The sequence below is a fragment of the Tiliqua scincoides genome, chromosome 2 (assembly GCF_035046505.1).
Source record: "Tiliqua scincoides isolate rTilSci1 chromosome 2, rTilSci1.hap2, whole genome shotgun sequence".
In the NCBI taxonomy this organism is placed as follows: Eukaryota; Metazoa; Chordata; class Lepidosauria; order Squamata; family Scincidae; genus Tiliqua; species Tiliqua scincoides.
The window spans coordinates 157,819,440-157,963,618 of record NC_089822.1 but is presented as its reverse complement, the minus strand read 5'-3'; the positions used below and the strand labels follow the sequence as shown (position 1 = coordinate 157,963,618).

At 44.5% G+C, this 144,179-nt stretch overlaps 3 protein-coding genes across 7 annotated transcripts in view; 2 read left to right on the top strand and 1 right to left on the bottom strand.

Annotated features, from left to right (window-relative positions):
* Positions 1-29,778: 29,778 nt before the first annotated feature.
* EXOC7 (exocyst complex component 7) lies at positions 29,779-90,647 on the top strand. Of its 5 annotated transcripts, none has more exons than XM_066614206.1 (20): positions 29,779-29,917; positions 31,130-31,195; positions 32,447-32,631; positions 32,883-32,988; positions 35,058-35,280; positions 43,897-44,064; positions 52,873-52,965; positions 56,159-56,304; positions 56,398-56,550; positions 58,611-58,709; positions 59,152-59,214; positions 60,277-60,343; positions 65,334-65,399; positions 66,116-66,236; positions 68,662-68,757; positions 70,118-70,181; positions 70,452-70,493; positions 70,597-70,730; positions 71,121-71,270; positions 89,707-90,647. In XM_066614206.1, the coding sequence occupies exons 1-19, from the start codon at positions 29,858-29,860 to the stop codon at positions 71,221-71,223; spliced, it is 2,055 nt and encodes a 684-aa protein (XP_066470303.1). In that variant the 5' UTR covers positions 29,779-29,857; the 3' UTR covers positions 71,224-71,270; positions 89,707-90,647. The 5 variants fall into 5 exon arrangements, with proteins under 5 accessions (XP_066470303.1, XP_066470307.1, XP_066470302.1 ...); XM_066614210.1 differs by lacking the exon at positions 89,707-90,647 and adding an exon at positions 53,649-53,738 and having other exon boundaries at positions 52,873-53,025; positions 71,121-71,304; XM_066614205.1 differs by lacking the exon at positions 89,707-90,647 and having other exon boundaries at positions 71,121-71,304.
* A 28,411-nt stretch (positions 90,648-119,058) lies between these two features.
* Positions 119,059-123,741, bottom strand: GALR2 (galanin receptor 2). The gene is made up of 2 exons (XM_066617705.1): positions 123,362-123,741; positions 119,059-119,839 (listed from the first exon to the last, which is right to left on the bottom strand). Exons 1-2 carry the CDS (start codon positions 123,739-123,741, stop codon positions 119,059-119,061), a joined length of 1,161 nt encoding a protein of 386 aa, XP_066473802.1.
* Positions 123,742-139,007: 15,266 nt separating this feature from the next.
* SRP68 (signal recognition particle 68) overlaps positions 139,008-144,179 on the top strand; it is a 19,237-nt gene continuing 14,065 nt past the window's right edge. Inside the window, exons 1-5 of the mRNA XM_066616985.1 lie at positions 139,008-139,236; positions 140,990-141,056; positions 141,806-141,919; positions 142,952-143,147; positions 144,001-144,083. Coding sequence (XP_066473082.1) covers positions 139,008-139,236; positions 140,990-141,056; positions 141,806-141,919; positions 142,952-143,147; positions 144,001-144,083 — 689 coding nt within the window. The remainder of the gene's footprint in view (positions 139,237-140,989; positions 141,057-141,805; positions 141,920-142,951; positions 143,148-144,000; positions 144,084-144,179) is intronic.

Genomic DNA, 144,179 nt, shown 5'->3' with positions numbered 1-144,179 from the left:
ATACAGATATGAGCTATGTATTTAACACTTGCTTCAGTGCAGTGTACAATTCCAGAACTTAAGGTCTCTCAAGCATCTACCTCATGGGCCTTACACTATCATAGCTCACTTTTGAAATTAGTAGTGCTAAACTGAGATCTTCTCAGGTGAGTTTGGCTCAAGGACACACTACCAAAGCAATGCTCAGAAATTTGCCAAAAAGTTATAGTGCATCCCTATTTTCCCTCTATGCCATTAGCCACAAATGTCACCACAATGGTGGCATAATGTGATTGTATCCACTCCTGGCAGGAAGTTAGATTACTGCTATTGCCCTCCAATCACAGCATTGCATACAGATTATGCTCCCACTTTACCCATAGGGGAAAACAAAAGCAGATGCATTTGTTAGTTTGGTTTTATCCTGCCTTTCTATCTATGAAGAGGCCTACCAGAGGGGGAGAAGAAGGGGAAGCCCCAGTGTGAGCAAAGGGTAAACGGTGCAGACAGGAAGAAAAGGGCTCTACCCCATAAGTAGGCTGTCCATTGGGAGAGGGCTCTCCTGGGAAAGTGCAACCCAAGCAAGGCCAATGATTGTCAAAACTAGGCAAGGAGGTTAAGGAACAAGAGTATTTTCTTTGTTTTTAACACATACACACACGAGAGAGAGAGAGAGAGAGAGAGAGAGAGAATTCAGTTCATTGGTGCATGGACTTGCAAATGCTTGTGCTCTCTCAGATAGTGAGAGCTGTGTGCCCAGGTATCCTGAGAATGAAGCTCTATAGCCGGAGGTGGGGAGGAGCACAAAAGAGGGACAGTAATAGATGAAACCACTTGAGGTTAATTATGATCAGAAGCAATTGGCTCTGTGAAGAGATGTGGAGGCTGGAAAAAAAAAACATGAAAGGTTCGGGAGGGTGAACTTTTAATGACCTTAAAGTGGCTCAAAGGTGCTTGGTGAGCAGAAAACACCCCCCACTGGCAGATCCTTGCAGAGAGGTGGCTGCAATAAAGCAGCACAGGTCAAAATCACATGGGACAATGTGGGACTGCCAAGTTCTGGTAAGACAGCTTCAAAATGGGAGATTCTTTGATGGTCCAGAATGGAAAATCCCTCCTAAAGCAGGAGATCCCATTGACATTGTCCTGGTTCTGGGAATCTTCATCTACAGCAGGGCCCTTGTGAATAGAGGGGATCAGCAGCCTGCAAATCAAGTGTATGCGGCCCACTTATTTAAATTAAAAGGCATAAATGGCCTGTAAGCCTTCTTTGCGCCATTCATTCATCACCAAAGAGAAACAGAGAAAAGGCATTTGTCAAATAAATGAGCATTCTGGCCAATGTAAGCTTTACATTCACACAACAAACCAATTGCAGCAAGGAATTTCCACCCTTAAAACCTTTCCACACAATCAGGTTTTTCTCCTCTCCAAAAATTGTGTTTTTCTTTCCCCTGTGACATGGCTTGCAGCACTTCTCTGAAGGGAGCAGTTTTGTTGCAAGGATACTGCACTAGTATCTGCATACTCAAAGCAAAATATTTGGTACCTGGGAAAATGCAATGCCCCCTGCCCCATAGTGTTTCCCAACCAGTGGTATGGGTACCACCAGTGGTACTTGGGATGGTGCCTGGTGGTACTCACAGGATCCCTGGACACCTACCACTTGGTAGCGAGACCAAGAACAAGACGCAACAAACAGTGGTAGGAGGCTCAGCTCAGTGGGTAGAGCTCCAAAGCATGCTTTACCGAGTGCAAAAAAGCCCTCCTGTCCACCCTGAGCCTCTTACTGGTGTTTGTCACATCACATCTGGCCTCCCAACTCCGAAGTAACTGGCCAATTATGTCATCACCAGTTTATTCCAGTGGCACTATGAATGGGTGGACCATGTGAAGTGGTACGGCAGAGGACAAACTTTGCCACAGAGCATTCTTGCCCTTCAGATTGCAGTATAGTGTATATGGTTGCAGAGTGTCACAAGTGCCTATTGGATATAGGCTGTCATGTTATTAATAATGACGGGAGAGCACATTGTCCCCCTTCCCCTTGCATGCCCATGTCACCTTCTGAGCTGGGGGTTTATTTGGTTGTTTGGTTGGATTCTTTCTCTCCGAGCTAAACAAATGCATCAGTAAAGCAGCTACCACATTTTCCAGACTCACAAAGAGAGTCTGGTCCAACAAGAAGCTGACGGAACATACCAAGATCCAGGTCTACAGAGCTTGCGTCCTGAGTACACTTCTGTACTGCAGCGAGTCATGGACTCTTCGCTCACAACAGGAGAGGAAACTGAATGCTTTCCACATGCGCTGCCTCCGACGCATTCTCGGCATCACCTAGCAGGACAAAGTTCCAAACAACACAGTCCTGGAACGTGCTGGAATCCCTAGCATGTATTCACTGCTGAAACAGAGACGCCTGCGTTGACTCGGTCATGTTGTGAGAATGGATGATGGCTGGATCCCAAAGGATCTCCTCTATGGAGAACTCGTGCAAGGAAAGCACCCTACAGGTACACCACAGCTGCGATACAAGGACATCTGCAAGAGGGATCTGAAGGCCTTAGGAGTGGACCTCAACCAGTGGGAAACCCTGGCCTCTGAGCGGCCTGCTTGGAGGCAGGCTGTGCAGCATGGCCTTTCCCAGTTTGAAGAGACACTTGGCCAACAGTCTGAGGCTAAGAGGCAAAGAAGGAAGGCCCATAGCCAGAGAGACAGAACAGGGACAGACTGCACTTGCTCCCAGTGTGGAAGGGATTGTCACTCCCGAATTGTTCTTTTCAGCCACACTAGACGCTGTTCCAGAACCACCATTCAGAGCGCGATACCACAGTCTTTCGAGACTGAAGGTTGCCAACAAGGTTGGATTAGGCATGGGTACACACACACATTTGTCATCCCCAAAATGGGGAATTGCACCAACGTGATGCAGAGACCCAGGTTCAAATCCTCACTCAGCTATGTGAAGGTCACCAAGAACACTCATCCCACTTCATCCTACAAAGCTGTTCTGTGAATAAAAAGGACAGTGAAGAGCCATGTATGCCACCCTGAGATCCTTGGAGGAAATATGGGATAAAAATAAAATAAACAAACACAGGCTTATAAACACAGTAAACAAAATAGAAGGACATGACTTCCATTCTTGTAATGGGTTAGATATGGAAGCCACACCAAATGATGCCAACCTCTGTACAAATTTACATCTCTAAATGCTTTTCTGAATGAAAAGGCTTCCTTGCATTGTCTGCTTCTAGAAGACTAATAAGGGGGTGACATTATCTTGCATCACAGCTGCCTTGTGAAAGGCTGGGAAGAAAGCCTTCAACGTTTCAAAAAGTCAGCTTTGCCGACCCTCTGATGCAGTTACGATGACTGCATGGGGGAAAGAAATCTGACAGACAGAAGTTTCAGGTTCACAGAGCCTGCCCAACTTCAGCAATGCTTGCTGGTTACTTTGCGCGTCTGATGAAGTTGGCTCTAGTAGTTCACAAAAGCTGGGGCTACAATAATAGTGATTGTCTTTATTAAAATGCCGTAAGACTTAGGCTGCAATCCTATGCACACATTTCCAGGAGTAACCCTCCTTGAACACAGTGGGACTTCTGAGTGAACTCGCGTAGGATTGCACTGTTATTGGTGCTTTTGCTGCAACAGACGAACACAGTTACCCCTCTGGAAGTTGCTGTTGTCCACTGCTCCGAAATGCCGCTCTTTTCCATTCACGCTGTGCGTTTTGTACAGTCATTCGGGAGTGCGGAGGAAGTTGACTTTTCATTCACTGCTTATTGCTGTTTGCTCTGGAAAAGTTCCCCATCATTCTCCTTGGATACTAGTCTTGTGTGCCAAAGACCAGTATTGTTGGGCAGCTGTTGAGGACCCAGGACCTTCCAAAAGGCCTGCTGCTGATCCCCAAGACTGTGTCTGTTCTTGTAGCTTCTGTATGGTGGTGGCAGAGAGACTCTTTCCGGACCCACCCTGATAGGAAGGGGCTTGCTGAGGGGTCCCTGAAACCTGGATCCAACACTGCTTCAACTCTAGTGAAACTACACATTACACAGGGTTTCCATGATTGTTACATATTTGTCACTTAAAACAGCCACTCAAAAGCATGCACTTGTGCTGGAGAGTGTGTTTTAACCCCTCCATCCCTTGAAGACTTTATTGCTCCAGGTACTTGAATATTTCCAAGTATACTGTATTGTGTTTATAATCCAGATACAAACATTTTCCCCAGAGTGACAGGCTTCAGCATGGGGTGTGTGTTTAGATCAGGAAAATGGCATAGGATGAAGGCTTAAATATCTCACCCGTCCCCCTGCCACTGCGCTTATCCAATCTCCCGCTGCTGATCCAATCCCCTGCTGCCCCCTTCCTTCTTTGAAGTGCAAATACATACATCTGGAGATCCAATCACTGATCCCTCATGTAACATGTAGTTTGGCCCTGAGAGTAAATAGAAGCTGTTGTACAAGCAAGCAGCATTTTTCAAAAACATATTCTGCCTTTTTCTGTGCAAACTGGGAACCTCGTGAATGAGACCAGTGCTCAGGAAGTATGCTAACGGGTGAAAAATATCCTCTAACAATTCAAAGAGCAGAATGAGCCAGCCGGATCCTGGAAGGGAGAGTGAAACCAAAGCAGCGTCACGCTAGGCCTGGAACAACACCCTTTTGTCCAATTTTTTAAAAACCAACAAAACAAACTTCCAAGTGACCCTCCCCCAAGAAGTGTTTGGCAGTTGTTGGTTGTTTCTATATTTTTGTAAAACAATCGCCCAGAAGATGCATTCGTAATTTGAGGGGGGGGGGAGGAGAGAGAGAGAGAGTAGGTGGGAAGAATGGTAGGGTGACCAGGGAGAGGGGAGAAGGGGGTCTTTTCCTTCCATCAAAGCTTGAAGCGTTCCAACAGCTGAGAAGGAGATTGAGCAAAAGAATGCGAGACAATAAACTTTCTCCCTGGGTTGTAAACTTTGCCCTCCAACGTGGGCTGGGGAGACTACACTGCCTTTCACAAAGCACTGTGTGTGCTCAGGGAGAAAAGGAAAAAGCAAAGAGAAAGGCAGGTCAAGGCCTCTTCGTTACTCGGCCTGCCCAGGCTTGCCTGGTAAAGCATGATTTCAAACGCCAAAGCTTGTGGGCAGAACTCGCTTCCCCACCCATGGACCTCACTGCGTCCCTCCATTCCCGGGGAAGTGGCGCGTTTCTCTCTTCCCCCCACCCCCGCAAAACCAACTAGCCAAGGCAGAGTAGGGGGGGGGAAGTCGGTTGTGGAATCTATTTGTTTGTCAGTTTCACAAAGAGTTTAGGGCTGTTCTCCAGAGTTGTGGGAGGGAGCCGGGAGGAACTGGTAAGAAAGGGAGTTTTGTGAGCAAATTTGTAGGGGCTGATCAAACAGAACTGTGCAAAGCATTTTTCAATGGCAATCATATTCAATGGCAATCAGTTGCTTCTTCCCGTAAATCTGCTTAACAGTTTGATCCACAAGGCAGTTACTCTGCTTCAGGAAATTTGGAACCAGGGTGGTACAATGGGTGATGGCTGCAGGGATCTGGGCCTCAACAACCAGCACCACCCTATGATCCCCTGTCTCACCCTTTGAGTTGATGTTTAAAGTAGGGCGGCAGTTGCTACCATTATCCAAGACTAGGGAAATCCAAATAGAAGGAGGGAAATCTTCAGCAATTGTTTGATTTTAAGGGACACCCCAGCCCAATTATTGGGGTGGTCTGGGAGACAGCAAAACCAGCTCCCTCCCAAGTGAACTGAGGCCAAGCACATGACAGTAAAAATACCAGAAATTTATTTAAAAGGCTTAAAAAATATAGCAAAACAATAGAAGGGAAATTACATTAATGAGAAACAAGGCACAGGTGGTGGGGAGATGAAAATGCCTGGATAATTGGGGTGGTGATGGTGGTAAATGTTGACATGGATGTTGAAACGCAAACAAACAGAAGGCCAACGTGCCTTTCTAGGTGCTTTTCCTACTCTAGATACTCACACGAGTCGAGGATCTTGGACCTCATACCTACCCAGGCAGGTGGGCAACTCCCGTTCATTGCATCTTGTGCTCTGGGTGAGAAATCAGGGCAAATGTGCAAAGGAGGGTGAGTGACTAGGGTTTTTATAACCTTTGAGTGTTACTTCAGAGTTAGATTACTGTGGGACTGCATTTCTAAAGTCACCTGAGCCCTTGACTTTCCTGGTCTTGGGAATCAGGTGGGTTTCACATATCAATGATTTGGGTCAAAGCCAAATTCTTTCTTTGCCAGGCAGTTGGGGAAGTAGGCAGGGCTGGGCCAGCCATGAGGTTGACCATTTCAAGTAGCAAGCTGGGAGGTAACACAAACTGATGAGGAGTACCCTGCATCCTGTACCTACCCATCAGCCACCAAGCCACTTCAGTCAGACCTCCAATCTACTTCCTGCTCCCTGAAAATGAGTGGGAAGAGGATTTGTGTAGTAGAAGCCCACCTCTTCCTCTGGCTCTGCCAGAGAAAACAAGAACAAACAAAATCTTCTGTTGTTCCTGCTGCCACATCTTCACCCTCATCCTTACCTGCAGGAAAGCAACCAGGCCTTCAAGGACAGAGAGGCAAGGTGAGGCAGAGCCGGTTAGCTGACCTTTAGCTCTAGCACTACCTCCTTCCTCTTACACTCACCTGGTCCTGTGTGAAACACAGGATGGGCCAAGTGCTCCCAGCATTCTCTCCTCATCATGTTTACTTTACACAGGATGGGTGTGTGTAAAAGGGAGGAAGTGGGGCTGGAGCTGAAGGCAAGGGGCATGGCTCCACTTTGCATCACCCTCCCCTCACTTTGCCCACTCAGCTGCTTTCCTAAGCAGCCAAGCATTTGAGGAGAGGCATCAGCAGTGGGCGATGAAGGGACACTAACTCATGCTCGAGGGCTTTTTGTACGAGAAGGTGCATACTGTCATGGGTGGCAGATTCAGGTGGTGGATTGGCTTGGACCACTCCTGGAAGTAGGAGCAGGAAGTAGGAGATAGACAATGAACAACAGAACAGACACAGAACCTGAAGCACAACAGAAGGTGACTTGGTACTTGTGTAAACACCCTCTGAAGAAGGGACAGACAGCCCAATCCTATGCATGTCTACTCAGAAGTAAGTCCCACTACAGTCAATGAGGCTTACTCCCAGGTAAGTGTGAATAGGATTGCTGCCTTTGGGTCCAATCCTATCCAATTTTCCAGTGCCAGTGCAGCGTGCCAATGGGGCATGCACTGCATCCTGTGGTGGAAGGACAGTCAGAGGCCTCCTTAAGGTAAGGCAAAATTTGTTCCCTTACCTTGGGGCTGCATTATGGCAGCACCAGTGGGAAGTTGGATAGGATTGGACCCTCAGGTACATAACCTGAAATCTATTCCCAAAGTAAAGTCTTGGATTTCAGCCAGTTTGGATTTGAGCTAAATTGTACAGTTTCCACCTTTGATTCTGGCTGGGCTCCTCTGTCTGTCACAGATTCATGACAGGCAGAAGAAATTCACCCTGGATAATATCAGGAAGAGGCAATGATAGGGAAAATGTCACCCCTTGCTTTTCTGCTAATGCCCTTGCCAAAGGAACAGGATCCTTGCCATGAAAGGATCCTTGCCATGAAAGGTAGCCCTACAATTCAGGTTTTTAACCTGGCCATGACATTGCTATCTGAATATGGCTGAAAGCTGGCCCAGAAAATTCAAAAACAAAAAACCCGTAAAGGCTGGTCTGCTCTTTGAGAGAGGTGTGAGAGGCAGAAATCACCAGGGACTTCTCCGACTGTTTGGTGATGAAAGGCACAGGGGATGGCAAAATTGGGGCAGATACACCCTTACTGGAGTGGAGGAGTCCCATTTGAGAGGCAGATGTGCAGAGCTCAACAATCAGTTTCATGTCCACAACTTTCCAATCAGTTATGAATGCGTACACCGTGTGTAACCTATTTTCCTTTAATTTACTAAAATAAAAATCATCCTGTAGCACTAAAGAAATCATCTATTTTGCTCACTGTATTCCTCTCCTTGATCAAACCAATTGCCTTGTCAAAGGAAGAATTATGTTGGTTTAATATTATTTGTTCTTAACAAATCTATGCTGTTTGCCTTTAATTGCCTGATTATCTTTCACTTGATTCCTAATTCATACTTTTATGATTTATTTTAACACCCTCATAGTTCATATTATTACTTCAAGGAAAGAGAGAGGAAAAACATCAAAGGGTAATGTACAAAAGCTATCAGAATGAAAAAATCTCCACCAGCACAACTTGGTTAATCTTATTCCAATGGGCTACAAACATATTTGAATTATAGAAATAGTTTCTTATGTATGCTCCCTCTGCTCTCTTTAAATAACTGGTGGCCCAATCCTAATCATGGTGGGCCTGTGCCTTTGAAATTCACGTTCTACCAGAGTGCAGTGTTGCAAAAGCACTGTAAAGTGTTTTGTGACAGCTCAATGTGCGGGTGCGCCAGTGGGAATGCTGGAGCTTTCCTGCTGGTGCCATGCCAGCAGCTATTGGGAGGCTTGCTGGAGCTGGTAAGTCCAATGTGGGGCAGGTGAAAGGCAGAGAGGGGGTTGAATGGGGCAGGAGGAGGATGGAATAGGGCGGTGACAGGGGCGGGGGTGAGCTGATTGGCTCCATAAGGGGGTGGTATCGGTGGCACCAACATGCACCATATCTGAACCCCCTTCCTGTGCCTGATCTACTTGCACAGATCAATGCAGGCTTGTATCAACAATATAACTGGTGCAGGTCTGAGTTGACCTATTGCAGTTTCTGGAGCTCACCCTGGGATAAGGGGAAAATGTTTCCTTACCCAAGGAGACCTCCAGGATACAGGAGGTAAAATCCTCCTGTAAAATCCCCTGCAGGATACAGTGTGAAATCCCCTGCAGGATACAGTGTAGCCCAGGCTGGCACTGCTGCATTTCCATGCGGAGATTTATGTTGGATTGGGTTGTAATTTGATTACAACTGCAAGCACTAAGATAGGTAGTAGTAGTAGTTGGCAACCTTCAGTCTCGAAAGACTATGGTATCGCGCTCTGAATGGTGGTTCTGGAACAGCGTCTAGTGTGGCTGAAAAGGCCGATTCGGGAGTGACAATCCCTTCCACACTGGGAGCAAGTGCAGTCTGTCCCTGGTCTGTCTCCCTGGCTATGGGCCTTCCTTCTTTGCCTCTTAGCCTCAGACTGTTGGCCAAGTGTCTCCTCAAACTGGGAAGGGCTATGCTGCACAGCCTGCCTCCAGGCGGACCGCTCAGAGGCCAGCGTTTCCCACCTGTTGAGGTCCACTTCTAAGGCCTTCAGATCCCTCTTGCAGATGTTCTTGTATCGCAGCTGTGGTCTACCTGTAGGGTGCTTTCCTTGCACGAGTTCTCCATAGAGGAGATCCTTTGGGATCCGGCCATCATCCATTCTCACGACATGACCGAGCCAACACAGGCATCTCTGTTTCAGCAATGCATACATGCTAATGATTCCAGCTCGTTCCAGGACTGTGTTGTTTGGAACTTTGTCTTGCCAGGTGATGCCGAGAATGCGTCGGAGGCAGCGCATGTGGAAAGCGTTCAGTTTCCTCTCCTGTTGTGAGCGAAGAGTCCATGACTCGCTGCAGTACAGAAGTGTACTCAGGACGCAAGCTCTGTAGACCTGGATCTTGGTATGTTCTGTCAGCTTCTTGTTGGACCAGACTCTCTTTGTGAGTCTGGAAAACATGGTAGCTGCTTTATCAATGTGTTTGTTTAGCTTGGTATCGAGAGAAAGAGTGTTGGAGATCATTGAGCCAAGGTACACAAAGTCATGGACAACCTCCAGTTCATGTGCAGAAACTGTGATGCAGGGAGGTGAGTCCACATCCTGAACCATGACCTGTGTTTTCTTAAGGCTGATCGTCAGTCCAAAATCTTGGCAGGCCTTGCTAAAACGATCCATGAGCTGTTGGAGATCTTTGGCAGAGTGGGTAGTGACAGCTGCATCGTCGGCAAAGAGGAAGTCACACAGACATTTCAGCTGGACTTTGGACTTTGCTCTCAGTCTGGAGAGGTTGAAGAGCTTTCCGTCTGATCTGGTCCGGAGATAGATGCCTTCTGTTGCAGTTCCAAGGGCCTGCTTCAGCAGGACAGCGAAGAAAATCCCAAACAAGGTTGGTGCAAGAACACAGCCCTGCTTCACTCTGCTTTGGATGTCAAAGGGGTCTGATGTGGAGCCATCGAAGACAACAGTGCCCTTCATGTCCTTGTGGAAATATCTGATGATGCCGAGGAGCCTGGGTGGACATCCGACCTTGGGGAGAATCTTGAAGAGGCCGTCCCTGCTGACCAGGTCGAAAGCCTTCATGAGATCTATGAAGGCTATAAAGAGTGGCTGTCGTTGTTCCCTGCATTTCTCCTGCAGTTGTCTAAGGGAGAATACCATATCAGTGGTGGACCTGTTGGCTTGGAATCCGCACTGCGATTCTGGATAGACACTCTCTGCAAGTACTTGGAGCCTCTTTAGTGCAATTCGGGCAAACAGCTTTCCTACAGCGCTAAGGAGAGAGATACTAAGATAGGTAGCCAATGGAAATCTATGCAATGGCCTTGCCCAGAAGGCTGGCTACCGAGGATCTAGGGTATGTTGTATGGTGTGAGATCTTTGTGAAGACTGAGGAAAGCATTTGGATAATGTTTTTATTGGTCTCAGCACATGAAATCTGAATATGATTATAAAGTTTGCAGATGTAATCAGAGGCTCGAGTTTGAAGGTGAGTATTGCTCGTTTCCATTTCCTCACAGTTGACTGCTTTCTTGGGAAAATTCATTTTGGGTTTCCCAACTAGGTGCTGACTGAAGCATGCAGTTCTTGCTGGAGCCAATGGCTGAGTGGAGGGCTTTGGAGTTTGGTTCCTTCCTTCCTGGTAACATCATGGATGCTGACTGTACTGTGTTCAATGGAGGAGCAAAGGTTCTCTATAACAGCCCTTTGGATCAGTATGATTTTTACACTGTTGTTTGTTTACAATATTCCTCCAGCTGTCCTGCAATTCATCTTCTTTTCTCACTGGGCAAACACCAACACCTCAACCCGCACTCCCCTTCAGAGGGAAAATATACACATAAGCCCTTCTTTTCTCTCTGGTTCTGGCCTTCCTTTTATTTGTTGCTCTTTCTCTTCCATTGAGCATAGGGTTGGCACAGCTCCATCTTGGCAACAACCTGCTTTCACTTGCTAATCATTCCAAATATTGAAAATCAACGCCTAGAATAAACAGCTCTGCAATGGGGCCCAGTCTTTGCTCAGTTTGGAAATGCTAATCTATCCTGCTTTTGTTTCCTTCTGTGGGTTTGACGCCTTGCCTTCTGAGCAGGTCACAGCTGATGGGTCCCCAGCCCCTCCCCTCCCCCCTTTTACATTTTTTCTCATCTCGAAAATTCAGCCACTTCTAACATAACTTGCTAGGGTGGGAAAAAATAGGGAATGGTGCAGGGGAGCAGAAGGGCTGGACACATCTTGCATAGTAATGAAGAAACCTCCAAAGTTTGGGAATGCAGCTTCTAGTGTAGAGAGGAATCCAGAAGTTCAAATATGTTATTCAAATGCTCCTCGGCTCTCAGGGATTTCATGGGAATGGACTTTTTTTCTGGAGTGGGTTTCCTTGTTCTCTTCAGTTGGATATTCTAAAGGCAGTGAGTTGCTTGTGATGCAATTCTAATCCAGGATCAAATGGGACTGTCTGAAGTTTAATGGATTCTTGGCCCAATTTTCTTCTTTACTGCGTAAGTTGGAAAGGGAAAAAAAACACAACACGTCCCACTATTGGTTGTGGTGGGGTATTCTAGTTCAGTCCTACTGTTGAAACCAAGGAAGGATTCACAAAATGAGTCACGCTCACATGTATTTATTTAAAAGATTTTTATGTTGCCTTTAAAAAGGCATTTGAAGTAGTGTACAAGACAAAATCATAACACTAACAACATCAATTAAAGAAGCCAGCAACATTCCCAAACATGTGAAGCAAAGGGTGATTTTGCACATCAAGTAGAAGCTAACCCAGCTTTGCCCAACAAGGGGCTGGGTCCAGGCAAGTGTACATTACAATGTGTACATTTGCAAAGATGTTTGCTATATTCATACAGGTACTTTATGTTTCCAAGTGAAAACAGACTGATTTCACACATTACCTTTTTTGTCTCTTTTTTGCCTTTTAACATCACTGAAAAGTTAAAACACTTCGGGCCCAGTCCTGATGAGGACTGGGCTGGTGCACAGAGTGGTTTTCATAGAGGAACAGTGTTCCATTGTCGTAAAATGCTATTGAATGGCGTGTGGAGTGTGCTGCTGATGGGATTTTTGCAAGCACTGCTGCAAGACGTGGCAGTCCCTAAGCCTCACCACTGAAGCCCACTGCCCCTGCCAGACCCAGTAAGCCTGCAGTGGCGGTGTAGCATAAACAGAATGGGGCAGGGAGCGGAAGGAATGGGGGAATGTATGGAAGGGGAGGGGGTGGCACAAGTCCAAGGAGACCCATAAGAACTGTAGTGGCTTACCTGGAGGTAAGGGGAAGAGTTTCCCCTTACCTCTGGCTGAGCCACTTTGGTGCCCTGTCTTGCACTGGATACAGCGCAAGCCTCCTGGCCTGTTCCAGCACAATATAGGATTGTTACTTTTTACTAGCCCTTGCTCCAGCAGCTTGTTATAAAGGAATTAGCAGGTGACTCTAAGAAAAGCTTCACCTACTGATTTCTGTAGTCACCCTGATTTTAAAACCACTCTGGAAATACATTTTAATTGAAGGATGGGGTATATACATTAAAAACAAGGCACAGGAACTGGATAGATGCTTCAGGTCAGTTGGCAACCTTACACGCATATAGCTTTAATCTCTTCCTGTTTTCTAGGCCTTCTTTTTTGACATAAGCATCCAAGCAAAGCTGAAAATACACTTGCTGATCCAGTGCTCCAAACAGAAGCAGACATCCTAAAACTGCTTTGGAGACCATAACTCTGACCCAAATCACTGCACTCTGGAGGAGGAACAAAGCAAAGCACCCAGGCACAGTGTGTTCTCTGCAGAGTCCCCTGGGCTGGAAACTCCTTACCAGGAGACACTGCTCAGTGCTAATGATGTTTAGATCACAGTGCATGTCCCTATGATAGACCAGTCGCACACATCCTGGCAGATGTTGTCTTCGTGCTACTCCAAATGATTCAGCTGCTCAAGCTGAGCTCTCTATCTGTCCATTGCTGGGAACACACAGCTAAAACCAAGGTGAAGATGGACAACCGTGAAATTCTGCCATGTCATTGTGCTTTGCCACGGTGTTTGCCAGGAGCTGTGAGGAGTGACCTGCCCCAGGGAGCCCTTTGCCCCAGCCCAACTGTAATTACCTTGCCTCCTTCCTCCCATGCATCTTTGGGAGGCCACAGAGGTAAACAAATATAAGCAACATCCATGGCATCCAGCCGTTACTGGCTGACGTGCTTCTCAGCTGAGACGAATATGTGGCACAATGAGGCTGGCAGGCCAGGGCATGCCCATGAAAGGAAGAAAGGGATTGGGAGAATGAGGCCACCAGTGACCTGAACCCACAGGTGCAGCCTGTCCCTCTTGAGCCCAGCCCGTCAGGAGAACAATCCTCAGAATTCCAGCTCCCTTGGCCCTTACCTTGGTGTGCTCCTTCAGTCGGAGCAAACATCTTCTGTGCAAAGATCCACTGACTGCACCCGTTTTCTGTATGGGTGTGTGGCCACCGGCATGCACTGGAGTCCAGTACTAACGTCTAGTGCATCCAGTATGGGACCTGGTGCTGTGTCTCCCACCTCTCTCTGCAGCCACCCTACACACAAGGTGGACTAGACATACTGATCTTAGCTACCAAGAACTCCTTGAACAGTATTGCCTCAATTCCAGTGGTCGCTTTCACTGCTGATACTGCAGGCAGCATTCATTAGCTGCTAGGTGCCCCTTCCAAGCTAATGCATGAGAGAAGTGGCCATTCATCCAACAGAGGAACTACCTAGTTGGGGGGGGGGGGGAGAAAGAGGTTTTGGAATAGCATTTCATAGCCAGATCAGAAAATGTCTATTTTTTAATCCAGAATACTCCAACATGTGCCATTATCAAGTGATGTATAGATGGCACTGTTAGGAATTAGACTTGTTGGTCTATGGTAGAGGTCTCCAAACGTTTCAGCTTTAGCGCCACATCATATATCTTAACATGGTGTTGAGAGCTGGATGTGGCCCATGGACTGGGTTTGGAGAACCCTGGTCTAGAGGCATGGTTCTCGATTTGGGCATGAGAAGTCCTGGGCTTGAATCCCAGACCAACCTTTCTTGCACAGTCAACTGATAACTTGGAGAATGTGTTGAGCAGGGAGTTTGAATCTGTATATAATTATTGTAGAACAGAAAGACCTCACCCAAATTCAGCAACATTTGCTATCTGGGTCTGTGATGATACCAATTGTAAGGGAAGCAGTGCGCTATTTGTGTGAATGCCTTTACATATATGTTTGTGTACTAAAGGTATAAGTACATTGGACTTCCCATTCAGAGATTTCACTTCTAGGGACCTTGGGCAGGTGGCTGAACAATGGCAACTTGGGCAACACATTGATAAAATGAACCTACTTGTATGATCCTGGCTGTTTGCTCAGGTCTTCATCAGAAGTCAGGCTCTTCTTGCTGGTGGTAAAACTCCCTCCCAAGAAAGGCTCTTTTGGTTCCCTCATTAATAGATTTCAGACAGTTAAAATCTTGCTTTCAGAGGAAATCTGGGCATTTAGTAGGCAACTTGTGATTGTCTTTGTGTCTCATTTGCACTCCATTGTTTTATCACAGCAGTGCTGTGGCTTAATTGCTATTTTACATTGCTTGTTTTTATAATGTGTGCATGCTATTTTTGATGGCGATAGAAAGGTGTGGTATAAATATTTTTAAAAATGAAACACTTAATGAGGACCATCAATAAGATCAACAGGGATAGTCACAAGGTACCAGAAAACCAGCAGAGTGGCTGCTCAGAGTGGCTGGCTCAGCTGGGACTGGAGAGATAAAGCAAGCAGGGACTTGAGGAATGCCACCAAGGCAAGGACCTGAAGAGGGGTCTGCATATGAGTATATATGTTCATTAGGAAACTCAGTGAAAAGTAAGTATGTGAGAGAGAAGCACTGGGAGAGTGGCTAAAGAAGTCTGGGAGGCATGCATGCTTCATTTCCTCGATTTGCAGGAGGTAATGCTTTGCTGTAGTAGCTTTCACTATGAGACACATTAACAAGGAAGAATGTATAAATATTCAAAGGTCACTTGGCTTCCCTGCATTGAATACGATTAGCAGTCACTTCAGCCACTAGCAATATACAAAGAATTTTACCAAGCAGTTTGGTTGTGGGATGTGAGCTACTATAGAAAGACCTGGAAAAGGCTGCCTTTAGGTATCACGTTTGGTGAAACATCGGCAGTCTGCCAATGACGTCATCCTTCTTATTCAAAAGAGTTGTCCACATGGTCTTTTACAACGGGAAAGTGATTTGCTATCAAGAATGCCTCCTGCCATGTCTCACTGTATTGAGGATAATCAGAATCATGTTGGGACAATAGAGAAGACAGAAACAAGTAGCTAAACACTGTGACAAGTCTAGCCACTTCTCTGTGATACTGTGGAGGACCAGTGGTAGAAACAGTGCAATGGCAGCACACACAGGTCACAGCATGTCTCCAGTTCAGGTTCTGAAACTTTTGTATCTTTTGTAAATGGGCATTACATTTCCTGGCCCCTAGACAATACAGTATAGAAACTGCTTTATTCAATGTTTAGGGTAGCTTTTCAGTGCAATCCTATGCATGTCTATGCAGAAGTAAAGAACGAAAGGATGGCACATTATGTCCAATGGGGCTTACTCCCAGTAAAGTGTGATAGAATTGCAGCCTTATGGCCCAATCCTATTCAGGCCTTGCATTGATGGAACTTGTGCGCCATCAGCAGAAGGCCTAGAGCACTAACACAGCAGCTACAGCAATGGTGGAAGCAGTCAGTGTGAATGACTGGCAGCCCTGGGTGCTCACCATTGAAGTACCCAGTCCTCACTGGAGCAGGTAAATTGGCAGATGAGCAGGGATCTGGGTTGTCAGAGGCATGTTGAGGATGCACTGGGGCGGATGTCCTATGTCCCCAGCTTGGCCTCAACATGCCCTCTGGGCCCACTAGGATTTACGCCAGCCAAAGGGCTGGTGCAGATCCAAGGACACCCATTGGAGACCATGAAGCAGTGGAGTAGTAAAAGTTTTTTACTTACCTCTCCATCGCTACCTAGTCCCTGGCTAGCTGATAGCATGCAGTGCTACTGAATGCTATGAGCCAACCTAGGATAGAATTGGGCTGTTATACATACAAGAGTAATAGCCCAATCCTATCCTGGAATGAAACAGTGTATAATACAGGTGGGACTTTTAAGCTTTCAGCCCTTCCTCTCCTCTCTAGCAGTTTACATGGGAGAGAACTGATTTTTTTTCGAAAGCTTAGAAAACCTTGAGCTCCTGATTTTCTGGGTAAAGAGTGATTGTCCTTAAAGGTGATGACCCAGGTGAAATGGATATAATTAGATTGCATGTGGGGAGATGGAAAGGTGGTGCAATTGACACTCCAGAGTTTGTTATTCTCACGTATCATATCTTGATGAACTGAGGTACTGTGAGGTCATGTGGGCGGGAATGAAGAGCGAGTTCCCAGACTAGGGTGTCCTTGCTTGCAACCAGTAATTAAGGTTTTGTAATTTTATGTTACGATTAAAGCATTTTCACAGGCGAGCATTAAATTGCCTTTGGAGACTCTCTCCCTGCTATTTGTCATGTTGAATCTGTGCTAATGCAAGAGGCGTGTGTAATGCAAATTAGCATTTTGAACAATTTAGCTTTTCATGCACTTTATACCAATGACAGCATGCCCTAAATCTCTCACTATAAACTACTATTCAGGGCTTGAGAGTTTTTTTTCCCCCTTTCCCTGTTTAAAATGCTAGATACTTAGTAGATTTCTCCCCAATTGTGTTACATTATGTGGAACCAGGGATCTGAATGCATGTAAGGACATTTGTCATCTTTCATGAATATGTCAATATTCAAATGTATATGTTGGACAACCTGAAAAAGATGCACCAAAGCCACACCCTCCCACTTCTTCAGGATTCCAGGAATCTTGATCCCAACGGTGAACACACTAACAGTCCAATCTCATCCTGGGCAGGTCCACAGTGTGCAGTGGTGCTGGGGCAGCCTCCATTGCATGCTATAGGCCAGCCAAGGACCAGGTAGAAACTGAGAGGTAAGCAAAAAACTTGTTTCCTTACCTACTCTACTATGCCATGGCATAATGGAACTACACAAGATTCCCTCAATAAGGTGTGATGTCAACAGTGGGCCCTTGCTCTGGCAGGCAAGCATGGGGTTAACACCAGGACCTTAAATTGACATAAGTGTGCTGCACAGCTGCAGCCGTTTGAAGGCAAAAAGGTCTACAGTATAAAAGCAGCACATGGAGGAAGGAAAAGGGTGTGGGTGCAGAAGTAAGAAGTCAGAGAGACTGAGAGCAAGAGGAAGGAGCTTGGAGGAAAGTGGACTGACTGACTGATCAAATGGAGACTGTGGGAAACTGCTAGAGACTAGTGTGTGGTTGTGTTGCAAACTTAGGGGGGTTTGGGGTGCTCAGAGTTCTTGGTTCTTGAACCCTAAAGCCCTCAAGTTCCCCCTGTTCAGTAGTACTGCTACCACCCTGTATGTGCCAGTGTCTCAGTCCAGGGACACTGAGACCCTCTAGGCTGAACTCTATCCCTTGCAGACACTGAGCTCTTTCTCCAATTAAAGCTTCAGTCCTCAAGTTACTAGGCCTCAATGAACACTTGGTAGCTTGCTGAACGGCTAGGCAGGATTCTGAACCTTTGTCCCCAACAGAGCTCATGAGAAGCGAATCCACAAGCCAAAGAGAGTCCATTTCCTCCCAGATGTGACACTGTTAAGGAATGCGTGCATTCCTGGGCCTGGTGTTTATGGCTTGTGGCAGTAGTTGCCACCGAGTGGGCAGTGAGTCTGGGTGAGATTGGAAAATGGAAGATTCCTGGAAATTTCTGGGCCCCCTCCTTTGGCTCCTGGGACCCTCTCTGACCCTGGACCCGGGTACAAATTACCCCCCTCTACTAGGCCCTGCTCCTGCCTTCCCTCTTCCACCAGCAGCTTCTCTGCCCACCACAGCAACACCTTGGTTCTCAGCAGCTCTTGGGTGTGGCAACCTGTCATGAATATGTACATGTCAGGCCTTGGTTAGCATGTGGAGCCTGAACCAAACTAAGTCAGTAACGAAGAAGTGGCCAGCAGTTCCTAGCTGCAAGAATGGGAGTAAACAAACAAAAAGATTGTTTTTGATGAGCTTTTGATGAGCTCTCCTGAGCTTTTGATGGTTCTGGAAGCTTCTGTAATGTTGTGAGGCATTGGACAAGTGCAGAGGCCTCCTGCCTGATGGTATCACTATAGTTACACAGCAAGCTTCTGTGCATGTTCCACAGCACATGGTACACAACGTAAGTGAAGCCTTCTAGACCTCCTACAATTGAACTTGACAGTCTGCTAATTCTAGGTTTCAGTCCGATTCAGTTTTACTGTGTGTGGAACTGCAAATCTGCCATTGCATTTGCTTCATGCAGAATTCAGTAGCATTACTATACGAAAGGACTATGCACAAAATGAAGAAGAGGATGGAGACTAAGCATGTTGGAGGACTGGATACTGTCAAGGTTTGCATGAGTGAATGTCATAAGAGCGCTGCTGGATGAGACGAAAGTTTAACCTAGTCAATGATCAATGATCAACTAGGTCAGGGGTGTCAAACTCATTTCATACGGAGGGCCACATAGCATTCATGATGCCTGCTGAGGGCCAGAAGTGATGTCATTAGGCAAGAAGTGATGTCATTAAACAGGTCATAACTAAAAATAAACTTTTTTCTCACGTAGGAACTCATTAGCAGCAAATAACAAAAGAGAAAATATATGAATCTTGATCATATTTCAAGATATGGGAGAGCTCAATTTTCATGTGGGCTGCCCTTTCAGCAGTAACACCTCAGCACTACTCCACAGCTGAAAGCCTGAGGGCCATATAAAAAGCTTCCGTGGGCCACATCTGGCCCCTGGGCCTTATGTTTGACAGCCCTGCTCTAGATGACTCCTGCTGAATCAGGCCAAGGACCCATCTTAGGTTCCCCGAAGACCTTTTTTAGTTTAAGGGTTTACAGATACTGACTGTGCTACAAACAAAGGTATGAAAATAATTGGAGTGGAACTTATTTGTTGCCATCCCATGGCAAGTGGCTGCTGGTGTGTTGTTAACTGTCATTTTAGCTCACAAATCACAGAATCAGTGAACCAGTAGCTCCCTGGTTCTCAAACTTCTTGGAGGCTGCTGCCAGATGTATAAATGCCAAGGGGTATGGCTATAATGGTGATGGGATAGCAGTGCTTACCACTGCATTTGGGCCAAGGGTTTGTTTAACCTTTGATGCCTCTAGCCCAGGGGTGTCAAACTTGTTTCATACTGGGGGCTGAATAATGTTCATGATGCCTGCTGAGGGCTGAAAGTGATGCCATTAGGCAGGAAGTGATGTCATAAAACAGGTCATAACCAAAAATAAGCACTTTTTCTCACTTAGGAACTCATTAGCTGCAAATGACAGAAGAGAACACACAAATCTTGATCATATTTCAAGACATGGGAGAGCCTAATTTTCATGTGGGCTGCCCTTTCAGCAGTGCCACCTCAGCACTGCTAAGTAACTGAGAGCCCAAGGGCCTGATAAAAAGCTTCCGTGGGCCACATCCGGCCCCCGGGTCTTATGTTCCACACCCCTGAACTAGGTGTTTCATGGAAGCCCACAGCCAGGGCCTGCCCAAGACCTCTTGATGCCTGAGGCAGCATGCCAAATACTGCCCCTTACCCAGTAATTTACCAGCCTCTGCTCCTCCTACTTTCTAGCTCAGTGCTCTAGCTCAGCATTCTTCTCCCCTCCACACTAATTCCCGCCTCTGAGCATGCCTCTTTTTTTTTCCACCATAGAAGAAGGGGAAGGAGGAGTAGTGGAGGTAAGTAGGCAGACAGAGATAGGTGCACCTCACCAATCTGCTGCCTGACTGCTTCATTCGGCTTCATGGATGGGCCAGCCCTGCCCACAGCAGTACTGGTAGGCAATAGCCCTCTCCCATTGCTGCTCCCCAGTGGCTGATATTGTGGCATGCCAGTCTTTGAATCTGGAGATTCAAAATTATCATTGACAGACCTAACTACCATGAGTGGATCTAATATACTTTTAAAGCCACCCAAGCTACTAACCATCATCATGTGTTGTGGCAGCAAATTTCACAACTTAATTATGTGTTATTTGAAGGAGTACAGTACTTTCTTTCATTTATCCTGAATCTACTGCCAGTCAATCTAATTGTGTGATTCAAGTTCTAGTATTAAGGAAAATGGAGAAAAATGTATCTTGAACCCCTTTCTCAACATCATCATCATCATCATCATTTTATAAATGTTGGTCATTTTATAAATGTTGGTCTCCCTTTCGTTGTCATTTGTCTGACATTTTAGCTTTTCCTTATAGAGAAGTTGCTCCAACCTCCTGGAAGGGGGAAAAAAAACTTTACATTTCTCTTTTTAAGATATTTGGCACAATGAAGTGAGCTGACATGTCTGTAAATGGCTCGGTTCTGACCCATCAATCTTAGTCCATCAATTAATCAGGGGAAATTTTTTAATCTGTGATTATATGCTGTAGTTGTGCAATCTTCTAATTTACTTGATTAAATCTTTCAACCCTGGTTATTTCATCTTGCAGTAAAAATTGACCCTAAATGTGAGGATCAAATGACTGATTATTTTTACCTCCACAATAAGATCAAAGTGAATGAGTCAGCCATAACGGCCTCTGGTCAATTGACAATGCATGAACCTCAAATGCCTGTCATACAATCTCCACTTCAATGCAGCATCTCTCGCAAAGTATCACAGCCAGCTTTGCTCAGTGAACACCCCAACATTAATCTTGTTTCTTGCACAATACCTTTGGCTAAAAAGTATTGACAAACAGGCTCCACAGTTACTATACTGATGTGCTGACATGCAAATATGAGCTCAACCAACATCTCATGCTTCATGCTGGTATAAGAAACACCTGCTTCTTACATGAGAATTCATTAAGTACCAGCACTCCCTAATAGAAATGCATCAGATGTGCCTTCCCTTGGCTCCCTGAAACAATATGGAGTACTTTTTGGCCTCCTCTTAATGTCATCTGGTCTAACAAGCTTGTATGCTTCACAGTGAATGGAACGGATGATTCAGCATATCACAGTGACAAACGACCCCTTTTCACATTCCTGCTTGAAACCAGGTTTGCTGGGGCAAGCTTTACAGTTAGACCAGAGCTAATTGAATCAAACAATTTGGATTCTTCAATGCAGCAGGGCAGTTTTTCTGGCTGTGGGACAACTTCTGATTATTGCTACAGCTGAAGAGCAGAGGCAGTCACAAAAAGCATTTGTAGATATAGTACTGCAGGGGTGTGTGTGTGAAAAGCTGTATCTGCCAAATGCCCTCTCCTGTATAACTATTAAAAGTACAAGGATGCTGTACTGTTCCATAACTGGTCACTATTAACTCTCTGTAATCTTCCTTTTACATGTGTTTTACACACTGCCAGAGTGACATTACTTTGCACACTCTGCTGTGACTGTTGCTAGTCATAGATTGACACACCCCCACTACCCAAATTTGAAATCTACAGAATCATGACAAAGATGTTAGCATTGTATAGAACTACGTATGTCTCCACAGCAGACATAAGCTGACCTGATCTGGAGATATAAGTTATCCCTATGCCAACAGCTTCACATCTGATTTAGAACAATGCTTCCTGTACCCAAAAGCCTCTGTCTGAGATACTAATTACATCTTTATCATCTAGACCCATGGGCAATAGACCCTTGACAAATTCCATGAGAATTTCAATATCGTACACAACACCATCAGCCTCTGCCTTGACCAGTCAAAGCAGCAGATCCACTGTCTAAACACTACCACAAAACTACTTGATGGACATAAACAAGACCTTATATCAGAAACACACTGGTCACTACATGTACCTACATGCTTCCACCCAGAAAACACAGTCCATTGTTTTTAGCGGAGACTTACAATATCATTTGTTCACTTGTCACACCTGCAGAACTTACACCAGCCATTTCTAAAATTGTAATACCCACGCAGACTGGTATCCTACGAGCACATGGTATCCTTACTCAAACAGATGAGTTAAGCTTCTATGCAAGGAAAAGGTAAGTACTGGCATTTAATTAACCAACAACCCTATCTTATGGGCCATTGCTCTGCTAGAACTAGCATTCCAATGGTGGAACATGATTTCTGGCTGTCATGAAAGGCACTCTGAAAGCGTGAGGAACCATGTGCTTCTGGATCACCACCAGAGAGGCCTCACACACGGCAGCAGTAGGAAGAAGATGGAGATGAGTTGACAGGGTGAACCGAACGGGGTGAAGACCAGGGAGGGGTGGAGGCATGTTGGGGATGTGTCCTTGTGCATGCTGCACAAATCATTTTGGCACAGCTGCATTCTATGATGGAGAAAAGGATAGGATTGGGTTGTAACTGAGATCTAAACATGGGCACCGCAAAGAATAACAGTGGTGGTGAGGTGCTTACAATCCTGTTACTTCTGTAGAAACTTCCAGGTTTTCAGCTCTGTTGTAGCAGTTGAGGCTTTGCTGTCTGCAGTGAAACTCAGCCCAAAACTCAGACTAATCACAAACATGAAGCTACAAACTGAGATGTATCAGAATACAGACAGCTAGAGAAAAGTCCACTTACAAAGCATCCCAGCAACAAATCATTAAAATAAACTGGAAACAAATAGTGACTGAACCATCCAAGCAATTTGATCAGAAGAATGAAGAAGCCAGGCTGGCAGTAGCAGTGTGGCCTCAAAAACAAGTTCCCTAAAATAAGAACTAAAATACAAAATAAGACTTTGTTTTTCAGGAAAACAAGATGTAAAAAATGCACCTCAAAACACTCACTAGTTATGAGGGTAGAAAACCAACCGCGGATGCTTTCCAGTGTACTCTGTGTGTAGAGGGTGTATAACTATCTGGCTGTGTCATGGTGGATGAGCAGCTTTTAAACTGACCCCTCAGGGAAAGCTGACAGGACCTGGCAGCATCCTTTCAGGGCCAAAACATCTATAAGTGTTAATGTTCTAGTAGTTCATTCAGAAGAGGAAGGAATACAGTTTAGAACTTAGCATCTGATAGGACAGGACAGTAAAAGAGAGTAAAAGGCCACAAGGGGACAAGCACACTCCAAAAAACATTTGAAAGAGGACACAGTGTAGGTGTTTATACACAGATATAAATGACAGATATATGTCATCAGGGGTTCCTTCTTGTATGCAACCTCCAGTGTAATATATGCTATCACCTGCCAGCAATGCTCTTCTGTTGTAATCATAGGACAAACGGGTTAATATCTGTGCAGAAGGACATACATCTGACACAAAACATAAAACATTCAGAAAGCAGTGGGAGAACATTCTATTCTCCCAGGTAACTCCAGTGCGGACCTGAGAGTCACCACTTTACAACAAAGGAAACTCCAGCAATAAACTGTTCAACCAGCATTTGCAGAAAATGGGGCTGTACGGTATTCAGTTTGGCTTGAGAAAGAGGAAGCTTTCATGTCTCACTACATTTTAAATAACTGAGGGCCCAATCCTATCCAGCTTTCCAGTACCAGTGCAGCCGCAATGCAGCCCCAGGGTAAGGGAACAAATGTTCCCATACCTTGAGGAGGCCTCTGTGACTGCCTCCCATAGGATGCAGTGCAAGTCCCATTGGCACAGGAAAATTGGATAGAATTTGGCCCTGAAAGCACAGACTGTATGTCTACTCAAAAGTAAGGCCTATTGTCTTCAATGGTGCTTACCTCAGGAAAGCGTGCATAGGATTGCAGCTTTACAGTGCACTCCTATGCATGTTTACTCAGAAGAAAGTACCTGTACTGCTGAGTTCAGTGAGGCTTAGGCCACAATCCACTCCATTCCTGAGAGTAAGCCTCATTGAACACAATGGGATTTACTGGGTGAAAAGGTTAATCCAGCCCTGTCTACTTCAGTAGCTTCAGCTGGATCAGTTTTTGTCTTACTCTTGCAACAGCACAGTACTGTGAAATGCTCACAAGTGATGGTGGTGTGATACGTGACGCATGATTGAAAACTTTTATTATGCCACAACAGTATAACATAAATAGAGCAGCCCCCACATTTTCTTCAGAATGATCTAGTGGCAGCAAACAGGAGGAAAATCACAAGACTATATGATCTCCTGGAAACACTTTTGCCAGAGGCAGACCAGAATATAGCAGGGCCCCCTTTCTGCCCTAGAAGGTCGGTAGCTGCTCTGTGTGGTTTTAAAGAGGCCAGTAGTGGGGGAAGCTAATTTCCGCTCCCCTACAACCCTCCTCCTCCAGCTGTGACTTTGTTGCTGGGCTCCTGTCTGGCAAGAATTTGGCTCTTCACCTTTATCCTTTCTAGACAAAGGAGGAAATCTGTTCCTTCTCACACTTTTCCAGCCCTGCCTCTCCTCAACAGATTCAATTCTAGGCCTATAAGGAAAATGCTTCAGCGGGTAGCACAACCACAAGAGCTCTGTTCTGGGCCTGTCCACACCCTTTCCCTAATCAAACACTCTGATATATGTGGTCAGATAGTAACCAGGAAGTTTTTCTGAGGGGACTGAAAACGGGCAGTGAAAATGCAGCACGTAAATGCAACAGGCCCTTCCTCCAGAATCTGTCTGGGCCTAGTCAAAGAGCCAGTTAGACAAAAACACTGAACAACATCCAAGGACGAAGAGATGTGTTCCCAAAAGGGAGGGCCTGCACTGGTTAACACAATGATACAGGGGAAGCTGTTCATAACAATCTTTTATCCTGGACAAGGAAATGGAGTACTAGGCAACTAGATTAGCTAGTGGCCAATTTATGATAAATCATAGGACAGATTGCTTTTCTTCTATCTACTTTAAACTCGCCCTACTGTTTCAGGGACTCCAGTAGCCCCTACACCAGTGTTCTCAAACTTTTTTCAACTGGTGGGTCCCTTGACCTACTGGGTCATTGACCATGGCTCCCCATTAGGGCTACAATCCTATACACTATATAGGGCATGTTTTTTGCGAGAACTCTGCGGCTCCCCTGGCTGGTTTCCATGGCTCCTTGGGGAACCACTGCCCTACACAATCCTGGCAGGGGAGCAGCAACAAGCACTGTGCAACCAACACACAGATGTACATTTGGTCCTCTCACCACCCCTTGAGCACAAAGTCAACTGCTCCTCACAGGATGAAGGCCTCTCTACCCTGGGGCAATGCTGGCCCTTAAAACTCAGGACAAGGCCAGTTGGAGCCAGGGATGGGGGAGAGACAGCCCAAGAAGGGGTGGACCCAGAGCTTTATAAGGCACTGAGAGCTGATGATGGGGGGGGGGGGTTCCTCTGGATAGGTCATCATGTACCTGCTCCCTGGAGGTGTCAAGTCCAGGGAGGAAGCTAAAAGAAGGGTGGAGGAGGATGAAGCAACTCCCTCTCCACTGCTGAATTCTGAGACCTGGCTGGGTTCCTGTTTGCTTGACCAGCAATCTCCTTTTTCTACCCATCTTTACCCTGGGATCAAGGACCCAGACACCAGTGGTGTGCATCCCTTTTGCAGCAACCTTGCCTGGGGGTGAAGGATGGAGGAACTTGAACCCACTTCATTGTATGATGTATTGCTTGGCACAGTAACATCACAGACATTAACCTATCCAATGTGCCTATGGCACTAGTGCAACCATGTTCCAAACTGCTCTATTGAGTGACCACTGCTCATCAGAAAGCAATAGCCCTTAAAGGATAGCTGGATGCCAAGGCACATAGGGATATTGGAGGACCTATAAAGTTTTCTTATAACGTGTCAACAATCCGTTCTTCAAGTTCAGTATTGTCTACAGTAACTGGCAGCACCTCTCCAGAGTTTTAGGCAGGGGTCTTTCCTTGCCCTACAAAGAGATGCCAGGAATTGAAGCTGGATCCTTCTGCATGCAAAGTATGCACTCTACCAGTAAATCAAGGCCCTTCCACTGCATGCTGAGGGTGAGGTGGGGAACTTTGTGTTCTGTTTCATTCAGGATGGCAACCTGCTCAGCAAATGTTTCTTCAGCAAAGTCCAGTTACAACCAGTCTGGAGCAGAGGACAACCTGCAGGAAATAGCCAGTATCCAAAAACAGACAGCAGGTTCTAGGCAGGACCTAGGAGAGCTCCAAGGGAAGCAGACATTATCCCAATGAAGAGTTAGCCAAGCATGTATGAATACTTCCACAATTTAACTCACTTTGCATCACATACATGCGGATGTATGTTGTTCAAAAATCCTGCCAGGAACTTTGAGCCAAGAAATGGGTGCTGAAGAGGGAAATCCAAATGGTACTCTCATCCATGTCCACCAAATATAGTAATAAATACTATGACATATTTTAATGGCAGCCTAAATCTGCCACTTAAGGCAGTGCTTCACTCACCTCAATAGTTGAATCTGCCTTGCCCTAGATCATGGGTCTCCAAACCCTGGCCTAGGGGCCAGATGCAACCCACGGCCAGCCTCTTGTCCCCTGAAAGCCTCTGGCCCACTTGGCCAAACATGACTAGAACTGTGCTCTGGTTGCATCTGGAGGGTGTTCTAAAGGCCAGAGAGTTTGAATGAATGATCCCATTCATTCATTTATTCACTCATCTATCTCTAATTTATTTATATAAATTTTATATTTACTTTTTTTTTTCTGGTCCTCAACACTGTGCCAAATATTTGATGTGGCCCTCTGGGCAAAATGTTTGGAGACCCCTGCCCTAGATGGTACCTTTCCTTGCAGGAACTTTGCTGCTAAACTAACAGTGTGGGGGGGGGGAGGGGGAGGGCAGGAGGTGCTGTCCTCCTGACAAGCCTGAAGTTGTGGATGATATAAGCTCTGGTCTATGATCACAGCAGAGTGAACATAAAATCATAAGAAGAGCACTGCTGGATGAGCCCAAAGGCCCATCTAGTCTAGCTTCCTGTATCAGTGGCCCACCAGATGCCTCTGAGAGCACATAAGACAGCAAGATACCTGTTTCCTGTTGCCACACACCTGGCATTCAGAGATAAGCTACCTCTAAATCCTGGAGGTTGCATATAGTCATCATGGCTTGTAACCTATGATGGAATTGGCACTACTGTATCCTTAAGTGGCAGTATCCTGAGGAGGTAGAGTGGTTTGTACCTGATTTATTAGATTAGATCCTGCCTTCTTAAGGTATTTCTATTCACATCAAATAATGTACAGTATGTGGAGGTATGTTAAAAAATATAACTACCAAACTACAGTCTGAAGAGCTACAGGCCATTCCGGCACTGAGGACATTTACTGCTGCATTCTGCAGCAGGTATAATCTAGGACTGTGAGCTTGTTAGATGCCATCCATAGCCAGTAGTTGTGAATTTGTTTTGTATAGTTATAGGGTGCCCACTGTAAGTATGCACAATATGAAGAGGAGTGTATGATGTACAAGAGGTGTCAGTTTGGGGGTGATGGGTTTATTTCAGAGAGGCTTAAACTGAAAGAACTTTCCGTTTATAATGTCTTCTTCTGAAAGAGTCAAAGAATTCCCTGCCAGGTAGAGTATTTCCCCATTCTCCAACACATTTTTGTGGTGTGTATACTGCTGTTTGCTAAGTGGATTAGGACACAGTATTTACTTTTATCTGAGTTGCATCAAGAATAGCTTGCCCCCTACCTGAAAGGAATGTCCCAATTAAATTACAAATGACATGTCCTCATTGTAAGGGGAGAAGACTGGTGAGACAAACAAAGCATTCAAATTTCACTATTATTCACCCCTCAAGATTGGTGCAGGAGGACACCTAGTGGATAAGACCAGTTAACCAAAAGATTTAGTTCCCCCCTCTCTAACAGTGCTTTGCATGTCACTAATTTCTTGCTGAACTTGTATAGTCACTACTACAATGGTATCTGATTTGCATTTCTTATGCAAGACTCAAAAGGAATCAGGCTATGAGGAATCATAGCTTACAAGCTTTGAACTGTCCAGCCACACGTTATGTCATCCATTTGAATCAAGAGGGTAGTTCTGTGTCACTTTTCCCCCTTTCTATATTTAGAACCTAGATCAGTGATTTTCAACCTTTTTCATCTCAGGGTACACTGACAACGTACTAAAATTGTCAAAATTTTATGCAGGGGATGGACAGAGTGGATAGGGAGATGCTCTTTACACTCTCACATAATACCAGAACCAGGGGACATCCACTAAAATTGAGTGTTGGGCGGGTTAGGACAGACAAAAGAAAATATTTCTTTACTCAGCGTGTGGTCGGTCTGTGGAACTCCTTGCCACAGGATGTGGTGCTGGCGTCTAGCCTAGATGCCTTTAAAAGGGGATTGGACAAGTTTCTGGAGGAAAAATCCATTACGGGGTACAAGCCATGTGTGTATGCACAACCTCCTGATTTTAGAAATGGGTTATGTCAAAATGCCAGATGCAAGGGAGGGCACCAGGATGAGGTCTCTTGTTATCTGGTGTGCTCCCTGGGGCATTTGGTGGGCCGCTGTGAGATACAGGAAGCTGGACTAGATGGGCCTGTGGCCTGATCCAATGAGGCTGTTCTTATGTTCTTATGTCCTTATGTCAAGGCAAATCATCAGTTTTTGGAACATTGACGAAAACCATCACTATGCTGTTGGTGGACGGCAAACATCCCCCAATAAACGACCCTCCCTCCCCCAAACTCCCATGGCACACCTGTAGACCATTTGCAGCACAGTGACTAGATTATGGCTGAAAGGATTTTAGATAACAAATTCTTTGCTGCTGTTGCTGCTGCTCCCAATCGAATCCAGACATCTTTGAAACCACACCTCAAGAAAACAATCTCAGAAGGCGAATTATCAAGAGGAAGCTTTTTTGAGGATGCTGTGCTGATGTGAACTCCTGAAACAAGAAGGAGCCTCTAGGGACTTATTCCCATCCCCATATGCAAAGATCACAGTTTGCAGCTTCAGCTCCTTTGAATAATTGGCTTCCTGTGAGCCAGCTGTGTGTGCCACATGCTGGCACTCCAGTAGATCCTTTCACTGCCCATTTTGCACTTGGGCCAGAACAAGTCGCTTTCAGACTACAAGCCCAATCCTATGTATGTCTACTCAGACGCCAGTCCCTTTATAATCAATGGGGCTTACTCCCAGGAAAGTGTGGATAGGGCTGCAGTCCCAGAGCCCAAGCCAAGGCACATCTCCTCAGAAGTCAGTCCCATGGATAGGCGCACTTTCCTGGGAGCAAGCCCCATTGAATATCATGGGACTTACTTTTGAGTAGACCCGCTTAGGATCCACTTCATGGATGCGCCAACTCCCACGCCACAGAGCAACCTCTTTGGTTTAGAACGTCTCGGGTTACATCTTCTCGGCCACGCCTATTGGTCGGTTCTTCTGTCAATCATCGCTTCCGCCCTCCCACAGGAGTCCCCTTCCCGCGACTGCGAGACCAGGCGCCGTCACGTGACACGGCCGGCATCTGGAGGAGGTCGTCGCTTCGATTGGTTATCGGGGGGGGCTCGGCGCTCCTTGCCACTCCTAAAATGGCGTCTGGGCGGCGCTGCGGGGGGCGGGGAAAGAGGCGGAAGTGAAGGTGGAGAGTGTTGACAGGAGCAGGAACGGAGGGGAGCCTGCCTCGTCTGCCTGGCGTCGGGATGATTCCCACGGAGGAAGCCTCTGCCCGGAGGAAGGAAATAGAAGAGAAGCTCAAGCAGGTGGGACTGGCTTGGAGGGAGGGGCTCCCCCCTCCCTCACCCCACACCGGGACTCAGGTGCTCCCCTGCCTGCCATCCTTGGAGTCCCCCCAGGCAGCCGTGGCCTCCCTTCCACTCTTGGTGCACTTCTGCAGCCACTGCACCCTGGGCATGGCCCTGGCCTGAATCTGCTCCACAGGCTCTCTTCCTCCCCAGTGGACTTCTCCCTTCTCAAGAGTTTAAGGCTACCATCCTGTCCACACTTACCTGGGAGTCAGCCCCATTGATTATAATGGGGCTTACTTCTGAGTAGACAATCATAGGATTGGTCTCTGGGGCTGCAGGCCTATCCACACTTACCTGGGAGTCAGCCCCATTGACTATAGTGGTGCTTACTTCTGAGTAAACATGCATAGGATTGGGCTCTGGGGCTGCAGGCCTATCTGCACTTACTTGGGAGTAAACCCCATTGGCTATAATGGGGCTTACTTTTGAGTAGGCATGCATAGGATTGGGCTCTAAGAGACCCCCATGAGATCTTGGATTTGGGAACTTCATTGTCTGAGATTGATGTTTTAAACCCACAGCACATCGGGATGTATCTCCATGTCCCTTTCTGAGATATATGTTGCCCCACCAACAGGGTGACCAGATGTCCTCTTTTTTCCAGGACATGCAATTGTCTACTTTTCTCTTGGATGTGCTACATTTTGGAGTGCCATGTCCTCTTTTGCAGTTATGGCATCTGGTCAGCCTGCGCCACCACCCTGCACCACCTACAGCCTAAGAACTTATATTGTCATTTCATTTGTCCCTGATATAAACACGGTATATGGTTTTATTAGGAGTGGGCACAAGTTCATTATAATTTTGCCTGTAATATTGGTTTTAAAGCAGGGGTGAGCAAACTTTCATCTTTAGGGTTCCTGGACCTTTGTGTTAAAATCTATCAGATGACAAGCTGCACCTGCTGAAAGTCCCCCCCCCCCCACAATTGTTAAAGGTCCAGGATCCCTAAAGTTGAAAGGTTGCCCACCCCTGTTTTAAAGGAATAGGTAAGCTACTGACTCTGGTGTCATACTTGTGCTGCTCTGCAGTTCTTAAAGAAAATGGCTAAATAAAAAACTCTAAAATGGTGTCCCCCCCCCCCCCCAATTCAGTACTGGGATCTTGCGTTAAAATGTATACATGCAACATTTAAAGTTAGGGGTTTTTTTTGTCTTGTAATAACAGGAAGAAGATACATTATCCTTCATTAGAGAGAATCTAGAAAAAAGTGACCAACTCACAAAAAATATGGTAAGTTAACATAATCCAATAATGCCTGCTTAAGGTGAAGTAAGTTGCACTGTGCTCAGTGTGACCAGAGGCTGGCCTTAAGGCAGTCTGGCCTATGTTGTGACATTGGGCCCCACTCTCTGGGGGCCTCATAGTGGGTGATGGGCAGATCTCCTATTGCTGTAGCCAGCATCTGGCAGTCTGGGAGGGCAGCATGGTGAGTGGAGTGTGGGCTTGCTTTCCCTCCCCTCCCTGAGACTGTTTGGCCTGAAATGGGCTTCCCAGAAGTAGCTGGTGGTGAAGTTATGTCACTGCCAACTATTTCTGGGTGCCATGCTTTGCACACAGCAACAAAAGTGTCTGGCTCACCATGGCTGCCTGGTGAGTGGGAGACGCCACACCAGCACCCTACCTTGGGCCCTGCCGGCCCTAGGTACAGTATACTCCCAGGTAAGTGCGTACAGGACTGCAGCCTGAGAGTTTTCTTTTGAAGTAGAATGCAGGTACTTCAGAGCCCAAATTATGAGTTTGGCCCTTTCTTTTTCCCCCTCCTTTTGACTAGCATGAGGTTGGGCAGTGAAATACTGTGAAATTGTGTGTGTGTGTGGTGGTGGGGGCTTTAGCTTTTAGCTCTACCACAGTTCCATCCCGAATCATACTCCCACCCTAGCCTGGTGTGCGATTTGGCTTTTCACTAATAGTGTGCATGGGACATGTGATCAGGGTTGGAACCCTGGTAGGCACTAAGAGCTAAAGTCTCCCTATCTCCTTCACACACCCCACTAAAAGAAATAATAAATAAAAGCAATGGCCACACTCATGCATTCCTTATAGTGTATAGTTGGCCCTTTGTTTGTAGTGCCCTAGTTCAAACCACAGTTCTGTGTTATGTTTGATCAAAAGATCTGCAATTTAACTATTGTTAGAACGAGCCAGGATATTGAATCACTGTTTTAATCTTGTTCTGATGTTGTGGCTCCTTCTAAGTTTGATAAGAAAGCAAGCTGCAGTTCTCTGTATTTTTATATAATGCGGAACTATGGCTTGTTAAAACTGAAGCAAATATTTCTGTCTACTCTCATGTGTGAAGTAAGAGGAGAAGGGAGCAGAAGTGTAGGAGACATCTCTTCTCATAGCAGGAAACCAGTTTCCCATTGTTTGTGAAACTGGCCATCTGATGCACTCTAAACCAGAAGAAGACAATGTAATGATCTACTGTATGTTGAAAGAAATGGTCCCCATGGTACAATAGACATTTCTGGTTTTGTTTAGGTTTCCATTCTGTCATCCTTTGAAAGCCGTTTGATGAAACTGGAGAACTCCATAATCCCTGTGCATAAGCAGACTGAGAATCTTCAGCGCCTGCAGGAAAATGTTGAGAAAACGCTTTCGTGTTTGGATCATGTTATAAGTTATTACCATGTAGCAAAGGACACAGAGAAGATAATAAGGGAAGGGTGAGTTGAATTCCAGGACAATCAAGGTCTTTGGTTAGTTCATTTTTCTTTCTCTTTGCCTCTCCCTCCCTGTTTTATCATCTTGAAAAATCTCAGTGAGAGTAGGCTTTCTCATGTTGTATATTGGTTTAAAAAACTGTTGTTTTTTTAATATTTGAAGAAAATGGTAATCAGCATCACAGTGGTTTCATGGTAGGTAATTGACTGGTCCTACAGCTTTGTTCTTGAATGAGCTGTACTTTTCATTGCAGCCCTACTGGGAGACTGGAGGAGTATTTGGGTTGCATGGCTAAAATTCAGAAGGCTGTAGAGTATTTCCAAGACAACAATCCTGACAGCCCAGAACTCAATAGAGTGGTATGTACTGTGCTTGAATATGGAACTGACTATTTGGGGGGGGGGGCCCTCTCTTTTTGTAGCTGTGGTTTGTACATAAGAACAGCCCCACTGGATCAGGCCATAGGCCTATCTAGTCCAGCTTCCTGTATCTCACAGCGGCCCACCAAATGCCCCAAGGAGCACACCAGATAACAAGAGACCTCATTCTGGTGCCTTCCCTTGCATCTGGCATTCTGACATAGCCCATTTCTAAAATCAGGAGGTTGCACATACACATCATGGCTTGTAACCCGTAATGGATTTTTCCTCCAGAAACTTGTCCAATCCCCTTTTAAAGGTGTCCAGGCCAGACGCCATCACCACATCCTGTGGCAAGGAGTTCCACAGACCAACCACACGCTGAGTAAAGAAATATTTTCTTTTGTCTGTTCTAACTCTCCCAACACTCAATTTCAGCGGTCGTCCCCTGGTTCTGGTGTTATGTGAGAGTATAAAGAGCATCTCTCTATCCACTCTGTCCATCCCCTGCATAATTTTGTATGTCTCAATCATGTCCCCCTTCAGGCATCTCTTTTCTAGGCTGAAGAGGCCCAAACGCCATAGCCTTTCCTCATAAGGAAGGTGTCCCAGCCCAGTAATCATCTTAGTCGCTCTCTTTTGCACCTTTTCCATTTCCACTATGTCTTTTTTGAGATTTGGCGACCAGAACTGGATAAAGTACTCCAGGTGTGGCCTTACCATCGATTTGTACAACGGCTTTATAATATTAGCCGTTTTGTTCTCAATACCTTTTCTAATGATCCCAAGCATAGAATTGGCCTTCTTCACTGCCGCCGCACATTGGGTCAAGACTTTCATCGACCTGTCCACCACCACCCCAAGATCTAACCCTCTAATTCCCTGACTGTGGAGTTTTTTTAGTAGCCTTTGGTGAGGGACTGTGTCGAACACCTTCTGAAAGTCCAGATATATAATGTCCATGGGTTCTCTCGCATCCACATGCCTGTTGACCTTTTCAAAGAATTCTATAAGGTTCGTGAGGCAAGACTTATCCTTAGCCATGCTGATTTTCCCTCAGCAAGGCTTGTTTGTCTATGTGTTTTGAGATTCTATCTTTGATGAGGCATTCCACCATCTTACCCGGTATAGATGTTAGGCTGACCGGCCTATAGTTTCCTGGGTCCCCCCTCTTTCGCTTTTTAAAGATAGGCATGGCATTCGTTATCCTCCAATCTTCTGGCACCGTGGCTGTTTTGAGGGACAAGTTGCATATTTTAGTCAAGATGTATTGACTTAAATATGTCAGTATATTGTAGCTCATATTGTAGCTCTGGTTTATTTGATTTACAGTAGGCTTCATTCCATTTGGAAGCCAATGTCAGTGCATCACGATGACTTTGAAGTTTACACTTTTATGCTGCTGACATTTTAGTCTGCTCTGTTATTGTTATCTTTCAAATTTTTCTTATGGTTTTTAGTTTAATATTTGATTTTAATGTTTTATCCTTGTGTGTGTGTGTACCCACTTTGGGTTTTTAGAAAAGTGATAAATAAATAAGGCTGCCTTCTAGAAGAGCTTGTATACACCTTCAAATTTTTGAGAGCTTCCCTTATATGAGGGGCTCCTGCCGATACAGACTGTACCAAATTACCTTTAAAATCCTGAGTTTAAAAACAATTTAGGGATGTGGCATGAGAGCTTTTAAAAAGGGGGATCATAATGCATGTGCTCTTGCAGTATTTTCTTCTGATTTCACCTTTAAGAAACTCTTATGCCAAAATTCACCAGAGGTGTTTTCAGCTCAGGATTTTAAAGAAGAAAAATACTAGGTGTGCACCAGTGCTCTTTACCATTTTAAAAAGGTAATGTCACACTTCTAAACTGTTTAAACTTGGGAGGTGAAAGCATTTTGGCTGTGCTGGAGTGCCTTCTGAGAATGAAACGAACACATTTGGATGCAAGTGCAGATGGGATTCAATCCGGAAAAGTGAGGGCTCCAACAGTGCAACTATGCTCTGGAATTCTGCCACCTTAGAAGCAATAGTGCACACAATTGATTGTTTTTCATGTGTGTAATTTCACCCAGAAACTGCTATTTGAGAAGGGGAAAGAGTCGTTGGAGTCGGAATTTCGTAGCCTTATGACCCGAAACTCCAAACCAGTGCCACCAATCCTCATCCTGGATCTCATCAGTTTGGATGATGAAATGGAAACCCAGGAAGATGTGACCTTGGAACACCTCCCCGAGGGTGTCTTGCAGGATGTAATTCGTATTTCTGGTTGGCTAGTGGAGTATGGAAGGAACCAAGGTAAATTACCAATTTGCTATTGCCCCTTACATTTGCACTGAAGCAAGATGGGTTACATGCAAATCTGTTAGATTCCTCGAGAACTCAGTGTTCATGCCATAGTGGCTAATAGAAACAAGTATGAGAACTGCAGGGACATATAGTGGTTGAGGGACAGAAAGCAAGTGTAAAGGAGTTGAGTGCTTTTTAAAAATGACTGTTAGTGGCGATGCAGGTGTTTGCCCTTTAGTTATAACATATGTAAAATGCAGTTACTGTAGAACTAGTATAACTTGTCCATCAACTGTTGTTGATGCATCAGCCGTGTTAATGAAATTCAAGTTACCGTCTTCTATAGTATTTGAATTAATTGTTGAGAATATTTATGCTTTTCCACCAAAAATACAGGTAGTTCCCAATATGGCTTACATAGTGAGGTAACTAAATGGTTCCCTGTCCCAAAAGGGTTCACAATCTAAGAAGTTGCAGAAGAAACTCCAGCAAACAGTCAATGGAGAAGATACTGTGTGGGGTGAAGAGGGACCATGGTCCTCTTACTTGCTGTTGGTTTGGCTCTGAAGGAATGTTATATGACAAAAAAGCAATTGTGTTTGTCGGAACAGGTACTTCTTAAAATTATTACTTGCGACTTCCAGATGTTTCAGGACAAACTAATGCAGACACGCTTAAACTAGGTTGTTGGTAAGCTAGTATGAGCCAAAGTTCTTATAATGATGGATAAAGACATGATCCAGAGGTGTGTACATGTTTGCAGTAATTGTGTTGAGATTTTCTTGTACTCAATTTCCATTCTACATTTTAAACTTATCTGGAAGGGAAATCACAGTTTGAGAGTTACAGAGTGGGGAAGCAGTTTCAAAGGAATCTTGCCAAATATCTCATCTAAATATTTTGGTGGTACCTATACTTGCCTCTGAATTGAGCTTGGGCCTGTAGCTTGACTTACAGCCTATAATTCATGAGTTATTTTGCTCATTCATTCTAGTCTTGTGCTTACACACAAAAAAGGACCGTCCCCTCCCATATTGTACTAACGATGTGATTAAAGGATCAAATGAGGTGGAGACCTCACTTGTATCAAGTGAACAAGCAATCTTATGTAAGATTAGAAATTTAGGCTGCAATCTTTTCCACCTTTTCCTGGGAGTAAGCCTCATTGAACACAATAGGACTTACTTCTGAGTAGAGGTGCATAGGATTATACCCTGAGAGCCCAATCCTATCCAACTTTACCACACTGGTGCAGCCGCAATGCAACCCTGAGGTAAGGGAACAAATGTTCCCATACCTTGAGGAGGCCTCTGTGACGTCCTCCCCAACACAGGAAGCAGTGCCTACGCTGTTGGCATAGCAGCACCGGCAGTGGAAAATTGGATAGGATTGGGCCCTTAGGCAGATATCTACAAGCCACTGAAGTCCAATGTAACTGCAGTTCAGCCACCTCATTCTTTTTGAAGTCTATGCAGCAAGCAAACTTTGTAAAGGTAAATATGCCTATATATGTGGTTTATGGCTTACACTGTTTCACATTAACCTTTAAAGCCTTAGTTTAAACCAGATAGAAATACTATACTATAGAAGTACTATACTATAGAAATTTGACAATCTTAATATTAGAATCAGTCACACAGTCGTTTTTACAGCAAAGCTACATTCTTTGTCCCTTTTTTCCTATATCAGACAAGCATACCCATATAGACAACTGAATTTTATTTCCTTGGTCACATCTGTTATTTTTGTTCTGCAGTTATAATTCTTATGTGTACACGGTTATATGCTAAGTATGACATAGGTTCATTGATTCTTTCACCTCCTTAGTCTGCAACCTTCAGACTTTGCTTCCTTCATAATCCTCGATTCCCTGGGTGTTCTTATCTCCCTTCTGAGTGATGGATGGTTATTTCTGTCATGACAGTGCTAGCTGCTGCAGGTAGATATGGAAAAGAAAATGATGGTGCATTCTTTGCCTGGCATGAAACTCCGGATGGAACATGTGTATATGTCAACTTTTAATAGTAGTACTTAACATTATATAGTACTTCTGAGTGTTCATTACAGCTCATGTAAATTACTTTGTTGAAATCCTTATAAAAACTAAAGGCGCAATCCTAACCCCTTATGTTAGTGATTTCCAGCACTGACATGAGGGCAATGCAGCTCTGAGGTAAAGGAACAAACATTTCCTTATTTTGAGGAGGCCTCTCTGAGTGACACCCAACTGCAAGATGCAGCACATGTCCCATTGGCACCGCTGTGCCAGTGCTGGAAAACACTGACATAAGGGGTTAGGATTGCGCCCTTAGTCAGTATTGGTATTATTACTCTTGTATTCCAAATGAGTAGTTTGAACCAGGTGGCTTGTTTTAAACCACCTAGCAAGTTCATGGCAGAAGTAAGATACAAACTGGAGACTTGCTCATCAATTGCTCCATCTTTTAAACTCCTTGCTGCAACCTACCCTTAGGATTGTAGTACTTGGGCGAATCTCAAGAACATAGTTTTAACCCTTGTCCTAAGATAAGACCCTCCGTGGATTTAATCAGATCCATATATTTATTCCCTCCTTACACATCAGCCCATATGGTTGTATTGTACCCAAGTAGATAGAACAAAAAGAGACCCCATGATCAAGATACTCCTTGACTTGGAAAATAGTTGAGTAAATAAAACTTTTTTCCTGTTTGTATGGCAATATGGTGGGGGTATGTTCTATAAGGCAGTGGTTCTCATACATTTAGCACTGGGACCCACCGGGACAGAATGAGAATCTGTTGGGACCCACCGGAAGAGATGTCATGACCAGAAGTTACATAATCGAGCAGGAAAATTTTTAACTATCCTAGGCTGCAAACCTACCCACACGTACCCAGGAGTAAGTTTCCTTTACTATCATTGTTAAAAGAACATACATAGTATTTTATTAAAAGTGCAGGTCTATAACATTTCCCCAAATGCAGTCACATATCATGGTAGCATCAAGTCTAATATATTAAAAATAAAATATTGAAATGAATGGGGACCCACCTGAAATTGTCTCGCGACACACCTAGTGGGTCCCGACCCACAGTTTGAGAAACAGTGCTATAAGGGAATTGTTTTCCTGTTCATTTTCCTGATAACTTTTCAGATATCATATATAGATTAAACCAGCGTTTCCCAAGCTGTGGGTCACAACTCACTGGTGGGTCATGACCTGATGCTTCACTGTTCATGCATAAAAACTTTCTGGGAGCTCATGGAGGGCACATCCAGGTCACACTGGGCCTGCGACCTACTTCATTGGTGTCTGCAGGTCCAGAACGCCTCCCAGAGTTGACCGGAAGTTATTTCCAGTTTGCATTTCTACTTCCATTGCTTTGCCATGGCAATAATTGGGCATCAGGTCATAACCCCCATGGAGGACAAGGTGGGTCACAGCACTCAAAAGATTGGGAACCCCTGGATTAAACTAAAAAATCAGCATGGTCCAGTGCCTTTAGTGTTCAGTTTTGGATAACAGGCATGGATTCCAATATGCTCGGATATGATTGGTTCAAAGAGTGGTCTGAAGGCACATGCTGGAATTATGCTGAATTTATGTATTGTTGGCATTGAGTTTTGTCTTGATAAGTGATGGCCTTGGATTTATGTATAAACTACTCTGTATGTGTATGTACCTTGGGGTAGTTACAAATTCTCAACTTCTGTTTTTCTTCTTCAAAACAGAAATATTAGTGACATGCCTGACTGGATTGTTCTGTGAATGAATGAGAAAATGTCTGTAAAGCTCTTCACTCTCCAAGGTGCTAACTTCATATTAAATGAAATGGGTAATGGAACCCCAATATTTGGTTAGGCAGAAAAGAAACTTCTGGATAGGTGAATAGTGCAGGAGAGGAGTTTCCTCATGCACTGTTGCTCTGCTCTCAGTTTCCCTCTTGGAGGGAAAAACATATACAGGCATGTAGTTTTACTTTTTATAATACAGTTCAACCTCAGTATTTGTGTGGGTTCCATTGCGGATCCCCCTTAGATTCCAAAATCTGCAAATTCTGGGGTTGCCATTTAAATGCCCTTAAAGGAAAAAAAAGCCCCAAAACCACACTTCTTTCTTTTGTGAGGTCAAGCTTGTAGTTTCCATCCTCTCTTGGCTAAAAATAGCACGAATGACCCACTTGTGGGTGACTCACTTCATGTGGATCCAATAATGTCCCACTTTGCAATGCATTCTGGGGTGACCCTGGGAGGAGCCAGGAACCTCCGCGTGACCCAGAAGTGGGTCATTAGTGCTATTTTTAGCCAAGTGAGGCTTGGAAACTGCAGTTTGACCGCACAAAAGTAAGAACTGTGGTTTTTGCTCTATTTTTTCTTTTTTAAGGGCATTTAAATGGCAACCCCAGTATCCTCTGGCATCCACAGTGTGCTAAATCCATGGATGCCAGATCCATGGATACCGAGGTTGCACCTGTAATTTAAAGGCAAGTGCATTTATTTTAAAACCAATCGATAGCTTGTGAAGACTTCTCCTTGACCTGAAATAATAGCAATATTTGTGAAGATTTGATTTCTTCTATAAAGATATTTTATGTCTCCAGAACTTGCTTAAATTCAGGTTATTTTACATGAACCTATGAAGGGCTGAAATGAATTCAGAACAAGTCTCAGGTTCTAGAAAAAAATCAGAATATAGGTGGGACCTTGGTATCCACTGATTTGGCATCTGCTGATTTGACTCACCACTGATACCGAGGTCCACCTTTAAATGCCTTGTAACAAGGGAAAAAAGCACCAAAATCCCATTTCCTACCTTTGCGCTGTTAAATATTTATAATTTCATTCCATTAGATTGCATTATTCACTCCATCTAGTGGCTGAATGCAGTATAGTGTCTATACCAATGCATTCAGAGACAACAATAGAGGAGCAAGAAACCTGGGCCTTTAAAGCTCTTTTTCCACTGATTTGATATCCACTGACTTTTTTTATCCACTAGGGGTTCCAGAACAGAATCCCAGTGGATAACAAGGCACAACTTATATCTTTCCTCTCATCCTGGAATAAATATGTAAGCAATGCATACTTAAAACTGACAGAGTCTTTTGGCTGATTCCAGATATCCCAATGTGTCTTGCATGCTTTTCTTAGCATCAGCTGTTTATCTTTCTTTGTCCCCAGCAGTTGAGCCACAAGAGCAGGAGCAACAGCTGCTGATGTCTTCAAGTCCAGCCTGGAGTGAGTAGGGGAGGGTGCAGCCAGGAAGGTTTTGAGGTTCCTGGTAACAATAAGGAGGAGAAACTGAGCTGGAAGAGGGTCCATATTTCTAGTTTGTAAGATGGGGAGGGGGGAGGACAGGGACAAGTGTTCAAATGTTGAGTGTGCTCTGCGCACCATGGGGGAAAAGGCAGCACAAAGTGATCAGGATGTTTCTAGGCTAAAGCAAATGATGACTTCTGTTTGTGAGTCCGCTGAATAGAAATGAAACAATTTTTTTGTTTCCCTTCAAATCACAGAGCAGGTATTCAGAGGGTAATTAATTCAGAGGTTTCTTCCTCCAGCATTTTGGGCTTATTCCACTCTGCCCATAAAGAGTAATTTCAGGCCCTAAAATGCATAGTAAGAATTCAGAGCAACCTAATGCATGAGAACTTCTCTCCTGCTGTGGGTTTCCCTTCTTGTGGGATGAAGATAACATTCCCTATAATAAGCCTTTTAATCCCCGATAGTTTATTAAACCCCATGATTGTAAGAAGATCATGGGACATAGTTCTTTCTTAGAAACCTTCTTTCTAGGAATGTCTCCTGTTGATGATCATACGGCTATCCTCCCTGACACATTGATGTAGTATGGGTATGTAATAACCATTTATATGTTATCTGGGCACATTTAAAAAAAAACAACAACACAACAACTTCATAGATGTGTGTGTGTGTGATAAAATGCAGTTATTTTAGAAGGGTTTTATCATTGAAAAAGAGTAGGGGATTTTTCTTCAAAATAGTTTAAAATGCAGTGCTGTTAGTAAAGGGTTCACTACAGTGAACCCTGTAAAAACTGTAGCTGCATCCTGCAGGGGTGGTGCTGGAGGTCTTCTCGGGATAAGGGGACATTTGTCTCTTTGCCCCAGGGTAAGCCCTAGCAGCTGGGTCAACTTGGATCTGCACCAGTTCTGTGGCTGGTGCAAATCCATATTAACCCAGGTTGGTGGATCAGGCTCGGAAAGTGGGATACAGTGTAGCACGCACAGCTAGCAGAGTACAATCCATCCATATTTATTGTAATGCAAGTCCCATTCCATTCCATTTCATTCCACATAACTCACAGCAGGAGAGAATATTGCATCCCTAACCCTACACAACAGAGAAAGACGGACTTGAGGGAAAAGAGTACCCATCAGCAAGAGGCTCATCCACTCTTCCCCCAACTCTTCTGTATCTCTGATGTTCCTCATGCCCACTGTGTGTGTGTGCGGCGTGTGTGTGTCTTAAGTGAGTGACTTGGAGAAGAAACCATTGAACACAATGAGGCTTACTTCCAAATAAAGGAGTGCTTGTTTTCAGCAATATTGGATCAGAGAAGCAAGTGACATTACATAAAGTGGTGATTTGCAAAGAGCATTGGTAAAAATATACCTGGGGTGTTATTAAACTACATTGGGGCATTCTGTCAGAGAGCTATGATTGGCTGTCCATCAATATACACAGAAATAATGGTAGTCTGACTGAGCAACACGGGTTTTAGGATAATTGAATGCTTCAAAAAACCTCCAGGACTCGAACGTTAAATGTGATATGTAGTTCAGCTATTAGAAAGTGCCTCAGCAGTTAAGTATTCCTGCTGCCACAAACAACACAGCGAGACTTCTGAAATTACTGCTCGGTAAATGTAATTGGTGCATAGGATTATCATAGTACTTCTTAAATGCCCCATTGGTGTGGCACTGCAGTTCCCAAACTCTGCTCTGCAGTGCCTTGGGTCGCCACAGCAATTTCACAAGGATGCAATGGGATATTTTAAATTTCTAAGGGAAACACAGTGATGTGATTGTAGCAGCTCTTTGAACAGAGAAAGTTTGGAAACCTTGGTGTTTGGTGTAGTGTATTAAGGTAGTTGTTTTTCCTGCATTTGATTGAAAAATGTCTGTTATTTCTTAAATGTCTTTGTGCCCTTAATTTTTCTTGGATCCTAACCTATGAGGCATCTTGTCTACAGTCTGAACTGAGCCTTACAAGCATCTAGCATGTGTGACATGGATTTATCTTGGTTTGTCTTGTGGTGCAGGTTTTAACTGTTTATGTGAGGAGAAACAGCAGCCTGCAGGAGCCCAGAAAGGAAGCCTAAAGAGAGAGCACAGAGTCAGTTCCTACACCAGCATAGCTTCTAGGGAGAGCTTTGTAGACCGATCTCTCAAAGAATTAGGACACAACTGTAGTAAGTGCAAGAGAAAGCAAATTTAGAAAGCACCAGGGAGTGATGTAGGTGAAAAATGTCTGTTATTTCTTAAATGTCTTTGTGCCCTTAATTTTTCTGTATACAAAACAGTAAAATATACAAAAAGTAGATAAAAGTGTGATAAAATCACTCTGTTTTGTCAGGAATTAAAATCTGTCATATTTAAATGATCCGAGAAAACATAATTTAAAAAGAAAAAAGTATTTGCCTGGTGCTAAAAATACATCAGAAAAGATTCCAGGCAAGCCTCCCTGGGTAGGGTACTCTACCGGCAGGAAACAACTGCCGAAAAGGTTCTCTCTTCCAGTACCACAAGCTGAACCTCCAATGGCAGAGGCACCTAAGGTGGGTTCTCCAGATATGATGCCTGTGTTCAGACAGGTTCATTTTGAAATATTCATTCCTTCAGGAGCCCTTGCCCTGGACACCAGCACTTTCAATAGTGTCCAGAAGCCAACTGGCAGCCAGTAAGGTTGTTTAACTGCAGGTGTGTCTTTATCACTTGGTCCCAGTTAGCAGCCTAATGACTATATTTTGAAATAACTTTGATTTCTGAGCAGGCTTCAAAGACAGCCCCACATACAGTATAAACTTTATAGTAGTCTAACCTGGAAGTTATTAGAGCGTGGGTAACAGACCAGACTGTCTTTGTCTAGAAGGTGTCACAGCTGATGCGTCAGTCTAAGCTGGTGAAAGACACTGACCTACAGGGTCCTCTTCACCTCCAAAGACAGAGCTGGATCCATTAAGGAGAATAAAACCCCATTCAGAACAGTTTGAATGCTACTGTCCCAGGCTGAGAGGTCACCTGCCCCCAGGACTGCTTTCTTATCTGACTTGAGCTTCAGTTTATTGGATATCCTGAAAACATTTGGTATGTTGCTCTGTAGTCGCCGTTAAACAATAATCTACTATAATATTAACTCTGCCAGTTTTTAGCCTCAAATGATTGTCAGTGATTACATTATTATATAATGTTTGCTTTACCCTTCTTTTATGAGCAGGAATTCTTTATCAAGTTCTGATCAAGCCTTATGCTTGCATGAACAAGGATGCTCCAGATTGCCTTTCAGCGTAACTACTACTGCAGTGTTTCTGTCATGTCATCTTTGTGTTGAAAACACTCTGGAACAAAAAGCAAATGTGAGGAATGCTACTTTGTGTGCCCTTCTTTTTTTCTTCCCTAGACTTCATGAATGTTTACTACCAGATCCGTTCCAGCCAGTTGGACCGCTCCATCAAGGGGCTAAAGGAGCACTTCCGGAAGAATAGTTCTTCTTCAGGGGTCCCATATTCCCCTGCTATTCAGAACAAGCGGAAAGACACGCCAACTAAAAAGCCCATCAAAAGACCAGGTTAGCCCAGAATTTTAGGCATCAGCCTTGTCCTTCTCTTTGTCCTGGCAGATTCGGGCCCTTTAGTTCCATCTGTTTTTAACTGGTCTATTGCTTTAGTAAAGAATTGTCCTTTGTCTTGTGTTAATTAGTCTTATGTTGGGTGTTTCTCAAAACTTCTGTTTTAATAGTAAGGAAATTTTCAGATAATTTATGAAGAGGCCCTTTGGTGAATCTTGACTACTGTGGTCAAGATTGGTGGTGCTGGTGGTTTTTTTAGATAAAGTTAAAAATGATGTTATAAAGAGGGTGATGGATGGAGCGATCATTCTCTGCTGCCCAAGATTCTGAGATGCTGAGCCTGTCTCATTACACTGGCCCCAGTGGCCACTCTTGCTGCATCTGTGTGCATCTGTGCTAGCTATAACCAGAGCCTCTCTGAGCGTGCTAGATCTTTGCTCTTTGACACTAGGCAGGAGGGATTTTTGTTTTGAACACCCTAAACCACCAGCTGGCAAGATTTCTGAACTCTGTCTGTGGGCAAGTAGGATCTATGCTTATCATAACATAGCACTTAATTATCATGGAAAAACTAAATCCATCCAGTAAGCTGCTACATTTTCTCTACTTTGTTGCTGGCAATGCTGGCTAAGGAAATGGTGGTTTGTTCAAATATAAACAAACACACATTCGCTCTGCTCTTTCTTTTCTCTGCGGAAGATAGGCATTCCTGATTTCATAAAGACTAAAGACTTTTCTTGTGGAACTTTACACTGCCACCTACTGGTGATGTGGAGAACCTTCCCCTTGTTGAGCTAAGCAGTCCTTGCAGTATTTGCTATGTGGAATAAAGGTTTAAACCTCCAGAAGCCACTGAGATTAAGCACTTTTTATAGCTTTTAAAAGATTCTCATACTCAGCTAATTCTTCTTGAACTCCCTCTTTTCTGTGTCATGATTACCTTGCCATTTAACTATTCCCAAACGGGGAGGGGGGGTGTTATATACTGTACAGTGAGTGCAGCTGCTTACTTGAACAAAAATGCAAAGTATTTGCCAGAGGGGGCCAAGATTAAAGCAACTATTCTGTACAAGCACTTTCTTGTGATTGGCAAGCATTGCAAGTAGACTACACTGTAACAGAGTGAACAGGAAAAAATGACAAAATGGAATGGAGAATTAAGCCATTTCTTCCCAATGTTGTATATAAGCAACAGGGATAAAATGTGTACACTTGTGGGCTGGGCAGAAATGGGTTAAGAAGACTCTTCTCATGTGTAAAAAGAAGTACCGTATTTTTCGCTCCATAAGACGCACCTGACCATAAGATGCACCTATTTTTTAGAGGAGGAAAACAGGAAAAAAATATTCTGAACCAAATAGTGTAATAAAATATTTAATAAACTATAACAGAATAACATTTGAACCATCCCCCCCTTCTTAGGGTGAATGGGATCATAAACTGGCATGAAGATCCCTCCCTTTATTAGGGTGAATGGGATCATAAACAGGCATGAGGATCCCTCCCTTTATTAGGGTGAATGGGATCATAAACTGGCATGAAGATCCCTCCCTTTATTAGGGTGAATGGGATCATAAACTGGCATGAAGATACCCCTATCATTAAGGTCCCCAACGTGCACTCTTTTTTTGCAGTATTCGCTCCATAAGACGCACACACTTCCCCCCCACCTTTTTGGGGGGGAAAAGTGCGTCTTATGGAGTGAAAAATACGGTAGGTATAGGAGCTGCAGAAGAGTTAGGAGGCATTACAATATCCTATTGCAATTGTCTTATGTTTTCTTTTGTGTTTTATTTTTTATTACCCTTATGTGAATGACAGTCCTCATTCCAGGTAAAGTCTGTGGTGTTCTGTGTCCCTTCTGTAGCTTGCAGAACTTGCTAAAACTCTGTGTGCGGCAATGCTGTTTCAGGCCTGTTGCTACTGCCAGCTAAGTGTGTGCTTGGCATATTCTGCCCATGGAGGCCTCCTATGCTAGGAAGATGTGTGCAGTGTGGTTTCTGTGGTCTAGAGTTTCTCCTGAAAGCTGACAGTGTAGAGGGAGAGAGAGAAGGAAAGAAGGATTTGGGGTGATATGTTAATTTAAACCAGGTCTACTACTCATGTGTCAGACTTTTGTGTCAGACACTACCTTGTGTCAGACACTACTCATGTGTCAGACAGTACCTTGGTTAGACTTTTGTCCTTTTTTCTCACTGAGGAAAGAATAAATCTTAATTTACTGAGGTAAAATTTTTCCTTTTCACCAATGACCTTGCTGCATTCCTCAGTCTGGAGCCCAAGGCATACCAATTTCTCTGGTTATGCAAGGGAGAAAATTTACTACCTGACTTCCTTTAGTGTTCCTTAGCTAGTAGATTATTACAGGTGTGTGAAGTGGAGGGAGGCAATGCAATGGACTAAATGAGAGCCTAGTTCACTTCTTTAAAGAATTTTATCTGATGCCCTAGTCGCCACAGCACCTGTGATGCTAAATGGAAAGAAAATGATTACTTCCCACATGCTGAATGTAATAAGGCAGCCAGCTTTCTAAATTGGTGTGTCAGGCAGAAGCGTGAAAGATTATCAATCTTAACTAACAGTATGTGTTTAAAGTAGGCCTGCAGTGAAGCAAGTCCGGCAAGATAATGGCAAATAACTGTGTTGTCTTAATTTTTTAGCACATAGGGAGTTTCTCAGTTTTATTCTTTGGGAAACTATTCATCTTTCAAGGGCAGCTCCTGAGGTGAAGTTCTAGTACAGTATCGCCATCAAAATTGTTGCTCTCAGTTTCTTTTGTTGGAATGTAATTATCCCTCATTTTATCTGTCTTGAATGATGGGCAGGAAATAAACGCTTCCCTTTTCTGTGGCACAGTCTGACATATTTGTTAACTCTCTCTCCTAGCCATTTTTAAACCTGTTTGTTATGTTTTCTGGTCTCTGGGGAGGATGTCTCAGCACCGCCCATTATGTTTCAGTTGCACTGATATGCTGTTAAACTTCCCAAGTCCCAGGGAATAAATTCCTGGAGGTGGGATGAAAAACATTTTTCTAATTTTTTTTATTAGCACTTTTCTGCTAATATATTCAGGAATTAAAATGATGGCTCCCCACTAAGACTAGACAAGTAAGAAGCAGAGCAGGGAAGCAGCAATGATCTTCTTATCAATTTGCTCTTGTAGTAGGAGAGTGATTGGGAACAGGTTCACAATTGCCATTGCCATCTCCTCCAGCTCCATTGTGCAATCCTTGGCAATGGTGCTATAGGAGAGATAAGTCGTTCCCCATCAGTCTTCCTCTTGCTCACTCTACAAGGAGAGTGAACAAGAAGAAAATAGAGTGGCGAGTGTGTGGTTTCTCCCTGCCAGTGTGTCACTCCCCCAGCCTGCCTCCTGAAGCATTTGCTCCACTTGGCCTCATTCATGGGCCAGCCCTGTACAATACAGGGTTCTCCTTTGCCATTTTATTATAACCCTAGGAGGCAAGTGGCTCTGTGAGACAGGAGCTAACCCAAGATCACCCTGCAAACTTCATGCCTGATCAGGGATTTGAACCTGGATCTGCCAAGTCTTTGTTCTTGCACTGTAACCACCACATTGTAACTCATTTTAAATGTTTTCCCTTATGGAGGTTTGAGGAAGGTGTTTGGTCTCTAAATAAAGGTATTTTGGATTCAGGAACAGTGTTTATTGATGTAAAACATACTTTGAAACATCAGCAAATGTTTGGATTTGTTCAACTTTTATGGGTTATTTTATCTATCTTTCCATTAATATAGTCACTATACACAATAACCCTGAATAAATTATAAAATATTCTGAAACTATTTCATTTAGAAACTTTTTTCTTCATAACATAGTTGAGGAGTATACCTTGAAATGAAATGGATTTTCTTGATGCTATATCAGAGCATGATATATAATTGATTAGAATAAGAACATAAGAACAGCCCCACAGGATCAGGCCATAGGCCCATCTAGTTCAACTTCCTGTATCTCACAGCGGCCCACCAAATGCCCCAGGGAGCACACCAGATAACAATAGACCTCATTCTGGTGCCTTCCCTTGCATCTGGCATTCTGACATAGCCCATTTCTAAAATCAGGAGGTTGCACATACACATCATGGCTTGTAACCCGTAATGGATTTTTCCTCCAGAAACTTGTCCAATCCCCTTTTAAAGGTGTCCAGGCCAGACGCCATCACCACATCCTGTGGCAAGGAGTTCCACAGACCAACCACATGCTGAATAAAGAAATATTTTCTTTTGTCTGTTCTAACTCTCCCAACACTCAATTTCAGCGGTCGTCCCCTGGTTCTGGTGTTATGTGAGAGTATAAAGAGCATCTCTCTATCCACTCTGTCCATCCCCTGCATAATTTTGTATGTCTCAATCCTGTCCCCCCTCAGGCGTCTCTTTTCTAGGCTGAAGAGGCCCAAACGCCTTAGCCTTTCCTCACAAGGAAGGTGCCCCAGCCCAGTAATCATCTTAGTCGCTTTGAGGGACTTAAATCTTAGTTCGAATCTTAGCATCTTAGTTCGAATGAGGACTTTAACACTCGCATTTTTAATAATATATAATGGATTTTCATTGTACAAGTGGTAACAGCCTTGCAATTTCCCTGGGTTTTTGAAATGTGTCTGTTCTTACCCTGCTCACCATGGAGACTCCTTGGTGAGCAAAATTTTGCAAAATTTTGCAAGATTAGGACAAACTGTATTGATTTTATAATTCCCCTGTTTGATCACTGCCTCTACCCTGAATGAGACACTTTGATTAGTAACTGCCATGCTGTTCCATTTGGTTCAAAAACATCTAATCTGGGAAAATAAATGTAGAACAAAGGCATTTGACTTCCAATAGAATCCATTAAGGCCTAATTAGGAGGCTAAATAATCTGCTCTTCAGTAGCACTAAATTAATACCTGACAGCATTTGGTGTGTCTGCAGGTAAATAATGGCTAATTGTTCTTATGTAAATTACTGAGACATGCAGGGTCCTTATCTATAGATAGCATGGAGGACTGACATCATATAGCACAAGGAATAGCTCATGCTGTTGCCTGCTGCATACATAGTAGCTAAACTTATATTGATGCTACCAATGAAAATAAGGTTGCACATTTCAATTTTGCTCTAGTTCTTTAGCATCTGGTGGCTTTCCTCATAACGTTGTTCAGGGCAGAGTGAAAGAAGGTATCATTGGTAACTTTGATTCAGGAAATTGGGAAGTATCAGTTAATTACACCAGTCAAAATGCTTGAAAATTGATTTGTTTTGCTAAAGGAAGATTAGTTGTAATTTAATTACCTGTACTGGCTGTCAATGTGGTGCATAGACAGAGGGTGCGTGCATGTGTGCATGTTAGTTAGGCTTAGTAACACTCCATTTTAATATTCATAAGTCGCACAAAATCTGAAGTAAAGGAAATATTAGTGTCCTGCAGCCACTGGGAAGAATACTAGGTTTGACTAAGGCTGCAGTCCTATACACCAGTGGTTCCCAAACTGTGAGCCATGGCTCCCAGGGGAGCCTTGAACCATCATGAAAAACCTTCTGCCCTATGCAATGGATAGGATTGTAGCCCTAATGGGAAGCCTCAGCCAATGGCCTAGTAGGTAAAGGGAGCTGCCAGTCAAAAAAACTTTGGAACCACTGCTGTGCACACTTACCTGGGAGTATCCCAGATGTATCCCTTTGACTTCAGTGAGCCTTACTTTTGAGTAGACTTGTCTAGAATTGGGCTGTTAATGTAGTTATTGGTTTCACAATTCTTTGTAAAATATCAGTTTTAATTAGAACTGACCCTTGTAAAGGGAATTGATTAAAGCATTATTGGCCCTAAGTAAATACAGGTCCAACCTTGTTATACTTGGATTTTTTATACTTGGATTTGACTCAACATGAATGGCTGCTGCAAATGAGAAGGAACGTGCGGATCCCTGGAGAAGGGAAAGAATGCTTCCCTTTAAAATCACAGTTTAAAAAAAAATGCTTTTCTTACTGTTGTAGAGAGACAGTTATAGGTATAACCTAATTATCCATGGATTTTTCTATCTCAACATGATGAGAAGGGCCCTTTCAATTAAAGGAAAAAGTTGTTTAATGCGAGAGAGGGCAGCTGGCTGACAATCCATCAGTCATTCTCTCTCCAGGCACTTAGAACAGCTTCACTCCTCACTCTGAGCCAGTGACCCCTCCCTTCCTCCTGAGAATATGGAAGAAGGATAATCACTGCATTCTTTCCCAGCTCTGGGTGAAGGGAGGGGTCCCTGGCTAGGAGTAAAGCATTTCTAAGCCTGGAGAGAGAATGATTGATGATTGTCTGCCTAATCACAAAGGCTGTTTTTAAATTACCTAGCATTGTTTTTTAAATGGATTTGCTTTAACGAGATTTTTGTCATCCACCTGAGTTCTAGGAACCGAACCCTCGCGAATAATGTGACTCAACCTGTATGTCCTTTGATTCTGACAATCTATTCATGTTTATTTTTCAAAAGACTATTTTAAAATGTATTAGTTACAGGTTTTGTATTGTAATGGTGTTAGTAGTCTTCAACATAGCATCTTAGAGTTGCTGGAGATTCCATTAATTTTCTTGCTATTAACACACAAACTAAAAATCCATAAGGTATCTTGCTCCAGTAGAAAGACTTTGCACTACTGCTGTTAATACCTGTCATCACGTACATAATCTGAAAGCATTCTTACCATTCTGACAAAGCCTGTTTGGGAAGGTTTTGTGTTGGAGCCCTGTCTCAGAATAACCATTCTACTGACTTACTACTTGTAGCACACAGTAGAAGTTACAGATGCTTTTTGTGGGCCATGTAGAACATGTTCACCCCATTGTGTACTCAAAATTTTTGGCAAACTCATCTGAGTCTTACACATGTCTACTCAGAAGTAAATTCCACAGAGTTTAGGTAAGTGTATAGGATTGCAGCTTTTAGGGCAAAATAAGCCTGGTTTTACTGCACTGCATTTCACTCTTATCAGTTATCTTACTGTTTGCAGTAAGTATAACCACAGGTGCAGTGCCATATGGCAATTTGTCCCACTTTTTTCTGGTTTAGCACATTGGGTACAATTGCATGGTTCTATCCCATCTAAATAGGGTGCACCATACTGTGAACTTCTTAATTAGCAATAACACAGGTATATATAAAGCAAAAGCACAGGGAGTTTCTCATGTTGTATTTTCGTTAGATTAATCCATCTGATTTTTCACTGGAAAGTTTATAGAATTCTTTATACTTTTTCTGTTCCTTGACTGTGTCCACAGAGGTTGTGTCTTTAATGTACTGTTAGGAGGAGTGTCTGTATGAGTGTGATCCTGATCCTATCATTTGGCTTTATTGTGTGTTCACTAATACTTTCTTATGGAAAAAGAAGATGTGTGGACCAATATTTTAATGCTTTCTCTCTTTTTGTGCTTTTTTCAGTGTTTCTTAGTTGCAGCATCCTGCTTCAGCTCCAGTCTAATGTTGTCTTTTAAATTTTTTTTTTTAATTTTAAAGTCTTTGTGGGAGTGTAATTGATTTGCATTTATTTAGAAGAACAGAATTCTTGGGTGGGAAATAGCTTGACTCTTGTCTTCCTTTAAATTTCTTGCTAAGAAAAGGGATGAATGCAGAGATGAGCTATGTAATTAGCTCCTGGCTTTTACTGTCTGTGGCTTTCATGGATGCTAACGCTGTGCTACAAAGAGATTTCTCTTACTTCTATCTTTTTGTTTGAATCCTGATCTATTCAAGGTGAGAATGCTCAGAAATAACACATTTTTTGTAGTTGTGTCTGTGGTCAGTAGTTCCCGGACACAAAGGCCACTTGTGTTGGCCGTTATGTGGCCATTTATGGTAGACCATTAATGCAAAATGTAGCTGTGAAATCATAAAAATCTCAGCTGTCATTTCAAGTCCTCCTGGCTGTGAAACTTGTGCAATTTCTGCTAAACTAACGGGATTTGGGCAAAGAGCAGTTCTAGTCTTCAGTATGTGATGTTACTTCATATATCCTGGAGTGCTGAACATGTTTCCAATGTCATTCTAAAAGTTCTTGCCTAATTTCATAACAATTGGAATAGAGACCACATAGGGAATGCTGGCTTCAGACTTTAGGAGTCTGGTGTGGTTGATGCCAGACTTCCTGCTATGTGACCCTTATCATTTGTAAGCAAAATCCAAGTTGAATGCAGAGATCACTCCATGTTTGTGTCCTGCAATCTCCTCCACCTCCCCCCCCCATCTCAGGGCAAGTGTAGTACCAGAATTAGAACTCGCTATGTAATCCACCAGCTGCAAGCCATTGCTGCTTACAAGCATTATGGCTTCAGAGCCTGCACCATGTGGAAGTGCATGTGTACTGCAGCTATAATGTCTGATGCTAGCCTTAATTCCAACAGCAGTATGTATAAAGTACATTCTGTACTTGCTTGTGTACAATAGAAGATAGAGTGTAGTTATTCCATGCCAAACCCTGATTTATAACAATACTGCAGGAATTATTTTTCTTTGTTATTTACTTACCTGGAAAATCTTAACCTTATAGTAGAAGTAAAGAATTTCAGTGGCTTTGGCAGCATTTGAAACCAAATGGCTGGGCCTTGGTTCATTCTTTCAAAGGGGACTGATGCCTGCATTAAAGGACACATGTTTGGGAGTTTCTGGATGTGTGGGTGTGTGTACTGAGCATTCTCACTGTTGGCTGGCACTATACTACAAGGTTTGGGTGGCAAGGCACTGGTGGAGGGTTGCTTTGTGTTTTGTTTCTCTCATTCATTTCCAAGGTCTCTTTGTCTCTCCTCTCTTGTGGCCCTGGTGACAGGCACGATCCGTAAAGCTCAGAACCTTCTGAAACAGTATTCTCAGCAATGTCTAGATGGGAAAAAGGGGGCCTCTAACCTCATTCCTTTGGAAGGTAATCACTTCTCTCTCACTCATTGGGGTCTTCATTGGGTATTGGTCTTTCTTCTGTGTTCAAAGCTTCTGTTAGTCTTTAGCTCCATTGCTGGTAGCTTGAGGGAACACTCAACCTGGCTCCTTTGGGACGCAAAACACAGTATGATGAACAAAGAGAGAGCTACAGAAGGTAGGATAGCAGATAACTCTTTACATAGACTTGAAGAGTTTGGGGCCACATAAATTTAGAGAAGTCCAATCTATAATACAGTTTGACTGGCTAACAGAAGTTCTGCTGTGTCTTGGTGACCTTTGCCTCCATACTGTATCCTTGTTCCCTTCATCTGGATGTTTTAAGAAATGTAGTAGCCTTTTCAACCTGGATCAAATCAGAATTATTCATCTAAGATACAATTTCTTGCTGTTTCTTGCTTCTCTGGGGGAGTACATACTGAAATAAGGGTGACGGTCTCAAAATTCTGGTTGCACTTGCACCTCTGGTTGCACATAATGATGCCATTATGTCATGTCCATATCCTGCTTGAAACTGCTACTCCTGCTGTGGTGTTCATAGAAAGGATAGTAGATTGAGTGCCAGGAAAACAGTTGCACATTTCTAATGGATTGATGAGCAAATAAAATCTGAAGTGACAAGCACCCGTGCTGTGATGGTCTCGGATAAACCACTCCTTCTGTTAATGCCCGCTGACATCTCGCTAGGTCATGAGCATGATTTACGAGTTAAACATCTTTGTGTCGATACCTTGGCTGACAAGCACGGGCCAGTTGCTGGTAAGTACCATGTTAAGACATAAGCTGGCAAACTTAACCTTCTTAAGTTTTGTTTCCTTGTGTTTCATGTGGCATTCTGTTAGACTACTTCCAGAGGGAGGCTTTTTTTCAGAACTGATGTGCCTGATTCAAGTCACAGATGGATTATGTTGAGCACTGCTGGTCTAAAAGGCAGACTGGGGACTAACAGGGTCAGCATGGGGCAGGACATTCCTATTATGGTTGAGATCTCTTGCTTTTGCTGTTCTTTCTCTCACCCTCCAATTTAATGTTGTAAACCACCCATTAGGGGTGCTATTGTCTAGACAACCCCTTAGCTAGCTCCTTTCCACTTGGCTATTCCCAGATCTTCGCTAATAATGCTATCCACTTTTTGCTTCAGTGGAACTTGTTTTAAGTATTCTTATGCACAGTTGTCTACAGTGTGCAAGTTCACCAAAAATCCACCTCAAGCGGGCATGTCATCTTAGTGAAATCTAAAATGAGCAGACTGTATGCTCCAACAGTGCCAGTGGGAAGACGCATCTCATCTCTGGGGCCACTGTGTTAGTGTTTGTGAGCATTTCTTTTTAAGTGTGACTTGTAACTTTTAACTCTCAAAATGGCAGAGTACTCCATCTGTGTGCTTTGTCAATTGGTATAATATCAAATTGGAAGTCTGTTCTTTCCCACACCGTAGTAGATGCCCCTAGATCATCAGACTGAATACTTGGTGTTAATATGGTGAAAATGTTAATACGAGGAAGCATTAACCAAGTCACATACATATCCTCCCTTTTGTGATTCTGCTCTTTGGGTGGCTCTTGGACCAGAAAGCCTATAGGTGTGACTTCAACAGGGAAAGGACAGCGATCACGTTGGGGTATTGTAGTAGACCGGGTATCTGGTCCATTATTAAGGGCAAAGGAATTAACTTTCAGGAGAGGATGCTATAGAAGTAATGGAAAATAAACCTGTTAGGAAGGAAAACTTCATTACCTTTTTGCTATCTTGGAAGCAAAGATTGTAGCACTTTTCCTAGCAGAAAGAGTGGGAATATGCTCCTAGAGTCTCAGTGACTTCCCAGTTCTGTGGCTTTTGAGATTCATGTATGAGAAACTATTCTCACAGCTTGGAGATATACTAGGTCTTTTGTCATATGAGGGTGTTTTAGGCCACATTCTATTTCCTCGGCTAAAATACATTTTCATGTTCTTCACTGAGCATCATAACATACTGAGATTTGGAGTCCACAGATAATGATATAATTTAAGTCTTTCTGTTTGTATTTCAACTTATTAAACAAATGTTGTTCTTTAGTGCTGTGGTACACCTTGATCAAAATGTAAATTCCCTACTCTTGTTGGCCCTCTGTGTATCAAAATTCTTTAGCAGGAAAACATTTGAGTTAGTTGCATGAACTTTCAGGCATGCTAATTGAAGAAAACTAGCCACAAGTACAGGAGGCCCCCATATCTGAGGACCCCGTATCTGCAGATTCAGACATCCACAGATCGGGTCCAGTCCCCCCAGTGCGCCCCCCCAACGCGCATGCCCTCTGGAGGCAAGGGGAGTTCCTCTTCCCTCGCCACTGAAGGGGCTTCTGATCCTGGCAAAGGACATCCACCCCCAACCTCTGCTGGGCTCAGACTGAGCTGTATAGCTCAAAACACATGAGTTTCCATTTTGTGGCGAAACTGGAAGTGACTTTTTAAAATGCCTTATTTTGGGGAGGCTCGATATTATTATTATTATTATTATTATTATTATTATTATTATTATTATATTGGGAGGCCCAATGCCTTATAAGGCTTTAAAAATATCAATTCCTGTTTTCCGTGAAACAAGAAACTGTGTGTTTCAAGCTATGCAGCTCAGTCTGAGTCCAGCAGAGGCGGGGGACGGATGACCTCAGCCTCTGCTGGACTCAGAAGCCCTTCTGGAGGTGAGGTGTTCACCCATATCCACAGTTTCAGGTATTCGCGGGGGGTTCCAGAATGAAACTCCTTCGTATAAGGGGGCACACCTGTATGTGTTCTTGCCTTTAGGTACTAAAGACTCTTTGGGCACAATCCTATGTATGTCTACTCAGAAGTAAGTCCTATTGTGTTCAGTAGGGCTTACTCTCAGGAAAGTGTGGATAGGATTGCAGCCTTAGTCACTCTTTATTTCTGTACCTGGCTTTGATCAAGTTGTAGCCTAAGGAAAGTATAAAGTTAGGTTTTTTTTCCCCTTAGGAGTACTCAACCTAGGTGTGTATTGGCAGGTGCATAGCTTAGATTTGGGATGAATGTATGCAAATTACTTTAAGTCATGTGTACAATCTGAAGTCAAATGCTGCATGAGCTGTTCTGCTTCAGATGATGCCCACAGATGTGTTGGTGTGCGGTGTAGCTACAGGAAACTGCTGCCTTTTTTACATGCCTGTGCAATCCCTATAGGGAGAGATGACATGTTGGACATGGAGATTGATGCATACATCCACTGCGTTAGCGCCTTCATCAAACTGGCCCAGAGCGAGTACCAGCTTCTGACAGTAGTCATCCCGGAGCATCACCAGAAGAAGACGTTTGACTCTCTCATTCAGGTCCCTTTCTAAAACTTAGCTTGGCTCCCCGCTTTCATTCTTATGCAAAACCTTGCTTCACTAGCTTACCCAAGGTTTGTTTTTTGCTGATAGGAGTCTTTGGACAACCTGATGATAGAAGGGGACAATATTGTCTCTGCAGCCCGGAAGGCCATTGGACGTCATGATTACTCAGCTGTACTGACTATCTTCCCAATCCTGAAGCACTTGAAGCTGACAAAGTCAGAATTTGATCAAGTTTTGCAGGTAATTGGTTATCTATGCAGCAAATTCTCTATTGCCAAACTAGGCTCTGCACTGCATTGCAGGAGCCATTTATTCATGGCAGGATTAGGGCCTTGGTCAGTTTTTAGCAGCAATTGGAATTTTAGCCAAGTAAAGGCCAGTTCATAGCCCAAATGTCTGAAAAACCAAGTGAAGGATCTGTAGTTAAGAGCTAGAACTGAGGCACAGATGTAAGTACGCAAAGCCAAAATCTTGAATAACTGAAACTTCCTTAAAGCCAACAAATACTGTCTCTTTAAGAACTAAAAGCACAGTACTAAAAGCGCTATTTAAAGTGTTATTTTTCTCTGGGTTCTGTTTTTTGGGAGGTGGGAAGCTGTGTATACTTGAATTTATCCAAGTATCATGTGTAAGATGTGGTTAGTCAGGCCACATCTAACCACAGGCCTGACTAACCACATCTTACACATGATACTTGGATAAATTCAAGTATACACAGCTTCCCCCCCTCCCGAAAAACAGAACCCAGAGAAAAATAACACTTTAAATAGCGCTTTTAGTACTGTGCTTTTAGTTCTTAAAGAGACAGTATGTATTTGTTGGCTTTAAGGAAGTTTCAGTTATTCAAGATTTTGGCTTTGCGTACTTACCTTGGAACATAATCCTTGCACAAGGTGAGGGTTGAGAGTAAGTGGAACATGAGATAAGTTGGAATGGAGTCTTTCTAAATAATACAGGAGCTGAGGTCAGGAAGGACACCAAAGATGTACTGCATTACCGAGGCAATGCAGAGCTTTGGAGAGAGACCCAGCATCTTGAATTGTGCCTGTAAGGCAATACATAATAGGTTCAAATTTAAGGAAGTACTGGTTGGGTTTTGCTTCCTCTGGTCCCTGAGTGAGCAGTTACATTTTGCATTATTATTTATTTATTTATTTAAAAGATTTTTATCCGACCTTTCTTCTGCTGGAGCAGATACCTCTTGGACACGCCTCAGATTATCTGATCCTCCTGGACAACTTTTAAGGATACCTCATGTAACACATTGAACTAATCCAGCGATTTCCAAACTGTGGGTTGCAACCCACCAGTGGGTTACAAGCTAATTTTTTGGTGGGTCAGAGCTGGTGTTGGCTGTGGTGCTGCAAGGCATTCTGTGGTGCTGCCTGGCTTCTGTGACCCATGAAGTGGGTTATGGCACTAGAAAGATTGGGAAGCACTGCATCAATCAGTCTAAGAGGTTCAGGATGTGTATGACAATGATTTGATCTTTATTTTGAGTATATCTTGCTCAAAAAGTGTGTGTCAGTTCTTATGTGGCCAGCTGGGATTAGGCTTCTTAACTTCTTACTGGCCAATGGCTGCTTAAACTTCTTAAGCTCAAACAAAGAAATGGCTGCTTAAACTACTTACTGGCCAATGATAGCGTTGATGGGTTGCCCAGGTAGCATAATGGGAATACATTAATGCATCGGTTTCCTTTGCCACCAGCAATTCAGAAACCAGTAGCTCAGTGGTTCTCAAACTCTCAGGGAGAGTTAGAAAGCCTATAAGTTCTTGTAGGGGTGGGAAGGCGGCAGTAGTGTGATCCCCAGAATCGCATCGCAAAGGGGGCAGCAGGGACTGGGCTGTACTAGCCAGTCCTTGCTGCAGCCTCCCTGGGGTGCAGGGAGCCCTGTGCGAGTGTCTGCAGGGTTCCCCAACCTGCTAAAAGTGAAAGGGCAGTGATCGCGTTCTGCCTCTGCAAAACCGGAAGTGGAGTGGTATCACTGTGCCTCACATTTAGAAGGCTGGGGGGCCCTGCGGAGGTCACGCAAGGCTCCCTGCACCCCAGGGAGGCTGCTTCAGGGACTGGTAAGTAAGTACTTGGATAAATTATGCGCTCCCCTTAGTGATGCAATCCTGGGGAAATCTCGTGCCCATGCACCTTGTTCAGTAGGGAATACTGAGTTTTCCCTGCTGTGATACAACTGTGAAGAATTTCCTAGAACCAACTGAATTGTGAGTTACACTGCATTCAGTGGATGATAGTAGCCATCTCTTTCTCTGCGTTGTCTCATGTACTGTGGTGGGTATTTCAGGGCACTGCAGCTAGCACAAAAAACAAGCTCCCAAGTCTCATCACTTCAATGGAGACTACAGGAGCCAAAGCTCTGGAAGATTTTGCAGACAACATCAAGGTAAGTACCTGGTTGACTAGTTATCTTCTCTTTAGTCACTGGAGATCTGTGCAGGCATTCTGTTAATTAAGTGTACCAGTAACGTAGAATTCTGGAAATTATGAGAAGACAAGAAGTAACTTTCTGAGTATATGTAACTGATTGATGTCTCTAATGACAATATACCAACCATGTGAAAAGTCTGTATAATATACTGTAAATGTTCAGAAATTTTAAGAGGGGGAGAGCACAGCCATAGTCATGGAAGAATCAAATACAGTTGCTATCAAGTCTGCTTAAAATTCATGCTACTTTGTCCAAGCAGTGTCTTTTTACAATCACCAGTAGATGGTGCCATTGGCCCTTAGGGTGGGTAGGTGGTTTAGGGGAAAAAAAATTAGGATAGCTTTAACTCTATGCACATTTTAAACATTTATCAAATAATCTCTATTTTTCTTCCTAGAATAACCCAGACAAGGAGTATAACATGCCAAAAGATGGGACAGTTCATGAACTCACCAGCAATGTATGTAAAAACAATTCAGTGCCTCTTGGTAAAACTCATCCAGTGAGTCTTTCTCCCTTTGTCTATCTTTAAGGGTAATATTCTTGCTACAGCAGGAGAAACTAAAGTTAGGTCTCTTTATATGCAAATTCACTATCTGCAAAGTCTGAGCAGCATAATGCTGTCTCCATACCTAATTGTGGCATAAATCTAGAGATCAGAAAATAATTATTGGTGACTCCTGGGCAGAAGAGGAGCTGTGACCCTGACAGATCTAGCCTACCCTGACTATTTGGGACTTGGATCACCGAGCTTTCTTCAGGCACAGAAGGGAATAAGTGTATGTAATATCACTCCCTCTCGTTGGTAGGCAGTATGAATTCTTTGGGTTGGCAAGACCTGGTATAAATACTAGAAGCCCTTGCTCTGGATCTTGTCAGTTCTTTTAGTGCTTTATACTCTAGCTCAAGCCCCAGATCCACTAACTGTCCTCTGATCCTAGTCCAGAGAAAATGCCCTCTAGGTCTGAATTGAACCATATAGCTCAAACCTTGCCCTGCAGCATTTTGCTTCAAGCAGGAACCTCCTCCTATTTCATTTCACCTCTATGATAATTCATAAGATTTGACAGTACTGGAGAAGACAATCATGGAAGTGACATGATAGGAAAGAAGCATTCATAAAATACCAACTAGGTAGAGCCAAAGTTTTTATTATCCCTGAACAGCTGTGATCACAGTTGGGCTGAGAGTAGGCAATTTCCCCCCCCCCCCAACTACTTGGGGATAAGGCATTAATGTGAACAATCCTTTTAGCTTCTGCTGGCTGCCACAAAGGTACCCATTTTCACATCATATCAAGACATATTATGTGGTATTCATTATTAGAGGGTTATGTTTTAGGTGATACTGATATAATTGGTCTAAGACGATCTCTGAGACCAAATTCCAGAAATTATAGGTCATCCAGGATAATTATACCCATTCATAATAATGTGAAGGACATTTGATTTTCATAAAATGTGGAGGTTGCCTAGTATGATTTTTATTTTTAAACAATAAAAATTCACTTCTCAATTCACAGGCCATTCTTTTCCTGCAGCAGTTGCTAGATTTTCAAGAAACTGCAGGTGCCATGCTGGCATCCCAAGGTACTGTACATAGGGCTGCCGAGATGAGAACATGTCGTCTTTCACAGATCAAGCCATTTACTTTACAGTAAAACCTCTTTAGCAAGGACATAGCTTATTCATGGCTCACCACCTCAGCCATCTAGTTTTTGATCTGGCAAGGCCAAAGGCCATTGCCATCTAAGGTTATACACATCTAAGTGCCCAGAGAGATGGATCTGGTTTTCAACCTGTAAGTTGGCTGCCAAAACTCTGATCCTTGAATCCTATGCACGAAGGGTGGATTGTGAGATAGCCTTTCATCTCCTAAGAGCAATACGTTTCTAGAAGACCTTTTCCAAGTGCTCTATTGCCACGTGATTGGGTTATTAACTTGTTTTATAATCTAGCCATGACGCATGATGCATCAAGTTTGTTTTGCATATATATTTGTGTTCTCAGGCATATCTTGCTATACATTGAGACACATCAGTTTGTCTAATTTCTAGCCCATTGTATTTTTTTAATAGATAAGGTAACTTTTGAGATGTAGGAAACACCAGTTTATCCAGCCAGGTCCATGCTAAAGAGATTTAACTGTTCAAACTGCATCTTGTGTGTCTTCCCATCATCTGTTCTAAACAGTTGCCTGAATAATGCTTGAAACAGGATCCATAGTTGTGCCTGACTCACCAGCACGCCCTCACTTTCTCATGCCTCTTTTGCCTGCTAAAACTGGTTATGGGCAAAGACAGTTGTGGAGCCAACTCTTTCATTGGCCAAATGGGTGGCAGTTTATTGCTACTGGGGATATCGGGGAAGCTGTCCCACATAGTACAGGCTGTGATTGTAGCTGTTGGATCCAAGCAGTAGTGAATATGTATAATTTGAGATAAGTGTGCTTCAGAAAAAAACAACACAACGCAAGCTGCTACCTTGCCAGTTATCGGGATATTTGTTTAATTAAAGGTGTTTTTTGTGTGTGTGTGGAGCCTAACTGCTCAGATTGGCTTTTATGTGAAGAAAGTTGTGAAAGAAAGAGCGATGGGTCTTGCTGCTAATTTGAAGCCTAGTCAGGGACTAACAACATGCAAACATGTAAACTGAATGGCATCAGGGCTCCCTTACAAGAAAAACAACTTTAGGAAGGGGTGGATTTGATCAGAAAAGTGGGGGTTGTGTGCTTAACCTTTTCCACTGCCAGTTTTATCACTACATCCCCTTCCCCAAGCAGCTTCTCTCCTACATGATTCAAAATGTGTTTTTGAAACTGTGGGGAAGCAATCTGGTGTTTTTTTTGTTAAAGTGATCGGAAGAGAAGGGGATAAGCACCCTTCCCCACCTGCTCCTCTGCACAAAATCACTTCATCCTGAAACAGTTTTTATTTCTTAAAATAACAAGAACCACATAAGGCCTCTATTTTGTGTGCTTCCATGTAACTTTTATAGTTAACCCATCATTCTTTCAGAAATAGCCAATTGGTTTGTTTGTTCCTGGTCTTGAGTTTGGAATTCAGCCAGCCTTTTGTTTACATTTTAAGCAGGCCCAGGCATACTCTGTGCTACATAAAGTATCCGATAGGGCAGTGATTTTGAACCTTTTCCATCTCATGGCACACTGACAAGTCACTAAAATTGTCAAGGCACACCACCCTTTTTTTGACAATTGGCGGGGCACACCCATTGACAGCAGGGGCTTGCAACCCCCAGTGGCCCTACTAACAAACCCCAAACTCACGGCACGCCTGCAGACCATCCATGGCACACCAGTGTGCCACCGCAAAGTGGTTGAAAATGGCTGCAGTAGGGAGTCTAGAAAACCAAAATGCAGAATTGTCAGGGCAGATTTCATGAAGCTGCATTTGTTCACTGTGACTGCTGAAACTGAGTTTTGTCAGAATTCAGAATATTTTGTCAGAAGAGAAAGGGGTGGCCTGGAAGAATGTGATTAGCACCTACTTCATATGCTACTTTAGCAACAATGCATGCAAATTGCTTATACAGCCAGTTTCTTCCTTCCATGTTGCACTGAATACCCACAGCCCTGGATGTTAGAGAGGTTTTAATAGGGATGTCAGGTTAGCACAACCACAAACAACTTTCTCAATTTCCTGAGACGTTCACCTGTAAAAAGAAGTGGCTCCTCTCTGCTGAACCCCTCGTTCTCTGTGTTGTTATCTTCTGCTTTGTACTTGAAAGTCTGGTTGTCTCTAACCTGTCTTTTTGCACTTTGCATTTCTTTGTCTCTCTTTCTTCCTTTTCTCTCCACTCTGCCTTGAACTTTATAGTTCTTGGGGACACATACAATATTCCTTTAGATCCCAGAGGTAAGCGGCAGTAATACTTCTTCTACCCACATGAAAACCTAATACAGGTGCAGCCTATTTATCCACTGATTTTTTATCTGTGGATTTGTCTCAGATGTAGAATGAATGTAGAAGTAGAATGGGGTGGGGGTGCTGAAAGTCATGCACTTTGCTTCCTTTGCCCTTTCCAGGCAGACCAAAACACTGCAAAAAGGCTCTGCCTCGCCCAGGAAGGGAAATAGCCCTGGAAGAGGTTCCCCTTGCAAGGAACAGTAACATTCCTGGAGCACCTGAGCCAGCAAAGAGGCTGAAGAGGGGAAGGGGGGCAGGAAACCTCTGTAGCCAGAACAGTGCAGCAAGGTGGAGCTCTAGCTCTCGCTCTCTCTCTCTCTCACACACACACACACAGGGGCAGGTGTGGTAGCAACAGCTTTAAAAAACCCAGGGAGTGTTTGCTGAATTCCCCCCCCCCATGGTTCAGGCAATCACCTACAAGCAACCCCCCCCCCTACTGAGATGGTGCAGGCCATCACCGACGCAAGCAAAGCATGTGATTTAACCTGCAATCCTCTCCACACTTCTGAGTAGAAATGCATAGGGCTGGACTCTTAAAAGCTCATCAGGACAGCTGGCAACAGGGAGGGCTGAGTACGGAGGGGATGGGATGGGATTTATAACAGCTGCCTTAGTTTCCTTCCATCTGGAAGTGTCTGGCTGCAGTGTATTTGCGTAACTCTATGGACTTTAGCACAACACATTTTAATCATGCCAAGTCACGGAATGGAACTAACACGGATAAATAGGCTCCACCTGTAACATTTCTCTTCCATCTAGTTACGTATTTCGATTGTTTTTAATTGTGCTCAGTAAAAGCCTCTCTATTGCAATGACCAGAACATTTTCCTGAGCCTGAATATTGGGCTGGGACTGTGAGTAATAGAGATAAGCTCATAATTGATATGTTGAATGCATTTGCTTATTTTTCAGAGAGGCTAAATGCCTGTCAAGCTACATATAAACAGTCCCATGGGTTTTGATGATGATGCAGTAAAGCAGCCAGCTCTTGATCCTAGAGAACAGCCTGACCTTTTTATGGGCACACATGTCCACAGGGTGTTTGAAGGGGAACACTTAATCCTTCCCTTCCCTGCCACTTTCTATTCTGAATGGCTCACGTGCTGCATGCTTATTCACTTGCACTGGTTTTCCCTCTGGGGGTTTCAGTTCTGTGTCGTTTTCTTATAAACATGCAACTGGAACCTCATGGAGGAAGAGCACCTCAAATTGCAGTAGAACAATGGGCAAAGGATAGACTTTTTTAAAAAAATGAAGCTATAGGCCTCCTTGATAATGCCTGCCTGCCCAAGGACAGCCAAAGAAGTACAAGGCCTAGAAAATGTTGCTGGCCAGAGATTACACAATTGCACTGAAACATGCTAATATTTTTTATTTTGACCTTCTCTTCTTGTGACCTTGGATAATGCTGCATTTCTATGTTACTTTGCTGTCTTAAAGTTCTTTAGGGTAGAGTCTGAGCAGCCAGCTGGCTGAAGCTTAAGCGGGTCTGGTCAATTCCTAGATGGGAGACCACCTGGAAACCCCTTGTAGGCATCCTTGCATCTCACCAAGAAGGAAGGCAGGATACAAATGTAAGAAAGTTCACAAGCATTTCAAATAAAGTTGAACCAGATGGCTTCTCATCAAACGCACATAGTTTTTCAAAAACTAAACTTACTAAGCAGCAGTCTGTATCTGTCCATTATCACAAGGAGGTATCATTTCTTAACCTTTTTTCACAGAATACAAGCAGATAAAGCTATGCCTCCACTCAAGAATACAGATTATACAGGCAGAACCTTTTAGCTTGTGTTTATGTGATGGAAATCTTGGATGCCGTCTTATGAAACAGTAGTTATCAGATGCTCACTGAAGTCCAATAGTTAATTGACTTAATATTGAAAAAATAATATAATTTTTTTTGTTTCACAAGAATGGTAATTTGATCATGAGAATGAAAATATCTGGTACTGAGAATGATCTGAGACAGATTCAGGTGTGTGTGTATGTCGAGTTTTTTTGGTCATTTGTCTTTAAAAAGTATGTTCAACACTTCTGAACTTGATAAAGAATAGTTGAAAAGGGCATGAACCTGGTGTGCAATTCATGGTGATGAAAGTAATAAGTCAACATAGCACTGTTCTCCATTACAGAAAAAAAAAATCATTAGGAGTAAGTCTAGAGTGGACCAGAAGCTTTCATTCTTTGTCTCATGGTACTTCTTGTCAGGGCTGGCTTTAGGGCAGTTGACCAATTTGGCCACATTGGGCCCCATGCCTGGAGTGGGTTGGTGAGCAAAGCACCCGCAGCTAGCATGTCACTCTGTAGCTGATGCTCAGGCATGGCACCTTCCATGCCAAGGTGCCATGAGGAGAGTGCTCTAAGTGGAACATTGCTGCTGGATGGCCTTCCAATTGGCTTGAAATCACCCCCTTGGAACCAGTTGGTGGTGATGCCGCTGTCAGGTGCCTCACCACTACCACTCATCCTGCTGGGTACAGGGGCCCCGCAAAAATAATTTGCATTGGGCCCCACAGCCCCTAAGGCCGGTCCTGCTTCATGAACTGATTTGAAATAAACAAAATGTGCTTGATTAGGAGGCAAAGCCTCATGCAACCTCCATTAACAAAAGGCATATAGTAACTGCATTAATGCTCATTCCCTTTCAGAAACCAGCTCTTCCGCTAATAGCTACAATTCTGAATTCAGCAGACGACTACTCAGCACCTACATCTGTGAGTAACATTCCTCCAGTTATTTGCCACTTGCCTCTGATAGTTCTGGTGGTGGTTATATGAGACTCTGTTATAGTGTTGGCAGTTTCTCAGAATAGGAAACAGATAAATGCCATCTGAAATCTGCTTTAGATTAGATCAATCATTGTTTGCCCCCCATTAGGAACTGGGTAATCTGAACAGATTGAGTAATTTTATAGCAGCTACTTCTGTAACATGGCTTTTTGTTAGAGAACATAAAACAAACTGAGAAAATCTCTTAGTTCATTATCTCGTTAAAACATAAATAACAACACCTCCTGGATTAGTGAGATTTGAACCCTTACAATTCATTGGTCTGTCCATCATGAAGTGTGAATATGTTTCAAGAAAAACAAAATGTTTGAGATTACCTGTTAAAAGGTGAATTTTTTGTTTTGTTTTTTTGCAAATTAACTGTTCACTTTATTTCATGCTGGAGAAACTAGCCTTTGGATTCCTCAGAAGAATCACTGAGACTTTACAAAACATAAATTGATTTGAATTTAACCAACTAGTCAGTCACATCTTAAAAACCATTAATTCACTAAGGACATGGAAGTGTTGGCTATGCAACCTTGTGATTATGCAGTAGCTAGCATCAATAAAAGATAAACTACATAGAGCTTGTGGCCCTTGAGATCTTTATAATGGTTTTGTTTTGTTTTTGGTCCTACTTGTGTATTCCTTTTATTAAGGCAAAGTTCTGGGCAACTTGCAGCTAAACCTTCTGAGTAAATCCAAAGTTTATGAGGACCCAGCACTAAGTGCCATCTTCCTGCATAACAACTATAATTACATTCTCAAGTCCCTTGAAAAGTAAGTACCATACGTGCATATTGCAAAAGTTAGTGGTGTACACCTCAGAGATCTGAAATGTCTGCCAACTCAGCTTTAATTTGGACTCATGAACTGCTTTTTCTGAACTCTTCTACTGACCACATTTATACTCCAATTTATCTTTCTCATGCTTTACTTCCCTTCAAAAAAAGGCTCTTTGAAGTCTGTCATTCCTACAGTAAACATTGTTTTGCATAAGGGAGTGGAAAATAAAAGCAGCCAAGAGGGCTCTGATTGTGCCAGGCTCTTTCATCTTCTCAGCAGTGAGACGCTCTAGAGAGCAATTCTCAATAAATCCAGGGATTTTTTACTCTCTGTGTGGTTTTTTTTTTTTGCTTCATACTTTGTACACTTCAAGGGCAGTCACTCAAAAAAGCAACCAATTGAGCTTATTTATCATTTATTGGGATAATCAGTTTCAAGACCATGCTCAGTCATTTGCATTCTTCTTCCCTCTTTGGCAGACTGAGGAAGCTAAAGATTGTGTAAGGGAGGGTATAGCAGAATCTATGGTAAAAAAATTTTCCTGTTGATCAAAAAGATTGGTTGGATCATGGAGAGGAAGGTAATTGACTGAGATCTCTATGAATATGTTCACTCTATACCAGAGGTCTTTTGGCTAGAGGGTCACATGAAATATCAGGCACAGTGCTGAGGGCTGGAAAAAAATTTAAATAAATAAATTAGAGATGGGGAACTTAGATGAATGAATAAATGAATGAGTGGGCTCATTCACTCAGCCTCTCTGGCCCTCAGAACATCCTCCAGATGCAATCAGAGCACAACTCTGGCAATGTTCAGTCAAGTGGGTCAGAGGCTTTCAGGGAAAAAGAGACTGGCTGCGAGCCAGATAGAGGCTCGCTGCGGGCTGCATCTGGCCCCTGGGCTGGGGTTTGAAGACCCTTGCTCTATACAATAAGGGATAAACACAATTCTTATTTGATACCTGTATTGATTTTGGGGGCATTCTTTGTTTATTTTAGGATGTTATAGTATTTTTGTGTATTTTGCATAGTTTTGATTCAGACAATTAAAAAAGAGGAAAAAAATCTGAGGAAAATAGCTATTAAAACAAAGCCAGCTTTACAGTTTTGATTGTCTAACATACTTCATAGCCAAATATTTTTATAGAGTTAGGTTGAAATGATTATTATTCAGCTTATTGTACATTCTAAGTAGATACCACAAAATACCTCCCAGATTGCATAGGACAAAGATTTGGTCGGGCAAGCATAGCTATCTAAATGGAACCTGGCAAATGTCACACCCTACAGGAATAAGAGGCTAAAATTTTAACCAATCTGCCCCCTGGGGGATGGGGTTGGTTTGTCTTCCATCTTCCTGATCTATCAACTGGTTATACCAAAATGCACCGAAGTTCTTGCTACTATTGTTTCTCTTTCCTTTTACACCAGCAGCCAACCTGTGCTTTTCCCACGGGGCCAAACATAGCCAAATGTTTGTTCCTTTCCTCATTTTGCCTTCTACCTGATGCCACCACTTCTTGGCTTCTTCGATACTATGTGCCGAAGGAATATTTAGTCTCTTGCTGTTCTAAAGCACACGCGTGCTAGAGTGTTAACTTTTGAAATTCTGTGTTCTGTTCGTGGCTGCATGATTTGGTGACTCTTGATTCAGTCCCCAAATATGCAAGTGAACCTCTTGTCAAATAAATTAAAAGTAAATTTCCTCAGCAATTCAACATCCGTCTATACCTTGTCCCACTGGTAAATAGTCTGCTATTGAAATATCAAATGAAAACAATCCTATGCTTATCCAGCACCATACTGAACCTAAGTTTAATTGGTTTTCAAGATGGGGGTCTACAAAGGCGTTTACACTGGCCAGCACTTAATTCAGGCAAGTTCTCTCATCCTCCTGAGTTTGAAGAACCACCAGGAAATCTCCCAAACTTTGGAAAGGCTCAGAAAGTATTGAGACATCTTGGTACTTTCCAAGCCTTTCTGGAGTCAGTGCAAGGTCTAGGAGTTCCTCTGCCCTTTTCCCAGACTTGGGAGAAGACTGGAGGAATTTCCTGGCCTTGGGCTGCACACCAGAGTGCCTTGGAAAGACATTTCTGAGGTATTGGGGATGAAGCCTACCTTCTGCAGATCAGAGCCCCCCTCAGTTGTGCCAGGCCTCAGATGCTTGGATTGCCTCTGAAGCTCTATTTGATGTCACAATCAGGATTCTTCCCATCACTTTTGGACAAGGGCAGTAGAGAGCACAAAATTTGGATGATTTCCAAGGCATGAGAAAATTTTGTGGTCTCCCTCCCACCCATTTCAAGCTAAAACTACAGAAAGAGCAAGCAGCTGCTTTGAACAAATTGAAACCCACCCTGTTTGCAGAAGAATGCTAGTTTTGTAAGCTCACTAACCATTTAGTGCTCTTCACTCCTTAGGTCTGAACTAATTCAGTTGGTGGCTGTGACACAGAAGACAGCAGAAAAGTCTTACAAGGAACTCATTGAGCAGCAGATTCTGACATATCAGCGCAGGTCAGAAGAATCTATCTGATCATCTTGTCTTCCCTCTCTCTCCTGCCCTCCCAATACAACTTCAACACTGTGATCTTCTAACTCTATTGCTCAGAGGAAGGTTTGCAGCCAAACATGATAAAACAGGAGAGAACATGTCCTCTTTGAAAAGGCTGTTTCAGCAAAATGATTGATGTACAGTTGAGTCTTCATAGTTTTGATCAGGCAGCTTTAGCTTGCATTTAATGTCCGTTCTAGAGCCCCAGTATTGCTGTCATATCTGATATTTAGGGGGTGGAGTCCCCTGCTGAAAAGAGAAACTAGTATGAGAACTGGAAGCACTTGCGTATGTTTTCCATGATGTTTAATAGAAATATTGTTTGGGAGTGGGTAATATCTATGGAAGTAAATATTTGCATAGTGAGCAGTGCTTGAAGAGCAGCTGTTGGATTTACATACAAGTTCTGAGATGTAAACAAAAGTTAGCACACAGGTGTGTTCCTCTCCCAAGCTGCCAATAGTTTTAAGGAACTTAAAACCCAATCCTGAGCCTCATGTGCCAGCTCACTGCTGTTGTGCACGTTTCACACCTTACGCCACCTTTGCAAGCCTTATGGTGGGCCCAGTGCCAGAGCTAGGCCAGTGTGAGCCTGTGCTGGGCCAGTTCTGGTGCTGGGCCCGTATTCTGCTGCCCAGTGGCTCACCCAGACCACTGAGCAGCAGAAAGTTGAGTGGGGGCGTGGGGGAGGTGGGCAGGAGGTGTTCTGGGGTGGACAGAGGATGGGGAGGCATGGTGGGGGCGGGGCAGGAAGGGGGCAGGACTGGCAGAGCTCAGCTCCACTTGTTCCAGAGTCATGTGTCAGACCACACAGCCTGACATGGGACTGGTTGATTCTGCGCCAGCTAAAGAGCCACCACAGAATTGGGTAGCCCCATTGTGGGGCTACTTCTCTTACCCGGGGGAACTGGACAAAAGCCGCCTTCCTCCGAGGAGCCACGGGTAGCTTCCCACTGTGCTTAGGATGCCTCAGTAGCCATTTTTGGCACCACGGCAGCCCCGCGTGCTGGGCAGCTCAGGATTGGGCTGTGAAATGGCAAAGCTACATTTGAAGCAAATGTTTCACATCTGTCATGTAAGGGATAATGAGTGATCTGCTCATAGGCATATTTTGATTTGTGTGCTGGTTATACAGAGATTTGTGTGCTAGGTGTACAAGAGAGAACAATGCTTGAAGTGGAACATACTGGGAGAGATTTAAATCATACTGGGCTGACATTGAAATCTGTAGCATAGTTGTTTGTTATTTACAATTTATTTATTTATTTATTTGATAGTGATCCCATCTGCAGTGTTTCTCTGTTTTGTTTTTTTCCTTTTCAGTTGGTTAAAAGTAACAGATTACATACTGGAGAGAAATTTGCCTGTGTTTCAACCTGGAGTCAAGGTGAGAACACTTGAAATGTAACTTTGTATAGAAAAATATGTGCCCTTTCTAGGAATGCTTTTGTATCCTTTATGGCTGGCCAAAAATATTTCCGCACCCAATCAAAGTTCATGTCTAGAAGGCTTGTATAGATTTTCCATGAACCTGTGGGGTTTCACATTGATCATAGTACTCCCAGATGCTCAAGGAGCAATTTAGACAACAGCATTGACATTTGGACTGAGAGGAAGAAATAACCAGAAGAGCTCTTCTTTTTCTTAATCTCCACAGCTTAAAGACAAAGAGAGGCAGGTGATCAAGGAACGTTTTAAGGTAATTGGAGACCAGGCAAATGTTCTCGTTCTTGGCCTTGTGCCCATTTATTTGTTAAATATTTGGCTCCAGATGTTCATTTACTATCTTCTTTATGGGAAAGGGCTTTAATGATGGCTTGGAAGAGCTGTGTAAAATCCAGAAGGCTTGGGCCATCCCTGACCCAGAGCAGAGGGACAACATCCGGCAGACCCAGAAAACCATCGTGCAGGAGACCTATGCTGCTTTCTTGAACAGGTGATTACTTGTCCTGCAGTGGCTTCTTTGTTCAGAACATCCTCTTTCAAAGTTTTGCTTGCCTACGAGGTCTTCCTGGCTTCCAAACCTATCTCTCTTGTCTGTGTAACATATTAGCTGGTGGGTGAAAGAGCCAGAGTTTTGTGCAGGAAGCATATGGTAGCCTACAGTACCTGCAGCACTGATGATAAAACAGTCCCTCTCTTCAGCTTTGCTATATAATAGATTTGTAGTTACTTATAGCAGGTAGGCAGCGGGCAGAATGGAATGTACTGTGTGTTGTGCTGATAGCTTATAAAGAAAGGTGAGACAGCTGTGGAGAGGGAAGTCCTCTTTCATGCAACTTCTGAGCTTAGTCACACAGGATTTTTGTTGCTTTTGCCTTCATAGATATGGCAACGTGCCCTTTACGAAGAACCCTGAGAAGTACATTAAATACAGAGTTGAGCAAGTGGGCGAAATGATTGAGAGGCTGTTTGACACTTCGGCATGACTTTCCTGCCTTGCTATCAGTGCTCATCCCACTGTGAAGTCCATGGGGTATGCTTGTATTTATAAACTCACTAAAATCTGATTTATGCCTTGTCTGACTTCTTCAGATATTGCAGGTGGCAGCTGAAATCTCCCCAGGTGGCAACGTGTCTGTCTCTTTTGTGGAGAATCTCCTCTTGGCAACAGTGTTACATCCTTTAGTACAGTCTACAATGTACACACTGTGCATACCTATCATATGACACCGAGCAAATTCTGTGCTTCACCTGAAGCGTAGTTTGTGGCCTCTTGATTCCTTTTTGTGAACTTAAAAATCCCAGTTTTCAGTTTTTAAGTGGTTTCAAGCTGTTGTGATGGTGGTTCTCTTGTGCAACGCACTGACTTGAATAGAAGATATTCGGGACCACAGAGAAGGATAGAACATTATCTTACTACATCAGCCCTGTTTGGCTATACAAGACAATAAAGGAGAAGAAAGAGGGTCACACTGGCTACTGTCAGTGGATATGTAAAACAGTGGGGTTTCCTAAAGGGCACATAATTGATAGACGTGATGACAAATGTACAGATAGCCTCCACTGCAGCTGCAAGGTGACTGCAGTGGTTTCTCTTCACACCCCAGCTTTGGAGCAAGGAGTAAGGACGGGACTTTTTGGGCTGTCTTAAGGCAGTTGCAAATACAGGTGCAACCTATTTACCCACAGATTTTTTTATCAGTGGATTTGTCTCAAATTTGTCTTCGGATTTGTCTCAAACTGTCTGCAGATTCGTCTTTTTATCTGCGGATTTGTCTCTGATTTGTCTCCCCTCGAATCGAGTGGGAGGAATTGAAAGTTGCACACACCTTTGCCCTGCTCCTTTTCAAGGCAGCCCAAAACACTGCAAAAAGGCTCCGCCTTGAACAGGCAGGGAAATAGCCCTGAAGCCATGGAAGAGGTTCCCCTTTTGAAGGAACAGTAACACTCTTGGAGCCCCTGAGCCAGCAAAAAGGCTGAAGAGGGGAAGGGGGGGTGGAAAACCCTGTGTAACTAGAACATGTGCAGCAAGGTGGAGTGCTCTCACACACACAGGGCAGGTGTGGTAGCAACAGAGGGGATTGCTTTAAAAAACCCAGGGAGTGTTTGCCCAATCCTCCCCCTTCAGAGTGAGATGGTGCAGGCTCTCCATGCACCAGCCTTCGGAAACAAAACAGCCCAGCAAGCAAGTTTCCCCAGTAAGTCAAAGCATGAGATTTAGGCTACAATCCAATGCACACTTTCCTGGGAGTAAGTCCCATTGACTAGAATGGGACTTACTTCTGAGTAGGCAAGCATAGGACTGGGCTCTCAGGCTACAATCCAATCCACACTATCCTGAGAGTAAGCCCCATTGACTACAAGGACTGGACTCTTAAAAGCTCAGCATCCCACCTGTGAAAGAAGCAGGGACAGCTAGGGGATTGATAACAGCTGCCTTAGTTTCCTTCCAGCGTCAAGTCTCAGGCTGCAGCGTATTTGCATAACTATGGAATTTAGCGCAATGCGTTTTTCCTTAATTGCGCTGGGTCACGGAATGGAACTCACGTGATAAATAGGCTCCACCTGTCATTTGAATTATACATCCATTTTCATTGCTGAATGTTTAAAGTGCAAGCCTGGAGTTTTATCTTCAACAGATACTGTAAATTTCAACTTCTAGTCTCGGAGTGGAGCCAGAACAGAATAGCACTACAGCATAATCTGTTCATTTGCAGAATATTGCAAGATGTGGTACTGGACATTAGTCCGAATTTCATTGTTGCTTCCAGATGTTGAATATGGATTTCAGCTTTAGTGTGGAGCTAAAAACTCTGGGCTCCAATATATAATTTATCAGCACGAGATTCAAGTTTTCTTTGCAAGCAGCCGCTCCTTGGTGCCTGGAGATTTGGAATAAGATATGTAAAACATTGGGTTATTTTTACTTACTTATTAAGATATTACTTATTAAGATATTGACTCCAAAGGGCCCCCAAGGTGGCTCACAATAATGTTTTTAATCAATAAAATGAGTAATTTCTTTTTCTTTCATAAAGAGAAACAAAGATAATAAATCCAAGTGTCAGTGACTGAAAAAATGTATCCTTCCTAAGGATGAAAAGGGCAACAAGCATTTTCTGTAGATGTTGATTGTTTTTGCTGGTAAGTGGTAAATTCCAAGTATGTATATGAGAAGTGCATTCTGTTGTTCTCTCACCACTAATGGATTGTAATGCTTTGCTTTTAAAAGCCCAGGCAGTGAGTTATCTTGTTGCATTCGTGCTCTTGGCATTATTTGAAGCTAGAGCAGTTTTGGCTGTAGTTTAGGGTGCTTACTTAGAAGTTTAGAAAAGCTGTTCAAACTAGCTTTGAAGCTCTTGTGGACCAGAAATAAAGTTGTGGAAGGGAATGCGGAAGCAGACATTCTCCTTACAGCATCAGTTGAAAGGTTATAGGTTTCTGCTCTGTATAGGACTCTCATTAGCTCTATCCCCACAACCAACTTTTTTACTGGCCAGTTAGAATTACAAAACAGTTGCACTAGGAAGCTGTATTTAGCATTTTTGCCTGCTCTTGTCTTCAGTCTTCCTGAAAACCAACCTTTCCTTCTTCACAAGAGACTAGCTGGTATAGTATTGAGGTTAAGAGATAGCTATAGGCTTCCTCTCTTTGAATCTCCTTTTTGCCATGGACTCACTCAGTGGCCTTGGGAAAGGGGCTCCTTTTCAGTCTTGGCACCCCAGCAGCAATTTGGAAATAATAATACTTCCTTGGCAGGCTTTCATCAAGACAATACATTGACATGAGCACTTTGCACACACAGAAAATGATATTCAAGGGCTAAGTAGTTCTGTGTGGTTTCTTCTCTCTTCTCCCATTGTTTGTTTGGCATTCTTGCTACTGATCCATACCTTTATTCCAAAGGCCTTTGCCTCTGTTGGCCAGTTTATACATGCATGCTCGTAATTTTCTCAACAATACATGACTCACAGTTGAACATATGAGCATTCTCCATTAAAAAGCTATGTTTCAGATGATAGGAAAGTTGTGCCATCTGTGATGGCATGTTCATGCTGCACTTGGCAGTTAATGTGGATGGCCTGTGTGTTCCAAATTTTGATGATTGGGCCTTGGTACACTTCTCCCTTTCCAGCTGCAAGTGCCTTGTACCACTATGCTGCTCTCAGGCTTATTCCTGAGTAGTGATCGTTCAGTTTTCTTTTGAACAGGTGTGCTAATGCCAAATCAATAATAAATATACCAGTATTCTGTTAATCCATTTGGTCATTTTCTCATAGCATCTATTAAAGGAGCCACCTGTACTATTTTTCTTTTAGTGTACTGGTAATTTTATACTATTCTTTTATTCGAAAAGGTAGATCAGAGAGAGAAAAAGAATATGCACAATTTATGATGCTTTGTTCATCTGTAACTGGAGCGCCATCAGGTAAGAGGAGACAGCTGATCAAAGAGAGTAAAAGGCCACAGGAGACAAGGCATATACCACCGCTTCTGAAAGAAGACACAAAGTACAGCTGTAGTTATCTGTATGCAAACACCAGTATTGCTTTGCCTGATCGGGTTTGGCATTTGGCCCTTGTTGTGCTGGCATCAATGTGGTGTCGCAAGAACAGGCTTAGGATATGACAGGTGCTGTGCCAGAGTCCATGCAATGTTAGTGCAGTATCCAAATAGGATTGGGTCAAGATATGCTGATGGAGTCTGACTTGTTCATGACAAATCAGAAAAGAGGTATTGGGATGAGTTCAATGAAAACATTGAGCAACTGTGTGGCAGGCATGAAGGCAAATTCCATTCTAGGGTTAATTAGGAAAGGGATTGAGGATAGAAGTATTAATATTATAATAGCCCCTACAACACCAGTGTTATCACATTTGGAATATGGCATACAGTTCTGCTTGTCACATCTCAAGAAGGCTGTTGTAGAGCTTGAAAAACCACAGAAGAAAGCAACCAAAATGATCAAAAGGCTGTTGCATATTTTTCACAAGAAAAGGCTGCAAAGTTTGGAGTTCGTAGCTGGGGAAAAAAGGCAATTGCTGGGTGACATGATCAAGACTTCTAAAATTATGCATGGTGGAGGGAGAGAGAGAGAGAAGTTTTCTTCCTCTCTCAAAGTAATATTAACGTTAATAAGAATATTTACATTTCAAGACTGTAGTTCACAACACGGTTTGCAAAACAAAATCAATAAATGGTTCCTTGTACCCCAAAGGGTTTGCAGTCTAAAAAGAGATGCAGAAAGAATACCAGCTGCAGCCACTGGCAGAGCTGGGGTTCAAAAGGGGCAGTTTCTCTCCCCCTGCTAAATTTAAGAGGACACCACTTTGAAAGGTGTTTCTTTGCCCAGTTAGCAAGGGGGTTACTCATGTTACCACTGGTGCTCAAATTTATTTGGAGAATTAAGAAGCACAAAATCAGCTTCAGGAGGATTTGAGTTTGAGCCTTCTCCAGCCTTTACCTTCCCTGAAGGATCAGCCAGTGAAACGAAGGTTTTTTTCCAGCTAGCTGCAAAGACCAGTATCAGTGAGAGGCAGGCAAGGGAGTATCTTCAATGTTATAAGAGATTTATTAAAGGATTATGTAATTGCGAAGATACAGATTCTATAAGACGGTCTTTAAGCTCTAACACATGCTTGTGTGACATGGTCTTAGACTGTGATGTGGTTTCGGCATCTGGCCTGGATGCCTTTAAAAGGGAATTGGACAAGTTTCTGGAGGAAAAATCCATTACGTGTTACAAGCCATGATGTGTATGTGCAACCACCTGGTTTTAGAAACGGGCTATGTCAGATGCAAGGGAGGGCACCAGGATGCAGAACTCGTTATCAGGTGTGCTCCCTGGGGCATTTGGTGGGGCCGCTGTGAGATACAGGAAGCTGGACTAGATGGGCCTATGGCCTGATCCAGTGGTGCTGTTCTTATTTTCTTGTATGCACTTGTAATTGGTTCACCAGTAGGAAAGGCAGGAAATTTAGAAGAACCCTGAACTTTTAGTCTCCATCCTTAAGCTCGGGGCAGTATAATATCGGAGTGAGATAGCAGCACAGGAAGTTGCAACGAGAAATAAAGTTTCAATGTGTCATTATAGCTACCTGATTTCAGAGATCCTTGTGGGTGTTCTGATCAGCTTGTGGAAACTTCAACTTGATGCAATGCACAAAGAGATTGTTGTATAGGTAAAGTGACCCCTCACTGGTCAAAATCTCCAACATTTCAGGAGGTTTTTTTAGTTGCTACTACATGTAGCTCTGGGGTTGAACTGCCTTAATCTAATTATTGGTGCGTTTGGGTAGACTCTGGAGGCTTCTGTATGGGTGTGTCTAGGTGGGCAAATAGGAGTTTGGATGGGTGCTGATAGGAACCATCCCAGCATACATGAGGCTGGATAGGATTGGGCTGTGAGGGTATTTACACTGCTCAAGCTTTTTGGGGGGGGGGTGTACACTAGAATTTGTTGGTGGGAACCATGGCCACTGTTCCATGGCTATTATTCAGCTAGTTCTAACCAGGCTTCTATATTATTCGTTCTAATGTGGTACAGAAGAATGAATGACTGAATGCTTGGAAATTCAACCAGTCATGTCCAGTACAGCTAACCTCGGCCTTGAATCATCATATCCCTTGCAATCTCAAGAGCTGTGCATCTGTTATAGGAATGTTTAAAAGCCCCAGAGTTTAGGAGCACCAGAAGAGATCTCTCCCTATCCACTCCATATGTTATCTAGGCTTGTCTTGGGCACAGTTTTTGATGTTGGAAAGTATTTCTTTACAATATTCACATACTGCCTTTCAATTAAAAACACTATTCATGAGATGGCTTTCAATTATTGTATTGTTAAAGAAACTCATTACACAAGAAGGAAAAAGCAATGAAACACAGTTTGAAAATGACATAAAAACAGTGAGAATTCCTACCAGCCTGTTTTGCTCCATCCATTTAGAGAGCGCAGGGAATACAGGCTTCCTGGGGCTGACTATGGGCTCTTTGATCACTCATAACTAGGCACCAGCTCTGCATGTTTAGGGAAGAGTGATCATTTGCGTCATCTCTGAAATATTATAAAGTCACTTTCAATCCCTGCTTTTTCATTTTCATGAGATCAGAGAACAACCTGAAGGCACAAGGTGCAAGCTGGGTTTTAAAGTGGTATACAGATGGGAGACTGTGCAGGAACCATACAGGCCCAATACAGCATTGCAATCTTAAAATTGTAATATCCAGTTGGTCTGACAGTGGAGAACAAAATCGGTTTACCACAAATATATAATACATCAAAACATAAAGAAGGGGCAACAGTGCCTCATGTCAGTTGAGTATAAAGTGGGTATTTACTTGGCAGCACCATTAACCTCTGTCCCTATTTTAGTCCATCGAGATGCTTTTCACCAGGAGGCTTCTCAGATTCACACTTCCAAAAAAACACTAGTGCTGTAAATATAAAGTGAAAGAGAATAACCAGTCCTAAATAGATGAAGAAGAAGAGCCTGTCCAAGCCAGCATAACCTTGTTCTACCATTGACATCTCTGGTCCACAATCTGCAGGTTAAAGGAAAAAGATGTGCCTGGTGAACACTCGGCTTGAAAGCTGCATATGCAGGAAAATACAAGTGATCTTTTCAGGGAAAAATACAAGGAAAATAATGACTCATTATTCTGTTGCTAGCTGCAAAAATGTGGAATACACACTCACATTCACACACGCAGAATCAGACCCAACCAAAAAGTCCTATACTATATATTTGAAGTAATACTAAATTGTCTTGAGAGATCAAACAGCAATTGGATGAGTTGAATTTACTTAAGCCGTTTTATATATCTGTTAATACATTAATTTCAGCATTGAATGTGGATCCAAAGGCTTTGGCAAGCAATTCTGCAACAAAGTGGTGATACCTCTGTAAACAGAATTAAGAAAACAATTAGGCTTGCAAAATCCAGTGTAGACATACTTGTATTTAAGTGGGAATTTATCTTTGCAGGGTAGACAGTGGGGGAGAAGAAACTAAGCTTCCAATGCAAAGCTTTTGTGTCTTAAGGCTACAAGATGAAGAGGCCATTTATTCCGGTTGTTGTGATGTTGCAGCTGTCCACTTCCTGTCCATGGCAGCTCTGAATTACATTCTCTGTATTGCAAGCAGGAAGCATTCTGATACAGTATGGAGGGGGATGGACCTGAACTTGGCACCGGAACACATTCCTGCCAGAATGTGGACCAGGGCTTTGCCGGCATCAAAATTTTGTATTGCTGAACTGAAAGATGGTTTGCTAGCTACTTTATTTCTACGGATATCATCTCTCTGACCTAAGTTATTTCTGGAGATTTTTTTTACTGCAATATGATACAGGCCCTGTTAAAATCTCCAGGATTGCTTTCATAGTCATTTGCAGACTTATACTGAGTGCTGGAAACTCCAGGCCAGTCCTGGAGGGTTGGCAGCCCTGTTTATTTCTGAAATGTCATTTTTCAGTTCCTTTACTGCCTGTAAATGCTTACCGGTCATCTTTGGATCACTTGTATCTTCTGGATGATGGCTTTGGCCTTTAGTCGACATAGTGCTAATCCTGAACTTTTTCCTTTGAGATACACACTTCAGCCAGACAGCACTGTTGTCTTCAACCAACTTTGTCACCATGATAGTTTCAATTGTGCTAAGAAACAGTAATACTAGGAGGCCAAGGTAATAATAACCTGGGGGTTGGAAGGAGAAAGAAATAATGGCACTGTTGACCAGGTTCTCTCTGGAGTCCATGATGCAGGTATTTGACTATTGCACTCCCTCTGAAGGTGCAGATCTGTGGTTGAGGGTTTCTCCTGGATGTGCAGCTGTTCCTGGATTCCCATATGTTTGATATAATATATGTTTGTGCCCTCAAATGTGCAATTCAATGCTTTTGAGCATATTCAACTTACTGAGCAGAGGGTAGCAGGAAGCTGACCCTGGCAGGGAACCAACCAGCGAGGAGTGGAACACCAGGTATGCCAGTAACAAGGTGATCATGTAAGACAGCCTGCTTTCAAGTGGGATAAGGAAGCCACAGAGATCTGCTATCACAAGTGCAATGCTTGGCACAACCAGGGAAAGGAAGGTTCGTGTTCCTGTGTTTCCTAATGTGATCTAGAAAAACAGCCAGAAATCATTGTAAAAGGAAACATCTATCTGGTCACATTTGGTAATACAAGTTTTTGCTAGCCATCATGAAAGATACCCTGTTCTCATGGCAGAGAAGCCTTAGATTTAGATAGTTTGTGTCACTTAAGCAGTAGGAAAAAATGGTCTGCCTTGGCTTTGTCACTGTAATTAATGCAGAAAGAAGGTACCAAAAACAAGAGATTTGACAAGGGCTGCTCTGGGTGTTCTTTAGGAAATTTTTTAATGTGAAAAGGGGAACCTGAAGCCCCACGCTCACTTTTTTTCTTTACATCTACTCACTAGCCCTCTGGAGAACTTGGATGACATTTGTTATTTTTCAACAGGGCTGCTACTTTCTCTCAACATTATCCCAGTATGACTATGATGATGTCACAATGCCAAATAGCGGCATCAGATTTGGTTGTATGATGTGCAGATGTTATAAAAAATGCATACAGGAACATTGAGGGTCAGTGAGAGGATGCTGGCCAGCTGACATGAATCGGAATCTGTGCTGTTCATGAGTACAGCATTTGTCTGCTGGGCGGGTAGGAGGGAGAGAGCTGCCATTGCAGCAGCTACCCTCCAGCCAGGCAAGCCACTGCTGCTCTTCCTAGGTAAAATAGGCAAGACTTCATCTCTGCTCACATTCCCTTCCATCACCGCAAAGTGATCCCTCTTATAGTTCCCTGTTAATGTGGTTGCAAAGGCAGGGATAAGGGGTCTGGCTGTGCCTGGCTTGACCTAGATATATAACTGCATACAAGTGAGTTCATCCCTGCTCCATCTCTGTGTGAGAGACTGAGGTGTGAACTAGGAAGTTTAGATTTAGGGTGTTCTTCTTGCCAGAAACTTAGTTAGGTGGCCTTAGACAGGCCATGCTGTGTGACCCAGCCTTTCAGCTGCAAGGTGAGGGATATAAAAACTAATATAGACTCAGCTTACAGGGTCATTGTAAGGATAACTAAATGTATGTGAAGTACCTTAAAATCACAACAGAAAGCTACACAATGGTCCAGTAAGAGGCTTCTTGAATGAAGCCAACTTCCCTGGATAGGGTCAATGAGTCCTTGGACTCTGGGTCCCTCCTGTGATCATAAGAGACTGGAGAAACTGTTTTCCTTGATCTAGGATATCTTGATGGGACAGAGAGGGGAGAGGTTGTGCTAAGCAACTACATTCTAACACAGGTCCTGCCTTTCCACATCTATTGGTGATGCCTCAAAGCTCATTTGTGCCATTCCCACCAATCCAGGAAGTCTGAAAGCACACGATGGAGAAAATGGTTGCATTCTTGCTCTCCCACCCACCCCATAACCAGCCTGGGGATGGGGCCCAACTGAGAAGAGCTTATTTACGTGTCTGAGTTAAAGTCCAAGCATCGCCCTTACCGTAACAAAAAAGCATGGCTCTGCTGAACGCCTTTGGGTTGAGATGTTCACAGCGGTGACAACATATTCACGCTTTAGGTTTAGAAGACCATTTCTAACCGTGACTTTGAATGCCAGCTCATGGGCTTGAGAGAGTCAAAGATGCAAGTCACAAGCAAATTTTGGAATGCATTTAACAAAATTAATTATACATTTTGTATTGTGTGTTCTCAATTAGCTACCCTCCCTCCAGTAGTCTGGCTAATACCCCAATTGAAAGGAACCTGAAGAGCTATTGTGATAGAGGCCGACTGCCTGCTATGCCACAACAGAATTCCTTAAAACCCATTTCTTTCCAGCCCACAGGTGTAAACATTTGATCCCTCTTTCGGATATGCAACATTGGGTAGAAATGGCTTAAATTGGTCTTCCACAGTAGCTGCTTCTACACAGTAGATGGGGGGTGGCAAAGTGGTGGGTTCTGTGTTGCTTTTCTTACTCTTGTTGTCTTGCTCAGTTTTGGAAATCAAGATGCTGAAGTTGTACTCAACCACTGCACTCTAGAAGCCTAGGTAATCTGATCTTCCCTAATGCTGATGGCAACTGTGAGGACCATTGTCAGAATTGGCACCAAAATATCAATGGGCTGAATGGACTGCCTGAGCTATGGGTGAGAGGGTTCAGCATAAAACCTGCAGCCTCAGGACAATTGCCCACCCTTGCCCTAATATATGTGTTGTAGTCTATGTGAACACATGAAGCTGCCTTATACTAGATCAGGGGTGCCCACACCCCAGCCCTGGGGCCACATGCGGCCCTCAGGAAGCCCCAGTCTCCAATGAGCCTCTGGCCCTCCAGAGATTTGTTGGAGCCAGCACTGGCCCAACACAACTGCTCACAGTGTGAGGGCGACTGTTTGACCTCTCACATGAGCTGTGGGATGAGGGCTCCCTCCACTTCTTGCTGTTTCACATCTGTGATGCAGTAGCAGCAGCAAAGGAAAGGCCAGCCTTGCTTTGTGCAAGGCTTTTTATAGGCCTTGAGCTATTCCAAGACCTTCATTCATTCATATAAGTTTGTCTTTAATATATTCATTTATGTAAACTTATGTAAATTTATTCAAATTTTAAATGTAAATTAATTCTTTTTTTCCCTGGCCCCCTACAGTGTCAGAGAGATGATGTGGCCCTCCTGCCAAAAACTGTGGACACCCCTGTACTAGATCATACTCTTGCTCCATCATCAAGCTCCGTACAGCTTACACTAACTGACGAGACTTCAGCTAGGTGTCTTTCCCAACCTAGATACTAGGAACTGAATCTGGAATCTTCTGTGTGCAAAGTTCGTTCTCTACCACTGAACCACAATCCGATCCCCGCACTTTAACGTAGTGATGACTTGAATTGAGTCTGCACTTTCACAGAAGGGCATGGAGAATGCACATAAACTTGCACAGGGCATTTCACACATAGTCTGGTTAAAAGGCAGAGACTCCCAGGTGATGTTGGAGAATGAGCACAAGTAGGCGCTGTAAGTAGGTAGCATGCACATTGGCCACTCTATGTATGCTTTTGCTACTAACAAAATATGCATTTTACCTGGGCAGTATACCAGGTAATACCAATATACCACTTAGGTAGAAGCTACACATATCAACTGTGCAATGTACAAAACCAGGACTAACCCATCCGTGAGGCTAAGTGAGGCAGCCACCCCAGGCAGCACTTTGGTGGAGGATGCCCATTGCTGTTCACCTGCTTGCCACCACTTTTGTCCTTCCACTCTCTGGCTTGAAAAAGGAAGAGGGGAAGAGAAGTGTGGAGGGGAGAAGAGTGCTGAGCTACAGCACTGAAGAGTGGGAGGTGCAGATGCTGGCAAATCCTCAGGTAAGGGGGCAGCATTTGACAGGCCTCTTCAGGTTTCAGGAAGTCTTGGACTGGCCTCATACGTAACATCTGAGATTGCCAACGGATGTAAAACAATTATACATATTAACCAGGCAATGTGTGAAAAACCCTGTTCATGTTATCATTGTGCATGTCCTTGCATGCTTTCATCACCAGCATCAGGTGTAAAGTATGCACCCTCCAAAGTACCTTGGATCTCTACCCATATCCCAAAAGGGTCACCAGAAAGGGCCCATGCTGGGGAGCTTGAACAGAGTGCAGTCCTATGAACAAGCATCAGCTTTCTCACATTGTCCAGGGTACACAGACGTCCCACCCACCTTTGTTAACCAGAGAGAAAAAGCTCAATGTGCAGTGGCTTGTATCTAGGGGGTAGTAGAAGAGATCAAAGTTGCAGTTGCTGTCAATGCGCAGAGAGAGCGGAAACTCCATCGCCCCATCACTGTGCAGTACCACATCAGACGATTCAGTCTTCAGTTCTATCTCAAACCTTCAGTAAGAGAAAGGTGCCATGGGTCTTCAGAAAGGGAGAATTTATGATTTTAATCTATTTTGTACATTTGTTCCATACAAGCTGTCAAGGTATTTGTTGCTCTGACTTTTATATTCTTGTCAAGTTCTTTTTCTTACATGTTACGCACATGCTGTCTTGCACTACTTACGCTTCTTGAATTGTGAAGGATGGAGTCCACACAGAATCCTGAGGTACAGTAATGGAGGTGTAGGGGAATTCCGCCTCATCCCATGCCAACTGTTTATTATACCAGGACTGAGAAATTCAGCAGAAGAGAATGTCAGCTCGGAAAGGGCAGAGGACAGACAAGACTAAATGAAACCCACCATCACGCAACCAAGCTCTGGTAGCAGTGGTGCGAAGTGACCCAGATAGTCACCTCTAGCAACCTGTCAGAGTCCCTTCATTTGATGTCATTTCCCAGGTGTTTGATAAGACAAGATTACCTGATTCAAGGTTAAAACCGCTGAGAACGTGTACTGCGAAATATCCTAGTGGAGAAACAATTCAATGTCATTTTTTATTCTAGGCCTAGTAAATACTGTATTTCTGCAGTATTGTTCATACAACAGGGTACAAAAAGTTTTGAAGGACGTCTCCAAATAAATTGACTCTCTCTCTCTCTCTCTCTCTGTTGACCAAGAAGACAACTGTGGCCTCCTTAACACAACTCCGATTCCTTGGTTACTGACACATGAGCAATCTAAATTCAGTTTGAGCTTTACCTCATTTTACTTTTGCATATAATCGTTGGCTGTGAGAAGAGCAACAAGTTGTAAGAGTTTAGAAAGCTATTATACATACCACATTGAGCACATTGCTTAAAGACACTGTGATGTTCACCAGAAGGGGCTGACTACCATTTCTGAGTATCTGGTTCAAGGTGTAAGTACTCAGAAGAGAGCCTAGTAGCTCCTTTTCCAAAGAGATGGTAGAGTTTTGTTGAGTTATCTGAGGCAGGGCTGCTAAAAGCAAAATATGAAGTTCTCAATTCAGGACAAATATCTTTCCTAATGTTCTCTAGTTCTCACTATGGAAACACAGTGGATATTTGCAGCAATTTAATAAGGATTTAGCTCCTGGATGTTTGAGAGTAGAGCTGTTTTCCTATCAGATGCTATTCTTGTATGTTGCAGACTGCATCCAAGCTAGCACTTAGATCATCTTAGACCATCTCCCAGACGCCTGTGTGGTGGTGGTGGTGGTGTTAAGCACCCGGGGCAGGGGTTAAATTTGATTTAACAAATTATTGGGGAGGGGGGGGTGTTAAAAAATTTTCTGCACACAGGTGCCAGATGCCTTAGGTATGCCACAGCTTACATGGGTATAACTGCAGTTTCTTATCCCATTGTAACTCAGCAGTTGAGTAAGGATGGATCTCCCAGCAACCTTACCAACTTGAATTTCCAGGACCCTTTGAGTGAACCCATGATAGTTAGATGGTATAAGATAGATATGTTCGCAATGCACACAGCCTTGCAGCTTAGCATTTTTCCCCGTGCATGTGTGTTTGCTCCCCATAGAAGTCTGGGAACTTTATATCTCAACTAGCAATCTGTGAAAGTGGAGACTTCTACCACCCAGAAAACGTAATGCAGTGTGGCAGAACAAGAGTGAAGAGAGATAGGATCATGAAGCAGTGGGGTGTAGTTTCAGCTGAAATTTGGTGCATAGGTGTAAATAATGCCTGGGTGTATACAGTGCAATGGTAAACATTTGGCATTATTTTGTTTTAATGCAGTGGTAGTAGTATGGCAGAAAGAACTGTGAGGCAGTGTAAGAGATCTACCCAAGCCAGGCTTTGGAAGTTTGCTCTTCCTTCAGATGGGAAGGTTGGCAACTCCTCCCTAACCACTTTTTCAGAGCCAGTCATTAATTGTATGTACTTACATGCCACACCTTTCACATTTTCTTCTCATTTTCTAGAGGAAAAAGCTGTTCCCAATTGCTGGATAATTTTTTCTTGCCCTTCTCTGTGCCTTTTCCAGAGCTGATTATTTCACATTTCAATACCATAACCTGATACCCTTTGACAGCTAGAAATTGCTCTGGAGTTACACTTTTGAAAGTGAAGGCAGAGACACTCATCTGTTAGACTGTCAAATGGGGGATTCAACCTACCAGGCACCCAGAAGAGGATGTTCAGGCAGATTCTCATCACCTTCATCCTTTTAAGGTTCTGCAATATAAAAGCAGGAGAGCAGGCCTTAGTTGAATGCCAGAGCTGTTTATCTAAGTTCAGTGTTGCTGCTCCCATGGTACTGAACTTTAAGACAGCTTCACACAAGGTGTGGAGAGAGGCAGCTGCTCATACCCATTTGTGTTCCTTAGGGAAAGCCACAGTGTGAGGTTCAACAGGAAAAAGGCATCCCTGAGACATTTTGAAATCAGTGCCATTGCAGAAAGATCACATGGCCAAGAAGACAAGTAGTTTGTGGTTTGAATGTCCTCATCATCTGAAGAACAATGGATCCAGTCAGCCCACCTGCTAGGATTGACATGGATCCGCTGATTGGGCATCCAAGTCCATGTGACAAGGTCAGAGAAGAGGCAGGGATGCCCTGTGGTTGTGAACCAGCCAATCAGATGGACCTATGACCTCATTGGACCTAGGTTACTTAAGATCAAGGATGCTGGCATGTGTTCTGATTTGGCTATCACAGAGTGTATCTGTGTAGTTCCACCTGCCTCACTGGGAATCAGAAGGGTGTCTGAAAAGCAAAGGCCCTAAGTAGGTACACACAGGGACCAATGAACTGTTGACATATTGATTTTGCTTTTAAATTTACCTATGATCACCTGAATGCATTTTTGCTAAGAGCCATCCCTGTGCATTTTCAACAGGTAAGCAATTTTTCAAGCCTGCTTGTTCTGTGCTTTGTATTATCCAACTCAACTCCCTTTTTGTGTTTTAATGAACTTGGAGCCCAGTCCTATCCAACTTTCCAGCACTAGCGCAGCTGCAATGCAGCCCCAGAGTAAGGGAACAAATTTTCCCTCACCTTGAGGGGGACTCTATGACTGCCCCCCCCACCATCGCAGGATGCAGTGTGCACGCTGTTGGCATGGCTGCAGCAGTGTTGGAAAGTTGGATGGGATTGGGCTGCTGGTTTCTGTTTTAACTCCTCACTGGCCTGTTGTGGGGTTGCTGAATCTTCAGGACTGGCCTGGAGTCTTCAGAGATCAGCATCAATTTCCAGGAGACTTCTGAAAGCAGTCGTGGAGACCTCTTGGCTAAATGGCATTATATCATGTTGGGAAACAAAAATTCCCAGGAGAAGCTTCAGGTAGAGTTGGCAACTGTAGTGCATTGTCAGTTGAGCTCAGCCAGACCCAATCCTCCTGAACTTGTGGCTACTTACCACAGTCTAGGTTTTTGGTCCAAGTAATTGGAAAGCAGACTTCTGAGGATAGTAGATTCTCTCTGCCAAACTTTGTCCCACAGTGGCCGTAGAGTCCATACCAGTTTTGGCCCTGGCATAGAGGCACCCAGAGTGGTAAAATAGGAAGTGAAGAAGAAGAAGATAGGGGCAGATCAGGGCTCCCCCCACCCAGTTACCACACATACATACTCCAATGGCTGTGTTTTACCAACTTGCATAACAAGCCAGTGATAGGAAGCAGGCCCATAGTTGCTTTTTGCTGGTTCTGCAATTAATACTGTATATGCAAAGAGTTTTTAAAAAATTGTTATTGCTGGCCTCAGTTTTGTTGGATCTCTCTCCTTACAACTTAAACACAGTATGTTGCAAAAAAAAAACTCAGTGTTGGAAGATGGACACCTAACTCCATTAGACCACAGCTAGAACATAGAATCAATCTCACTATACAACCTGACATTACACTTCATTCCCTTCTTTGAGACAGGGTATGATTATCAAGTTTATTCGTCGCCCTTAGATAGGAAAGCTAAGTGCTCAAAATGACTTTGAAAATGTGAAATAAGCGAGTGCAACAACAAGATTAAAAAGCAAAGCCTGAAAAATATTAGTACAGTAGTGCATCAAATGTAGCATAAGAGACAGAAAATCACTCTGTAATCAGAAATGCTTGTGAAAGGAAAGAGGTTTTTGCTTGCCAGCAAAAGGGAGCCAAATAAGCCTCCTGGTAGATTTTGCAGAGATAGCGCTCTCTCTCTCTCTCTCTCTCTCTCTCTCTCTCTCTCTCTCTCTCTCCACGCACAACATTTCAGAGCAGTTCATAAAAACAAGCCATAAAATAACCAGAAAACAATAATCAAAACATAAGATAAATTGGCAGCAATAAAAAAACACAACTAAAGATTAAAATTCCATCAAGTGTTCAAAGTCTGTGAATAAGATGTTCTTCATGAAGTGCCGGAAGGGCATCTGTGTAGGCATCAGGAAAGTGTAGGCACCGTGATGTTCCCAGGGCATCAATTCCACCATAAGTGGTATGCCACAACAACAGAGTGGGCCTCCTTCACAGTCATCACCCATATCACATCTCAAAGCCAGAGGCAGTCCTCCAGAGAAGATTTCAGTGCACAGACGGACTGATGTGGGAGCAGAGTATTCCCAATGATCAGTATGAGAGAAAAAGCCCCTCTTTGTACCCCATTGATTTCAGCTCAGTTAATGGGGTGACACAAGGTGAAGGATCATATGCCAACCCCTCTGGGAATATACAGCAGTTGGAAATAGTATGTTAAAGGGCAGCCGTGGAAACATTGGACAAGAACTCCACCTGTCTCCATTCCTGCAAGGTAAGAAGGTAGTAAGACCCAACTGAAGCTTAGGCCGAGAACGCTACAAAGAACCCTCATGTCTACCATGCCTGTTTGTCACTTAAGCCTAAAGAGAGAGCTGGGGCTAGAAGGCTTTTGAAGGCCATTTGGACTGAACTTCTACAGTGGAACAGAATCATCCATACCTTACTAACAAAAGTGTTGAGAATGATTTGTGCGTGGAAAGAACAGAGAGCTGGACTAACCAAGACATAGCATGCCAAGGGTAACTGCCAGACCAGTAGCCCATAAAACACAGTCAAAAATAATTCACCCAACACCACATGCCTATGGCACAGCTAGAACTGGGAACTATTCATGAAATAACTACCTGAAATATCAATGCTGCTAGTTTGAATCTTGAAGTGTCTTCCAGATGCACTGGACTGAATGTCACGCACGAGGCCATTCTCACCTTACAAAATGCACCTTCACACATGAGCATGGGTCTCTATGTATGACCTAAGCAACATATGTGTTGTGACTGGTCTCCACCAAGTCCCATGCACATGGGCTACCTCAGCCTCCCCAGCCTCGAGCCCCTGGAGGCTCTCTCCGAATACCAGTGTATGCCTAATTTCTGTAGGGTGGTCAACGCTGTGCAAACTTCATGCTTCACTGACTGAAGGCACCTATGACAAGAGTCCTGAAAAGCTGCCCCACTGGACAAATGTCCTGAAACGTGGCTGTAAAACCTTCTGAAATAATCTACCTGCAACATGCATGCTGATCCATCATACCTGCAGAAGGTGCCCCTTTTTCAGACCGGGCATGAGGTGAGAGCTGGTCTGGGAGCCCTGGAGTAAGTTTATATAGACTGGTAACTGTGAGATCTCTTCATGAATGTGATGTCAAGTCCTAGGATACACAACCATTTGTGTATAACAATACAACACACACACACACACACACACGGCTTTCTTTTTATCAGCAGCTGCAGTTTCATTCCCAGACTTAATTCATTGCTTCCCCAACAAAATTCCTCCTTTCTGCAATACAATTGGGTTGCACATGTTTTGAAGGGGGCAGATTGTCATAAAGGGAAGGATGGTTTTATTGCTCTTTATCAGTCATCAAACAAACCATCATTTCATGCACTGTTTGTTTGGGTGCCACTGTTTGTTCTCTCATTGTCTCTCTCTTTCTCTTACATGCCAGCTATGCTGGGGCAAGGATTTCTCTGTGATTATTCCCAGCCAGTGGAGAAGGACTCAGTGGGTTATCTGTAACCCTGCTCTGACTTAGCATAGCAAAAGAGGTTCTAGCAAGTTCTAGCAAGTGTGAAGCAAGCAAGCATGAAATGTGGAGGATGCCTGTGGCATCCAGCAGCTTGTTTGCTTTTTCTGCTGTCATCGTGGCCTGAACGATGTGGGTTAAGAAGAGAAGGGTACGCAAGATGCTGCCTTTGAGCAGGAAGTCATTTGTAGCGAGCTTTGTCCACTTCTCATCAGCATCTTTCTCAGGTGCTGGAGATAATGGCTTGGAGAACTCACCACCACTACAAAACTCTCATAAATACTGCCTTCTGATGAATATATCGACAAACAAGTAGTAATTTACCACAATGTGCATGTAACTCACTCAGTAGTAAATCCTTAATGTCTTTCAAGGGGTAAGGACAATGTAGCCACTTCTGCAGTTTTTTAGATTTTTTGAACTGGTGTGAAAGTGAAGTTAAAAAATCTCTGTTTTTGACAATGCAAAAAGATTGGATATATATAGCTAAAAGAGGTAACTTTTTGGTTTGCGTGCTGTTACCACTTGGGTAAGTGATTGTCTTTCATCCTGTGCAGATACCTTCAGACTTGGAAGCCCTGGGTTCAACATTCTGAAGTGTGGAAGGAAGTTAGTGAGCAAGAAGAGATTTAGCATATAGACCACTGGGACTATTTCACCTTCATCACACCATCAACCTTAGTACAGTATTTATATTTCACTTTTGAGCGTGTTCAAAGCACTTCACATACAATATTCTTAAGAATTTGTGTATGTATTTAATTAAAAGATTTTTGTCCTGCTTTTGTCAGGTGTGCAACAATAACAAATAATTAATAAAAACATTAAATAAAACCAGTTAAAACAATTAAAACAGTACTGGAGCAGGTTAAAAGGTATAAAAACAGAAATAACATATAATTAAATAATATAAGACAGCAAACAAGATCTATTGATGTTAAATAGATCTTAAGGAGTCCCTTGGAAGTTCCTCTCTCCTTGAAAGAGAAGCAAAATAAAAATGTATTTAAACCCTGGTGGAAACCATAGAGAGAGAGGGCTGTCCTCAGATTCTCTGGAAGTCATCCACATATTGGTGACACCCAACTCCAAATCCCTGGAGGATGACCTCCCCCATCGGCTTCAGGTAGATGTTAAACAGCATGGAGCACAGAATGGATCCCTAGGATCCCCCACAAGTCAGAGACCAAAATGCTGAACACGTATCCCCCATCTTCACCATCTGGGTCCAATCTGCCAGGAAATAGCGGAATCACTGCAAAACAGTGTGGTGTTTTAGTGCTTATGCAGAGGCACACTGAAGCTTTGGTAACATGGCAAAGGCAGGCAAATCTCCTTCCCCCCATTATGGCACGCTGAGGGGTGCTAGTTACCCAGGTCAAAGTGTGAAAATAGCTGATACGGCACTCTGTGAAAAAGGCACCCATTGTTCTAGCACTGTATGCAATTCCAGTGTGACGCTATCTAGGAACTGAATGTAACTTGTTAATGTTGCAAAGTACAATAAAACGGCAGAGAGAAGGCTTGTAAAAGCGGCCCATCTCTCTCAGCACTCTCAACCCTCAATCTGCCTGCTGTCTCTTTTCTCTTACTTTTCACTGCTCCTGCATCTTGCATCTGCAACCAGCAACCTGACCCCTGGGTTTTGGTTGCTCCCCCAAAAGTCACTGCTACAAAACAGTGCCTCCAAGCCCCAACCTAGTCAGCCTGTCAGGAGGACACCATGGTCCGTGGCCCAGCCTGAAGCCAGATTGAAAGGGGTTCAGGTAATCTGATTCTTGAAGAATTCTCTGGAGTTGAGACTCCACCACCTGCTCATTCACCTTGCCCAGAAATGGGAGGTTGGACACAGGTTGAAAATTATCCAAGCGCATTGGGTCTAGGGAGGATTTCTACATGAGAAAGTGAACCACCACCACCTTTAAGGCTTTTGGCCGCATGCCCTCCCAGTGAAATTATTTCATTGTACATTTTACAACAACCCTGTAAGATTTCTCAATATTATTATTATTGAAGACGTGGAGAACTGAGAGTGAAATTATATTTTGCTTAAGAACACGTATATTTAATAAATCAGTGCAGTATACATTGTTCTTCCCTGACCCCATTTTATCCTCATAACAGGCCTGTGAGGTAAGTTGGGTTGAGAAACAATGACTGGCTCAAGATCACCTGAAGAGCCTCAGGGCTGAGTGGCAATTTGAACCCAAGTCTGTAGTGTAACAGTGTAATCACTCAGGCCTTTCTGCTGCTAAGGCTGCAATTCTGTGCACACTTTCCGGGTCAAATCCTATTCAACTTTCCAGTGCTGATATAGCCACAGTGCAGTCCCAAGGTAAGGGAACAAGCAATCTCTTACATTGAGGAGGCCTCTGTAACTGCCCACCAACACCATAGGATGCAATACACCCCTCATTGACATGGCTGCATCCACACTGGAAAGTTGGATAGGATTGGACCCCATGTGAGTAAGTCCCATTGGACTCTATGGGGTTTACTTCTGAAAAGGCATGCAGAAGATTTTGCTGTTAAATGTCATGCCACCCCCAACTCTGTACATAGCACGTATCAACTGTCATATCAGCCAAACCTGGGCCCGAAGAAAGCATTTTGCAAAGCGCTTTGTTCAAACCAGACACTGCACACCAAATGAGCAACAACTTTGGAACAAAAAGCTAAAGGTCAGCCATGTCACCCACCCAGTGCTGATGGAAAATCATTAGTAGAATCATTCTGCTGCTTCCTGTCATGTGTGAGGTAGCTGGTGCCTGCAGAATAAATAGGCAGCACTTGGAGAAAATGGATTTCTGTACTAGTTAAAAATCTGCTATTATCTGACTCTGAACAATCGAAAACACAGAGGACTCAAAAACATCCAGCAATCCCATTATACGCCTCACTCGTTGGGCAATCATTTCATGCCCTCCTGCTTTTTTCGTGGCAGTACACAAAGATATGATGATATCTTGTGAGACTGTCATCAGTTCATATAAGTGTGTGCAGGCATGTCGTGTCAGCTCCAGGTTGCTGGGCCCCTGTGATGCTCCCATCCCCCATCCAGTGGTATATTCGATGCTACCTCTGCAACTACTGCTGAAGGCTCAGAAGCTGGGCATGGACCTTGGGCCAGTGCCTGACCTGACAACAGCCCTGCAGGCACAGCAACAGGAACTTCTCCCCCCAAAGTGGCCACCTCTTCTTTTACCTGGGAAGCATCTTTCTCAGTTTTTCAAGGGTGTTTATATCTAGAATTTACAGATGTTACCACTGTAGGTTCATTCCCACATATCTTACTGTTGGTTTCTTGCTGGAAGAATCATGATGAGGTGTCCATTTCCTATGTGATAATGTGGTTTAAGCTCTATCAGTTACTTGCTGGGGAATTCAGCAGTTGTCCAGAACAAAGTAGAATGAACATTAAGATGGAGAGAGCATTTGGAGAGAGTATACAGTTGCAGGATTATATCTCATCCTGGAGAGACATGTGTGACATTATTGAATGCAATATCTTGTGCATTCTTTTTGTCACTATCAGAGAGGAGCACTTCGAGTAGGTGCCTTCACATCACAGACAGCATTCTTGTCATGATGGCATTTCCAGATATTCAACAATGGCATCATCACATCATTGCCAAACCTCCAGGTTCCCAAGCTCCATAGTGCACAGTGCTCTGCAGGAAGGTGCACAGCTACTCAGTCACACACTTTAGAGGAAACACTGATCACAGATCCAGTCCACTTAGGGCTATCTGGTTGTTTTAATGTTTTCCTGTTGGTTGGGTAGACATACAGACAAAAGATCCAAAGGCTGTTCAGAGAAACTCGATCATGCAAGGGCATTGGAGTGCCCCTGAACACAAATGTGTAATGAAACAGAGACTGGAAATGCGTTGGTTCCGTGACTGCACTAGATCAGTTGAACAATAATGAGGTCCTGTATTATCAGAGAATCTAACAGTTTCATGATAATGGCCCTACTTTGTCAGAAACTCATCAGAGCCTTCTGGCAGGATAATTTGTTCATCTGTATTTCTTTTTCACAGTGTAATCTATGTTTATATAATTTCAGATACAGTGACAGACCGTCTCACGAGGTTTCATTAAAAGCACAACTTGAACTAATTGGATTTTTTTACTGCATTCATGCCCTTTGCACAGAAGAGCTTAAAACTGGTTTTTTTACATCAGTTCTTGGTAATGGATCCACTTACTCTAACTTCTAATAAGAAAGGTATCCATGTAATGCAGTGGGACAAATTTTTCAGCCCTAGTTATTGACATTTTAAAGAATAAAATCTACGACTTCTGTTTTCTTGTTTCATTTGTATGTAACCCAAGTTTACTATTCAGAGTGGGTACCACCCTATGTTTAAAATGTGGGCAAGGTGTACAATAAAATCGCTCTGTGAATACTTAGTTGTAGAGGACTCCTTTCAAACACAGTTGTGAAGAAAGAGGCTGAATGCATCCCGTTGCATCTAGAAACTACAGGGCCTATATAATGGAACACTTCTCCTTTCAATGTAGAAATGCAATGTTTGCTGATGCTCTGGACTTGAAGATTTGGATTTTGGGTAATTGCATTGATATGTCTTATGTAGGTTATCTCACATGTATCCAACATCTGTAGAAATCAAATATGGGCACTGTTGACTCCAGAGCACAAGGGGTCCAACCCTAAATGTGAGTTGGTGAATGTTTGCCATTGTCACCGTGCAGGGCTAGCCCACCCATGAGGCCAACTGAAGCAGTTGCCTAAGGCTGCAGATTGGTGGGGGGGGGGGCAACCATTCTGTCCACCAACTTGCCTCCACAGTTCCTCCTTCTCCTACCACTGCCTAGAGAAAGAGTTGTGCTCAGAAGAGGGGATTAGTGTGGAGGGGTGTGGAATGCTGAGCTAGAACATTGGAGAGGAGGAGGAGCAGAGGCTGGCACATTATTGAGTAGGGGGGGCAGCATTTGATACACCGCCTCAGATGTTGGGAGGTCATGGGGCAGCCCTGCCACCATCTTTTGAAGAGCTCTGTCTGATTATATTACCAATATCTGACTTATTTTTCTCTGGCTTGGAGTAAACTGCAGCAGCATTCCCTGAATTTTCTTTTCATCTAGTAAATTGTTTCCTCCATAATTCTTAGCATCTTCTTTTCTTCCTTTGTGGTGCTCTGCACACATGTTCCATTTGGGGCAATTATTTTGCATTGTATAGGAGCAGGGGACTCTCACTCCTGGAGATAAGTGGTTTGTTTAGACAGCACAATTTTCCTGCTGCCAGACTCTACACTGCTGATAGCTGGTTTGTTGTTTTTTTTCCTCCCCCAGCAATTCTGCGTCTGTGTGGGGTTTATCCAGCTGGTGCGGCTCTGCAGTGCGCACTCCCTGAAGCTCATCTGCGCAAGGGTCCATTGACTGAAGAGGTGAGCCTCTTAGTGTTTCATCCAAACAATTGTGTTTGGACGAATTGCTGGGGACTTTTCATTTGAGAGGAAATGAATTTCCTTCTGAATATGTGTTTTTCACTTGAAATTAATGAGAAATTAGGACCTATCAAAGCTGAGAGAGAGAGAGAGAGAGAGAGAGAGAGAGAGAGCGCCAGTTGAATGGTTTACAAACATTCATTAGCTGAGTGTTCTGGGGCTTTCACCAATAAAACACTAGCAAACAATGTAAAGCCCTTCAGAGGTGATCACCTTTGAATTCACACTCATTATTCCAGGCAGAGTTGCTCATATTTCAGGTTAGTTTTGCCCATTCAGTAATCTCTTGCAGAACAAAGAACTTGGGTTGTCAAATGTTCAGTCTCTAAGGGAACTATTACCGGTTCTGCAATAGTGAAGCTGCAGCTCCACTGAGCTCATTTCAAAACATGGCAGCCCCAGAGGACAGGCATATGGCAGCTCTGAGGAGCCTTACAGTTGGAGTCCAAGCCTATGCACTCAGAAGTACATCTCATCATAATCATTGGGGTTTACTCCCAGGTAAGTGTGGGTAGGATTGCAGCCAGGCAGCCCAATCCCAACTAGGTCTAAGCTGCCCTTTGCAATAGCACAACACGGTTCTGCTGCCTTTAATGGCCATAAGGTGACACAAACAGCATGCTGCTGGCAGCCATTTTAGGTCTGCCACTGCAGTTGGTGGTGGTGCCAGAGGCCTGATGTCACTGCTGGCTGCCTCCAGCAATGAAGGTAAGCCAGCAGCAGGGGTGGGGAGCAGCTATGTGTGGGCGGAACGGGGCGGGCAGGGGGAGGAACAAGGAAGTTTCTGGTTGGGGAGGAAGCAGGAGGTGGAATGGGAAGGGGTGGATTTCAGCAGCACCAGCATGCATTGGAACCAAATCCCATTCCCTGTCTCCTTCCCTCCCCTTATTCTCCTTAGAATTGCACTTGCGAAATAGCTGGTGCAGATCGAAGGAGACCCGCTGGGACAGCGGAGACCTCTGGGATTGCCCCCAACCCCACAGGATACAGCATGTGCTCCCTTGGCATGGCTGCATTGCCAGAGAGAGATTTAGTTAGGATTGGGCCCTGAGTCACTTTCCTAGGCATAAAAACTATTTCTTCAGGGTGAATAGTTTGTCTGACCTCTGTTCAAAACAGCTGATGCCATGTGTCATAGTGCTGGGTAGGAGGGTCTAGTTCAGGGGTGCTCACACTTTTTTGGCTCGAGAGCTACTCTGAAACCCAGCAAGGCCCGGAGATCTACCAGAGTTTTTTTTACAATGTTCGCTCCATCATAACATATAACATTTATGTGTACAATGTATGTTGGTTTTGGACTGACAATCAGCCTGAAGAAAACACAGGTCATGGTTCAGGATGTGGACTCACCTCCCTGCATTACAATCTCTGAGCATGAACTGGAGGTTGTCCATGACTTTGTGTACCTTGGCTCAACGATCTCCGACACTCATTCTCTCGATACCGAGCTAAACAAGCGCATCGGTAAAGCAGCTACCACGTTTTCCAGACTCACAAAGAGAGTCTGGTCCAACAAGAAGCTGACGGAACATACCAAGATCCAGGTCTACAGAGCTTGCGTCCTGAGTACACTTCTGTACTGCAGCGAGTCATGGACTCTTCGCTCACAACAGGAGAGGAAACTGAGCGCTTTCCACATGCGCTGCCTCCGACGCATCCTCGGCATCACCTGGCAGGACAAAGTTCCAAACAACACAGTCCTGGAACGTGCTGGAATCCCTAGCATGTATTCACTGCTGAAACAGAGACGCCTGCGTTGGCTTGGTCATGTCGTGAGAATGGATGATGGCCGGATCCCAAAGGATCTCCTCTATGGAGAACTCGTGCAAGGAAAGCGCCCTACAGGTAGACCACAGCTGCAATACAAGGACATCTGCAAGAGGAATCTGAAGGCCTTAGGGATGGACCTCAACAAGTGGGAAACCCTGGCCTCTGAGCGGCCCGCTTGGAGGCAGGCTGTGCAGCATGGCCTTTCCCAGTTTGAAGAGACACTTTGCCAACAGTCTGAGGCTAAGAGGCAAAGAAGGAAGGCCCATAGCCAGGGAGACAGACCAGGGACAGACTGCACTTGCTCCCGGTGTGGAAGGGATTGTCACTCCCGGATTGGCCTTTTCAGCCACACTAGACGCTGTGCCAGAACCACCTTTCAGAGCGCGATACCATAGTCTTTCGAGACTGAAGGTTGCCAATACAATACAATGTATGTTGGTGTACCTTGAGCCCCACTGAGTATAACAGGACTTACTCCTGAGTAGACATGCCTAGGATTAGGCTGTGAGGCTGCAATCCTAGCCACACTTACCTGGGAGTAAGCCCCATTGAGTACAATGGGCCTTACTCCAGGCGTTTCCTCCCAGAGGCACCTGAAGGGGGGGGGGAGTTGGCACTCCGCGATCTACTCATTTTGCCTCGCGATCTACCGGTAGATTGCGATCCACCTATTGAGCACCCCTGGTCTAGTTGAATCAACCCATTTCTTACATTCAAACCCCATAATGCAGAATAATCTCTGAGCAGAGTAACCCACTTCTGCACCAACACTTTGTGACGTGTGTTAGAGGTAACTGGACTTTACCGACCCCTCTAGTGCTTCCCAGCCATAATATCTAAAGATCCAAAATGTATATTAAAAGAATGGGAGTTCCTCTCTGCAAGAGTTGAAAAATGACTAGTTAAGGACCTAATCCTATCCAACTTTCCAGTGCCAAGGCAGCCCAATGCAAGGGAACAAATGGTCCCTTACCTTGAGGAGGCCTCTGTGATTGCTCCCCTCCCCCGCCACAAGATGTAGTACACACCCCATTGGCATGACTGCATCAGCACTGAAAAGTTGGATAGGATTGGGCCCTAATGCAGGTGACAGCATTACCCTAAAGGTTAAATGGGAATGCCTAAAAGCTTATATGGAATAATAGTAAAAATAGTACAGTAATTGAAGAATTCCAAAAGATTTGAAAACTTGTTTGATACCACTAGATCAGGGGTGCCTAAACCCCAGCCTGGGGGCCACTTGCGGCCCTCAGGGCTCCCAATCAGGCCCTCAGGGAGCCCCCAGTCTCCAATGAGCCTCTGGCCCTCCAGAGATTTGCTGGAGCCCATGGTGGCCCGATGACCTCTCACCCGAGCTGTGGGACGAGGGCTCCCTCCCCTGCTTGCTGTTTCATGTCTGTGATGCAGCAGTGGCGGAGAAGGAAAGGCTGCCCTTGCTTTGTGCAAAGCCTTTTATAGACCTTGAGCTACTGCCAGACCTTCATTCATTCATATAAGTTCCATCTCTAATGAATTCATTTATGTAAATTTATTCAAATTTCAAATGTAAATTAATTCTTCTCCCCCCCCCCCCGCCCTGATACAGTGTCAGAGAGATTATGTGGCCCTCCTGCCAAAATGTTTGGACACCCCTGCACTAGATTATAGAATAATAATGAAATTATAAGCATATATTTATTATATATAGAAATCCAGGTAAGCTACCCCTACTTTTATATATATTTAGTTCCAAGTGGTTACTTAACTAGAATAAATCCAAGCATAACAGCAGAGTGATGGCATACCTATTCACTTCCTTTCTCTGTTGTTACACTCAACTAAAGGAAAAGGTCTAGGTAGCATAGAATGAAGTTGATGAGGCTTGTGTGTGTTTATGCCAAAGACTTTGAATCATCCTGAGTAGAACTTAGGAATGTGCTTAACCTAAACAAACCTTTTCCCTGTTCATCTCATCAATGGGCACCTGCTAAAGGCATATTGTACCAGGAAGATCAAACCTGGAGCAGGGCTATTTATGGCCCAATCCTTTTCACAGAATATGATGGCGGATCTCGTGATCTGCCAGTATATCCCATGGGCTGCTAGCATGTTCAGCCCTACACAGAGCTGCCGCCAGGCCAAAGGTCAGGAGGCCACATGCGAGCAACAGCGGTCTTCTGAACCTCTGCAGTTGCCAGTTGGTGGCAGGGGCAGATTGGGATGGATTGGGATAGGGATCAGGTCAGGCTGGGGGTGGTACAGGGGCAGGATAGGGGTGGATCTTAGCAGCAGCCAAACATGCCAGCTTTTATTCTCCCCTTCCCAGCCCAGAACTGCCCTCAAAGGCTCTTCAGACTTGTGCCAGCAAACGAAGTGACATAGGGCCAAGGAGATCCAAGGTAGGGGACCAGGCAGCCTACAGAGAGGCAAGTAAAAATTTTCTTTAATTACTACCCCTGGACTGCCTGGTCCTTGGCTGACCCACAGCATGCCACACACATTCTGTCAGCAGTGCTGCATGCACTGGGCCAGCACTGGATAGGTTTGGGCCATACGGTCACCATCCGAGGTACGTCTGCTCAGAAGTCAGCCCCACTGAGCTCAACAGGATTTACTCCAAAGTAAGTGTGCATAGGATTGCTGCCTAAGTGGAGGGCAGCAGGCAAGACAAGGTCTCTGCTAGGGAAATATACCAGAGCACCGGTTTTTGCTACAACTCAGTAGGAACATCCTAGTGTGGAGCGACAGCTGGGCCACTGCCATGCATTTAATCCCAGTGCTCCACTGCGTGTTCAAGGGGAAAGTCTGCACATTAAGCTCCGAGCCATTGGGGAAAACTCTGCCAATTGCGCTGAGCTCTGGCAGCTTGCTTTTTCACCAGCTGTAATTGGACATTAAGCAGAGGAAAAAGCATCGGTGGCAGGTCGGTGAGCTGCATTACAATTTTTGCTTTGCTGCATCTGGTGTCTGTTGCCCCTGTTTGTTCTTCACCTATTAGCTCAGGCTGTTGACAGTAGAAGATGCTTCGTCTTGCAGATTATACTCATTTTTCTAGGAAGATGAAAATATGGAAGAGGCTGAGAAGTCTGATCCCTTTCTGATGTCAGCTGTTACCTTCAGTGAGCACCTGTGTTATATTTGGGGTTTATAAATGATTCTGGTTTAGGCTGAAGTGAACCGATGTTTGAAAGATTGGGATTGGGACTATGGCATGGGGGAGTGGGTGTTAACCTTTTCTCTACAGGCACCAGTGGAAATTGTCCCATCCTTTCCTTCCATTCCCCCCCCCCCCACAAGAACAAAGTTTGCATAAAGTTTACACATATGCATGTATTTTTTTTTTCTACTGGGACAAATGGCAACTTGAGGTTCAATTTTCATTCGGAAAATGTTATTTAGGAAAGAATTATGCCCTTTTCTCTGCATTGTGGTTCTAATCCAGGTCACCTCACCCTTCCCACCTCTCTCAGGAGAAATGAAGAACAATGATGCATTCGCACATCTGTGCTGTGCATTTAGTTTGGCCCTAGCCACCTTGAGTGCTCTTTTCTGGAGTGGAAAGGTGGGAGATATATATATATATATATATATATATATATATATATATATATATATATATATATATATATATATAAGTGAAGCCCTGAACAAAGGTGGGAGATAGATAGATAGATAGATAGATAGATAGATAGATAGATAGATAGATAGATATAAGTGAAGCCCTGAACAAAACCTCCCAGTCCTTTGATCATGAGCTCTCCCACTTCTTCATCCAATTCCTAAACCCATGTTAAGAATATAACATAAGAAGAGCCCTGCTAGATCAGGCCAAAGGCCCACCCAGTCCAGCTTCCTGCATCTCACAGTGGCCCACCAAATGCCCCAGGGAGCACACAAGACAACAGACACAACCTGCATCCTGGTGCCCTCCCCTGCATCTGGCAATCAGAGGCAGCCTGCCTCTTAAACCAAGAGCTTGCACATACCTACTATGACTTGTAACCTGTAATGAACCTCTCCTCCAGAAATTTGTCCAATCCCCTCTTAAAGGCATCTAGGCAAGATGCCATAACTACTTCTTGTGGCAAAGAGTTCCACAAACTAATTACATGCTTGGTAAAGAAATATTTTCTTCTGTCTGTCCTAAGTCTCCCAACACTCAACTTTCATGGATGTCCCCTGGTTCTGGTGTTATGTTATCCACTCTGTCCATCCCTTGCATAATTTTGTATGTCTCAATCATGTCCCCCCTCAGGCACCTCTTTTCTAGACTGAAGAGGCCTGCCCTCTTCTGTCCTTGCTGTTTTGCATGAATCCTCCCTTTTCTTCTTTATTTTTCTTTCCATTCCTGGTATGTTGCATCCCCACAATATAATAAACAACAATATGGACTCTGATACCAAGTAACATTACCGCCAGTTTCATATGTCAACATCAAGGAATGTCAGTGGGCAAGATGAATTGTTTTCCCAGAAGACCTCTCTGCACAAAGTGGACAGTAAAGACACAATTAACTCCAGCATCTAAAATATTTTGGTCGAGCCCCAATCACTTGTTCATATATGTGATCTCACCCCCCCTTCCCCCAGTCACACATTCTGGGAGGAAGAAGATAGTTTCACTTTGTGCCCTAATCAATTGGATGCAACTTTGTACAGTAATCCATTTTAAGCATCTCCTGTCTACAGTGCAATCTTAAACAAACTATTCAGAAGTAACAGCCCAATCCTATGCTTCCCAGCATTCCGGGCTGCAGTGGAGCCAAAATGGGCTGGGAAGCAGTGCCGGGAAGCAGTGCTGGGGCTACTCAGGGTAAGGGAGCTTATGTGTCCTTTACCCCCTGTAATGGCCAGGCAGCCCCAATGGGTCTTCTTGGATCTGCACCCGCTATTGAGCTGGCGCAGATTTGAGGAGAACTGTGTTGGGTCTCCTGGGACTGGAGGGGGGTTAGGATATGGCAGCAGGGCCTACTGCCATCTCTGCACCCCTCCAGCCCCGCATCTTCCACCCACCCTTCTTCTGCCCCAGAATGCATCCCCCTGCCCAGACTTACGACTCGGAGCGCCGGGCAGCAGTCTACCATCCTCCGCCCAGCCCTGGCTCAGCTCAGGCTTAGCCTGCTCTGGTGCTAGACCGGCATAGACTGTTACAGGTGTGCCTTATGGCAGTGCCCATTTGAGACAGTGTGTGCTGGTGGTGGGCCAATGTGGTCCGCATTAGATCAGGTCCTAAGTCTCCTTATAGCCAATGAGACTTACTCCCAGATAAGTGCGCATAGGATTGCAGCCCTGGTTACATTTTGTATTTGCCCTCCATGAATGTAATTCCAGTAACCTCTGAACTTTGTATCAAAACATATGCATTTTATAGTACCTGCATTTTGCATTAACGTATGTAAACTTCATCTTAAGATGTCTGACATCCTTGGCACCACTGTTTGGTAAAATTGTGTATTCATATTTTAGCTGACACTGCTCAGCTTTCTTTACCTACATCCTTCCTGATTATAAAGAATTCCCATTCACATCCAAGTTACACATTTAACCCCAATAATTAGCCTATCCCCATTCCTGCATGTGACCACAACCCCAAAAATCCTTAAACAGTGAGGGGATTGATCAGCAAAATTGTCACTCTACCCTGGTGAAACAGCACCATGTGTTGTGTTAGGACAGGGTTTCCACAAGCTGCTCCAAAAGACCTCTGACCCCTGCAAGGGAAATCCTCTTCAAGAACACAGGTAGCTGTACTGTGCAGTGAATTTTTTTCTCCCATCTATAGGACACTCTTGTTAGGGCATTACAATAGTTCTCTATTAATTCTTTTGGGTGAAGCAGGTATTTATTTTTTATTCTTTCTTAACAAAGCTATAATCTTTGATTGGAAGTTATTTCTCTCCTTTAGGGAAGGGGATTCTCTATATTGGGCTGTTCTGCATCAAGCCTTTAGATCTTTTGTTACAATAGAACTGTCAGCTGTTATTTCCCTTAAAAACCAGCTCTTTTGGTAACAATGGCCCTGAATGAAAAGTGCTTCCACTGCTCCGCACAGGCTGATTGTTGTCCTGAACACTCTCCTTTGGAGGCTAATGGAAAGGAAGAATCACTCACTGCAATTGTTTTGAGAATAGTCATCTAAATTGTCTCTAATCTGGTGGGCAGCCTAAGTCTTGGTGCCTAGAAAAATACACTCATTCCACCACCACCCCTTTTATAGGCCCTGCAGAACCAACCGGCTTTCTTTGGTCACTTAAGGAAACTAACGTATTTACTTTAATGGGAGAAAATAAGAGGGCTGTGGCCAAGAACACAGTTCAGATTGATGGGTGCAAAATCTAACCCCTGTCCTAGATACTGATGATTCCAATATCAGAGAACTGTTCCAGCTTTGTCCTCATCTCATTTGTCTTCCTTACTGCAGACCTACAAATGTCATCCATTAGCAACATAAAGAGTGTTTGATATGGGGCGAGGGGGAAGGAGAAAGAGCACAGGTATGAATTGTGAAGGTTCTACAATGTGGGGGGAGGAGGAGCGGCAATAGACCTTTGTGTATTCTGTGTCAGAGACGCATTGCCTCCTTCCTAGTCAGAATCCTTGTTGTACTGGACTTCTAGTTGTGCACACCCTCTACAGGGGGAGAAGTGCCCGACACAGTAGAAGTTCAGCCACCCTGAGTGCCCTGGTGTTGATGGAGAAGAGTGGAATACAAATCTTTAAAATAAATAAATAAATATAAAAGCTGAAATAATTTCTCTTTAAGATAGACTTTTCATCTCACAGTGGGACTATAAGTCCTTAAAAGATGTGCTCAGCATTCTAGACCTCAAGAGAAATAAGGGGTAGGGGGAGCTTCATTAAGGACATATCCACGTATCTTGTAACATGCTCCCCTTATTCTTGAACGTAGTAGCGTAGCTAGAGGGTAAGTGCAGACTCTCGATCATGTGTAAGCAGCCCCTCCCACTCATCCTCAGAGCCATTCAGGCAACAGCAGCAATGCGTTAACATGCACACTTCCACAGAACATTCTAGATGACCCTTGTTTCAGGCATCAGAACCCTAAAGTGACTCTTATAAAAATGTGGATTCTACATCAAGTGCTTTTGTTTGAGAACATGGGTCATTATTTGCACAGTGAAATTAACATTCACAGGAAAGATTCAGATTTTCACCCAGTCACTTCACTTTTGAGAATCAGAGTCCACATAGTCTCACAAATCAGACATACCATGTGCTCAGGGCCAGCTATACGCATTGACCATAAACACAGAAAAGAGAAGACCAGAGCATTGAGATCTAGGGAATGGACTTGGCTGCAACATCACATGCATTCCTCTTCCTGCATTGCTAACAGTGCCATCGCAGTAGACCAGGGGTGTCCAAACTTTTCAGCAGGAGGGCCACATAATCTCTCTGACACTGTGTCGGGGGCTGGGAAAAAAGAATTAATTTACATTTCAAATTTGTATAAATTTACATAAATGAATATATTATAGATGGAACTTATATGAATGAATGAAGGTCTTGCAATAGCTCAAGACCTATAAAAGGCACTGCACAAAGCAAGGTCAGCCTTTCCTTTGCTGCCACTGCTGCATCACCGATGTGAAACAGTAAGCAGCGGAGGGAGCCCTCGTCCCACAGCTCACGTGAGAAGTTGAACAGTTGGCCGTCACGCTGAGAGCAGTTGCGTCAGGCTAGCATGGGCAAGTCTCCGGAGGGCCACAGGCTCACTGGAGACTGGGGCCTCCCTGAGGGCCAGATTGGGAGCCCTTGAGGGCTGCAAGTGGCCCCAGGGCCGGGGTTTGGGCACCCCTGCAGTCGACCATCAAGGGCATGTGTGATGCACTGGTTTGCTACTGAAATAATGAAATTAATGAAGGCACATTTGCATTTCAGCATTTCAGAGATGGGTGACTTTTTAGGGATAAGCAGCAGATTTTTTTTTTTTTTGTTCTGTTTCTGTTTTGACATCTAATTAGTAGGGGTTTTAGTATAATGGTGCTTTCCATTACTTGTCACCCAAGCAGAATGATAGCAAAGATTCTCATACTGTTTCAGGCTGAAATCCTATACTACTTACCAGGAAGTAAATGCCACTGAACTGAATGGGGCTTACTTCTGAGTACACATGCTTAGGATTGGGCAGTCCATGATAATTATCCACAGATTCACATTAGTGCTTCATGTGTTCTTTCCAACAGAAATAACAGAAAGAGGACGAGCATTTACACAGAGGGAATGGAGAGCATGACCTGCCACATTTGCGTAATTTCATGCATTCAGAACAGACCATTTCAAATCTAGATTGTAGTTTGTGAAACCCAGCAAAACCCCCCCCCCCCCATTCCAGGTCATTTTGCCTATTCAAGAAATGCTTGATCACAGACATAATGCACAGGCACTTTCAGAGGATGGGTCTATCTAAAATGTGATAATAACCTGTCTGATAAAGCCCAACATCTAGAAGACTGTACTCCTGTAATCCTGCTCCATAGCAGTAGATATCACAGTGATCACTCGAGATTACTAGAGAATCCTTTCTGGCTAGGCCTAAGGGGGGCAAACTGGAAATGGCAAGGGAGAAATGGCGAAGCAAGCCGTTCCAGAAAAAAAGAGCGAGACAGTGGAGAGAGTTCAAGAGTGTAGATGAGGGCGGCAAAAGGACAGCAGATTCCTTTTTAAATAAAATATCTTGGTTGATTTTGCCTTGGATCTAGCAGCCTCTCTTTAAGGCAACTGTTTCCTTGGAGACTCAGAGTGCAGGGGCCACTCACAAGCAATTTATCACATTCTATTTTCTTTTCCTGCTTTTTTTTTAAACTTGTTTATTGCTTTTTTCATTTAGTGCTTGAGGAACTTTAATCAACACTCTTGGTTTCCTGGATGCAATCACTCAATATGGGCTCTTCATCCTGTCAGGCATGTTCTTTTGCAATCAGCACCAAACTCTAAATTGGTTTGCTTTCCATGAAGTCACAATCCCCCACAGGTCTGTTGCCCCTGCCATGTTCCAGGGACTGATCTCATTGAGCCAATATAACTGAGTTGGCACTCTGCAGGACTGAGTCTCACTCTGACTCAGTCTGAATGCACTAACTATCAACAATGGACCAGTTTGGACACTGCATTAGCACCTGAACCAGCCCCATGTGCTTAATGGTCCAATCTTATAGGCACACTGTATATAGGTAGCAGGTGTGGTTTGGAGGTTGAGCTGCCATCTTGTCTGAAAATGCTAAGCAGGATCAGTTCCAGGATGGGTGACTGGAAGCCATGGGCCTCTTCAGCCTAGAAAAGAGGCGCCTGAGCGGGGACATGACTGAGACATACAAAATTATGCATGGGAAGGATAAAGTGGATAGAGAGATGCTCTTTACACTCTCACATAACACCAGAACCAGGGAACATCCACTAAAATTGAGTGTTGGGAGGGTTAGGACAGACAAAAGAAAATATTTCTTTACTCAGCGTGTGGTTGGTCTGTGGAACTCCTTGCCACAGGATGTGGTGATGGCATCTGGCCTGGATGCCTTTAAAAGGGGATTGGACAAGTTTCTGGAGGAAAAATCCATTACGGGTTACAAGCCATGATGTGTATGTGCAACCTCCTGATTTTAGAAATAGGCTATGTATCAGAATGCCAGATGCAAGGGAGGGCACCAGGATGCAGGTCTCTTGTTATCTGGTGTGCTCCCTGGGACATTTGGTGGGCCGCTGTGAGATACAGGAAGCTGGACTAGATGGGCCTATGGCCTGATCCAGTGGGGCTGTTCTTATGTTCATATGGACAAGGAGGACTCAGCTGGCAAGAAATGAACAACATCCTAAGAACCAGATTTAGGCATGTTTTGCAGCTTCCTGTGGAAGCTTGGAAAGTGCAAGAACTGTGCAGCCAAGATGATAATTGCACTTTGAAGGAAAACATCTGGCGAAATGGAGAGTTATATGAGTTTCTCTCATAAAATAACACTTGTAAAAACCCCATTTGAAAAAAACTGGGTTTGTGGTCAGTCTGCCTATGTGAACTGTGCTGAATCTTTGAGACGCAAATCTACAAGTCTTCAAAAAAGGCAGTATATGTATAAATACTGTAATGAATAGATACTATAAGGCAATCTTTGTGGGGAATAGAAATTGATGTGCTTAAGCCAAAGAAAATTACAGGCATCCCCCACTTTCTGACTGTTTGTTTTTTGACGTTCCACTCTTTCAACACATTTCAATTTTACCTAGAAGTCAGTGGCATAGCTAATAATTGTGTAGCCCAGTGCCAAAATGATGCCCCAGAAGTGATGTCACAACTGGAAGTGACATCACACTCAGGCTTTTAAAAAGTGAAAACTGGGGGGAAAACCTCCTCCTCTCTCCAGCAGCTCACCACCCACATGCACCCCCCAGCCTGTGGCATAGCTAAGGCATCTATCTGCTACTTGGGGTCAAAGAAGATATTGTAACCCCGTCATGACAAAATCAAATTTAATTAAGTAAATAAATAAAAAGTGTGCCCTTTGTGCTGGGGTGAAGGGGGACTATTATTTTCCTCCTCCTAAATATAAAAGGAGTATCACCTTGTGGCTACATCCAGTTATGGAAAAGGCTTCAGGAGTCAACCTCAAGGCAAAATCTGGAGCTGGAGTTCCTGAGGCAGTTCATGGCTGAACACAGTCATGTTCTGGCAACTCCTGCGACGCAGCTGGAACCAACCGTATTGGCCTCTGCCTTTCCATTGGACCGTTTCAGCGATGTGGAGAGGGGGGATTTGCTGCATGGGTAACAGCCTATCCTCCATACCTTCTTTACCCAGGCTTCACGCACTGGAGAGGAGAACCACCATTCAGAGCACGATACCATAGTCTTTCGAGACTGAAGGTTGCCTACTACTACCACTTGAAAAGTGCCTCTTTACCCAGTTAGCAGGGTAACTGTATTATGATAAATGGAAATGAGAGCTGACTCAAATTAACACCTTTTTGGTTCCATGCTGTATCATAACAACATCTCATTGGCTCGCAGAATAATTAGTCTCATAGGTCAGTTTTGAGTTAAGAAAATACACTTTTTGTTCCATAAGGCAGTTGCGTTTTCATTTTCTGGTTAATTGGCCATTACCTTTGATAGAATACGTTTACAGGTCCAGCCTATTTATACATGGATGTTTTATACATGGATTTGACTCAACATGAATGGCCCCTGCAAATGAGAAAGAATGTGCTGATCCCTGGAGAAGGGGAAAAGTGCATCCCTTTAAAATCAATTTTAAAAACTGAACAGTCCTTTAACAACAGTCTCCTTAATGAGAGAGAGGGGGAGGCAGCAGGCTAACAATCCATCAATCCTTCTCTCTCCTGCTGGCCTCTCCCTTCCCCCAGCACATGAAAGAAATGTGATCATTTTGCATTGGTGAAGGGAGGGGCTGAGTGAAGTGCTGATGGATTGTCTTCTTAATGACTCTTATCTTAGAGTCAAAAGGTCAGCAAGGCTGTTTTTCAATCACTGGAACAAAGAAACTTTGTTTTTTAAATTGATTTGCTATAGTGCGTTTTTTTAATCCACGTGAGTGCTTGGAACGGAACCCACGCAAATAATTAGTCTCGACTTGTATTCCAATACAGTTTGTTCCATTGCATTCAGCATTAAATTACCTTTCCAATGATATATAACATGATGGTATTATTTGTACATACCAAGGTTTTCACAATTTTGGCCACTAGTGTGTGGCCAAAGTTCAGCTTATTGCTCCTTTAGCTACATCACTGCCAGAAGTCATTCATTCATTGCATACTCTACTCTCTCTGTTGGCCTAAGACTAAAATTGCCCTCCCCCATGTTGATTTGCATATGACAAATTGATTTTGTGATTCAAACTGTTTTGGTGTGTGTGCATGAGAGAGAGAGAGAGAGAGCTTTAGCTTCAGTCCTATTCCCATTCCCAAAGGTATTAATGAGAGTCCATTTGCAGAAATCGTTGTGTGACAGCAGGAATTTGCAAGATGAAAAAGGCATTTGCAAGTTGCTAGCTTAAAAAAGCATTGGAAGCAACATTTGTAAACCGGGTTTTGCTTTTCAACCATTTCCACTTTTCACCACAGCTCTGGTCCTTAACCTGTCAAATGAGCGAGGGATGCTTGTACATGTAAAGTGATTTTAAAGAAAATGCTGGTATTCAGAGTCTTATTTACTGCTCCTGATTCTACAGAAAATCAGATTTTGGACACAGCAAGTTAAAAACCACTGTGCAAATGAGCAGTAGCTAATTTCACAGTGGCTCTTGGGGAGAATTAGTCCGTCTATGAAGCCACATGATGAGATTAAACAAAAAGTGACCCAAGCAGGGAGAAAAATTCGAGAGCTACTGTAGTGAACATTTTTGAGAGATCTAAGAGATTTTCCTTTGCAGTACTTGAGAAAGCGGCTCCAAGCAGCTTTTTTTACAGGATGGAATTAAGACAGCAAGTCTGGCCCCATTTGCTCATCAGAATTGTAAAATGTGGATCAGACTGACATGCTAACCATTTCAAGGCCCTATGTGCCACTTCCCTAGTTGTATCCCCAAGATAACAAAATCAGTCCCACATGCACTTCCAAGGTCCACAATCCTCCAAGCAGAAAGAAGACAGCTATAGCAGGTGAGGTGGGGCAAATGTTTCATTATTACTGTGCCAAAATGAACCTGAGGTGTGCTTAACTGGATGAGACCTAGGTCATCTAGGCCAGCAACTGTCCAGCTTCTCTTCATTCACCTTCCCACAGGTATTTCATGTTTATGGCAACTCAAATGGCCCTTGCCTGGCCATTTTCTCATGTTACAAAGTCAACCTGATGTGTTGTTTCCATATGACCATCTTTTTTCAATCCTAGTGGGGAGAGTGGATCCCCAAGGATAAAAAAAAAAGCAAGGCTACATGGGCACAAATAGTGTTTTTAAATATCTATGCTTTCAGAAACAAAAAACTTGTAATAAATAGTGGGTTGCCATATGTCCTATCCCAATTTGTCCTATCCTGCCAACTATGCCAATTTGTCCCATCCAAATATCCCAACTCCCTTCTAATGCCTGCTTTTTGGCTAATTAACACCCTCCTTTTCCAAGAAACAACAGCTGTGGTATGTAAAGGAATGAACACAGAACTCCTTATCTATAGCAACTAACCAAATTTATTGCTATAAACACAGACACTCCCTGCAAGTCCTCTTGTCCAGAGGCTTTCCCTCCCCAAAACTCCACTTAACTCAGTGGGTAAAGGTCTGAAGCCTCCAATTCAAGTCCAAGCCAGTCTCCAAAGCACGGTCCAGTCTTCCCAGTCCAGTCTTCTACAGTAGAGTCCCTGCTCTCCAGCAGTGTGCTCTCCAGCAGAGTGTCTCCTCCAGCAGGGTCCTGGCAGTCCTCTCTTCTGTGTCCTCCAGCAGAGTCCTGGCAATCCCCTTCCCCTGTAGGTCTGGGTCAGGTAGCCTTCTTGGTCTGGTTCCCTCCAGGTCAGGTAGCATCTCCCTCTGGGTCAGGGTCTGGCTCAGTCAGCATCCCACTTCTGGCTCCTTTGGTCCTTCTGAAGCTGCTTTTTATCCTTTGTGTCCCATTAAGTGCAAATGTAGCTCAGCTGTGAGCTACCTCCTTAGCTCATTCAAAGCCCCATCAAGGTCAAATGAAGCTCAGGTGTCCAACCAGGTCTCCATTGGCCTTGATTGATTACAGCTGTGGAGCCAGCCCTGCCCTTCCCCAAGCTGTCAACCAGCTGTCAAAACATGGAATCGCTGTCAACACCACATCATCCACCTGACGATCATCTGATCTTCCATTACACCATTTAGTCCTCTCCCCTTATAGTTCCCCTCCAAGAACTCACGGGGCATACAGCTACCTATGTTGCACTGACCAAAAACCGATGGGGATGTGGTTGGGACTGGGAGTTTCCTGATATTGTAACGTGTGAGCTGTCTCCATGCCTATGTAACAGAGGATACAGAGCAAAAGGGATGCCGTGCCTAGTGGTAAGCGAGAGTAACCAACTACCTGCTTTCTTTTTACTGGATAAACAGGAATTGGACTGGGAAGAGGTAGTTTTCTGTTGTCACCACCTAAAGCTACATAGGTCAGGAGGAAACCCTCCCTCCTAGGTTAGCAGAGAGCCCCAAAATTCAGGGGGTCTCCTTAAAACAAACTAGTAGCTAAAACATGGGCAGTCTGGTAAGTGTGGCAACTCACAACTACTCAATTGAACTGAGGGCGGCCAGGTAAACAGTAAATTAGGTTTATTAAAAGATTAACAGTCAAAGCAATGGGATAAAAGCAAGGAAATCATCAGCTGTTAGCTGTGTGGGGAATTATTTAATAAATTTTTCCCTTAGGAAGACATATGTGATCAGTCCTGCCCCTTCTAAAGAACATAAGAGCATAAGAAGAGCCCTGCTAGATCAGGCCAAGGGCCCATCTAGTCCAGCTTCCTGTATCTCACAATGGCCCACCAGGTGCCTCAGGGAGCACTCAAGACAACAAGACACAACCTGTGTCCTGGTGCCCTCCCCTGCATCTGGCAATTTGAGATAGCCTACCTCTAAAACCAGGAGCTTGCATATCAATCTTGCATAACTTGCATACGTAACACCTACCATGACTTGTAACCCTTGATGAATTTTTCCTCCAGAAATTTGTCCAATCCTCTCTTGAAGGCACCTCGGCAAGATGTCAGCACTACTTCCTGTGGCAAGGAGTTCCACAGATTAATCACACGCTGGGTAAAGAAATATCTCCTTTTGTCTGTCCTAACTCTCCAACACTCAATTTTAGTGGATGTCCCCTGGTTCTGGTGTTGTATGAGAGGGAAAAGAGCAACCAAGGCAATAGAGGAATAGCTCCTTAATAAAGACCTCAAGCTAGATCTAAAACTCGCACTGTACAGAAATAAGAAAAAGAAATGCCCCCTTTCAAAGAATAGACTGATAGAGAAAAGGCATCAAGGCAAAGGATGCAGATTTATTTAAAAAATGAACAAATATCAATATACAGTAATTCTGTACCTTTCCTGACGTGTGTCTTGTGTGCCTGTTTGTGGTGCAGTCTGAGTGTGTGGTGCAATCTGAGGTGTGAAAGAAAGAAAAAAAACTGGTTGGAGAGAAGATATTGCATAGGAAAAGTCCTAACCTGTTGCCCTGGTCCCTAAACTTAGAAAGGGAATACAGAAGGGTTTAGAGAGGGAATTAAGCCTCAATCACTGAGGAGGAAGTAAGGAGGCAAGAGCTCAATTATGGTTACCATTTTGAGAGACAGCCTGCCAAGCCTTGGTGCCATGTTTGTTCTGTGCAGGGTTTTGGAGCTCCCAAAATGACACAAGGACACAGGTGGTCTTTGCATCAACTTTGGGTCACAAAGGCTGCAATCCTAACCACACTTTCCTGAGAGTAAGCCATTGAACAAAATAGGACTTACTTCTGAGTAGACCTGGTTAGGATTGTGCCCAAAATCACTTGGGCAGGCTGCCAGTATTTATGGGAATTTGGGGGAATGCAGGTGTGGCAAGAACCAGGTCCCTTTGTTGTTTTGATCACTTTAGGCAGATGGTACGTGGGCCCGGTAGGCAGGGTGTGATTGATTGGTGTACATGCTGAGATCAGCACGGCCAAGATGTGAAACAGGCCTGCTCCGACAACACTTGCCTGGGTCAGTGAGGCTGACTGGCAAGCCCTTTGTCTGGGAGATGCAGCTACCTTGACCCTTTGGGATTGGCAGTGAAAAGCTCGCTTGGTCCACTCGCTTGCTCGGTCACCCAGAGTGTATCTTGGAGTCAGGATGTGACACCCAGTTATTACCTGGTTGAGGTAGACTGTTACCACCATTTCCTCCTGAGTAGTGGCCTGCACACTGGGGGGGGGGGATTGAGTCAGGTAATTCCCTGCTGCAGGTGTTCTGTTAAGTTTAATAAAGTGGCCCTTAACCAAAGTCTTTGTCTGGTGTGCTTATTTGAGGGCTGCACAAGTAAACACCACATTAAAAATTGTGGAACATCTGCATAGGCTTAGAGAAGAAATGAAAGACAATTGTGTTGGGGCAGCATAACTGTCTAGCTAGTGTTGGTGCTCCATGGAGCTTTGTTTCTAGCACCTGACTTCTGAGCATAGACTGCTCGGTGGCTCTCACTTGACATCTCTCAGTTCCCAATCAAGGACTCTCACTTCAGTTCTTAGTATTGGACTGGCTCTTTCTCTGTTCACTGCTGAATCCAGGCATCTTTCTTACCTCCAGCTATACTTGAACCTGCCTCCATTGTGGCAACCCAGGGCCCAGTCCTATCCAACTTTCCAGCACCGGTGCAGCTGCAATGCAGCCCCGAAGTAAGGTAACAAATGTTCCCATACCTTGAAGAGGTCTCTGTGACTGCTGCCCCACCACAGGATGCAGTGCGCACCCCATTGGCACAGCTACACGGGCACTGGAAAATTGGATAGGATTGGGCCCCCTGTTGGCTAAATGAGTTTCATGAGGTCACCTGGCTCAGCAAAGAATCACAGTGGTCACACATTCCTTCCAAGCCACCCATGCCATACCTTTTGAAGGAGGGAGGCCTCACACTTTGAAAGTGCTGTGGAGATGTTTGTCACTTGTGAAAGGCAGAAGAGAGTGTGGTATAGCTGGAGTGCAACAGTGTGAAGATATTGGATTCTCTGCTGTGTTCTGAAATGAGTGTGGCTCATTTGCAAATATTTCTGAAAAAATAATGGTGGGTTTTCCTTTGGATTCTCCACCACCCCCCCACATCCACCACACACTATTTAGGCATAGGAACCTCACTCATTTTCCTGTATGCAATTGTGGAGATCGGCTACATCCTGTAGTAAGCTGCTAGTCTTAACCCAGAACATTTCCATGTCTTGAAAAGTAAACTCTAGGATATAAAGTTCAGTGAAAAGCCTGTTCATCAGCCAGAGAAATTCTGGTGAAAAGAAGTGGAGGCATAAAAAAGTACAGGAGGATGAGATAGTTATTAAACATCCTCCTCCACCATAGAAGGTTTGGACCAGGGAGAAAAATAAGGAAATATAAGTTGGAAGTGTTTATTCAATCACTGTGCATGATTCATGCCAGGAAGATGGTTAGACTAAATATAGAGATTCTTGATAGGAAGCATTACAGCCCTTGACATAGGAACAGGCAGTTCTGGTTACAGTAAGGTTTAATGGAGGAGATTAACTGTCACAGACAGGGAAGCCATTCTCTGAACCCTGGGAAAGGAGGTGGGGGTCAAAGTTATCAGGGCTGTAAGGGACTTTTGTTTCCAGGGCTTAGATGAGAGACTTGGCTAGTACATTCGTCAATGGATCCTGCACTTGTTTGTTTTAAAATTTGTATCCCTCCAACCAGCCAAAAAGTCTGTATGGAAGTTAACTGAAAATAATGCTGGAAAACTATTTTGTTCTGCTAGGACCTTTAGTAGTGGCTTGCTAAGTTCACCATCAAACTAAAATGCACTAAACCACTTGTGCGCTTTATATAAAATAACTGTGTCTTTTAATCCATCAAACACTTTAGTTATAGCCTGTGCAAGTAGGAAACTAGCCAAGTTCAGATTTAGGCTTGAACATTCCTCACCCTCTAGAGGGGGAAAATACACAGAAGCAGAAACTCTGATGCCAATCTTAGTTTTATTGACAAAATTCAACACATAGCTTTTGCTGCAGTGAAACACAAGACAAAAACAAGGTGACCACTACACACCAGGGCCTCCAAAGCAGCAAAGGATCTACTTCTGAACCTTAAGAGAAAATGTAAGTTTCTGTTCATTCACAAACAAATCCAAACTGAATTGCAAATTTCTCTGTTGAAAATTGTACAAATGGCATCAAGGTGAAAGTAAAGCATGGTCACTCTTCACATCTTAATGACATTCTCCTACACAAAGAGTTATGTGAGTTATATGATCAATACCAGTAATTTTCAACTTTTTTTCATCTCAGGGCACACTGATAAGACACTAAAATTGTCAAGGCACACAATTTACAAGGCACACCATGCTGCTGAAGGGGGGCTCACATTCCTCAATGGCCCTACTAATAAATGACCCCCCCCAGTACTCCCACGGCACACCTGTGGACAATTCACGGCACACCAATGTGCCACGGGACACTGGTTGAAAATCACTAATCTATACATATACAAATGTGCTCTTATCTTCTGCCACGTTATCCATGTGAAATGTGCTCTAGAATCACAGTTCTCAATGTGGACCAAATGGGGGGCCACACAATGCTGCTAGGGGGCCACATGGAAAAAATGGAACGTTAGGGGGCCACCCAAATGTAACTGCCAGGCGTATGATAAATTTGTTACAGGGTTTACACTGAATAAAGTGCCAATTATCAGAATATTCTCTGTTAGCAGGCCATCTGCTACTACTATACATTTTATGTCTTTAAGCATTTTCTTTGTTACAGGCAGCCTGATCCTACTGGGCTACCCCACCAGCAGAACTCATGTTCCGCCAGCGGAAGGAGGAGGATGCAAGTGGAAAGCCATATCTCTTGGTGAGTGCCGACAGTCACTGGCGGCTTGGCACAATGACCAGCAGAGCCAACTGCATCTTCTGGTGCTGGTGAGTTGGTGGTGGGTAGAACAGGGTGGGAAAGAGAGGAACAGGGAGTTTCCTGGGTATGAAAGGGGCAGGAAGGAAGGTGGAATGAGGAAGGGAGAGGGCAGATTGGGTGGCATGTGCATGCGGCTGGATCCTGTCCCTTTCTGCCACCCCTCCACTACTTGGTCCTGCACTAGCAAAGTAGCTCACCAGCAATTTAACACGTTCTTTTTTCTTTTCCTTTTTTTTTTTACTTTGTTTATTCCTTTTTTTCATTTAGTGCTTGAGGAACTTTAATCAACACTCTTGGTTTCCAGGATGCAATCACTCAATATGGGCTCTTCATTCTGTTAGGCATGTACTTTTGCAGTCAGCACCAAACTCCAAATTGGTTTGCTTTCCATGAAGTCACAACCCCACGTAGCTCCTTTGTTCCTGCCATGCTCCAGGGGCTGATCTCATTGAGTCAAGAGGGTCTCAAACTCTGACTCAGTTCCGCAGAGAAACTGAATACACTAACTACCATCACTGGACCAGTTTGGACATTGCATTATCACTTGGACCAGATCCATGTGATTAACGGCCCAACCTGGTGGGCGCACTGTGCTGCCGGAATTTTGGTGGTACATTCTGGTGGCACAGTGTGCTTTACACTTGGTGCAAATAGCAACATACCATTTTGTAGAGTTGAGCCACTGCCACAAGTGGCAAGCACCTGCTGCAATCATGCACCAGTGACCTTCTCATGAGCCCCAGCACCATTAAGTCAGTGTAGGGGGGAGGTGGAAGAAAGGGGCTGGCAAAATGGGGCAGAGGGCAGAATGGAGCAGAGACCAGGACAAAGAGGAAAGATTTGTGCTGAGACGGGGCGGTAGCAGCCCTGCTGATGTCCTATCCCACTTCCCTGTCTCAATTTGCCTTCCTGGGTCCACTGGGACTTGGGCCAGCTAAATCACTGGTGCAGGGCTGACACATTTGGGAAGTAGAAGATATATACCGAGGTGGAGCCAGGCTAACCAGTTACAATGGAGGACAGAGTGCCCCTACCTTTAACCACTGTATAGAAGAGGGAATTTTGGCAGGTGCAGCTCAACATGAAAGAGTTTAAAAAGCTGCACCTGCCAAAATTCCCCCTTCTATACAGTGGTTAACGGTATAGGCACTCTGTCCTCCATTATATCTGGTCATATTGGGTGGAGCAATACAGACAAGAGTTGAGAACGACCAAGTGGTGGATGCGTCAGAATGAAGGCAAGGTTGAGCTTACCACTAACATGGATAACATATAGCCTATTCTTATAAAATTTGCTCTTTGGACTATTCAGCAGAGAAGTCCCACGTTGCCTATATGCATGACCACCACCTGACGCTCTGGTTTCCTATGTTCCGCTTTGCATTGGTCACTGGTTAGTGTGCTTGAGTAAGTATGAATGAGGTATAGGACAATCTTTTTTATGGGAATGGAAATTGATGAGCTTGGGCAAACAAAAATTGCATGCAAAGTGATTTTAAAGAAAATTCTGAATAAAGGTATTCAGAGTCTTATTTACTGCTCCTGATCTTGCAAAACAGTCAGGTTTCGGATATAGCAAATTAAAAAAAAATCATTGTGCAAATGAGCAATAGCTAATTTCGCCTAGATAGCAGTGGCTCTCGGGGAGAACTAGCCCTTCTATGAAGCCACATGATGAGATTAAACAAAAGTGACTCAAGCAGGGAGGAAATTTCAAGAGCTACTGTAATGAACATTTTTGAGAGATCTAGGCATTTTTCATTTGCAGTACTTGAGGAGAGTGGTTCTGAGCATCTTAATTACAGGATGGAATTACAACAGCAAATCTGACCCCATTTGTTCATCAGAATTTCAAACTGGGTCAGACTGACATGCTAACTGTTCCAAGTATCTATGTGCCTCTTCCCTTGTTGTATCCCCAAGATAATGGAACTGGCCAGGGACAAAATAGCTGATGCAGGGCCAAGGAGACCCATTGGGAAAACAGAGTCTTTCCCTAGGACAAGTGGACAAAGGGTCACTTACTGTGAAGAGACTTCACCAACTGACCCTGCACACTAGGATGGAGCCTGCAGGACACTGGCACACCTGCACCAGTGTGGGAGGTCAGGTACGATTGGGCTGTTGGAAATAAAGTACCAATTAAACAAAACAGTGGAGATAGTGGCTATGAGGGGGAGGCACTGAGGTAAATGAGGCTCCAAATGGGGTCATGGGCAAAAAAAAAAAAAAAAAAAGGTTGGGAAACCATGCTTTAGAGAGGTATATATTTGCTCAGACATATCCTAACAAGCCTAGTCATCTCCAAATGTTACTCTGGACACTAATTACATTTCCCAAGGGATCCAAGCCCTTAAGTCATCATTAGAATTATCTTTCACCCACAGGCCCCAACCAAAACTACTACGCTGGTGTGCCAGGCTCTGTAAAAGCCTATCTAAAAACATAGATGGTGCCATCATTGATATTGCATTCCTCAAAACAGGAATTACACTCTGCTTTAATGTAGTATCTAAACCTCAGGCATCCCAAAAGATTTATTATAGAAATACTCTGTCTCGTATAAATGAAATCTTACACAGTGTTCCAGTTTTTACAGTGTTCTGGTTATTAAAAATGCCGTACGTGTTTTCTGAGCCGTTTCGATGAGTGATGTTTACTGTACACACAATTTTAGTAAACATATCACATACACAAGAGATTATTATACAGAGTCACAAAGCACTTGCTATCCACCATTATTCCTCCAGTCTTTGCATTCAGAAAATAGATGAGAGATGTCTTGTAAATAGGAAAGCAGGAAGAGGTGCTGCGGAGCAAGTAAAATGAACAGCTAGCCAATCTATGAATCTGGTTTTTCTTGCAGCAAGCGGGGAGCACATCACCAAAGCTGAGAACATGTTCTTTGAAGCCTAAACCTATACGATCAAGCCAACAAGAACAGTCAATGCGAGTACGTCTTACGGACAGTGACATATTCTGATTCTTTGGGTAAAAAAACCTAAGACTATTTCTGAAGACACCTCAGGCATTTGTCTTTATTCAGAACTGGTTATGGACAGGCCAGGGTGGGGGCAAACATGGACAACTGGACCTAAGGCCAGACCTGCAGGATACACCTTCTGTGTATGCTAGACACTGGAAGCTGTAGCCTGAAGTACAGCAAACAGAATGCCTTGCTCCTGGCATTTATGATAGGTCTGGTAAACCCAGAAGAGTCATACTGCCTGCATATTGCCCTTCTGCACTTGAAAAGGGACCTGAGGCCAAGAAATGTCTGTGGTAGCTCGCCAAGCTAGGTCTTCGTTTCAGATTCTGAGGTTCCTGGCTCAAGCCCTGAAGTCAGTAACAAAACCAGTCAGTTCTACTGTCTGCCTTGGCGACTGTTCTCTTCTTTATTCCTTATAGCTCCGATGTTAAACAAATCTTCCAATGCTGTAGTCTCAATGATAACTAGCAGCAATTCATGCTCAAGTGCAGTATAAAACCTCTAGGAAAATATCACTGTTGGCCTCCTGTCCCTTTCCCATAAGGTGCCTCAGATCAGAGTGGGAGGACATTAACTTACACCCAGTTCCTCTTCCTGAATGATGGCTCAATTGGCTATCACCTCAGTCTGGAGCCCAGCCACTTGCTGATTCTCCTCATAATTGGCTGTACAGGGCCCATTGTCCCAAGTATGTGTAGGAAAGTGTAAATTGTGGGACTTTGGCTGCTCCTGAGAAGCAGACTGATGCCAGTGTCACAAGGGCAACGGTGATGTTGATCTTCTTCTTCTCTTGTACTCTCCTCCCATTTCAGGAGCCTGGCACTTTCCTCACCTTCCCCCTTAGATTGGGGAGATCTTGGTGTATCTTGGACAGAATGACTGATGTCTTAATCTACGCTGGCCCTGTAGAACCTTTTACAGTGCAGAAGCTTCTGGCACAGACTACTTTGGGAAGCAGTGAACAATGAAGTATTTGGATCATTGGCTAAAATCATCTGGCAGTTCTAGTCTTTAAAAACCCTTATGTCTTCAATCCATATGTTCTTAGATTAAACAACTGTTGTGCTCAAGGATTCCCCTTTTGACTAGAGTCCACATCCCCAGAGTAAAGGCAGTCTTCTAAGTGACATTGAAAGTGATGAAAGAATTGGCAACTTTCTCCTGGTGACTTAACTGCTCTGTTTCACCCCATGTCTGGATAGGAATCTGACAGCAGCTGGAGGCCCTGGCATGTGTGGACTCACTGACATGTATCACCTCAGTCAGATCTGCTTCCAAGGTGCTCACTGTGTGGGTCACCTGTGCCACATGGACCTTGTTGGCCACTCTCTTGTGCAAGATGCAACTGAAGATCTTCTTGAAACCTTTACGGAAATGCTTGGATACCAGAGCATAGACAATGGGGTTGACACAGGAGTTGGCATATGAAATTAAGTGGGAGAGGATCCTAAGGACATAGGTAGCATTGTTCAGTGGAAAATAACCAAACCAAAAACAGAGGATGACCAAGTGATGGGGCAGCCAGCAAAGACAGAAGAGGACAGCCACAATGACGATCATTCGGGTGACCTTGCGCTTGCCCTTCTTAGAATCAGACATGTCTTTCATAGGATCCACAGATGTCCAGAGGTAACGGATGGTCCTCAGGTAGGTGAGGCTCAGAATCAGCACTGGAATGACATAACTGAAGACAAATGTGCACAGGTCCATAACTTTGCGCTGAAGGACTTTCCAGATAGGATGACAGACTGTAACATTGGCAATCTGGAACTCCTGGTAGTAACTAATATAAGGTCCAGAGAAGACAAAGGAAAGACCCCAGATGAGGCAAATGGCCGTGAGAGCATTCTTGGGGGTTCTTAGCTCTCGTGAATGCAAAGGATACCTTATAGCCAAATACCTAGGAAAGCAAAAGAAAAGCAAGAAAGGCATGAGACTCAGGCTCTAAAGCATCTGGAAAAACGCTATGTGTTCAGAGAAACCAAAATTAATAGCATAATTACAATGATAAACACAACAACCAGGATAATAAACAAAGGAATGATAGTTGGACAAGTTGCTGTTGTTGATTTGGAACATGCTAATAGTGATTGCAGATACTACTGTATTTTGCTTTGCACCAGCGTTCAATATCATATTTGACCTCTATAAGATAATGTATAACAAAGCAGTTTTAAAAATTTTGGAATATTACCTTGTGGGGGGAGGGAGCAGTTGGAGAAAAAGAAGAAATTGTGAAAAGTAGGGAGGAGGAGGAAAGAACTATAAGATGTGTGCAAGGCCTCTAAGACAAATTGTTTCATTTTATGCTGGGTGGGGCATTTCTGTTCACAAGAAATTTCATGCCCTGCGTCTGGCCCTTCTCAAGCAAGTCACAAGGATACAGAAGACTTGGAGACATTTTTTGCTTTCACTTGAAGAAGACAGCCTGCCGATGTCTTTAGCTGGGTTAACTCTGTAGCTATGCTGCTGGCGTCTATGTGATAAGATCATGCTAAGGGAGCTCTGAGTCCAGGCAGAGGAGACTCAGTTCCCGTGGACTAGTTTATTCAACATATAATTCAAAATGGAACACTATGGGATGTACATCAGATGTGGGACATGGATTGCGGCAAAGACAAATATGTACTCCAGTACAATTCTATCTTGCACTTTTTTTTGGCTGGAGTGGAGTAGATATGCGTGAGGACTGTGCATCCAGTGTCCCACAGTCCATCTGCTCCTTCCATTCCTTTATCAGGACACTCTTGGGCCACCTTGGTCTGACCCCAAAGGCAAAGGGGCTGTGCCCAACTAAAGCCTCAGAGGCACATCCAACGTCAGAGAAATAGGACACCCTTTCAGTGAATCCCAAAGATATACCAGCTTTGGGGTCTACAATCACATAGGATGATGGTTATGCTGGCACAGTTCTGCTGGTGGAGAGCCCAAAAAATGTTTGGTGATAGGTGGAGCAGGACTTATTTGGAATCCTATGGTCCCTCAGACCCCAGTCCTACGTCCAGTGATGGTGTATCTTTATGCTGCAGTAGATAGGGTGTTAAAACAGTCCTATTTAAGTCAATAGAGAACAAAAACCCATTGTCTTCTCCATCCTCCTCCCTACCTGCTACCACAACCATAACATGGGGCAGTGCACTGCAGGTCAAGCACGGCACTCAAGTGAGAACTTTGGGGCTACAATGAACGGGCATTTGCCACTTCAAGGGAGCACTTTACACAGCCAACAGATAGCCTGGCCTAATAATGAATGCTGAAGGAACATGTTGCAAACATTTGTATGTTAATCATAGGATCTTGCTTTCTATTAGAATCTGGTGACTTTTTTTCCAGGAGCTTGAAAATCTCAGCTTTCATTTTCATGTTCTTTATGAATTTATTTAAAGTACAACTTTTATTGCAACAAAGCTGGTGTATGTAGACACCCCTTCAGGACAATGTCCACAATTCCTTCGGATGAATACATAGAGTGACAGGGGCATAGCCAGGTGTGGGGCTGAGCACAACAAGCAACACAGAGCACAAAGATAACCAACTGCTCTGGCAAGATGCAAGAGGCTGGAGCTGGAAGCTGGGAGAGCGAGTAGACAGGTAGGGATTATCCAAGGAGCCAGAAGTCTGCATGAGGCCGAATCAACAAGTGCAACAAGTCAAGTGACCAGTAGGGACATCGGAGAGCAGGGAGATGACCTGTTGCTCAGGCGGGATGCAAGTGACTAGAACTAGATCTAGAACTATGCTTCAGCTATGCTGGAGGTCGGCAGGAACAAGTCACAGCCTCCAAGGCCAGCCTGAAAACTTCCTCTGCAAACCTACTCCTAAGGGCACATAGCAGAATGCCATAGCTTTGGGCTGGCCAATAAGGCACTCTCATGTATCACGAGTAGGTGAATCATTGGAGAGTAGGATGAGAAGATATGGCAAGACAGATTATAGTAACTGGGTGGTTGACAGGTGGCTGGGCTGATTCTCCCAGCACTGATTAGCCAGCAGTTCCCCACTGCTCCCCACGGGGACCATTTGCACACAAAGTTCATGTGGAAGGCTCTCTGTTGAGCTCATCTAGAAATACCTTTGTGTTCCAAAAAAGTATCCTTCTGATTGAACTTTTTCTCCTGACACCTGTTCCCTTCTATTCCATTTCCTCCATCTCTCTGACACTGTAGTTAGATAGCCGGACACTCTGAGGGACAAAAATTGCAGCAATGCAGTGAATTTGGCAAGGCTGCTTGGGATTTTGCACAATATCCTTTTGCAACCCGCTGCTATTTTGTACACATAAAAATATAATATGTGAATATGACTGTCATGCTTGCTTATACATGCATACAGCTACACTCACCAGGCAGATGGGCTGTGGCTCCCCATGGAGATCACGCATGGTGGCAAACAGAGATTTGCCCTTTACATGTGAGTCTTGCCCTTCACATAAATGGCACTAAGTTAAGTGATAAGGGGGGAATTTCAGTAGGTGCAGCTTCTCATCTGTGAGATGACAAGCTGCACCTGCTGAAATTCCTCTCCTACACAACTGTTAAAGGTTCAAGAGCCCTAAAGTTAAAAGGTTGGCCACTGCTGCTTTAAAGTAAATCAGTATTATTATCCCCATACAACAGATGAGAAGCTGAGGCTGACAGTTAGTGATTTGAGTTCATGGCTTAAGAGAGATTTGAACCAAGGACTTTCGGCTCACGTGTGACACTCATGGGATCAACATAGCTACCAAAAAGCCAGTCATGACAAAACTCACATATAACGTAAGCTGGAGGCATTTATTCTAGAAACACCATTCTATAGTATAGATGATCTATAGTGATCTCTGATTGGACACATTATAGTGTGCATTGTATTGGATGATCTTTTGGGAGTACCTATACGGACAGTTCAGCTTTACAGCAGGGAACTGGACTTGATGGTCCTTCTAATGTTACAGTATAATTCTGGACCCCTTCTAGACAATATTTCCTTTATTCTGAATTTGTAAATATGTATTGATTGACAACAAAAACAATACCTTTTAGTTTAATCCATTTTTCACCAGCCCGTAGGTGTACACATTTGGTCCCTGTTGCATATATGCAACGTTGGGCAGAAATGGCTTAAGAGAGTTTATCAAGAAATTCATATTCTTCCCTTCTATTCATTCAGTGCTATGAGACAAAGGGTACAATCCTAACCAGGTCTACTCAGAAGCAAGTTCTATTTTGTTCAATGGGGCTTACTCAAGTTCTATTTTGTTCAATGGGGCTTACTCTCAGGAAAGTGTGGTTAGGATTGCAGCCAAAGTTATGCATGCATGCAGGGAAGTGAGAGAGAGAGAGAGAGATGAAATGATCATGACATGCTGCCAAGTTACTTATCTGTAAGTTTCTGAAATGATGTGATGGTCCAACTTCCCTCCCCACCCAACCTGATGGCTCACCTGTCCAAAGATACAGTTGTGAGGGTGAAGCTGCTGGCATACATGGTCAGATAAATGAAGAAATGTACTGCTTTGCACATGAGGGGCCCAAAGATCCAGTCATCCAGGGTGTAGATGGTGGCCTGGAAGGGCACACAGAAAACAATGAAGCAGAGGTCAGCTACTCCCAGGTTGAGGATGAAGAGATTGGTGGTATTGTTGACTTGCCCGTTCCTCAGCAGCACTGCCAGCACCAGAGAGTTGCCCACGGTGCCTATCAGGAAGATCAGAGAGTACACAAGAGGGATGATGACAGACACCAGTTGCCAACTGTTGCTCTCACTGCTACCCGAAGAGTTGAGCTGGGGCAATGACCTGTTCATCTTGGAAGCAAGAGGCATGCCTCTAGGAGGGAAGAGATGATGGAGGAACAGTCCTTCACCAGACTGGGGTAGCCAGGAGTGCCCAAATCACTGATCTTTGAGTCAGAACTTCAGTCTTTCTCCAAGTAGTTTCCTTTGTAGTAGATCTTTTGTGCAACTGCTTTCCCGTTTGTCATCCCTCAGCTCAGCCAACCCTGTCAGCAAGTTAAAGGCAATTGTAGTGAGAGCTTGGAGTTTCTCTTGCTGCTGACCGATTTGTACTTTGCACAGAGCTGGAGTGCCTTTCCAGCTGCTGCTTCTCTGCTGGCTGAGAGCACTTGCAGCCACTCTTGAGGATTCAACTTCTTGCCACTTGCACTTCTTGGTGAATGAATATCCTGTGCCGAGCCCATAACTCTCAGTTCGCTCTGAATGTATGTTGTACGGTGCGCCTCAGGGAGGACTTCTGCGTTCACGCCTCCCTCTTGTTTCCAGGGAGACAAACTGCTAATATTAAAGTAATGGTGTCTATGGAAACACAGCCCCCTCCCCACATACACACACGCTGGCCATTTATGTTGTGTGGATGTCTGGGGTTTTTCGTGTGCTTTGGGAAGAAAGAAAGATTGGCTCTTATTCTCTTTCAAAGGAGAATTGACATTCCTCCATTGAGAACTTCATGCTGCACTGGGCTGAATTGTACACAACAGTGGTTTGTCTCTCATTTGGTGGGTAAGAAAGGGGCACTGGGCATAATGCTGGAGTTCTCTTCCTAGATATCTGCCAGAACTACAGACTCGGCCACCACATCAAGCCGGTTCAGAATTCTAATACTTACAGATCATAGTCCACTGTGATCCCACAAACCTGGCAGCTAAAAATGCACCGCTGTGCTCTTGTTAACATTGGGATCTACACTGGGGTCTGGGCAGCCAGGAACATAAAGTGCTAGAAGCGAGAATCCCAGTGGAATGGGACTAAAGATCAGAGATGGGAAAAGGTCTAGTGTGGGAATAGGAAGAGAGAGCAAGGAACATGTAATAATGCTGGGAGATGCAGTGGCTTGGAAAACACCTGGAAAACCTTATAGGCAAGGTCAACATGTGGCTGTTACCCAGGCATAAATCCACATCTGGCTTCAAAGCTTTTATAACCACACTAGGAGTCCAATCTGATTCCCCACCATCTTCTCCATGTAGCCATGCTGATGGAACATGTGCTGCGTGCAGTGGTGTGTGGGGAAGGGGACCAGATGGTCTGGAAGAGGTCAGTTAAAATATTTTGACATACCTCTTAATGGGTCTCCTCAGACCCATGCAATAGCTGGCATAAGTCCCAGGAGAAGCAGGGGGCATCAGGCTGGAAAAACAGAGATAATATCCCAGCACATGCTGCTGCCACCATTGGGATCCACTCCCTCCTGCCCATGCCCTCCCTACCTCAAACCGCCCCTGAACTGCTTGTGATGACCTGCCCCACCCCCCACTGGCACCTTACTTTTTGCAGCACAAGCTGGGTCCTTCTGTGATAGGTGCGCAGAGCTACCGGTCATTTCCACTGGCAGCTAATACACAGACAAGATAGCAGCACACTAACAGTGAGATAAAGCTGGGTAGACATTCAGTAAACAAAATCAATACATAAAATAAATATTTACTGCACTGCAGAGGCATTTACAATGGCAGATCACGGGATCCATTGTTGTAAATGCCCAATAAGATTGTGATGTAAGACAGACCAGGGGGAACCAATGAGGTGCCTGGAAGGGTGGAAACATGCTGGAAGGATAAGAGGAAGTGGCTAGGGGCCCAATTCTGTCCAGTGTTCCAGTGCTGATGCAGCCACAATGCAACAAATGTTCCCTTACCTTGAGAAGGCCTGCCTCTGTGGCTCTCCCCACCCCGCCGCAGGATGCAGCACATGCCCCATTGGCACAGCTGCATCAGCACTGGAAAGTTAGATCAGATTGGGCCCTAGGACTGCACTCCTGAGTACACCTACCTGGGAGTAAGCCCCATCGAACATAGTGGGGCTGACTTCTGAGTGAACATGTACAGGATTGCACTGTAAGGCAAGTCACTATCTCTTAGCCTGACCTAGTCATTGGGCTGTTATGAAGTTGAGGCTTCTATTCAATTATTCAATTATTCTTTGACTCTAGCAGAGGAATACATCTCAACTACCTGAAATGTAACAAACAAAACAGATATTACACAAGTTCTTTTCAAAACGGAGACAGAAGATCAAAAACAGAACTGTCACACACGCCTTTCACTTTCATCATCGAAGAATATGGTAATGGGAGATTGCAGATATCCACTGCATAATAAATCACTCAGTGTCCATTTTCTCTCTAAGATGTACCCAAACTGGAGGTGCTCAGAGGTAGTCCCAAAGGCTCTTGTGAAAGCAGATGAGCAGCACAGCAATGAGAGAGCCGCTATGAGAGAAATGAGCTGGAGCAGAATTTTACTAATTCTCCATTAATATTAAAGTGCCTTTCCCCCAGGCCAAGCAGCGATATATGCGCCATGTCACTTCCATTCTGAAAGGTAATGCAACACAGACCTCCAGATGGGAAATATATTAGTGAAAGCAGCAATTATGTGTGAGATCTTTTGAGCCAAGGGATTTTACTTAGCCCAGTAAAGATGAAGGACTGGAATTAAAATATGACTGGAGAAGAACCCAATTTATTGCTGGAAGTCCCAGGGGCTGAAGAGCTGGTGAAAACAGAATAAACAAACAGGGACCTGTGAACATTCATGGAGGAGCCCAATTGTTCCTACTCTTGCTATGATTTTGGCAGCAGAGGGACAGCCTCCCTTCACTGACGAAAAGGATTCTTTGAAGGGCTCCTTTGATGTGCCACAGGTTCCTGGAACCCAGCTCCACCTCCCCTCACAAGCCTTGCCACTGTGAAGGAAGAACATGGGAGGAACAAAGAAAAGTTGTTGGCGTATGCCATATCCTAACCCCCCCTTTGGATCATGGGTGCCAGAAAAGTATGTCAATGACAGTACTGGTGCACCATTGCCACAGTGGTCCTTTGCAGAGTTTCACTGCTGTCCTGGACCTGGACCTGGATAAATGACCTGGATAAATGACCTGGACCTGGACCTTCATAAATGACCTGGAGACAGGGCTGAGCAGTGAGGCTGCAAAGTTTGCAGACGACACCAAACTTTTCCAAGTGGTGAAGACCAGAAGTGATTGTGAGGAGCTCCAGAAGGATCTCTCCAGACTGGCAGAATGGGCAGCAAAATGGCAGATGCGCTTCAATGTCAGTAAGTGTAAAGTCATGCACATTGGGGCAAAAAAATCAAAACTTCACATATAGGCTGATGGGTTCTGAGCTGTCTGTGACAGATCAGGAGAGAGATTGTGGGGTGGTGGTGGACAGGTCAATGAAAGTGTCGACCCAATGTGTGGCGGCAGTGAAGAAGGCCAATTCTATGCTTGGGATCATTAGAAAAGATATTGAGAACAAAATGGCTAATATTATAATGGCGTTGTACAAATCGATGGTAAGGCCACACCTGGAGTATTGTGTCCAGTTCTGGTCTCCACATCTCAAAAAAGACATAGTGGAAATGGAAAAGGTGCAAAAGAGAGCGACTAAGATGATTACGGGGCTGGGGCACCTTCCTTATGAGGAAAGGCTACGGCGTTTGGGCCTCTTCAGCCTAGAAAAGAGACGCTTGAGGGGGGACATGATTGAGACATACAAAATTATGTAGGGAATGGACAGAGTGGATAGGGAGATGCTCTTTACACTCTCACATAATACCAGAACCAGGGGACATCCACTAAAATTGAGTGTTGGGCGGGTTAGGACAGACAAAAGAAAATATTTCTTTACTCAGCGTGTGGTCGGTCTGTGGAACTCCTTGCCACAGGATGTGGTGCTGGCGTCTAGCCTAGACGCCTTTAAAAGGGGATCGGACAAGTTTCTGGAGGAAAAATCCATTACGGGTTACAAGCCATGATGCGTATGAGCAACCTCCTGATTTTAGAAATGGGTTATGTCAGAATGCCAGATGCAAGGGAGGGCACCAGGATGAGGTCTCTTGTTATCTGGTGCTCCCTGGGGCATTTGGTGGGCTGCTGTGAGATACAGGAAGCTGGACTAGATGGGCCTATGGCCTGATCCAGTGGGGCTGTTCTTATGTTCTTATGGTGGGCAGTGGCAAGGGGATGGAGGCAGGATAAAATCAGCCACACAGAGGACACAGCAAGAAAGCATAGGGCATGGTGTATGTATGTGTGGCTAACTGGGTGTGCTGCTACAGTAGTTACCCTCTGTCACATGCTAGACCAGTGACTGGCCCAGGTAGTCTTCCCTCTGATAGTTCCGTATGCCACAGCCTCCCAACCAGGTGTACCTGTTATGTATGTAAGTTATGCAGGATTGAAATATATGCAGGTGCTATTGAAATCCTGCATAACTGATTGGCCCAGACTTATGGCTGGCCAATCGGGTGATGGATCGAAATCCTACCATCCAATTGGCCCTCTAGTTAATGTAAGTTCTGGCCAATCGGGTGATGGATTGAAATCCTACCATCCAATTGGCCCTCTAGTTAAGGTTTCAATTGCACCAATCATGGGAAGTCTGGGGGAAGTTAAAGGCTATAAAAACTCAGGGGTTTGCCTTGTATTTTGCTGGGTTCTGTTCTGAAGATGGAATAAACGTATTGTGCTGTTATCACTATGCCTTCCTTTATTCGCATGGACCCACTATACAACACTGGCGACAAAGGTGGGATCCTATTCCTCCATGCTGAACAACGCTAGAACCAAGAGCTGATCCACTTAGAGCTGATTCACCACTGGGGAATTGTCACCCCAGACAAAGAAAGAAGACCGGATTCCATACATCTTTTGAGCTGCCACCATGACCACCCAAGGTCACATTGGGGAATTCGATCCAGTGTCCCCAGAGCTATGGGACACTTATGCAGAATGTCTTGAGTTCTTCCTGGCGGCCAAAGCTATTAAAGATGTCACCCTAAAGCAGGCCACCTTGCTCAGCATCTGTGGCTCTGCCACTTTTGAAATCGCCCAGAATCTTGTGGCACCAGCAGAATTAAGGGATACCAGTTATAAGGATATCGTGGGCCTCCTGCAGAATCACTTCTCGCCCCAGCCATCCCGTATTGCACACTACCGTGCCTTCTACCAGCGAGATCAGGCTGCCATTGAGTCTGTTCCAGCTTACGTGTCCGTGCTTCGTCATCTTTCACAAAGATGTGAATTCCGAGACCTGGAAGAAATGCTTCACGACTGGTTCGTATGCGGCCTCCAGGAAGAAAGGATTCAGATGAAGCTCTTTGCGAAGGAAGAGCTGACCTTTCAAGAGGCTGTCAAGGAGGCACTGGCGTTTGAAAAAGCAGAAGATGCAGCAAGGGAGATTCGTGCCTCTCGCAGCCCAGCCACAACTCAAAAAGCCGAGGCAGTTCACCATGAGGACACAGCCGCAGACCGTTTGGAAGAAGGGGAGGTGCTATGAATTAATTGAGGTATGTGAAGACACAATGATCGCCAGGAACCACAAGCACCTAGACCCAGGGCCCGGCAGGCCTCCGATGTCTCCAGCCAGGGCCCTTGTGCCAGCTGTGGGGAACCACATTAACGTCAGAGTTGCTGTTTCCGTGATGTGACTTGTTGGGCCTGTGGAAAGAGGGGCCATATTGCCCGCGCTTGTTGCAGTAAACCTTCTCAGGCTTGGAGCCAGAAAGTTCTTCAGGGGTCTGTCAGCCAGGAAGAGATCACTGCTTCAGTACACCCCATCTAGAGCGTCTGGTTGCCAACTAAGGAAAAGATACAGGTGACAGTAGAAATTCAAGGCTCTCCCTGCATAATAGAAGTGGACTCCGGATCAGCACTCTCTATTATTTCTACAGAGACTTTTCTGCGCATTTGCCCTAGAAAGGGCCCCAGCCTGGAGCCGACTGACTTTTGCTTACGGATTTTCAGGGTAACCGTATCCTTGTTCGGGGTGCGGGTAAGTTTCAGGTTCGTTATAAACACTTTGATGGGCTCCTGGATCTGGTGGTCGCCAAGGGACATTGTACCAGTCTCCTCAGCCTTGCGTGGTTTGATCCTCTGGGCATCCAGGTGACGAGGGTCCAGAGTATCAGCAAATTAGACTTTGATGCAGTCTGCCAAGAGTTTGCCCAGGTCTTCGAGGGGACCCTTGGCTGTTACACTGGCCCCCTGGTTTCTCTGCACCTAGCATGGCGGATTATAGACGAGGAACTTGTTAGCTTTCTGCTCAGCCATAGCCAGAGGCAAAGCAAAACAGGTTGGTTCGAGGAAAGTTGCAGACAACTGAGTCAGCAGAAGTACACTGCACCTGTGCCTGCCACACCCTAGTTCACTGAGCAGACTCTGATTGGGTGCTCAGACTACTTAAGCCTCAGTATTCAGCTCCACCAGTGCAGTAGGTGTAAACTGTGAAACTGCTGCCGGAGACTTTGACGAACGATAACTGTTTGTGTATATGCTGTAGATGACCTTGGACTGACTGACTGACTGACTGTGATTTGTGGATACTGACTTGGATAAGGTAACACTGGACTGCTATACTCTACATGTATGACCTGGACTGCTTTGACTACTCTGTGTGTGTGACTCCTTGCTCAAATATACAACAGCTAATTCAAAGACTCTGCTGTGTCTGCTGGTTTTTTTTGCACCCTGCTCTAATAACAGGACACACCCGGGTTTACAACCTAACAGAACTGGATCACCTTGTGGCTCAAGGGGTCTTAGAGCCAGTGCCGCACGCACTCTGGGAGACGCCAATTGTTACCCCTCTCAAGCCTAATGGTGATGTGAGGATCTGCACGGATTACAAATGTACAATCAACAAGGCTCTCCAGCAGCATGCGTACCTGGTGCCGGTCATCAGCCATCTCCTCGCCTCCCTTGCAGGCTCCCAGGTTTTCGGACAATTGGACTTAGCCCAGGCTTATCAGCAGTAGCCAGTGGATGATGACACAGCAGAGGCACAGACGATAGTTACCCAGCAGGGTGCCTTTAGGGTCAAGCGCTTACAGTTTGGCGTCTGTGTTGCACCAGGAATTTTTCAGGGCCTCATGGACACTCTCCTCAAAGAAATTCCTGGGGTCATTCCCTTCTTTGACGAGTTGCTGATTGCTGGGGCATCAGATTCGGAATTCGCCAGTTGCCTTCACGAGGTCCTTCGCCGCTTCCAGTCTGCTGGAATGAAGGTAAAGAAAGAGAAGTGCATCTTGGGAACCCCGAAAGTTGAGTTCCTGGGATACCTCATCGATGCTAATGGTATCCATCCTGCACCAGAAAAGGTTCAAGCTATCATGAATGCCCCACCTCCAAGCAGGAGTTACAGGCATTTTTAGGACTCCTGAACTTTTACCATTCCTTTTTGCCACATAAGGCAGCGTTAGCAAAGCCACTCCATAGCCTCCTGGACAAGAGGACCCCCTGGGCCTAGGGCCGCCGCGAGGATGCTGCCTTCCGAGAGGTAAAGAATTTACTCACTTCCAACTCCGTACTGGCTCACTTTGATGAGTCACTTCCTGTTGTCCTTGCATGCGATGCCTCTCCATACGGTATTGGTGCAGTCCTCAGCCACACACTCCCAGATGGAAGAGAGGCTCCAGTAGCCTATTATTCATGCACCTTGTCTCCTGCTGAATGGAATTATGCACAGATAGACAAAGAGGCTCTGGCTATAGTGGCGGGTGTCAAAAAATTCCATGACTATCTTTATGGTCGACGATTTTTTATATTGACGGACCATAAGCCTCTGCTGGGTCTTTTCGCCCCAGATAAACAGATGCCACAGATTCTGTCTCCCCGCATCCTGAGTTGGTCCATATTCCTGGCAGCATATCAGTCCTCCCTGAATTACAGGCCTGGCAAAGCGATGGGCCACGCAGATGCCCTCAGTCGCCTTCCGCTGCCTGCTCATGGACCCAATCCGGCTCCAGCACATGGCATCATGCTCCTGGAATCGCTCCCAGAACCACCGCTCCATGCGTCTTGGACGTGGCTTCACACTCGGCCAAGGACTGTATCCTTTCCTCTGTTCTCAACTGGGTGTGGAGGGGGTGGCCTACGGACTGCATGGATGCAGAGTTCACTGCATATGTCTCTCGCCAGCACGAACTCTCAGCCCATAAGCATTGCCTCCTCTGGGGAAGCCAGGTCGTCATTCTGACTAAGATCCGTCACCAGGTCCTAGAAGCCCTACGTGAAAACCATCTGGGCATCGTACGAATGAAGGCACTGGCCAGGAGCTACGTCTGGTGACCCAGAATTGATGTAGCCATCAAAGAATGGGTGAATCGATGCAACACCTGCCAGGAGTCTCGGCCAGAAGCACCTAGAGCGCCCATACAACAGTGGGAGTCCACTCGCACCCTGTGGTTCCGACTACATATAGACTTTGCAGGGCCCTTTCACGGCCAAAATTTCTTCATTCTAGTGGACTCCTACATCAAATGGCTAGAAATTGTCCCAGTAGCAGCTATGACATCCCGGGCAGTCGTCAAGGCTCTCCGCAAGATCTTTGCTATCCCCGGCCTACCTGATACGATCGTGTCTGATAACGCTGCCTAGTTCATATCAGCAGAATTCAAGGAGTTCATTGGCAGGTATTTGATCTGCCATGTGACATCAGCTCCCTTCCATCCATCCACGAATGGTTAAGCTGAACGCATGGTGAGAACCATAAAAGAAGCACTCACCCGCATCATCCAGGGTGAGTGGGACCATCGGCTGGCAGCGTTCCTTTTCAGCCAGCGAGTCACACCATGCACTGCCACAGGCCGCAGTCCAGCGGAACTTCTTATGGGGCGGCGCCTGACAACGCGTCTTGACTGGCTGCACCCAGGCAGGACTTCAGAAAGACCACCGACCTCCAAGATACGAGAGGGTTTGCGTGGGTTCAGCCCAAATGACCCAGTGTATGTACGGAACTATGCGAATAGTCCAGCGTGGATCCCAGCAACCGTCATTAGAATCAATGGCCCCATCTCATACGAGGTGGCCATTCAGGATGGCCGGACGCTCCGCTGTCATGTGGACCAGATGCGTCGCCGCCTGGCTGACTCAGCACCCACCACGCCGATTCCAGTCCCCAGTGGAGAGCATCAGGTCTTGCCACAGTCTGGAGAGGCTATCAGTCCAGATGTGATACTGCAGGAACCAGAGACCTCCCTGGACTTGTCTGAGCCACCAGATGTCAGCACACCTATGGGGAGTCCCTCTGCCATAGATGTGCCAACCCCAGAGCTGACTGAGGAACCTGAGGTCCTGATACTGACGCCGCGCCGTTCTTTGCGAATGCGGGTATGGCCCCACCACTTACAGGACTATGTTGGTTAATCTTGAACTGTACTTGGGGGGGAGGGGTATTATGTATGTAAGTTATGCAAGATCACGCTGTACAAGAACAAAGGTGTACAAGAACAAAGGTGTATGTAAGTTATGCAAGATCACGCTGTACAAGAACAAAGGTGACAGGGGTGACTGCAACAACTACCACGGCATCTCTCTCCTTAGCGTTGTAGGAAAGCTGTTTGCCCGAGTTGCACTAAAGAGGCTCCAGGTACTTGCAGAGAGCGTCTATCCAGAATCGCAGTGTGGATTCCGAGCCAACAGGTCCACCACTGATATGGTATTCTCCCTTAGACAACTGCAGGAGAAATGCAGGGAACAACGACAGCCACTCTTTATAGCCTTCATAGATCTCACAAAGGCTTTCGACCTGGTCAGCAGAGACGGCCTCTTCAAGATTCTCCTCAAGATCGGATGTCCACCCAGGCTCCTCAGCATCATCAGATCATTCCACAAGGACATGAAGGGCACTGTTGTCTTCGATGGCTCCACATCAGACCCTTTTGACATCCGAAGCGGAGTGAAGCAGGGCTGTGTTCTTGCGCCAACCTTGTTTGGGATTTTCTTCGCTGTCCTGCTGAAGCATGCCTTTGGAACTGCAACATAAGGCATCTATCTCCGGACCAGATCAGACGGAAAGCTCTTCAACCTCTCCAGACTGAGAGCAAAATCCAAAGTCCAGCTGAAATGTCTGCGTGACTTCCTCTTTGCCGACGATGCAGCTGTCACTACCCACTCTGCCAAAGATCTCCAGCAGCTCATGGATCGTTTTAGCAAGGCCTGCCAAGATTTTGGACTGACAATCAGCCTGAAGAAAACACAGGTCATGGTTCAGGATGTGGACTCACCTCCCTGCATTACAATCTCTGCGCATGAACTGGAGGTTGTCCATGACTTTGTGTACCTTGGCTCAACGATCTCCAACACTCTTTCTCTCGATACCGAGCTAAACAAGCGCATCGGTAAAGCAGCTACCACATTTTCCAGACTCACAAAGAGAGTCTGGTCCAACAAGAAGCTGACGGAACATACCAAGATCCAGGTCTACAGAGCTTGCGTCCTGAGTACACTTCTGTACTGCAGCGAGTCATGGACTCTTCGCTCACAACAGGAGAGGAAACTGAGCGCTTTCCACATGCGCTGCCTCCGACGCATCCTCGGCATCACCTGGCAGGACAAAGTTCCAAACAACACAGTCCTGGAATGAGCTGGAATCCCTAGCATGTATTCACTGCTGAAACAGAGACGCCTGCGTAGGCTCGGTCATGTCGTGAGAATGGATGATGGCCGGATCCCAAAGGATCTCCTCTATGGAGAACTCGTGCAAGGAAAGCGCCCTACAGGTAGACCACAGCTGCGATACAAGGACATCTGCAAGAGGGATCTGAAGGCCTTAGGGATGGACCACAACAAGTGGGAAACCCTGGCCTCTGAGCGGCCCGCTTGGAGGCAGGCTGTGCAGCATGGCCTTTCCCAGTTTGAAGAGACACTTTGCCAACAGTCTGAGGCTAAGAGGCAAAGAAGGAAGGCCCATAGCCAGGGAGACAGACCAGGGACAGACTGCACTTGCTCCCAGTGTGGAAGGGATTGTCACTCCCGGATTGGCCTTTTCAGCCACACTAGACGATGTGCCAGAACCACCTTTCAGAGCGCGATACCATAGTCTTTCGAGACTGAAGGTTGCCAATACAATACAATATGCAAGATCGAAATCCTGCATAACTGATTGGCCCAGACTTATGGCTGACCAATCGGGTGATGGATCGAAATCCTACCATCTGATTGGCCCTCTAGTTAAGGTTTCAATTGCACCAATCACGGGAGATCAGGGCGGAGTTAAAGGCTATAAAAAGCCAGGGGTTTGCCTTGTATTTTGCTGGGTTCTGTTCTGAAGATGGAATAAACATATTGAGCTGTTATCACTATGCCTTCCTTTATTCGCATGGACCCACTATATAACATACCGACCTCCTCTCCCTGCCATGGGTGTTCTTTTGCCAGTCATGCAAAAGGTGAGTGCCTTGCTGGTGAAGGCCAGTTCCTTGGCTGGATTCAAATCCCTGTCGCTTGGCTCCCAGCCTGTGTCTTTGTGCAGTGAGCTACCAGCATCCTGCTTTGTTTCAGTGCTGTTGAGGTTCCTCTTGTGACTTGTTCCAGTCCCCCCCCCCCAACATACATCTTCCTTCCAGCTAGTGAATGTCCCCACATGGATTCAAATCCTTGTCATGGAGAAATTTTTGTGTTTGTTTTGTGTGGCTGTCCTGTTCCAAGGGAGCTGTCTTTCTACCCTTGCTCTGCTCAAGAATATATTCCTTGGGCGTGTGTGTTCGTGTGAGTGGGATGAGGGGGCTTCAATTCTGGGGACAAAGGTTCCTGGCAGTTCTTTGCATTTGCAGCTTTGCTGATGATGCCACTGTAATTCCTGTAGCAGGTGGGGTGCTGAGGCATTCTAGTGTCATGTTATGTGTGTTTGTGTGTGGTGGCCTTGGGGCATCTCCACATGGTTGGAGGGTAGTGCCTGCTGTGCTGCCCATTCCTAGTGGCTGGCAGGTGTGTTTCACTGGCCATTCATTGGCCCTGCACTTTTCCCCCACCCCTTGCTCAGTTCACTCTGGCTATGTTTATCTGGTCACCAGTGTTGGGGCTGATCATTGTTGAGTTTGAGGTTTAAATTTACTCAGAAGTTGCAGGGCTGTAATTTGGATTTAGGGCCCAATCCTATCCAATTTTCCAATGCTGGTGCAGCTGCAATGCAGCCCCCAAGGTAAGGGAATAAATGTTCCCATACGTTGATGAGGCCTCTGTGACTGCCTCTCCACCACAGGATGCAGGGCACACCCCATTGGCACAGCTGCACTGGTACTGGAAAATTGGATAGGATTTGGCCCTGACACAGAGATAGATGCTTAACTTTCTCCTTGAATATTGTTTTCCCAATGAAAATTCTCTTTCCCTGCTCCCCACAAAACAGTTACTTAATCATGGAAGTTATTTCTTTCTGAATTAAAATTGGAGGCATGTATATCTATAAAACTTTACTTTTAAAATGTAAAAGTAAGAATTAGTCCCCCTCAGCCATCACATCCATCATAGGATAGCATATCTCCAATGTTTTAGCTGTGCCTCCTGATTGGAAGGAGGCCAGTCCAACACAGTGACTCTTGAAAGGGGTTCAGGGGATTAGCTTCTCTGTGCTGGAAATGACTGAGTGTTCTGTAAAATGACCTGCCAGCAGCAAAAGGTGACTAGAAGACAAGTAGTTCTGAACGGTGTATGCTTTGCCCTGCCACAGAGGACAGCCCCTGTGTGGACATGTACTCTGAGCTCACAAGAACTTTAATCATTTAATTAATTTGTTTGGCGTGACACATTAGCCATTCTCTCATGGCTCTGGCACACAGTTTGAAATTATTAACACAGATCGCCCCAAAGCAGTACTGAGCCCTGTGTTTTCCCGTCTCTATGGCATGCATTCAGCTACTAAGGTTCTGCTCCTTTTGACAGTTCCTTATTAGTTGTATGAAACTGCCCACTCAAATACACTGACACCTGCAGTTACAAATCCTCCTCATCTTCAGTGATCCCTTCCACTAACATGTAGTGCTTAGTATGTGGGACTAGCGCTGGGGAGACTGTAGTTACAGTGCCCACTCGGCCATAGAGCTCAGTGGGTGATCTTGGGCTAGTCACTCTCTCTCAGCCAAAGCTACCTCAGGGCCCAATCCTATCCAATTTTCCAGTGTCAGTGCTGCTGTGCCAATGAGATATGCACTTCTTCCTGTGTTGGGAAGGCAGTCTCAGAGACCTCTTCAAGGTATGGGAATATTTGTTTCCTTATTTTGGGGCTGCATTGCAGCAGCACCAGTGCTGGAAAGTTGGATAGGACTGGGCCCTCAGTTGTTGTGAGGGAGAACCATGAATGCCATACCAAATGCCTGGAGGAAGGGTGGGTATAAATATAATAAAAAAATGTTTAAAATAAATATGATAAAATCTAGTAAATACAACTGCCTGGAAATATGCTGAAAACTTCCAAGATCAATGAATTTTAGGCTGTCATCTACTTTTCTTGAAAAGGGTCCTGACTATGAACTTTCCAAGGTATCTAATTGACCTCTGCAGAAAGCAGGATGCTGGGCTAGCTGAATTTTTGGTCTGATGCAGCAAGATGGACAGAAATTCAACAGGTGTAGCATTTTCCAGCACAGAGATGAGGGTATAGGGACAACAAATGTAGGAAACAGGTTTCTGTCTTCGGTGCTAAAGGGAACAGGCCCCTGCCATGAAAAGGGCAGCCTGCTGTTTCTTTAGAGCAGGGATCGCCAAACTTTTTGGCTAGAGGGCTGCATCAAATATCTGGTGTGGCATTGAGGGCCGGAAAAAAATTTAAATATGAAGTTTTAATAAATAAATTAGAGATGGAACTTAGAAGACTGAATAAATGAATGAATGGGCTCATTCATTCAACCTCTCTGGCCCTAAGAACACCCTCCAGATGCAACCAGAGCACAGTTCTGGTCATGTTCAGTTGAGTGGGCCAGAGGCTTTCAGGGGATGAGAGGCTTGCAGCGGGATAGAGGCTTGCAGCGGGCCACATCTGGACACCAGGCCGGGGTTTGGAGACCCCTGCTTTAGAGCACATCAGAATTACTCATTGGAGGGAAGGGGGTGCTGTTGTACATGGTACATTACAGAGTTTTGTAAGCCACCTTGGGCATTTGCTTCACCTAGGGAAAGATACATAAATAAAGCTGACTTCCCTATATGGTGAATGCCAGAGGCTTCCACCAAGAGGTTACCTTCTAGTGAGGCAGCCATGTTAATCTGTCACAGCAAAAGCAACAAAGAGTCCTGTGACACCTGAAAGATGTTTTATAATATCAGGTTTATTTCTACATAAAGTTTTGTGCACTAGATCCTGCTTCACCAGAGGGAACTCTAATTCATGAAAGCTTAAACCAGTGGTTCCCAAACACTTTGACCGGTGGCTCCCTTGATCTGGGGCCATGAGCCCACCCACCCCCCATTTTAGGGCTACAGTCCTAAACATTGTATAGGGCACTAGGTTTTCTGGTGAGGATTCTACTGCTGGTTTCCCTGTGGCTGGTTTCCATGGCTCCCTGGAGCCATGAAGAACCACTTGCTTAAACTGAAATAAAGGTACAGTGAAACGATCCTTTGCACCAGTCAGTAAGCAGTCAGTAAGCCCCACTGAACACAGTGGGAGTTTCTGAGAAAGCTCCCAGAACTGTAGGGCTATAGCCCAAGCCTATGCTCCTCTACTCAGAAGTCCCATTCTAGTCAATGGGGCTCACTCCCAGGAAAGTGTGGATAGGACTGCAGCCCCAGAGCCCAAGCCAAGGCACATCTCCTCAGAAGTCAGTCCCATGCTAGTCAATGGGTCTTACTCCCAGGAAAGTGGGGACAGGACTGCAGCCCCAGAGCCCAAGCCAAGGCACGTCTCCTCAGAAGTCAGTCCCATGCTAGTCAATGGGTCTTACTCCCAGGAAAGTGGGGACAGGACTGCAGCCCCAGAGCCCAAGCCAAGGCACGTCTCCTCAGAAGTCAGTCCCATGCTAGTCAATGGGTCTTACTCCCAGGAAAGTGGGGACAGGAGTGCAGCCAGAGCGCAATGCTATGCATGTCTACTCAGAAGTCAGTCCCATGCTAGTCAATGGGTCTTACTCCCAGGAAAGTGGGGACAGGACTGCAGCCAGTCCCATCGAGTTCAGTGGGGCTGACTCTCCCAAGAGTGGCAGCTCCTCCGCAGCAGCCAGGCCTGCCTGGTCAGAAAGAGGCTGCGGGGGGGAGTGGGAGGAGCGAAAGCCCCTCCAGGCGGACTTGCGGGCGGCCGCTGCTTTTCAAAAGCCGGCCCCCCCGCCCTCTCCTCCTCCATCCCGGCATCCTCCGCGGCCATGTCTTCTGCGCAGGGCGTCCCCGGCGGCTCCGCTCTCCCGTCCCGTGAGCCTCCGCGCGGCAAGCGGAAGAGGCGCAAGATGGCGGCCGAGCGGCAGGTGGCCGGGAGCGGCGCCGGCAGCCGCGGAGGCGGCAGCGGCGGGGGGAGCTCGGCGGCGGGCCCCGAGGAGAACAAGGAGAATGAGAAGCCGAAGGCGGGCGGCCTCGGGGACGGCCTGGGCCTGGAGAGTATCCTGCCTGCCGACGGGCTGCTGGGGGCGTCAGTGGGGACGTGTCACTTGGGCTCAGCCGCCTTCCCGGCGAGGGCTGCGAGCTGCCCGCTCTCCGGCCCCGGGAGGCCTCTGCCCCCCTCCGCCCTCCCTCCGCAGCCGGCCTGGCTTGGGCTGCGGCTGCCGGGGAAGAGCCTGCTGGCTGGCTTCCGTTTGGGGAGGCTGCAGGGGAGGGCGCCGGGAGGCAGGTCTGGGGTGCTCCCTGAGGCAACTGCTGGGCCACTGGGAGACGCGGGGGGCTGGGCGGGCCTCGGCCTCACCCTGCGGGGCTCTTCTTAGGGGGGAGAAGAAGACGTGGCCCACGTTGAGATAGGCAGTGATGGGGCGCTTCATGTATGCGGGCCCAAGTCTCACACATTTGGGGTGGAAGACAGTTCCACCCCCCTCCACCCTGTGCAGTGTTGGGTTCCCCCACGACTTGGGTTCGTGCAGTGTTGGGTTCCTCACCATGGAGCTCTGTGGTTGAGGAGTCTACAGTCAGGTGTTGGTACCTAGCAGCATATGGCACGTGTAGGGATCCCCTCCCCTGACCAAAGGTTTTATAAACTCGGCTCAGTGTTGGGAAGCTCTCTTTTGAAATCTGTTTTGTGGCGTTAGCCAAGACTGGCTTTCTTGGGAAATCGTGGAGATGCGTCTGTGCAAGCTTCAAACAGAGTTGGTTTGAGATGTTGGTGCAGCCCCCTTGGGTCCCTTGGAGGAGAAAGGCAGGATATAAATAAAGTTACATAAGAACAGCCCCACTGGATCAGGCGATAGGCCCATATTAGCTGTTTTGTTAATAACAATAGTTTGTAGGAAAGTTTTGCAGACAGGAGACAAAATGCCAGCTTACAGTTCTTTATGGGTGGAAAAAGTGATCATTTTGTGCTTCATATGTGTTCCTTTAGTGGGAAGACTCTCCCTACACAGCAAGTGACCCATACTTGGTCACAGATAATACCCTCTACCAGGACTGTTAAAGAAATGTTAGTTAATTACTCTTGTGAGTTTTAGCCAGTGATTACCATAGATCTTCATTGGAGTACAAACTAATTGAGGCAAAAAAGGTTACGTGATGCATGTCTGTTCTGTAAGGAGGTATCCCATTAAGAGGCCTTCCCTCTTATTTGCTTGTCATTGTGTATTAAAATTCTTTAAAGAATCTGATGCCTGTTCAACTACAAATGATCTCTCAGATCTAAACATTGCTATTGACTAAACAATTGTGTGATGCACTAGATCCTGACTGGGACAGAGTTTGAAACTATTGGTTGAAAGGATAAGCTAATAGATATAGACACATTAGCATACCACTGAATGCTGCTTTTGGTAACTGTAAAACTCATTTTGCTTAATGTATTCCTAGTACCAGAATAGGGCTGTAATCCTGTACTTGCTTACCTAGGAGTAAATCCCATTGAACATAGTAGGACTTACTTCTGAGTAAGCATACATAAGATTGTCCCAGAATACACAATTGTATTTTGACAGTTACATCTGCTATAACAACTGTCAAGCCATACCATTCTAAGCAGCAAAAGCTGATCACATTTTAGGAAGATAATTGGTTTTGAATGAAAGGAAACTTTCTATCATCTAACTACCCTCTGCTGTGATGAATTTAACAAGTTTAGTGGTAAAATGTTGATAAGATGTGGTCTTAGTGATTTTTAAAAAAGTACTATAACACACTGCTATTGCACTGTCTAAATTTTCCCTAACAAGTACTTCAGTCCTTCAGATTATTAAAGAATCCCAGCAACAGCATGGGTTGCGGCATGGTGATTTTCAAAGATACAGGTTAGTATGTTGGGGACAATGAGTGGAAACTGTATACTTTGTTAGCATAATGGGGGATAGGTGTCAAACGACACATACATGTTAAAAGTTTAGTTTGACTCTTGTATGTGTGTATTTGTATATTTTTTAATCATCCATGGGAAGGGAAGGAGAATGTGCATTGAGGCCACAGCATGGGTGGATCCAGGCTTTAACCCTTTCCTTTTGCCAGAATCCTGTGCCTTCTCCTTCCTCCCTCTGAATGATTATTTCTCTGGGTTGGAGTCTTCCCATTGGCACCAGTGGGAGCTTCCTTTTCAAGGGAAATAGCAGTTGGATCATGACTTGGAAAGGGTTCAAACATTCCTGTACCACAGTTCAGTTCTGCCCTCTATGGCTGATTTTTAACAAAAATTTATGTTTTAAATTGTTGCAAGGTTTGTTTCCTTAGTTTTAGGGGGCAATAACTTTTTAGGCAGTGACAGTTCAGGCAGGTGTTCTGTATAAGCATGTATACAAATAGTCTTTTTCTTGGTCACCAAACATACAGAATTGTTGAATAAGTGGAAAGATGTATACCATTGTGTTGTAGGTTGGAGAGTGGACACTAGTAATAAAGGCTTTAATTTGTCTATTTTTACAAATCATAAATACATTCTGCGTGCTCTTTCAGGAGAAAGTAAGCAGTAGCATAAGTAAAAATAAGAGGCAAGTATTGTTTTATGTAAGAACTAATACTTTTGTGACTTTTTGTTCTCTCTTCTTCTCAGAGGTTACTGTTCCCGCCGACTAAGACGGCTCAGAAAAACACTTAACTTCAAGATGGGAAATAGGCACAAGTTCACAGGGAAGAAAGTAACAGAAGAGGTTTTATCTGACAACAGGTATCTGGAGACTTGGTAGTTGTGGTGTGGTGTAATGCACATAGTTGATAAGACTGAGCAAGCACCTGTTGTTAACAAGTCAGCGGTGGTGGGTGGAGCTGTATGCTTATAATAACTGCTGTGCATTTTTAAATTTTAACTTCATAGTGCGATTTGCTTTGTGTCATCAGTGGCTTTTTTCAGCTGCTGAAGAGTTGTGAGAGGAGAAGAGATCAGTTAGATATTCTGCTTTGGGCAACAAATTTGGGCAACAAAATGGCTTGAATTGCCTCTTCACAGTACTATAAAAAATGCTTTGTTTCAGAAATCTGAGTTCATTCAAAATGTAGTACCTTGGAAAACAGTGTATCCCACTTGCCAGATTCCTGCATGTCTATGATATTAGCTATGGAAGGAAAATAATTATCTGTAGTTTCTTGCCAGGTGTTTGTTTTTAGGTGCACATTGCTTTGGATAAATGCTAGGGCACTTCCAGATAACAGTGGATTCAGGTATTGAGTGAACCAATTCAACAAACTTGATGCACACAAGCCCCATTAAGAAGTCTGTCTATTTATATGCTGGTCACTGCTCGTTTAAAAAGCATATAAAGCATAGAGGCTGGCAAGATCAGTGTAGGATAAACTACAGTCAGTCCATGCTACTTAGTACTGTACTAATTCCTCAAGGTGCCTGTAGCATTTCTCTTGATTTAGTGTTAAAAAGGTACATTGCTCATGATGAAGCTGTAGTCTTGATGCAGCATCAGAAACACTTGTTTACTTTAAAAATTTTGTTATACGAAAGTACAGTGCCAGAATTTTGTGATGTCATTGGAGAAGAATATTTGTTATAATAAGCTTGCAACTTACAAGTTCTGACAGTGGAAGGTCCTTGGACTAGGTGCAAAATTAGGGCTTTAATGGTTTTTGAGCAGTTAAATGTATCTGTTCTAACAAAAAAGCTTGCTGATCAAGTGATATAAAAGAAGAAACTTGTTTTAAATGCATTTTTGAACTGATAATTTTGTTTCTCATTTCTCTCACACTACAGATACTTGCTCTTGCTTCTCATGGATGCAGAGAGAGCCTGGAGCTACGCTATGCAGCTTAAGCAGGAAGCCAACACAGAACCTCGCAAACGATTTCACTTGTTAGCTCGCCTGCGCAAAGCAGTAAAACACGCTGAGGAGCTGGAGCGCCTGTGTGAAAGCAACCAGGTGGATGCCAAGACCAAGCTGGAAGCTCAGGTTACTGCCGCCCTACAGAATTGTTTTACAGCAGAGGCAGAGAAAATAGAAACTCACATCTTGTTGAAGAAATGTGTCTGAATTGTTAATCTGCGTTAAAACCTCCTATGAAGATTAGATCAGGAACATTCAGTATGCCTGTAGTTAACCTGTTATGTTATTGTTGTAGAATATAGCCTTACTGAATTGAGACAATTGTGTAGTCAACTATTTGGTTTCAGTCCAGGGTCAATACTGAATAATACAGCACAAGGGCTGGAAGTGGGGAGAACAGATGAACGCTAATTATAGACAGGTTAGTGTACCATGATCTGTCTAGTTACAGCTCTTAGAACGCTTCCAGCTGATCCATTTGTATGCTGTTAAGTCACTGATCCTTTTACTAGTCTTTCTGGGACTGAAGGAGTTTAAACATAGTCCATCGAACAGAAAGGATGATGATTGATTACATGGGCCTACAAAAAAAACCCTCTTTTTTTGTAGCTTCCGAGATGTTTGAATGAATTTATGATATTTTTGGGATGCTGAATGAAAAAACAGCACCAGTTTTGCCCAGTTGGCTCTAGTTTTGGGGGTATAGCATAGCCTTGTTAGTAAATGGTTCAAGCAGCTTCCTTGTGAGAAAGCCATGGTGTAGACATTTTTAACATGTATGCTGATTGCAGTGGTGTAAAAAAGTTGGGGCTAGATGCCCTGTGTGCTGGATTTAGTTTTCATGGTATTTGTGTCTTTCATCATGATCCGAAAGCTGGGGAAAAGGAAGCTTAAAGAAGCTCCAAATCTTTGTTGTCTTGCAGAGTGACAGATGAAAACTTTCTGTTGCACTAACTTTCTCCCCTGGCCCCTGTTACAGGCATATACAGCTTACCTCACGGGTATGGTCCGCTTTGAGCACCAGGAATGGAAGGCAGCAATGGAAGCTTTCAACAAATGCAAGTGAGTTTGTTCTCCCTTTTGTCTTTAGGTTAATATGAACCTGTAAATCTAACTGACATAATGCTAGTTTCACTTACAGATTTATACATTCTTTTA

What these genes read in the sequence shown, in the direction of transcription:
- EXOC7 (XM_066614210.1), top strand. Translation starts at nt 29,858, where the DNA reads ATGATTCCCACGGAGGAAGCCTCTGCCCGGAGGAAGGAAATAGAAGAG. An exon ending in CGTTTGACTCTCTCATTCAG is followed by an intron (nt 56,305 to 56,397) that starts GTCCCTTTCTAA and finishes TTTTGCTGATAG; the next exon opens with GAGTCTTTGGACAACCTGAT. An exon ending in TTCATGAACTCACCAGCAAT is followed by an intron (nt 59,215 to 60,276) that starts GTATGTAAAAAC and finishes CTCAATTCACAG; the next exon opens with GCCATTCTTTTCCTGCAGCA.
- GALR2 (XM_066617705.1), bottom strand. Translation starts at nt 123,741, where the DNA reads ATGCCTCTTGCTTCCAAGATGAACAGGTCATTGCCCCAGCTCAACTCT. An exon ending in ACAACTGTATCTTTGGACAG is followed by an intron (nt 119,840 to 123,361) that starts GTGAGCCATCAG and finishes TTGCTTTCCTAG; the next exon opens with GTATTTGGCTATAAGGTATC.